The sequence below is a fragment of the Cydia pomonella genome, chromosome 4 (genome assembly GCF_033807575.1).
Source record: "Cydia pomonella isolate Wapato2018A chromosome 4, ilCydPomo1, whole genome shotgun sequence".
Classification (NCBI taxonomy): Eukaryota; Metazoa; Arthropoda; class Insecta; order Lepidoptera; family Tortricidae; genus Cydia; species Cydia pomonella.
Genome location: NC_084706.1, coordinates 2,603,693 through 2,747,871, shown reverse-complemented (window position 1 = coordinate 2,747,871; position 144,179 = coordinate 2,603,693). Strand labels below are relative to the sequence as shown.

Below are 144,179 nucleotides of genomic sequence, written 5' to 3'. Positions count from 1 at the left end.
AACAAAGCTTGTACTATGGGTACTAAGCGACGATATACATACGTATATCGATAAATACATACTTATATATATAGAAAACACCCATGACTCAGGAAAAATATGTGTTCATCACACAAATAAATGCTCTTACAGGGATTCGAACCCAGTACCATCGGCTTCATAGGCAGGGTCACTACCCAATTAACCCACTAAGCCAGACCGGTCGTTAGATGGATCCATAATTTTGTCGTGTAAATTGGTTTTATAAATAAAAATTAATTCACCTAGATTATAAATACATAATTACCTAAGATACATTTAAATTTGCTAACTACATATAGGTAATACACGGTGTAACATGAAGAAACCGAAAGATTTTACCAAGTATTCCTGATCACATTTAGATTTAAATGTTATAAGCATAAACTTTTCTGGATTTCGCCTAGTTTCTGAGTTACCAAATAAAAAAATAACATCTTCTATTGTTGTTTAGTGCAAAACGCTTTTTTGACGGCGGCCATATTGGTATGGGGCGTAGTCTAAATATCCTTATTGATAAATGTCAAAAAGTGATAAGTAACCTTTGCAAAAACTAGGTTTTCATTTGCTGTGCCTCTCAAGATTAGTCTGGTTTCTTCACGATGTATTTGCCTTACGAAAAACAATATTATGTGGTTATTTTGGTTCATAAATTAACCTGTACATATAGTCCTCTTTCACTCCAGGACAAAAGAAAAGTATTCGTAAAATAATCTTATTATAAGTTCCCAATTAGTTACTAGATGCAATAGGTACAACAATACGCAATAATACAATACGTTTCACACAGTCTACCATATCGCCGAATTTTCAGAAGTCAAACAAGTTTGTGAGCTGATAGTGGGAGTTTTGTTTCCAAGTACATACGAGTATTATTATAAGTCTAAAAGAATGTTGTGTTTAAGTTAGCGTCCGCAGCGTAACAGTTAGGTTACAAGTAGGTAGTACCTACTCTACTCAAAACCTTAAAAAAGAGCGTACGCCACGCGAAACTGGTAACGGACGATATGGCCGTCGCGCGGGTTATTACGCTTTAGCACAATCTGCACAATTACATTGAAAATATACTTGTGATAAAAATTTTGATTGTCAGTACCTTCGGCTAATAAAATTATACTACTATGGTATGCAGGGTAACGATATACAACCGAAAATAAATGAAAATTAGACACCCTCACATCACATCCTCACTTCTTAGATACATGGCACATCAAGAATAAGCGGGCATCTCGCTCATTTCTTCCTGGAACATGCAGAATGTGGAATGAGTTGCCTCCTAAGGTATGTATTTCCTTTGCGCTATGACATAAGATTCTTCAAGAAGAGGATATTTAGTGTTCTTAATAAGGGTCGGCACGGCTTAAGTGGCTCCTATGATGTTGCTCACATGGGTGACGATGATCGCTTCCATCAGGCGGCTTGTCTGCTCGTTTGCTGAATATACTATAACATAAAAAAGAAACGTTTTCGTAATTTTTTTATTCCATCGAGCCAGTGTTACCAACTAAAGTTTGAGCGCGCCGCCAGAATTCCATATGTTTAATACTTGAGGACCTACCGGGAACCACGTTTGACGTGTTGCCTCCCTGTCACATTTACGTACAAATTTACAAGTGCGACAGAGAGGTAACACGTCGAACGTGGTTCGCGGTAGGTCCTCTGGTTAGGTGATTAGGCGTGCAGGTTCGGTATTATGTTCAAATCACGTGACATTAGCGGAGCGCATTGTGGATGGAGCAGCCTGTATTTTGTCTCAGACAACACCGTTTGTCACGACCTCACGACTGTTCCCTGGTTAAGCTGATCAAGTTAAGGTGACAACACCTTCCCGCCCTAGCGCCAAGAATTACTTCTTGCTACCCCCAAAACGGGAGGGAAAAATACTGCTCCGAAGGCCTAGTCCACTCCCTAATGCTGTTTACGGGAAAACGTGCGTTTACCTGTAGATACTTACTCGAACTTAATGAAAATTTACTCCCACTTTTGTAATAGGCTTTCAGCCGTGATAAATGTAAATTCAGCGTTCACAAACTGTAAATTCGAATTTTCGTTCCCAGTATGTATAATAGTACAGTCACACACATACAGTCAACGGGAGATAAAGACCTGCACGAGTGCTTATTCCCTTAACAACAAGGTTTTTGTGAGATAATTTTGAATACCTTACCCGCATAGATTTAGACCAAAATAAGTCTGCAATAATTGAGATATCACACGCAGTGCATGTGTTATTATAAACGGCAACATGTTATTAAATTATAACGTATAAATAACACTTGCACTGCGTGTGCTACGAAATCGTTGCAGGCTTATCTTGGTCTAACTCGAGCGCTTTCAGCTGCGAACTGTACCCCACGTATAAATATTCATGTAAATAGGTATACCTAATTACGTCAATAAAGAATAACAAGCATAAAGGCAAGTTTATGCTTGTGTTTTTCTTTATTATATTCATTGTATTATTAAAGGTACTTCGTCTATTTGTTTTTACTAAAGCTAAGACTGCCATCTAATGTTTCAGCCCTGAGGGTGAAATAATACCTTAATATGATTTTTCCTATTTCTTTAAGAGGTTTTCCTTTACACGTACCGAAGAGAAAATGATAAACTGATAATAGTATTTTATACAATCGTGATATAATAGACAGCTTTTCAGTCGAGTACCGGGTTTAGGCAACGAAGCTTGCTGAGTTGCCTAAGTAAGGTACGATATTGAAAAGCTTGATTATATCACTATTGTATACAATACTTTTTCTATAAGTCAACAAAAATAATACTTCAAACTAATAGAATCATCTAGGTAAACAAACCAAAAGTATACAGCTATTTAAGATACGCGCGCAGCCTCGATACCTTCATACACGTACGCGCCCGGGCCGCCGGGGCCCGGTGGGTTGTGCAACGACACCTCGTAACTCATGAGGCCCTGGTACTTGCTCCTTGCTAAATTCAATTTTTAGACAGTTTTTTTCTTGATTTTGGCCACCGCAGCCTATGGACACTAACAAGCAATGCTAAGCAGTTTTCGTTCTTGACCGCGGCGAGCTGTGATAGGTCAATTTCATTATAGTTGACTAAACCGTTTCGAAATGAATATAATAGTTGAGTTGGGGACCATGCATGAAAAGTACCCAGTAACAGTTTGTTATATGAAATGTCAATTCAACCACTACAGTCGACGAGTACAAAAAAGAATTAAATGCCTGCTGGCTTGTAGGCTATTTTTATTGAGTAATCTGGCATAGGTATAAGGTAGAAGTACTAGTGCTCGACGCTGCACTAGGCACCGACATGGGCACTTTATTTCATGGAAATATAGGTTAAATTTGAATAACGAAGATTTTTCTGCATTCGAACTTAATCCTTGTCACTTTGACATAAAGTGGCCATGTCGAGTACTAGTGCAGCGTCGAGCACTAATACTTCTACCTTAGGTATCTGAAAATCAATTTACAATCACATTATTTTCAAAGACCTCGGAATGGTACGTACATTAAAATGTATACTTTCTTATAGTTATGTTTTGTTTTTAATATTACCCTTGCGGAGTAGTTGTATAAATTAGGAGTAAGCACCTGGTGGACCTGACCTGACCACGGGATGTGACACCGGTCAATCCCAGTGCTTAGAAGGACCTAACCGACAGGCGTTATCTAGCAAAATGTACCCCTTTCATAAGTAATACAAACTCAGCAATCCAAAACCTTGCTGAGTCAGCTACACACATTCCTCGTTGTTCTTGCTATATATCACAGGCATACGTAATTCCTTTTTAAACCTCAGCGTTTTTAGGGTTCCTACGGAACCCTTATAGTCACGCCATGTCCGTCTGTCTGTCTGTCTGTCCGAGCCTTTGCTACATGATCGTTAGTGCTAAAAATTTGAAAGGAGATCATCATATATGAAAGTTCATACTATTCCATTAAATAAAACGCATTTTAATACGCAAAATAGTCATGATATTGGGGGTAATTGAAACGGGAATTAGAAAGGCATAATAAATAGTTCTTTGTGCAACAAGAGAACAAAGTTAGTTTTCCTTGCGAGTGTTGATTTTGAGTCCCGAGTAAGCGAAAGATACGAGCGAAGCGAGCATTTCTAAGTTAGAATCTTGAGCGTAGCGAGGGACTCAATAACACGAGATGTAAAATAACTTTGCTCTCGTGTGACACATACAACTTTTCACCTCAGTAGTGAGAACATATAAAAGGTTAAAAAAATATAACATCAAGTAAAGTTTGTATTCCTGTATAAATGGCCTTCACTAAATTAAAAAAAAACTACGAAAGTAGGCTTGTTCGAGCTGCTGAGGTGAAAAAGATATTTTATTGTTCTTTTCCGTAATTCAATACATTTCATTGACTGCGTAAGTATTAGGTTTAGGAAGGTATATAGGTTGACATACATTTTTGATACAGGTACAGCAACAAAAGCGTTGCCGTTGTCAACGTCTCTATAGTATTGAGATAAGATTTAACTTCACCTGAACCGTGAGGTTTTTTCACTAAGGAGTTGTATTTACTTTGCACTAAACTATATGGTAAGAAACCATTAGCAAAGAGTAAAGTAAGTATAGACCATTAGTCTCATAGATGCACTTGAGTTTATACTCAAGCAGAAATGGAGATGGGCTGGCCACATAGCCAGGATGACAGATGGAAGATGGACCAGCAAAATCACAAAGTGGCCAGGACCACATGGGAAGAGAAAATCAGGAAAACCCAAAACAAGATGGTCGAAGGACATTATAGATATAGCCGGCGAAAATTGGCCAATCAAGGCCAAAGACCGAGACAAATGGAAAAACATGGAGGAGGCCTATACCCGACAGGGGTCCATAATGTAAAGAGAACTAAAAGCAAATCAAATTTGATTAGAATCAAAACCAACACAATGTAACAAAAAACGATATGGAAATAAAAAAGGCTTTAATAATAATAATAATAATAATAATAGACCATTAGTCATAGCTCTAGCGTCATAGTCTAACTTCTCTGGAGTTTTATTTCGTGATTCTGTCTCCACCATCGTAACCTAGCAATTATATCGATAATTTTCTATATATATTACATTACATACGTTCAACTTGACGAGGGGCCCAAACGCTTAAGATTGACGATCTATTTTGGTCTAGGTATATAGATGTATCAATCCGACAAAGTGGTAAAATAAAAACAAAAAATATATATATTTCAAGGTCCCCTACACGTAAAGTGGGGATGATTTTTTTTGTTATCGTCAACCCTATGGTGTGGGGTGTCGTTGGATAGGTTTTTCCAAATGAATACGGGTCTGCAATATTATTAATTTTTGATAAAATGAACTTTTTCGGAAATAATACCCACCTCTAACTTTTGAACCATGGTTTCAAAAAATATGAAAAAATCGTGTAAATAGAGCTTAATAAAATATTCAATGAAAACTATAGAGCATGAACATATTGAAATATTATGTTAATGTGATATTTATAGAATCTGGTTACGCCTATTTTAAGGGGCCACAGTACTGGCAGTAGACGGAACCCTGTCAAATTTGTATTTGTGTAGCAACGGTTCCATTAATTGTTTGTTTACTTTTATGTATGTCAGTCGGTCAATAACAGTTCTCATGTAAACACTGAATACATTTCTTGTATACACTTTCTTGGTTTAACTGTGCTATAGATCTCTGCTAAATAGTGATAGGTTTATTCCCCACAGTGGTTATGTAGCCTACGCACGATTCAAGAATAGTGTTAACGGTAAAAGAAAGAAATTTTCAGCGGAAATGAGTAGTGCTGTAAAAATTGATCAACTCAACGAGAGTAATTATGAAACATGGAAGATCCAAGTTGAAGCAGTGTTAATAAAAAACGACGCCTGGGGATACGTTAATGGGAGTATCAAGAAACCAGCCGAGGTAGCCGAAGCAGCAAAATGGGAAATTGGCGATTCTAAAGCTAAGTCTGACCTAATTTTATCCATAACCCCGAGCGAATTACGACATTTGAGAGGTTGTAAGACATCGCGTGACGTATGGTTAAAGTTACAGAACATTCATGCTTCCAAGGGACCTGCGAAAAAGGCTACGCTATTAAAAGAGTTTGTGGGGACATATATACATACTTAAACATATACATCGACCGACGTCGTGTCCGTTATAGAAACAGTGAAATTGTTCTGATAAGAACAGTTTATAGATCGATCGATTGACACTCTGCGGTTAAGCAGAGAAACGGTGACGTTTGCTCTAACAAGAGCAGTTTTATGTTGCCCTGACAAGGGCAGTTTATGCATATGCGGAGCCTGCAGCATCCTCTTCGTGTCTTCTACCAGCGAGTATCAAGCAGCGGAGCGGGACACGGCGCACCGACGACACGATGTGCACCCTACGGAGGCCGGCCGAGAAAAGGACGGGAACGTTGGCTCGCTTTATTTTATAGGCGCGCGCGAATGCCGCGGCCACGCGCCGCAACCTCGCGCCCGCGCACCTCACCCCGCGCGTCCCGCGCGGCTACTATTATTTATCACGCTCTTTCCTGTATATAGATCTCTTTCTTACATTTCTCTAATTTTGTATAAATTACGCGCATTTTTGTAAATAAATTCATTCAATCTTGTACATAGCTAAAAACGTCTTTCACTCCAAGAACCTTCTGATACCTGCCTACATGGTACCTACATCACCATAGTGGTGACCACCGACTGAGCAGAAGAAATCAAGCAAGAAGCGTTCCAGATCAAAACTACGCTCGAGGACCTCGCGCTGCTCGCCGACAAAATGATGGAGCACACGCCATCATCATCGAACCAAATCGCCGCAGTCGCTCCTCCCGCCGTCATACCACCTTCGTTACCACCGCCACTACCTCAACCAACTGCGTCAGCTCTCGACACGCAATACCTCATCGGCGAAATAAGAAGACTCTCACTCGAAGTCGCCGAGCTTCGCTCGAGACCGCGTGAAAACTACAATCAACGCTACAGCCGCTCAAGCAGACGATTTCCATCACGTACCCGTAACAACTCTCAATCGCAAGATCGAAGACCGCGTAGCCCAAGAAACTCACCACTGCCGTACTGCCATTACCATCGACGTTTCGGCATGGACGCACAGAAATGCGCACAACCGTGCAGCTTCAAGCCGATCCCGCCATCATCACCAGCGTCGGAAAACTAAATGTAACGCTGGCTGCGGCGGAAACCGGCGTTACCACCAAATCCCACCGCCTCTTCGTACGAGACCGAACCAGCAAACTCGTCTTCTTGGTAGACACCGGCGCGAACATCTCCGTTCTACCAAGGACACCCGGCACGAAGGCGCAACCACTTCCATTTCAACTCTACGCCGCTAATAACACCGTCATTCCTACCTATGGCGAGAAGACGCTAGAACTCGATCTCAACCTACGCCGACCATTCCGGTGGAAATTCATCATCGCTGCAGTTTCGAAACCCATCATCGGCGCAGATCTCCTGGACTACCACCACATCGTCGTGGACATCACCAAGAGAAGATTGATCGACGGCAAGACCCTACTGTACACTAACGCACAGCTCTGTACTGACGCTAACATACCTACCGTGCGCAGTATAGACGTGCAACAGTCGTACCACAACATTCTTGCCGACTACCCTGGTACCACTCGCCTAACATCCATGAAACTCAGCCCGAAACACAACGTCGAACACTTCATTGAAACAACTGGACCACCACTTCACTGCAGACCACGTCCAATCGCACCGCACCGCTACGAACTCGTGAAGAAGGAATTTGCCAACATGATGGAGCAGGGCCTATGCAGACCAAGCAAAAGCCCTTGGGCATCACCTCTTCACGTGGTACCTAAGAAGAACGGCGAATTACGTGTGTGTGGAGATTACCGACGGCTTAACGCAATCACTAAGCCCGACCGCTACCCAATCCCACGCATACGTGATTTTACCTACCAACTCGCCGGCAAACAAATATTCTCAACATTGGACCTCAACCGCGCATACCAGCAACTACCAATAGCAGAGCAAGATGTCGAGAAGAGCGCCATCATAACACCATTCGGCCTATTCGAATTTCCGAGAATGTGCCCCGGACTCAAAAACTGCGGACAGACGTTTCAACGCTTTATTCACGAAGTACTACGCGACCTTGACTTCGTGTTCCCATTCGTCGACGACCTACTTGTTGCATCGGCCGACGAAAAAACACACGAGCAACACCTACGCGCCGTACTACGCCGACTCGAAGACTACGGCATAACAATCAACCCGTCGAAATGCGTATTCGGTCAGCCATCGGTCAAATTCTTGGGCTACGAAGTCAGCAAAGATGGCATACGACCGCCTACCGAAAAAGTGCAAACAATCATCGACTACCCTAAGCCGAAAAACATCGACGAACTTCGAAGATTTCTCGGCATGTTGAATTTTTACCGCGAAAACATCAAAAACGCCGCACAGATTCAAGCACCGCTCTGCAAATACCTACACAATGCGAAGAAGCGCGACAAGACAGAAATCAGCTGGGACAACGAAGCCGACGAAGCATTCAACGCGTGCAAAGTGAGCATACAAAACGCCGCCTTGCTCGCGCACCCCTCCCACCACGCACCGCTAGCAATCTTCTGTGACGCAAGCGACAAAGCCGCGGGAGCTTCGTTAAACCAATTCGTCAACGACGCTTGGCAACCACTTGGCTATTTTTCCAAGAAATTCTCCGACGCCCAGACTAGATACAGCACTTTCGACCGTGAGCTACTCGCTATCTACCTAAGTACGAAGCACTTCAGAAAAATGTTCGAAGGAAGAGAATTGATCATATTCACCGACCACAAACCGCTTACATACGCATTTACGAAAACAAGTACAAACAACGAGTCACCGCGCCGCACTCGTCAGCTGTTGTATATTAGTGAATTTACAACCGATATACGACACATTCCTGGAACCCAAAATGCCGCTGCCGACGCCCTATCTCGCATCGAAGCCATCTCCTGTCCATCTCCGATCGACTACAAACTACTGGCAGAAGCGCAAGAGCGAGATAGCAACACAATCAAAACACTCGCACAGCAAGATAACTTAATAATAAAACAAGTTGAAATTCCCGGAACTACCTACAAACTATTCTGCGAAACATCAACGCCGCACTTACGACCTTACGTACCAGAAGAGTATCGCCGTGCCGCTTTCAACGCAGTACATAACATCAGTCATCCCGGAATCAAAACGTCACGAAAACTCGTCGCACAACGCTACTTTTGGCCCGGCCTAAATGCCGATGTAGGCAAATGGGCAAAAGTATGCGTACACTGCCAACGCGCCAAGATTCAACGACACACTTCAAGCCCTCTTTCAAGTTTCCCGCCAACTACAAGGTTCGAACATATACACATCGACCTTGTAGGACCTCTACCTACGGCCGCCAGTGGACATCGCTACTTACTCACAATGATCGATCGCGCAACTAGATGGCCCGAAGCGATACCTTTATGCGAGATCACCGCCGAAGACGTCGCCAAAGCACTATACGAAGGCTGGATTTCCCGCTTCGGCTGCCCCGCTACGATCACGACCGATCAAGGACGGCAATTCGAAAGTCGAGTATTTGCGTCACTCACACGCCTACTCGGCATCGAAAGAACCCGTTCAACGCCGTACCACCCTGAATCGAACGCTATGATAGAACGTTTCCATAGAAGTCTCAAGGCCGCACTCAAAGCTAGACTACAAAGCGAGAAGTCATGGATCGACACAATACCTAGTGTTCTACTTGGACTACGAGCCGCACTACGAACAGACACCGGTGTAAGCCCAGCCCTACTCACTTACGGCTGCAGTGTACGATTACCCGGCGAACTATTATTACCTACGCGCGATGACGTCACCATGGACTCCGAATTCGTCGAGAAACTTCGAGCGACACTACAAAGCCTAACACCGATATCAACGATCCCACATAGCACCAAGAGGCCTATATTCGTCCACCGTGACCTTCAAACCTGCGAACAAGTATTCGTACGAGTCGACGCTGTAAAGAAGCCGTTACAAGCACCTTACGACGGACCCTACCGAGTACTAAAACGCAACGATAAAGTATTCACCCTGCAGCTACCTAACCGCCAGATGAACATTTCGATCGACCGCCTAAAACCCGCATTTATCATCGCCGACACCGAGCAAGATATACCTACATCTACGAGCGCAACAGATATACCTACAACTACAAGTTCAACGACCGCAACGAACATACCTACGACAACATCGAGTACTACGCAACCTACGCTATCACCGAGTTTACCGACATCACAAGACACCAAAAACGACAACAACAACAACCAACAACAGAAAAAAGGCATCCTGAAAAGAAGAAACGGACCCGACACAACCACGACCACTCAAGTAAGCACAAGCACAACACGCCGAGGCCGCACTATTCGCCTGCCGGTACGCTTCGCTTGAGAGGGAGCCTGTGGGGACATATATACATACTTAAACATATACATCGACCGACGTCGTGTCCGTTATAGAAACAGTGAAATTGTTCTGATAAGAACAGTTTATAGATCGATCGATTGACACTCTGCGGTTAAGCAGAGAAACGGTGACGTTTGCTCTAACAAGAGCAGTTTTATGTTGCCCTGACAAGGGCAGTTTATGCATATGCGGAGCCTGCAGCATCCTCTTCGTGTCTTCTACCAGCGAGTATCAAGCAGCGGAGCGGGACACGGCGCACCGACGACACGATGTGCACCCTACGGAGGCCGGCCGAGAAAAGGACGGGAACGTTGGCTCGCTTTATTTTATAGGCGCGCGCGAATGCCGCGGCCACGCGCCGCAACCTCGCGCCCGCGCACCTCACCCCGCGCGTCCCGCGCGGCTACTATTGTTTATCACGCTCTTTCCTGTATATAGATCTCTTTCTTACATTTCTCTAATTTTGTATAAATTACGCGCATTTTTGTAAATAAATTCATTCAATCTTGTACATAGCTAAAAACGTCTTTCACTCCAAGAACCTTCTGATACCTGCCTACATGGTACCTACATCACCATAAGTTGTTACTGCGTAAATTGGATGAAGGTGGTGACTTAAGAGAACATGTCATACGATTTTTCGATGTAGTAAGCCAATTAGCGGACATGGATATTGAAATGCATGATGATTTGATCTCTATAATGCTTCTGTATAGTTTGCCGTCCAGTTTTGACAATTTTAGATGTGCCATAGAATCTCGAGATGCATTGCCAAAACCAGACGCATTGAAAATTAAGATATTAGAAGAGGGACATTCCAGAAATGATAAAGAAAGTGTAGATAAGGCACTTCTTGTAAAAGGAAAGAGATCTTCTAAGCCTAAGAAACAAATAGAGCATCGTCAACACGCATATGATGCCCCTGAGCAGGCTAATTCGAAATTTAAGTATAAATGTTTCAAATGTCACCAGCATGGACATAAAGCCTCTGAGTGTACACAGAAGATGTAAGTACAACGTAATGATAGTGCAAAGTATGTGTCGAACTTAAATGAATTACCAGATGTTGATTCCAATTTTGTAACATTCAATTGTGTTTCAGATGTTAATGCTGTTTGCAACGAGAATGGAAATTGGATCGTTGACAGTGGGTGTACGTCACATTTGTGCAACGATACAGATAAATTTGGTACTACATTACTACCGTTGCCCGGTAAGCTAAATTTAGCGACAAATTCGAGCACAAACGTACAAGGTAAGGGGACAGTAAGATTTTCTTCATGTAATAATGGTTCTAAAACTGAAGTGCAACTGCCAAATACTCTATTTGTTCCTGATTTGCGATGTAACCTAATTTCAGTAGCTAAAATTACTGATCAAGGGTATAGCGTTACGTTCAAGAAAAACATAGCTAGTGTTCAAGATAGCTATGGTAACACTAAACTTGTCGCGAATCGTAAAGGTAATCTATATTACGTCGAGGAACATTGTGATGGAGTGTCAGCGATTTCTGAGCGAAAGGTTGACGTATGGTCGTGGCATGAGTATTTAGGTCACTTAAATGCGAAAGATCTTGTCCGAGTCTTAAACAAATCTGGCATGAACTTAAAGATGACAGATGTAGCCGAGTTGTACGATTGTGATATTTGTGCGAAAGGAAAAATGAGTAGGTTGCCTTTTTCTAGATCGAGTGGGCCATGCGATGAAAAGTTGAGAATCATACATTCTGACCTCGTAGGACCCATGCGGCATACGTCAATAAATGGAGCGAAATATTTCGTAACCTTTATCGACGATCATACGAGATGGTGTGAAGTATATTTTCTTAGTAAGAAAAGTGAAGTCTTCACTACATTCAAGCCATTTAAGGTATATAAAAATCACGTAGAGAATCTATTCAGACGTAAAATAACTTATCTCCATACAGATAACGGAGGCGAATACTGTAATCGGGATTTCGACGAGTTCCTGAAGAAAGAAGGAATAGCAAGAAGATGGACAATTCCTGGAGTACCCCAGCAGAACTCGGTCGCGGAAAGAAAAAACAGGACCTTGTTAGAAATGGCGAGATGTATGCTGATTTCGTCAGGACTTTCTCCGGGTTTCTGGGCAGATGCTGTAGCAACAGCTTGCCATGTAAGAAATCGTTGTCCGACCAGAAGTCTTGAAGGTGAGATACCTTTTGAGAAATGGTTTGAACGACCTGTCAAGTTAGACTACTTACACAAGTTTGGATCTAAGGTACACGTCTTGGACAAGTCAACCGGGAAAGATAAGTTCGCACCAAGAAGCCTGGAAGGAATCTTTGTAGGCTATCCTAGAGATCGAAAGGGTTACAGAGTATGGATGCCAAAACAACGACAAGTTATCATGTCAAGAGATGTGAAATTTCACGAAGCAAAAAGTGAAGGTAAAGAAAACGTGAACCTGAAGATTGACCCCTTTGAAATCGACTTGGGAGAATCGATAAATGTTCAAAATCAACCTGTATCGGTAGATGTAGAGTTCCATCCGACTCAAACTAGTGAAAATCCGGTAATACATATCTCCAATCACGAGGATGAGTGCATCGAGTCATCGAGTAGTCGTGATCCAGAACCTGAAGGAGGAGATGATGTTCCCGTTGAAACCCGCCAAATGACAGACGATCCATATATTGTCATGGAACCATCTCAACACGATCATCATCAAGACGATGTTCATGTTGATGGGGGGAGGATAGTTAAGAGAGGTCCAGGGCGACCACGACTGGAGCGAGGTCATGTTGGGCGTCCACGAAAAATATACAACATGGTTGATGTAGAGCCACAGGTTTCTACGGAAGAAGGCGTTGAGTCGACTGGAGAGTATGAAGACTGTGTGGATTTCGTTGGAGTCGCCGAAATAACTCTAAAGGAGGCCTTATCCAGTAACGAACGAAAAGGATGGAAAGACGCAATAATTTCAGAAGTTCAAAGTTTAATCAAAAACGATACTTTCGATGTTGTCAAGAAACCTATGGGTTGAAATGTTGTTGGTTGCCGATATATATTAACAAAGAAGTTGAATATCGATAGAACTGAGAAGAAGAAAGCCAGACTAGTGGCAAAAGGTTTTAGCCAACGTTACGGCATCGATTATCAGAAAACTTTTGCGCCAGTCGCTAGGCTTGACTCAATAAGACTATTAGTTGCACTTGCAGTGGAGCTGGATCTTAAAATTCATCAGTTGGACATTAATACGGCATATTTAAATGGATTATTAGAAGAGGAGATATATATGAAGGTGCCAGATCTCCTAGATGAATGTTTGCAAGATCTAACACGATTGGAGCAGCCAGGTTCACTTATACATGAAAGAGCTAGCAAGATGTTATGTGACCTGAGGTCTGGAGGCAGTGTGTGCAGGCTCAAAAGATCGCTGTACGGGCTTAAACAAGCTGGTCGACAATGGAACATCAGACTGGACGAGCAGCTGAAGTCCATGGGATTACAAGCATCTTTAAATGAGCCTTGTCTTTATTTTAAAAATATAGATTCGCAAACTAAACTCTTTGTATTAGTTTACGTGGATGACATTCTCGTCGCTTCGCAAAGAGGTGAATGCATCGAAGATTTCAAAAAGGAACTGGCCACTAAGTTTGAATTGAAAGATTATGGCATTGTGAAATATATGTTAGGCATAGAGTTTGACAGATGTGACAAAAGCATGAAATTGTCACAAGAAAAATACATTGATGATTTATTAATCAAATTTAATATGGATAAAAGTAAACCAATATCTACGCCTATGGAAGTTAAGCAAAAGATTGAAAAATCTGTAAATAAGTGCAGTGACAGTGAACAGTACCCATATCGTGAGATTATAGGTTCACTGATGTATCTCTCTACGGGAACAAGACCTGATATTACGAATACCGTGGCTGTATTGAGTCAATTCTTGGATTGCCCTAATGAGGAATGTTGGAATGCTGCAAAGCGTGTGCTGCGATACCTAAAGCATACAAAACAATATGGACTTGTTTACAAAAAGACAGGTAAATCTTTGCATGGTTACTCGGATGCTGATTGGGGAGGATGTTTGATAGATAGGCGTTCTTATTCCGGTTATGTTTTCATGTTAGGAGGTGGATGTGTGTCGTGGAAGTCGCAGGAGCAGAAATGTGTCAGCACCTCAAGCTGTCAATCAGAGTATGTAAGTCTAGCCTCATCAATGAAGGAAGCTATCTACTTGAACAGCTTACTTACTGAAGTTGGGTTACGTAAGTTTGCACCATTATCTTTACATGTAGATAATCAGGGGGCGATTTGCCTTGCGAACGATCCAATGTTTCATTCTCGGAGTAAACACATTGACATAAGGTACCACTTTGTACGAAGTGTATTAAAGGACAATAAGTGTATTGAGTTAAAGTACTTACCGACCGGCTCAATGCTCGCCGACGTATTAACGAAGGCTCTGCCTAGAGAAAAGCACTATATGTGCATGCGCGGTTTGGGCATTGCTTGTTAATTGTTTTTATTTTTTTATAGTTGTTCTTTGATATCACTTTGATTTGTTTTTATATGTTTTATTTGTGTTACCGTTTATTTTGAATATGCACATTAAGGGGGCGTATTGAAATATTATGTTAATGTGATATTTATAGAATCTGGTTACGCCTATTTTAAGGGGCCACAGTACTGGCAGTAGACGGAACCCTGTCAAATTTGTATTTGTGTAGCAACGGTTCCATTAATTGTTTGTTTACTTTTATGTATGTCAGTCGGTCAATAACAGTTCTCATGTAAACACTGAATACATTTCTTGTATACACTTTCTTGGTTTAACTGTGCTATAGATCTCTGCTAAATAGTGATAGGTTTATTCCCCACAGAACATATAAGCCGTTTTTAAATTATCGCTAAAAAGTCTTCCCTTTATAGTAAAAAGACGTACAAAGCGCTGTGAAGGTATCTACTCCTTATGTATATACATGATATTTACTAATATTTAGCACCCGTTCAATGTCTATTTTGACGGACGGGTAACTAACCAACCCTACACTAAGCATAGCTTGACATGCTCTTGGTTGGTTTTTTATTCCTAGAGAATATCTCCACAATACCTTGCAAAATGCATTCAAAGAAAACCACGAATTGAAATAAGTTAACAAGAGTCAGCATGTCTGGGAGCCGTTAAGCTGCGACTACAGAAGCTAGATTAGCTAATTGTATTTTGGTTTTTGACTACCATGGCCGAAAATGTGCAAAATTAATAAAGATATTGTTTAAAAACATCTTTCGTTCTTTCAATTATTTTAAAACCATAAAAAAACTGTTTTTGTGGTTAAAAGTCCCTTTTTTTAGTTTTTCTAAAATAACTAGTGAACGGCCCATAGCAAAAAATGTTCTTTGACGCAAATAATCTATATAAAATTGCCTTCAAGAAAGATTCCGTACACTTTTCCGCTAGGATCAATATTTAAAACGATAATAATGAGGCAAAGTTAAAAAAAATCAATTTTATGGACCATTTTTCTATATTGTATTTCGTATTGTAGATGTTATTTCGTAAATAACTCATAAACGGCCAATAGCAAAAAACGCTGTTAAACGTAAATAATCTACACAATATTTTCTAAATAAAAGATACAGTACACTTTTTGCAAGGATCAATATTTAAAAATATATTCAAGAGGGAAAGTTAATTAAAATCAATTCTAAGGTCCCTTTTCTTTAGTTTTTCATAGTCATACAAGTCACTTAGAACACTTTTGATCTTAGAGAAAAAGTGTACGGACTCTTTCTTGTAGGCAATTTTATATAGATTATTTGCGTCAAAGAACATTTAAAACAAAGGGACCTTAACCGCCTTAACCTTTACCTACAACTATGCCAAAATACGCTAATGCACGAATTATTTCCCCGTTTTTTCCTACGTATAAATAAATAAATTAAAAATTTAATAAATAATAAATATTGGACATTCTTACACAAATTGACCAAGCCCCACAATAAGTTCAAGAAGGCTTGCGTTGTGGGTACTCAGACAACGATATGTATAATATACAAATGATTAAATATTTATTTAACTATTTATATATTTTTAATATTATTTGACTTCACGTTTAATTTTTTCCTTATTATTTGTTATTATTTTTTCCTGCACCAACATACACAAATGTCTCTGTTTGACCCAATGGTTGACTGGTAGAGAATGCCTTTTGGCATTAAGTTCGCCATGTGTACATTTTTCTTTATGTGTGCAATAAAGTTTAAATAAATAAATAAATAAAATAAATACATAGAAAATACCCATGACTCAGCTCAAGACCAAATATCTGTGCTCAACACACAAATAAATGCCCTTACCGGGATTCGAACCCAGGACTATCGGCTTCATTACTACTCACTAGGTCAACCCGGTCGGCATCGTATATTAAAATACTGCTGTATAACATGCCACTTACCATGGTACGCCGTGATTTTCCAGTATAAGATAACTAATTGTAACAATTTTTTTACGTGTTTAACGTGATGAAAATCTATTACACACAGCAAAGCTTCCGTAGTTAAGCACAATAACTTCTGAAGTTAATTCCGATAGCACTTGCAGCAGCGTTGCTGCAGCAAAAGGAAACGGACGGTATCCTAGTGTCTTTGATCAATTGAATTGCTGTCATGATCGAAACTTTAAACCTCAGCCACTAAATCAAGAAGATTGATAGTGCACACTGTGCTGCAATGTTCCCAGAATATAATAAGTATTCATAGGAAATAGACCTCCACAAACAACAGTAACTAATTCCATAATGTTCGTAATTCGTGTGGCCGTATCCTAAGAATTAAATGTACCGTCGGATCCGGAACCGCTGAGTTAGTGCCCGCAGCCGGAACCAGGTGCCGCTGCTCTTACAATCCACTAATTTTGTAATATTACTTACAACTCCAGCCCTACATAACTTCTATCGCTGACTGTACTTTTTTTTCCACAGGCAACTAATACTCATCGAGAAAATTCTAAAAACCCCAACCACAATTAGGGTGCGTTGTTTTATCACAGAGTTCCTATGGCTACTTCCTGTCCCCTTCATCAGATCAGCGTGATGGTACCATAATATTGTCTTGTCACCCGACTTAGATATATATGCAAATTTTCAGCCTCATCGAAAACCGGGAAGTGGGTCAAATTTAACTTGCAAGATTTATCCCATACATACTAACAGGGCAAGTTAAATAGCTTTTAATAAAAAGACACTTTCTAATTTTATATTTTTATACATTTTTCTAGATCCGTAATTCATAAACACATTACATGTGACATTTTGACTTATGTATTCATGAGAAAGGAATTTAACTAATTCAGGCTTGTAAAGATTTATGAATTAAGGGGAAGTACTTACAGGCCACAGTATTTGTTGCAGATGTGATAACGTATCACATACGAAGAGGACTATGTCGTCAGCAAGGTTAAAGTGTATGTTTTTCATCTAAAAGAAAATTCATTAGATACTATTTCGGATTTCTTCTCATGCCGCTAACGTTTCAAATATATTTATATGGTAAGAATTCACACGAATGAATTAATTTTATTCAAAGCCAAAACATTTTACGTATTTTCTTCTGATGCTTACTATTTAAATAGATTATCAGATCTTTAATTTCTTGTCTTATCTTGTCCCTTAAAATGTTTGAGGTAGGTAATTCCGCTCCTTGGTAATATCATTTATGTTACCGTTTAACAAATGCATTGAATCTAAAAGTATATACCGGGTGTTTCCTGTAACACGAGCAAATAATTAAACCATATATTGTATTCCTAAAACGATATAACTTTTGAATAACAACTTTTAAAAATATTTAACTTTTTCATGCAAATTTAATATTATTTTCAATGTACGCTGACATCAGTGTGTTTGAAGTTGCTTGTCATGCTTTATACATAACAAAATTCGCAATACATTGCATCTTAGAATTAACTTCAATATGTAATAAAATATAAACAAAAGTTATTTTTCAAAGTCGTTGAACAAATGTTGGTCAGTTTGAGGAGTACAGCCTACAGTTTAATTTATTGCTCCTGCTACAGGAAATACCCGGTATATACATATTTGTATGCAGAGATGCTAAGCTAATAACTTTGCTGACTGTACATAGTTCAATGAAACCAATTTGTTTCTCCATCCTCCAAGTACCGAATGCCTACGCACTCGGAGGCTGGACATAGAGGCATGGCACACACGTCTCTCCGAAGTTTGGGCGAGACAAGGCTATGCGCGTATTATGCGACGTCCCGCTCACAGGGCGGCTCGACGTGCTAATTGAATGGCGTTATCACGTAGCGAGAAACCCTTATATGTCTATCTCACGTACTACTAAGAAATAAAAAAAGGAGGGTAGTTTTTCTTGCACGCGGCTCGAGATTCGCCCGAGCGGTAGGTCTTATTTAATTTCTCAGGAGAGCTCAAGGTGCATCCAGCAATCGAGCGAACCAGCACAATATGGCCTCAAGGCCCGTACAACCTTCGTAACTAGAGAAGGCATTAAACAGGTCGTCCAAGCCTGTTAGCTTAACTGCTCAGTGAGCCTGTGAATGACACTCTAGTGAGAGAGACTCTACTCTGAGTGTTATTAAGATTACGATGGAGCGCAGGTACGTACGTACGTACTTTGCTTAGCCACTGTAACGTAAGCCTTTACATAATTAACCCTTTACCAGGCTAAGGGATATATATTTCCTACATGCGGCTCTTCAAACATGTGTTCTATATTCGATGAGTAAGACTGACATTAGATTGTCATTTTTGAACTGTCAGCCTGGTAAAGGGTTAAGGAGTGCCCTCGTATTGGTTTTCCTTGTCGTTAGATGCAGATGCGCTTAACAAGCAACTGGAATTATATTAAAATAAAGAGACAATCGCCAGCAGGCGTTTGCGATGCCCTGATTGAGTATAGAATTCTAGCAATCCTTCATTTTTCTTACTATGGTATTGCACGAATCGAAACATCATATTTTTAATGGATACAAATGTCAAGAAAAACTAAAAAAGTGCCACTTTTATTTTGTCGTTTTTTGTCGACAAAGTAACATCCCTAGTGCGCAAAATAATAATAACATCCCTAAAGTTAATCATATTTCCTACAATCTCATACATAATATATAAGATTCCAACGGATACTTCTTAGTACCGAAAATAAGTAATAGAGTAATTAAACCATAACACCATATCAAACCTCGCCATTACATAGAATCATGATATGACAATTGTTATAAATAGACGTCTAGAGCCAAATAAAAAAGTAAAAAAATATGTCAGCAAAATACATTTCTAAGATATTCCTCTTTGTGCTAATAACGCTCGCTTACTCGTATAATTTTCTTCAAAGAAAAACATTCATATCACTAACAACATACTGCTTTAAGCACTATCAAAATTGCTAAAAGAACTACGACACAGTAAACATTTTTTATTCCAATTACTTTAATTGTAACATGCCCAAATGACTTACGTCAAAAGTGAAAAGAGAACGAATATGGAACGAATAGAGTGGCTACGGGTTTAAAAAGTTTAATGATGATTTTATTTTTATATTATTTATTACAAACACAAATAGGTTTTAATGTAACTGAACTAAAAAACAGATACTTAGATTAAATATATAGACTTAAAAATACATGACATGATATGATTTATTTATCTCACAGTATACAATTTCACTTAAAACTACGCGTGGTAAATTCTTAAGAATTGATATTGTGTCAGTTTGTTTTACTTTATATAAATATAAAATAATATGTTACAATTAATAATTCATTCAAAATTACTAAAGTTTTTAAATTAGAATTGTATGCCATCAGTTAAAAAATAAATAAAAACAGATATTTAGGAAATAAATTCACCAAGAACGGGTCGTTATTCAGGTAGAAAATAAATAAATTAACAATATAGCACATGTTACAGAAATAATGTCACATTAAGTGTCTTTATTAAGCTAACAAAGAAGTAAATTATAGTAAACCTTAAAATTCAGATGTCTACAATATGCTTACTATTTAAAATATTTAATTGGTAATGTCATAAAATTCTTTTATGGAATAAAGTGGGTTATTCAATAAAAAGTTTCTCAGACGACTCTTAATTTTTTTATTAGAGGGCTCGGCTTTTAAGTCTTGGGGTAGTCGCTCGTAGTAAGCAGGACCGATGAGACGCGGGTTTTTCCCTGCAAGTGCCATGCGACGCGGGACGGTTCTAAGACATCCTTTTGAGCGAATCACCTTGCCAGAGACGTTTCCTTTCGAAAACGACGACAAGTTGTTCCTGACAAACATTAAAACTTCGTACAAATGTAGTGAGTAGTGCGTCATTATTCGGTAGTTTACGAAAAAAACCCTCTTGTTTTAACGCCAGCCATGGCGCGCAGGGCACGCTTTTGTAGGATTAAGACTCGATTCGCATCCGTCGAGATCCCCCACATTATTGAACCATAAGATATTTGGGAGTAAAACATGGCAAAGTAAACCGATTTTAAAGCAATTTGCGACATACATTACAATTAAAAAAGAAAACTAAATCTAAAATAAAGAAAACTATACATCTATACTTTTTTTATTCATTATTGCCTATCTGATAAAAGTAGTACCTACATATGTAGTAGGGTATGTCCGCGAAAAATAGTACATTTGTTTTTTTTTTTTTTTGCTGAGCCCAATTTTGTTTTAATTTAGTGGTATCCTTATTTGATAATATGAAAGCCGTTAGATATTGTATGGCATAGAATAAATTTTCTCTTTTGTGTCATTCTATAAAATTTGAGCCCCCCCTTACGTTTTTATATATTTTTATTTGTTTTATAATCGACACTTACTTTCACTTCCATACTAAAATTATTTGTCCAACTACGACTCTTGCAGCAAAAACTGTCATCATTTAAGAATTGGAATCGCTATTCTGTATTTTTAAGTAAACATGAAGCTCTATGATATTTAACCCACACGTTTCTGAAAAGCTTTCATAAAATACTGTTTTTATTCTTTTTATTATATCTCCAAATTTTGGTATTATGTGTTACATCATGAAAGTGACGCTTGAATTGTACTCCTACACTCACTGAATATCCTCCCACCTATAAACATTTTTCTCGAAAGGCAACTACCATTTAACATGATGCCTACATAGAAAAAGAAAGCAGCCATATTTATTAACAGTGAAATGATGTTTTGTGTCGACGACAGTTTTGTGGCTCGAGAAATTACTTTTTTAGTGTGTTAACTGCACGGTAATTAGAAATATTATATTGTCCTAATATATGTGACTATGCAGAATTAAAGTGATACGCAGTCCATTGCTATTCGCAATTGCGTGTTATCTTTATTTTTAGGTTATGTCCAACCATTTTTTTTGTCACGAATTTAACAATGTGTGTTACGTTACAGTCATGACAGATTGTCCAGATGAGTGTACACTAACGCTCTATGACGAACGCATATAAATTGCGCATTGGTTTAGACATACCTTCTGACAAACATTACTCAACTAAAAAGAACAAAAAAGTGTTTGTTAAAAGGCAACTGCTTTAGAGTCAGAACAAACAAACTCTGCGTGGAATTTGTAATGACAGTGTGGAAATTTCATCATTAATGTCATCTATGAAAATATGACGTTTATAATGACTAGAACACACTTTTTTCTATCGGTGCAGATTTAGCTTATTGTTAGTTGGACTCAGTTTATTTCATTAAGGGTACGAGCACCTATACTACACCCCATTACAAACACATGCATGACATAATATACTATTTCCTGCCTGACTGACTCATCAAGGCAGAGCCGAAACTACAAAAGCTAGAAAGTTGCACATCAAGTTATATTTATAATGTGTACGAGAAATAAGAAGCATTTAAAAAATGCACCCCTAAATGGGTGAAATAGGGAATGAAAATTATTACTATTAGTTCAATTTAAGCTTGGAAGTTGAAACTTCATAAAAAGATATTTTATTACACAAAAAGAAAAGTAATTTCAGCGTTTTTGATAAATCATCCCCTAAAATGGTGAAAAGGGGATTCAAAGTTTGTGTCTGTGGCTGTGTATGGAAATAGTTATTTACGATACAAGTGCAGAAAATAGGAAATTTGCAACGAGTGGTGATAAATTAAAACACGACCGAAGGGAATGTTTTAAATCGACACGAGTTACGAATTACCTATTCGCACGTGTATCGTACAGCGTTTTACAGTATATATGGCTCTTTTAAGTTTTGACATATGCACGGAAAGTGCTCCTTCCCGCACCCGTGCGGGAAAGTAGCACCATATGTACTGTAAATAATATTTAATTGATTAAAGTAATTGAGACTTCGTAGAAAATTCATCCCCTGAAGAGGTTAAAGGGGTGTTGAAAGTTTTTATCGGGATTTTAGGTTGTAAGGGACTCGAAACTCCGTCGGTGAAAATGTATTGAAACGTTTTTGAAAATTCGTCCCTTAAGGAGTTTAAAAAAGGATTGAAAGTTTGTATCGGGAACGACATTTTTTTTGTGTAAGGAACTTGAAATTTTGTTTCGAGTTCAGCATTTTGAAGATGCATCCCCTAAGAAATAATCGGACAGACAGACGGACATGACGAATCTATAAGGGTTCCGTTTTTTGGCATTTGGCTACGGAACCCTAAAAAGAGGCTGAAATTTTTTAAATTTCGTAAATAAGCACTATAATAATATTGAATTAAATACACCGGTGGTCGTAGAGCTGGCAGCTTCCTCGCACAGAGAATAAGTATTGCGATACAACGAGGAAATGCTGCCAGCATCTAGCGCACCATGCCGCAGGGGGATAGTTTTTAATTATTTATTTTAAGATTAGCTTTGTTTATTTTTAGATTTAGATTTAAATAATGTGTAATTACATCTATAGTTATAATTATAAATAAAATTAAATACAAGAAAAATAATTTCAGCTTACTGGAAAATTAGTATTGTAAACAAACATTTCTTTGAGCGTGGAATTTGAAACTTTGTAGAAATACGATATCGACGTTATTGTTACGCAATAATAACATTTAAACAGTTGTTGTAACAACAGTTTATCTTTAATATCTTAATGCTGGCCGTAATTTACGATTAATGAACGCATCTTAGAGGATCTATGATAGGTGTGTAAATAAAACATGTGAATATCCTGATAGCATAAATCCTGAAAGGTTTCGTTCTACCAGTCATCAAAAGTCTGCTTTTATGTAGGTGGCTATCGATTTTTTATTTGGCTGAAGCAGTAGATAATGGACGCTTTTATGCAAATGCAGATTCCGCAGTGCATCATACACCAACGAGATAAGCTGCATAAGCAAAAAGACTATACGAGTACTTTGGTTCTTAAAACTAGTCGTTCGCCCCGAACTGTGAACTCGCGATTCAGCAAAATGTTCAAAAAATTATGTGCAAAATGTAACGTTAAACAATTTATTGCTAAATAGAAGGTAAGTACTTTTCACGCACTGTTTGGAAATGTGGCAATAGATGGTCTAAAACCAAGCTGGAAAATAGGCAATAGCCGTAGCACCTGAACCACCACTACTACAATGTTTCATTGTTATCATCATCTGTCATTGGTGACGGTAAAAGGTCTTTTTTGGCGCAACCTTTCCCTTCAAAAATAAAGTCAGGTTATTTATAGGGCCAATGACTTGTTAAAAATTCATCATTGATAAAGTGGCTGTGCCCTTTCATACCGTCCATGGGGACATAAATGGACGTATGAATGGGACCCGAAGTAATGCCGATATACATTTGTTTTTATAGATGCATTTACCAAATACGTTCATCTAGTTTACTACGACGATCTTATAACAGCTTTCAGGAATTAAGAGCATCTGGTTCCCCAGCACGTTCTATAACAGACCAAGATAAAAGTATGACCTCCCTAGAATTTAAAGAATTTAGTCATATATTTACATCTGTCAACTTTACTTCAAGTTCCACCTCCAGGGGAGAGGCAGAGAAATTAGCGGTGAATGAGCCGGTTACTGACACAGACCGAATTCCACGCGGGCGGAGCCGCGGGCACAGCTAGTCAATAATATGGATGTACTTGTGACCGAAATAAATGCTTTTATTTCATTACCTATTCGTAGGTACAGCGTTTACAGTACATATTGCCCTTTGAACTTTCGATATAGGCACGGAATGTGCGAGAAAGTAGCACCATATGTACTGTAAATATTGTAAGCCACATAAAATTGAATTGAATAGAATGGTTTGTCTTCATTGTACCTACGAGTGTCACTGAAGACATGAAAATATGAAATAAACAATATGGCGAAATCATTATTGAGCCGATGATATATATTATTCCCACCTTTATAGGTAGTTGGGCATCGGGCATGAGTAATTATCCGAGTTGAAAGTCAGCGAAACCGTAGATCAACTGCCAAAGCCAAACCCACAGCCCACGGATATTACCGTGAGACATTTAATTTTCTACGTGAAGGGATAAGGCGAGGAGAATTTCCCGAGCATCCTGAGGCATGCTCAAATTGTGTTTCGGCTCGCCATAAATAGAAGCTGCCGCGAAGTGCCTAAGCAAGCATGACATCGAATTGTTGCTGGATAATTCATTTTCTAACTCAATCGTCTGGCTGATATTTGAACGAAACTTCACGTTTAGAACACGTTTATCATATTTTAGCGTTAGCATGAAACAGAAATAAGCGTTGTCAAATCAAATGCTAAAACGGTAAATAATGATGCGACCTCATATTCTGAGGGAAGTTAGTATAGGCCGAAATTAATTTTCATGATTTACAAAAAGCCACACGTAAATATAAAACATAATTTAGTTACAGTCATACTGATACAAGAAACTATCAGGTGTAATTTAATGCTTACAAAGTTTTTATTTTATTTTAGGAGCAACTCACACTCGTTCTAAATTGTTTTCACTAATAATAAACTAATCGTTCCTGACAGTTTTCCTTCATATTCAATATTTTCAAATATCCTCATATAGTAGAAGCTACATTTTCCCTACACTTTACTCTCGTTTCACATATATAGTCAAGTACATAAATATATATAGGTATTGTCATTTATTTCCCTTAATGCGTAAAAAGTATTGAAATATAATGTTAGTCAGTTAAAATATTGAGTGAAAACCATTAAAGCTACGTTTCTATTTACGATGCATAGGGGATAACTCAATGTAAGTACGAAAAACAAAACACAAAAAAGCACTCGGCCACCGTTTTTTGCCCGGAATGGAAGCTAATCCTATTTTGGCGCCAACCTGGAGTGCTACACGAAAGTAAATAAAGGGTTATATTTCACCCCTCATCTATGTGCAAGGTGAAACAAGTAACCGTCAAAAATATTTTTGACACACACTTTTATTGCCAACTGCACTTTCTCTTTTTTGTATGTCTATCAAGTACTGGAAACCTTTCAAATGAGCCTAAATTCAATGTGTTTACGTTATCCCATCGAAGAATTCCTTTGGCTACCTTCTGACTGCATCATCAGATCAGCTCCATGTTTGCATACTATTGCATTGTCATTAGAAATACGGAAGTATACCAAATTTCAGCTCAAACAGACACCAGGAAGTGGTTCAAATGTAAGTTACAAGATTTGAAGCACATATATATGTAGATTTAATTGTATACAAAGAAGATACGCGGTGAAGTTAAATAAAAGTGTGTAATAAAAAGTGTGTAATAGTAATAATAAAAGTGTGTAAAAATAGATCATATTGAACTTTAAAAAACCCCCAAAATGCGGAAAAAAACAGCGACCATATACCAACCATATACCATATACCTAGTTCTTCAGTTAGACAATGCTATTTAACACTGGGGTCTGATGATATCTACTGCGGTTGACTTTTCTATTCAAACCTTTGCCGGCCCTTGCCCTAACTAAAAGAGTCTTTCTTACAAAAATAAAATCCTATAATAGTTACTTTTCTACCGAATAATTAAACAAAACAAGATGGCTTACTTAAATAAAGAATAACAACAACCATTTTAAGGTCATCATAACATTTACCTTCGTTTTCAATCCTGCTGAATATTCATTGACTTAGACACGAAAACATGCCTTTTATTCTTCACGACAAGCACGCGACCAGTTCACAACTATAGAGGTTTGTTTGTATTAGTGAAGGCTGAAAAGCGTTACGGTCATCATATGGATGTATTTAAAAAGGTGGTCAGGTAGGTCGTAGTCAGTTAATCAGTTGCTGGATAGTCATGATGTGTGCCGTAGACCTGAAGGTGTTGCTCGTGGCATTGGCGCTGGTGGCGCTTGCGTCTTGCGCCGACAACACGACAACCACTCCCGCTGGCGCATCGACTACTCCTGCCACGTCAACCACGAAAAGGCCACCCGTATGTATAGTTCAGACTAACAGGCCAATTCAATAATATGATATCAGAATGACATGTAAACGATGTCATGCGGTTATCGCGCGTTTCGCTCGTACTTGTCCGTACATGTATTGGCGCGAGCGAGACGCGGACACACTGGCAATTTGTGAGCGAGTTGAAAGCGAGGCGAACGTGCAGCGAGTGCGCAGCGGGCGCGCAACCTGTACGCCGCGAGTGCGCAACGAGTTCGCCGCGAGTGCGCAACGAGTTCGCCGCGAGTGCGCAACGATTTCGCTGCCAGTATGTTAGCCCGTGTAGCCAACGTGCATATCGTGCACACTCCGTGGCGAACGAAACGCAACTGTCACAGTCGCACTAATATGGAAGAGTGATAGAAAGAGATGACTACTCTACGCTACGGAGCGTTAACGATTGTAACGTTGGCTACGCGGCCATTAGTGTCAGTTCGCTGCGCGCCCGCCTCGCTTTCAACTCGCTCGCAAATCGCCAGTATGCCCAAGGCCTAATCATTTAGATATACTTGGAAAAACTCGACCAATGCTGCCGTGACCCCGGTGGCCGAGTGGCTCAGGCACCCGCCACGATAGCAGAGGACGCTGGTTCGATTCCAGCCTGGGGCACTGGAGGCCTTGGTCACTTTTTCTTGGTATATGACATTTATTTCAGTTTATAAGTACCTTGTGACTTGAAGACACCTCTAGGAACTTCGTGTTTATACACCGTGGGCCCATATAACACGATAGATTTTAAAGGTGAATTCTTGACCGTATTTAGAGACTAAAATGTATATTAAGTATTAATGATACGTAGAGCAATTTATTAAAAGTAGACACTATGTTTGTTGATGTGTCCCAAAATGTTTATTTCCATTCGTTACAAAATTTTTTGACGGTAACAGAATGGATAGGACCAAAAAGGTATGGATATTTTTGGTCATTTTTTTTCTCCTACTAGGATTTTAGTTCATGATTCTGAGTATAAATAATAAGATAATATATTTATAATTATGTATCAATAATGTTATAATAATATATTTTTATAACATAAAAATCATATATTTGAAAAACGGAAAATTGCGAAGGAGAATGACCAAACATTTCTCTTGAGACCTACTATTACATAAATAAATAATAAATATTATCGGACATTATTACACAAATTGACTAATTCCCACAGTAAGCTCAATAATATATAAATATTTATAAATACTTAAATACATAGAAAACACCCATGACTCAGAAACAAATATCCATGCTCATCACACGAATAAATGCCCTTACCAGGATTTGAACCCGGGACCATCAGCTTCATAGGCAGGGCCTTTTCACTACGAGTGTACATAATGTGTATGTGATGTTTTCGTTATGCATATGCAGGTACTACAACAACTCGCCCAGAGCGTTATCGATATACCCTTAGGGGTGGCGAAAGCGTGCAGAGACGTAAGTCATTTACTTATATATACTCGAAACTAAAATTCCATGTGTATCGTTGATGATTTTCAATACGGGTACAAGTTCTTCTACCGGATTGATATTATTTTAATGCGGTATACCTGCAGAGCCATCTTAAGGATGTTTTCACGGATAATTCCTTTTGTTGTCGTCTTTAGTTAACGTTTTGACAATTCAGTTACTTATTTACAACAACACTTATAGCACCCGATCTTGATCAGCTGTCAGACTTAGAGGCACGATTTTTCTATGCTGGGAGCCTAGATGACATAGATAGAAAACGCCAGTCAAAACTAAAATAATGTATGGAAATAGTCACGTGACTTTTCATAGCATCTATCGTCCAATGTGCATTTGTCGAGGTAGGATTGTCATATTCGCTAGGCACTCCGGGGGAACCAGGGAGCCTGCTCTAACATTCGTTTAAAAAAATCTGAAATAATAACTTTCCTAAACAACAATAATACTCCAGAGTGACTTTGCATTTGGCGACACCAATCGTCACGCATAGCTGAATCTGTTACCAGCAATTACTCGTATTATAATAAATTATATTTATGTGTCAATTTTGATACATGGGTCATTTTATTTAAAGTTGTTCAATACACTTTTGGGTAAGACTAATATAATAACCGGGACAAGACAAACACTTGTATGGTATCCTCATGTTTGTCTTGCTCCAAGCAAGATAAACTATGTTTGTCTTACCCCACCTTAGAGTCAGACCAAGATAAGTTGGTAGCGATTTTGGCAGCAGTGCAAGTGTTATTTTAAACGTCAAACTTTTTAACGTTACTTAACACTTGCTCAGGCTTGGCAAAATCGCTGTCAACTTATCTTGGTCTAACTCTACCTTATTTTGATCTTACCTTACTCAGAATCACGCTCTCTTTCGATTCTAATAGTAGAAAAAAGTGACCTAAGATTTTAATGTCCATTCCGTGCCATTTTTCTTAGACTTTGTATGATGGTAACGGAATGGAAGATACGAAAAATGTACGTATGTATATTTTGGGACCTTTTTAGGCTTTCGTAGTCACCTAGAAACCCTAATAGTTTTGCCATGTCCGTCCGTCCGCGGCTTTGCTCCGTGATCGTTAGTTCAAAAAGCTGCAATTTGGCATGAATACATTAATCAAGCATGGCGACAGAATTGTACAATAAAAACTACAAAAAAATTAAATAGTGTGGAGTATCGTTGAATAAGTCTTACAACACGAATAGTCTCCAATAAATATTCCTTGATAATGTTAATGTTACGAATCGTTCAAAAATGGACTCATTTTTGATCCTGTATTCGTCCAAAAGGCCAAATAACTAACATATGTATTAAAAATCAACATCATAGTTTTGTATTTATATAATTGAATGTATCAATATATTCTTATAATGAATATTAATCAATTTGCATATTTTTTTAAATTGAAATATTCAATTAAATGTATAAATTCAATCATAATTCAAATCTCTATTCACTATGGCAATTTTGTATTGAAAACTTGGACAGTTTCTAGAGCCTTCAAAAACTTACCGGTTGTTGTCCGATTCCCCAACGACTATTCACTTTGCCACTTTTTGTATTTCTTGTAATTTGGAACCAGCGTTTATAATACAGTCCACTATTATTTAACACCTTTACAACACCTGAGACCAGCGAAGATTTTACAGTTAATATTTTAAGATATAATCGCTCCGAAAGAAAAAAATATGTGAAAAAATAGTGAAATAAAAGCTTAATAAATGTACATGATCATGATCGGTCAAGCCGTTTTTGAGTTATTGCAAAAAATATTTTCTTCTTAGTAAAAAAACATACAAAGCTTGGCTACCTTAGTTTCTTATGCGGTATACTAATGAATGGCCAAAAAACTTTTCCCAAAGTATCACATCCCAAACCCACAAAACCAAACCCATCCCAAATTATCATTTCCCAAAAAGATGTTTGGCAAAACAACCTATCCCAATTTAACAGTTAGCAAAACTCTTTTTTGGCAAGTTATTGTTTACCAAATAATTACTTGGTCGAGTTTCATTTTACCAAGTATTATTTAGTCAAATGTATGTATTGTTACGCATAACTTACCAAATTATTACATGACACACGATTTACATCTCAATAGAGAGCTATAGTATTTATATAATTTTTTATTTCATTGCGAGTATTTTTAATGAATAGTAGTTTTACAGGATTTGTCTATACCATCCCATTACTGGTGCCTGTTCCATTAAAGGGGTTTTTTCTATATTAAAAACAAAGAAGAGCAGTAGTGTAAGATCAATGCGGCTAAATGCGTCTGCAAGAAAATTTTAAATAAACGGGTTGATGCCGTACGCCCCGTAATACAGTCAGCATAAAACAACGTGTTAAAAGCAGGGATCGGAAACCGGTATTTTTTGTATGGGAACGAAAACGGTATTTTTTCGTTCTTTGTTAATTATTTCATTCCTAATCGGGCAATCTAATAATACGAAGTCGTTATCTAAAAACACAACCGAGTCCTACATTTTGAGTATAAAATAAACCGAAATATATGGTTATTTCGATGTTTTTGCAAAAAACCGGTTCCGATCCCTAGTTAAAAGTATTTGCCATGAAATACTTTTCCAAATACAGATATAGTTCGCGTTCAAACGTATCCGTCACAAATGTCACAATCGATTTGTTAAGCTATTACAGAATACTTTTGACGCGTATTATTCTGATCCGCTACCTTTGATGGTGACAATACATTGTATTGTACGGGCAGACAGCCCCATTTTTGTAAAACACACACTACGTAGCAAGGGGCGCCAACGTCTTGAGCCTTTCATGTTCTACAGTCGGCAGTGTGAGGATCAAACAATCGTACCTAAACTGGCCTCCTTATTCCTGTGGCAACAAAGGTGTTTTGCTATATATTTGGTCACTTTAGCTCTCACTATCTATTTGACGCTGACTGTACTCGTGGTCGATATATTTTATTTACCTACTTTATTTTTATTAATTCATTTTTTTCAACAGGGAGCCGAAGCTTTTGAATCATTCTTGGACATCTTTGGATAAATCAAGATCCTAGCACTAATGAAATAATAGTTTTAATGAAAATATAATTATTCCTAATAAGCGTAAACATAACTGTACTCTAATATTTAAATATGTCATTATTTGATAAAATCTTTGTACTTGTTTTAAGCAAATAAATTATAGATGTCTATGAAAAGTATTTTATAATTTTAATTCTATTTACTTCATTTTTATCGGTTGCTACTTACCTATATACACCCTTATTATCTGTTTAATTCCTCCAATACTACGATCGTGTCGTAATATAATGTCGTATATATACCACCAAATGTGACCGATAACGTTTATGCGGAATGGTTTGAGAGTGTTGAAAGTGTGAGCGAAAAAGTCAGTAGCACAAAAATACTGTTAATAGGTGATCTAAATTACCATAGTGCTAGTACAAATACTTTATTGTTGTATGATTGCTTTTTGAATAAGTGTGATTTGAGTCAATATAATAATGTTAATAATAAGAATGAAAGAATCCTAGATGCGGTGCTTACGAGTCCGGAGTTGAGTGAGAGAGTAGAGGTGCGGAGTACAGAACCAGGGGAAGAACTATCGGTAATTGATGGTCATCACCCACCATTATCCATTCGCGTCGAATACAAGCTTCGTAGGTCTCTGGTCACGTTACCACCTTCAAATATCCCTATTGATAAGGATTGGGTTTTCTCAAAGGGAGACTATGTAACACTATATGAATTAATCCAAAACACAAGTTGGGAACGCTTATTGGACACAAATGATCCAAATTTAGCAGTGGAAATGTTTGAAGAAGCATTATATGATATATTTAATACATGTATTCCAAAGAAAATACGAAAGCTCACGTCTACTAGAGCATATCCTGTTTTTTATACTAAACAAATAATTCACGATATTAAGCTAAAATATGAGTATCATCGTATGTGGAAATAGGGAATATCTAAACCAGTTTAAATCCATGCGAACAAATTTGAAAAAAGAAATTAAGATAGCCTATAAAACTTACGTCAAAAATATATCCAGGCAATTAAGTAGTAACCCAGCAAAATTCTGGCAGTATGTACATAGTTTACGTTGTCACGGAGGAATCGAATCCAAAATGTATCACGGCGAAAAGGAGTGTCAGGGAGCTGATATAGCAACCGCTTTCGCGAAACATTTTCGGTCTGTATTTCTCCCAGATCCACCAATTCTCGACGCAACCATTGCGGATGCATTGAGTGGAGCACAATCGAGGCGTGTGGCAGTCGAAGCATTCAGTCCAGATGAAATAAGACGAGCTGTTAAACGATTAAGACCCAATACGAGCGCGGGGCCAGATGCTATACCACCCTTCGTAATTAAGGCATGTATAGATTACATAATAAAGCCTATTACTCACATATTTAACATAATCCTTATGGCTGGCGCGTATCCAACATCGTGGAAAGAATCTCGGGTAACCCCAATTCCTAAATCAGGGCCAAAACTCCAAGTCGAAAACTACAGACCGGTGGCGATATTATGTTCATTGGCCAAGGTGTTCGAAATGGCATTACATGCTCGCATATTGCCTCAGTGTTTACCACATGTTACATCCGCGCAACACGCCTTTTTACCTAAACGTTCGGTATCTACAAATCTCGTTACACTGGTAAACCTATTGTCGAAAGAAATAGACAATAAAAAACAAGTTGACGTAATTTATTTGGACTTCCAAAAAGCGTTCGATAGAGTGGATAACGACGTTCTATTGACCAAACTGGGTAATATGGGGTTTGTACCTCAGCTGCTCAAAGTATTCGCTAGTTACCTGTCGGGGAGGAAACAGTTTGTAAAATACGGACCGTACCAGTCAGAGCCGTACAACACACTCTCCGGCATAAGCCAGGGTTCAAACCTAGGACCGTTGCTATTTAATATTTTAATTAATGACCTGCCAGACAGTGTGGGATGTTCTGAAATAATGATGTTTGCGGATGACGTCAAACTAGTAAAAACTATAAATTCCGAAAAGGATTGTAAAGATCTTCAAAATGACATCAACTCGGTATATAGGTGGAGTATATTGAACAAACTCAATTTTAATATTTCGAAATGCGAAATGATGAGCTTTACTCGGTCGTCTGTACCGCTTCACCATAGATACACCTTGGGTGGAGACGAAATAACGAGAGTCGCTACGGTCCGCGATCTAGGAGTTTTGTTCGAACCACAACTTAACTTTCGAGAACATGCCCTTAGCGTCGCCAAAAGAGCGGCACAAAAGTTAGGATTTGTGTTAAGAAATTCACAACATCTAACATCGACAGCTCTTAGAGCCCTGTACGCGGCCTTGGTCCGTAGTGTTCTGGAGTCAAATTGCACAGTCTGGAACCCACACGAGGCTAAATATAGCCTAGTATTGGAAAAAATACAGAAAAAGTACTTGCGAAGTTTGTATAAGAAGCAGTTCACAAATTACCCTTACCTATACCCTACGCTATTCCTCCTGGGCGTACTCGGGTATGAATCTTTGGAAGTGAGGCGATATCTAGCGGTAGTTAAGTTTGCGCTAGGCATAATACGCAACCAAATCGAGTGCTCGGGTCTAGTAGAAGAGGTGGTTAGGCTATACGCACCGAACGCGCGGTGCCGCCTGCGCTCAGCGCCCCTCCTGGCACGCCCGCCCGCGCGAACCGCACTGCAGCGGCAAGCGCCGCTCCCGACCGCGCTCTCTGTGCTCAACTCCGTACTTAACGCAGACCCGCAGTGTGATCTGTTTCACTCTACGTGGTATTTCTTAATTCAACAATGTAAGAAAGTAATCGAAACATCCTAATGTGTTAGTTCTTAAGTTACGAAGTTTTGTTAGTCTTAAATCATTGTAATGTTAATATATATTAATTAATATTTGTAACGCTTTGGCTTGTTAGCTGTAAGTTACAGATGTTTACCTGAAATAAAAATAAAAATAAAATAAAAATAAAATACCTAAGCTCAAAAAATGGTAGTGAAATGAAAGAAAGAAAATATTATTCACGTCATTTTTGCTACCTAATTATCTAATTCATAACTCCATAACGTAACTACGAGGACCCTAATTAAAACACAGAATATTGCTTTTCTAATCCGCGAAAAGATAACATGCTAGTCAATCAGTGCTAAGCCGTTATACTTACTTGCGTATTTTTACATGCAATTAACTTTCCCACCCTCCCACCGCAGAAATGAATACGCAAATAAATATAACAATCCACCACACAAAGTACAAAACTCGACACGCGTTTCGCCTCTACCGGGCATCCTCAGGAGATATTGACGGTCCGACATCCGACGACTGAATGAGCTGTCTAGAAGGGTGTGTAATGCTTAATATAATAATAAAAAAACTATCATACATTTGTTATAATGCCATTTGATATAATATTATATGTTATAATGTAATTTTAATTTAAAGTTTCTTTTGTTATATTTTGATTTCATCTAAACTGTCATTGATATAATGTCTATTATAATAAAAATTCTTAGTAGAACAAGTATATAGACATGTTTTATAATGACTTTTGTTATATTCTATTTTCGTATAACGTAATACTTTATCAAGTATAAATACATATATATTGTATAACATCTTTTGTCATATTTAATTTAATGATAATGTAAAATTTTACATAACTTTTATAACAAGTAGTACGCAGGCCGTATAATTAAGTACAGGTTATCATCCCACCTTTTTTTTTTTCTAGGGGGGAAAATGCATTCCGCATACCACCCGGGTGCGGGGGGTGACCCGAGTGGTTATGTGGGACTCCCGTCTAGGCTAATGAGGCCCACGGTATACCCACTAAAAACCCCCCATTGCCACCTCGCCGCCTTATTGGTGGGGTTACGGGAACACTTGCGTACTCATCCGCGACCCCACCGGCGGCAGCCGCCCGCGAGCGGCTCCTTCGCGAATGCCCGAAGGCCCTTCACGCGAGGCGCGCCAGATGGTTCGACGCGCCTTCCTCCTCGGCCTCCGTCCTGCAGTGTAGCGGACCCCCCCGAGCCCGCCACAAGGAGGCCACGGGCGCCAGAAAACTCCCCAGCGTCCGGCGGCAGATGAGGTCCTTGGTTCTGCCGCAAACCACAACTCGGCTGCAGAGGACAGGGAGAACGGCACACCGTAACACCGACACTCCTCTTCCTCTGCAGCCCCACCAACGCCGCTACAGCGGAACGGCCCCGCCAAGGTCGCAGGGGATAGGGAGAGTGGCGCATCGTGATACCATCACGCCTCTTCCCCTGCGATCCCACCTCGGCCGTCGAGGATAGGGAGAACGGCTCACCGCAATACCGACACTCCTCTTCCTCGACGGTCCACCTCCAAACGCGTCACAAGCGGGCTTATCAAACCCACTTGGAGCGTCCTCCTCGGGCCAGCCAGCACCTCAAACAGGCCGGCCCTGGTTGCCTCTTCGCTTCACCGTGGGAGACCAAGCCACGGCTACTAAGCCCCTCCACCACGACAAGGTGGGCAACCCTCGGGGGGAGGTTATCATCCCACCTCACCTAACCTAACCAAACCTATTTTTTCAAGGTTTTTAATTATGCGAGGGCCGCAGTTCAAACCTTACCTAAACCACTTTTTTGTTAGGTATTTTATTCTACGGGAGTCGAAGTTCTGACCTAACCTAACCGTCCTTTCGCTAGATAGTTGGGTCAACATTCTTATCGTTGTATTGTTTCTGACCACTGTGACATGCTTGTATCTATGTCCTCTATCAAATAAATAAAAAAGTCGAGTCGATTGAAATCAAGTTTAGAAAGGAACTGGAGCAAGACAACTCACAGAATTTTCTGTATTTGACAATCTCTAGAGTAAATAATAGGCAGCAATTCCAAATTTACCGTAAGCCAACACATACTGATACAGTTATCCCGGCTTCTTCTACGCATCCGTGGCAGCATAAGTTGGCTGCTTTTCATTGTTATATGCATATACTTAATGTTGACTGTGCCTCTTTATGATGAACACTATCGAACTGAACTAAACAAGATTTATCATTTAGCAGCATCAAATGGTTATGATAAGTCTATTGTGGATGGAATCATCAGAAAAAAGGGAAATAGTATGGTCAACAATATGTTGTATGCTGGACGACCTTCTGAACCGATTAAGAAATACAAAGCGAGCATAACTTATGTTGGCAGATTGTCAGATGCAATTTTAAAATCTAATGACATTCCTGTTGCCTTTAGGAGACCCAACGCTTTGCACTCTAAGCTTTGCAATGGGAAAGATAAGATCGAGAAAGGGAAAAAGTCTGGGGTTTATAAGCTAACTTGTGAGGAATGTAATAAAGTGTACGTGGGGCAAACGGACCGTAATTTCTCCACCAGGTATAAGGAGCATGTTGCGTCATACAGACACAACCATCATGAAAAATCTAATTTTGCAAAGCATCTAATAGATAGTGGCCACGTTTTATCTGAGAATCATTCTTTTGATATTTTACATGTTCTGGAACAGTTAGAAATAATTAGGTATAACAATAGGGGGATGATTCTTAACGAACAGTTGAATGTTGCGTCGTCGCCGTTATTACGATTTTTTTCATCTCACTCGCTCTTTTCAGCTCATTCAGTCGTCGGACTTCGGACCGTCAACATCTCCTGAGGATGCCTCGTAGAGAGGCGAAACACGTGTCGAGTTTTGTACTTTGGGTGGTGGATTGTTATATTTATTTTTGCGGTGGGAGGGTGGGAACATTAATTGCATGTAAAAATGCGCAAGTAAGTATAACGGGATAACACTGATTGACTAGCACGTTAGGTTTCGCAGATTAGCAAAGTAATATTTTGTGTTATAATTAATATGGATTTTCGCAAAGTAACGCCTGATTCTATTTGTTACGAAGGACCCTAGCGAAAGCCTAGAATTTCATGATATTCTAAAGTCGTAGTCAAAACTCTCCCTAGTACAGTCAGTACTAAAAGTAATGGATATTTCAACGTCTCAAAAGTATCTTTATTATATTCTTAAACAGCTAAACAAGAAGAGATATGTCTTTATATGTTGAACGATCACATAAACTGTATCAAATACTTATTAACGTCAACTGTAAATATATTTGTGTCTCTATTTGGAAAACTATTCCATGATGTGATGGCAGATACTTTTGCCGCGTGTTTTCGTCCGCTACTATTAATGCTGACTATACCTATAGGTACTGTTCATCGATATAACTATCGAGGCAATGCCCTTCCATGAATTATCTTACAGATTCCTAACAGATTTGCTAAGTCCTTCACGTTAAAAATCTCTGCCCAGCGGTGGCAGCATGATCGCATGTTTATTGCCTGTCACTTTCTCACTTACAAACTTGTTAGAACGTGACAGGCATGGTGACAGGCCATAAAAATCGACCGTGCTCAGCCTACTGGACTTGAGGTGTAAACGCTTGATCAGGGTAACTGATAAAAATAAGAATAGTGTAAGTATTTCAATATGTTGGTATACAGACCAAAACCACTTTAGTAAATATGTAATAGTAAAGTAGTACTTAGAAAGAATACTGATTAGGTAACAAAAACATCGTCCATATGACAAAAAAATATAACTTACTCTCATTATTTGTCACACTTATTTGACGCAATGTCACGGTATTTACGGAAATCTATAAAAGCGATGCTTGAGAAACACCCATTCAGTTGCAAAAAATATGATGTATTATTTAGACCTGAAGTTGTTGGTGGTTTTGCTGGCCCTGCTTTTGGTGGCGTCGTGTGCTGACAACGCCACCACGCCCTCCGCCACCAGTTCCACCACTGCCGCCACTCCAACATCCTCTACAAGAAAACCCTCCGTAAGTATAGGTACATTACAGTGGTTCTCTGTTGCATAGACTAGGCAGTAAGACCATGAGGCCGAGGTATTTCATTCGTAAAAAAAATAGTGTTCTCTGCATCTTATTCCCGAGCAATGGCGAGAAAAGTCTCTGAAATTCTTATAAAACGTAGGTATCTAAATTAATAATATATTTTTTTCGAGTATAAGGAACGAATGTCAAATTGAATAGCAAAGAAAATGGTCACTTGAAGGATTCAAGTTCTCGGATTTGGATAATTCAACATTGCCAGAAGTGGTTCGTACAGTTTTTGTTTCCGCAATAATGCATAATATTATTAAATTTATTCTAATGAGGCAACGTGAGAACGCAACGTAAACCTAATAATGCTAACATAATAATAAATAAGGCAACATGAAAACTTTATTTTCTTCAAATAAACATTTTATGTATCTATCTTTTCTCGTACTTTAGCATACCTCATTCCAAATGAAAATTTTGCTGGCCTGTCATTCTGACCACCAATGAGTACAGTATAGCAAACTGTCAGGTTACGTTACTCTCATTATCATGTATACATACATTTTCCGGGACTAGCTCTTAGTCTATTGGCGCTTAAACGTATTTTTAGGAAAAGAAGAAGAGGTTTTTACAAAAAAAAATTGTAGTCAAGTAAAATTGTTTTTTTTTTCTCAAACTTGCAATGAAACAGAATGTTATTCTTCAAATTAAGCCTGGAAATACTAAGTATCCGATGCGATGTGTGAAGATGATATGATCGATATGTAAAGGAATTTCATACAGCCTTACACACTCTTGGCATTCAACCATCAAATAGTAGTAGATTCGTATTTTGTTTTTAGCTGTGTGAACTTACGAATAAAATAAAATGATTACTTTTTTAGGGTTCCGTACCAAAAAGGTACAAAAGGAACCCTTATGGTGCGACTCTGTCCGTCCGCCCGTCTGTCTGTCTGTCACATCTCGAGAACCACTTAAGCTATAGATTTGAAATTTAGAACAATTAAGAACAACGCTAACCCGGGCACACTGAAAATATTTTTTATTTTATTTTATTAAAGAGCGGGCAAAATTTCAAAATCTAGTGACGAGGTCAAGTGGGATATTATTTGAAAGAGCTTAAATTGTACATTCTAAAACATTTATTTATTTATTTTCATATTGAAAAAAAAAATGATTTTTTGGAGGAATATGTAAAAAAAACCATTCCCCCTTTTATCTCCGAAGTTTACCGAAGAAAAATTATGAAATTTTTATACATTATTAAAATTACTATAAATTTTATAGTACGGTCGCCAAATCTCAAAAGCCCTCTAGAAACACGATTTAATTGACTCGGCTCGGCCTTACCCACAACCGGTATCAATGTGTTCGGACAGTTCTCCTGATCACCGTACATGCGGTAGTAAAGCGGAAAAATGGTGGAGGGGATAGTAATGACGTCACAAAGATGGCGGCCGGACCTATTCTTTTTGGCGGTGTATCTCGAAAAACACTTAACCGATTTTAATCATCGAGGTGTCAAATAATAGCTTATATTATGGAGATTATTTCCTTTTCTACAAACATTTACGTGAAACCTATAGGAAAAAAAATAATCACAAAAAACAGTTTTTTTATAAAATTATTATTTTTTATTTTTTAAAAATCTCCGTAAATATTAGCATTTCGCAAATTTTGTTTAATATAAAACATATTGCTACATTATCAAGGAATATAATGAGCCTTAAAACATACAGATCGAGTAATAAACAATGAAGCTACACTCATTTATTTGCGCATGGGTAACGATAACTGGCTTTTACCGGTCGAAACTGTGGTGACTGTTACGATACGTATTGAATGGAATTTATACAGTATCGGTTTTAATTACTGAAATTATAATTAAAATTATAAAAACCAGACACAATAATGTTACCTTACTTCGACGTTTAGTCTCTTTTTTCGTCTTAATCATAGGTAGGTACATATTTCTTTTTACTTAAAAATTTTATACAGGGTGAACTTTTAACCACCAGTCATACTCTGCGCAGCGACTTTATAGGTCATACTGAACAACTTTTACTATTAGTAGTCCCCAAGCCGCTCCGAGGCCAGATTTAATTGACTCAGCTCGGCCTTACCCAAAACCGGTATCAATGTGTTCGGGCGTTTCTCCTGATCACCGTACATGCGGTAGTAAAGCGGAAAAATGGTGGGAGGGGATAGTAATGACGTCACAAAGATGGCGTCCGGACCTATTCTTTTTGGCGGTGTATCTCGAAAACCACTTAACCGATTGTATTCATCGAGGTGTCAACTAATAGCTTATATTATGGAGATTATTTCCTTTTTACAAACATTTACGTGAAACCTATAGGAAAGTAATAATCACAAAAAACATTTTTTTTATACATTTGGTTGGTAGGTTTGTCTTATGTTTTAAAGCAGTAAAATCTTTCAAGTCGAAACACAGTATAAATATACATTATGTTGTCTAATCTAAAAGTATGATGTTCATTGTTTAAGACTGATTAGTGATTACTGAATTAAATAACATGCTATTTGTTATTTTTGTTTTATTTTTTAAATCAGGTATTAATTTATTCACTATGTATCACTATACAGGCAAAATGTGTATCATAGTTGGTCTGTAAGTACTTACTACTTGTGTCGAATATAGGTATAAGATGAAACTTTAACCACCAGCCATAATCTGCGCAGTGACTTTACAGGTCATACTGAACAACTTTTATTATGGGACCAATGCCGAATCACGCAAGAAAATTTGGATCTGGAATGACACCCACTGGCTGTGCCCTACCACACAAAGCGAGATGACATTCACAATGCCCATACCTCTCTTTTGGACGTAGTTTAAGGACGTACCCGGGTCCATGACGCATGCTCGCCACACCGCTGCTTAAAATAAGCTGACGCACCGTAAATTGAACTGCGTAAAAATCGCAAAAAATATTACACGGAGATCTTATGGCAGACACCGTACCGGTGACGTAAAAGACGCAACTGTTTTGCGAACAAAAAAGATTCGCGTGAAGCACGTCACTGCGATTCCGTACCGTCACCGTTTTTTAAACAGCGGTGTGGGGAGCATGCGTCAAAAACGGTACGCATACGACGCGTCACTGCGATTCCGTATCGTGACCGTTTTTTAAGCTGCGGTCTGGTCGCACCTTGTATTGTATTGTATTGTATTGTATTCGGGCGATTTTTCCGCAACTCGACGACTTGCGCCTATTTTGCGTGATATGTTGGGGGTGGGCTAGTCCTGCCAGCCCAGCTCCTCGAGGAATCCTATCAAACCTTTGATGTTGAGTAGGACCTCGGGGAGGTCTCTCGGAGATCCGAGATGTTTAGCCCTGTATGGAGTCACTCCGCTGCATTCCAGCACCACGTGAGAGGCTGTTTCTTCTGTCTCCATGCAACCTCGGCACAGGGGACTGTCTGTGACACCTGTTGTGAAAAGATGTTTGTTAAATAGTCCATGACCTGTTATGACACTGGTTACCATACTCAGTCGGACCTTCCCTAGTTTCAGGAGCGCCCTTGTGAGTTTTCCGTTGATGCCAGGCATGGCTTCTTTTGCCTGTCTGCATCCAGTCTGGTTCAGCCAGTGTTCTGTGTGTAGTTTCCCTGTACGTGCCAGCAGCATTGAGCGTACCTTGCTAAATGGTATCGGAAGAATCGGTTCCGGACCAATCGCCCCCGCATTCGATCCTTGCCTGGCAAGCTCGTCCGCAGCATCGTTACCTCGGGATCCACTGTGTCCCTTGATCCATTGTAGGGTGATCTTGTTATTATGACATACCTCCATTAGTCGTTCGTGGCATTCGTGTATAAGTTTGGATGTAACTATATGGCTATTTAGAGCCATTAAGACTGCTCTACTGTCGGAGAGTATGCGGATGGAGGATCCTACTACCTTCCTTGCAGTGATGGCAGCCGCCGCGTTTATGATGCCCATGCACTCAGCTTGGAATACCGAGTTATGGGCTCCTAGCGGAGTGGTGATCGACATGTTCAGGTCTTCTGAGAAGGTTCCAGAGCCCGATCCGCTGTCTGTTTTGGACCCATCAGTGAAGATTCTCAGCTCCCGGGGATTGAGTCCTTCATGATTGTCGTCCTCATATAACTGTATTTTGTACCTTTTATCGAAGATAGCTTGTTTGTGAATCTGGTCCGTGCCTGACCTAAGCACTGGAAATTCGTCATACACCTTTTCCAGGCATTTTGTGTGAAGAGCTCCTGTGATGTTAGACCATATCTTGAGGGTTCGCAACCTTACCGCTGAGAGACTGGCCTCTTGCTGTATGTGTAGGTGCAGCGGTGGAAGGTTTAGCATGACCTCCATGGCTGCAGTCGGGGTAGACCTCGTGCAGCCAGTGGTGGCCGCGCATGCGAGCCTTTGAAGTCTTTGTAGTTTGTCTCGTACGTTGCCTAGGTTTGTTCTTGGCCACCAAACCAGAGCACCGTAACAGAGTAAGGGGCGGATTATCGTCTTATAGAGCCAGAGGGTAATTTTCGGGTTGAGTCCCCACCTCTTACCAATCATCCTTCTGCACTGCCAGAAGACAACTCCCGCCTTGTCTATCCGTTTGTTGATGTGGTTGTTCCAATTGAGTTTATTGTCGAGAGTTAGTCCTAAGTACTTAACTTCATCGGACAGCTGTAGCTCAGTTTGGAAAAGTGTTGGTCTGGTAAAGTTGGTCGCACCTTTATATGGGACAGTCAAAATTTTTTTCGCGATTTCGGAATTGGTCCCATAGTAAAAGTTGTTAAGTATGACCTATAAAGTCGCTGCGCAGAGTATGACTGGTGGTTAAAAGTTCACCCTGTATAAAATTTTTAAGTAAAAAGAAATATGTACCTACCTATGATTAAGACGAAAAAAGAGACTAAACGTCGAAGTAAGGTAACATTATTGTGTCTGGTTTTTATAATTTTAATTATAATTTCAGTAATTAAAACCGATACTCTATAAATTCCATTCAATACGTATCGTAACAGTCACCACAGTTTCGACCGGTAAAAGCCAGTTATCGTTACCCATGCGCAAATAAATGAGTGTAGCTTCATTGTTTATTACTCGATCTGTATGTTTTAAGGCTCATTATATTCCTTGATAATGAAGCAATATGTTTTATATTAAACAAAATTTGCGAAATGATAATATTTGCGGAGATTTTTACAAAATAAAAAATAATAATTTTATAAAAAAACTGTTTTTTGTGATTATTTTTTTTCCTATAGGTTTCACGTAAATGTTTGTAGAAAAGGAAATAATCTCCATAATATAAGCTATTATTTGACACCTCGATGATTAAAATCGGTTAAGTGGTTTTCGAGATACACCGCCAAAAAGAATAGGTCCGGCCGCCATCTTTGTGACGTCATTACTATCCCCTCCACCATTTTTCCGCTTTACTACCGCATGTACTGTGATCAGGAGAACTGTCCGAACACATTGATACCGGTTGTGGGTAAGGCCGAGCTGAGTCAATTAAATCTGTCCTCGGAGCGGCTTGGCGACCGTACTATTACACGAAAAATATAATCCGACCTCTATCTTGGTATTTTTTTTTTAAGTAACAAATAACATTTCCGAATTCGGTATGTAATTTAACCAACCTTACGTGTGATTATTACGCTTGAAATTTCTATGAGATTACATTAAAGACACCTTTTTCCAAAATAAAAGAACAATCTTTGAAATTGGTTAACATGATAGAGAATTATCCTCGAAAAACCAACATACGGACACATCGCGCAAATTAGTTACACAATTTGCCGACAGATGCCGCTGTACAGAACTATACTTAGTATAGGTACTTTCGATAAAGAGTATTTATAGTTACACGATATAATTCAAAGTTTGTACGGAACCCTCGGTGCGCGAGTAAAACGAACTCGCGCTTGACCGGTTTTTCTATGGCAATTTTGAGAAAAGCCTATACTTGGCTTGCAACCCTTCGTTTCCCGGCCTCTATAGTAATGTACTACATATTAATATTTACTTGTATGTATGTATGTATGTATGTATGTATATACTTTATTGAATACTACTAACTAATACAATTGTTTGTTTCCTTTGTATATTTTTTACTTGTCGATAGATTTCCTTTACAAAGTTTAAATTAGATTTTAAACTAACTATATTTATGAAGAACTTTAGATATGATAGCACTCGTAATACCATGTTTTAAATATTGATTGAATTAAATAGATATTATTTATATTTTCAGGTTTTAGCCGATTTGGGCGAGAGTCTAATTGCCATACCTTTTGGTATATTAGAGGCAGTTAAATTTGTAAGTTATTATATTGTTAAAATTTTAATAAGAAAATATGTAACAAATCCTTAAAAATTTGTAGCAAAATTAGTATCTATTAAATATATCAGGTGATTTAAGGTACGATATACACCGTGGGTTCGAGTAACCCGACAAATTTTAACCACGCATTCCTGAGGTCATAAGAAGCAAAAAGTGTTATGTCCATGACTTTAAAAAAAAGTGCATGCGTGTGTTTTCTGCACGCGACACGTTATTTATTTTTACACCTTGGCGAAAATAAAATATTACAACGAATAAGTAAAGTTTTTTTTTTAATTTACAGAAAAAAATTGCGAGTTTCTTTTAAAACTTTAATGTCTATCAGTAGGTATGTCTAAAGCAAGTTACATAGTGGCAGCGTTGGAGCGTAAAAAGCGTTTTTCACTGAATAATTACAGAATCATATTTTCACAAGAATTGTTATTACTTATTTCTAAAATAAGACCAATTTCAGAAAAAGTTATATGACATTTTAGTCTCTAAATGCGGTCAAGAATACACCTTTCAAATCTGTCGGTTTATTTGTTATTACAGAAACATATTTTCACAAGAATTGTTATTACTTATATCTAAAATAAGACCAATTTCAGAAAAAGTTATATGACATTTTAGTCTCTAAATGCGGTCAAGAATACACCTTTCAAATCTGTCGGTTTATTTGAGTCCACGGTGTATACAATCGACAAATATTGATGCTTGGAGTTCTGATTAATATATATTAGAAATGCTATTTTTACGTAGAAAAAAATTATAGTATGGGATGGTACAGGGTGACCTTAGCCATTGGACAAACCCTGAAACACCACGTAGGATTACTTCTCAGGAATGCTCTGACGTTAATATTTTTTTAATTAGAACAAAAGATAAAAAAATATTTTTTCGAACAAAAGTTATTTGCAATAATCGACAACAATTTGTTCGAAACATTTGATAATGATGACATTATTCAAAATTCAGACGCTTATTAGTGTCATAAATAAAAAAGATAATCAAAAAGGTCGAAGAAGTTTCTATACTATTCTTTGAGGATATTACCTTAGGAGCTACTAACACATACAGACTGCTCCAAAGTAAAAAATGGTAATTTGTTTATTTCTTCGAAACCGCTACACCGGTTGTTGTGATACTTTGTACACTGGTTCTAAATACCCTAATGGATATGTACATTTCGGCTTTGTCCAATGGCTAGCGACGCACTGTATATGTGTATATTATTATAATCTGTCAAGTCATTTCCGTCAGTAAAAAAGAGCAGCAAATCAAAATACGAAACCCATTATTGCCCCATAGAAAATTTTAAACTACATTTGTATGGAAAGGCGGTTTCGGGGCGGTCGTTCCCTTTCGTCTAACTATCTGCTAATAATAATCAAGCACTAATGACTTATTTTTTAAATATCACTCGAAGTCCGACTCCTAATTATTTCCGATTACACAAAATATGTTCACAAAATAAAAATAATAAAATTATTTTCACAAAATAGTAATTAATATTGTTATTTACAGGGTGCCAAAGCATGTAAAGACTTCTGGGACTCTTTGTTAGATTGATAAAACATGAAGCTTTAAACTGCATTTTTATTTTTAATTCCTCCAAAGTACCTACATAACATAACATTTTGATGTCATTGAGCGACTTTGACTATGGAAGCAACCCAGCAGCCACAAAATGGTGTTTCAATACAGTTTGGCTATTCAGATAAATATGTTTTCTTAGGGAGAGTCACATTTTTTTAGCAATTTCGAGGCTGGTCTCATAGGAAAAGGTGCTTAGTAAAACCTATTTATTCACCTCGCAAATGTTTTAATAGGTATTGTCTGTATGTAAATGACCAAGGGACCGATTTCTGAATTTCGAGCGTTCGATTTCGTTGCTCGTAAATCTGCGGAAAACGGCAAATTTATATTATTGTCATTCGAGCAATAGAAATTTGGAATCTAGTGGCCTTGATCACTCGTTTTCAATTCTATCAGTAGAATTTGAATGCTTGATAGTGGAGATATACTGAAGGGCGAGGAGAGGACAAAAACGAGCGCTCAAAATTCGAAAATCTGCCTCCAAGTTAAGCACGCTAGTGACCAAATAAGAAATACCTGATATTTTCTGCTTACGTATTCATCTGTATGAATTAACTTATGTTAATCAAAAATAATATCAGCGTGATTCTATTAAGATTAAGTTATATCCTATCCTATCAACGAATCTATAAACTATTGGTCAGCTTTTCATGTGAATCCGTTCAGATATTCCACGAGGAATATGAAAACGTTAATTAGGATAAAATTAAAATCTTAATATGATAGGATCTCGAGATGACAGCTGCGGCATGAATAAGATCAAAGCACCAAAAAAAATTAAGCGTATTAAGGAAGCGAGACCCGGATATCAAACGCGTTCCTTGATATCCGTTCAAGTGTGCGATAACCATGTTGCTACAGAAGTTGTGTTCAACGTTGTCCTTACCTATACTTCCCGTACCTATCTCGAGTCATTATGGATCTTTGTATTTTCATTATCCTTTGATCTTTGTATTCATTACAATTAAAACGGTGTTTAAGCTCAGAATATGAGTATAAGCTGCTTACAAATTAGCTACCAATATGTTCATAGCTGGTAGTACTCGGCTCCTGGAGTATATAAGGATGTGGTCAAAAGACATTTTATGGAAAACAAATTTGCGTCGTAAAAACATCCTGTTAATGAGATAGTTACGCAGTGGTTTACGTGAGCGAATAACTCGCGATGCGACGCGGCGCGGCGGCCCAACGGTATTCGCGTTCACAACGAGATCGCCCACGTAGGACACTTCCGTAGGTATCAAAAGATTGAATTCACCCGCGCCGCGCCGCTAATATGTATGTAGCGTCGTGTAAAAAGCAAAATCGAAAATGATTCGGTCAAATTATGTTTTTTGAAAAACAAATTATATCCAATTTAAAACTAATCATAATCGTTTATTCGTTGCAAACCATGGTATTTACACATGTTCTGTAAATTAGATAAGTACAGTCAATTACAGTATGATACCTTTGAGTATGGTGCTTTGCGCACACTAGTACGTAAATCGTATAGGGAGAACCAGCTTGTTCAGCGGCTAAATTTTGCCGAAGTTCATTCATGTTCAAAGGGAGGGTTACGTCAGGGGGAGGAGAGAGGAGGCTAGTTTACGTAAAGTACCATACCCAAAGGTATCATACTATAGGTAAAAAACTTAAGTAAGTCACCTGTTGTATGTAGTTGTAAGGTGTTCGAATAGACAATAATACATGTTTAAAAGACACACACAAACAAAACAAATGTCTATTCGAATACGTCACAACTACATACAAAAGTGACTTACTTAAGTTTTTTACCCATACATTCGTTTCAAACTGTAGGGACTGTTTCGTATCTTAGGATAGTCGGGTTTTTATCATTTTTCACCATACCTGTCACGTTCTAACGAGTGAGTAAGTGCGAAAGTGACGCATGACATAACAGGTGATAAAAATGCGACCATGATACCGCTGCTGGATATAATTTGTTTGTATTTCCCATACATTAGAACACAACTACGAGTAGACCGAATCAAAAGCCCAGAACATGGCATCGCGTACCGATAGGTCGACCGAGGTAGGTTTTTTGCTAATTATTCAAAATTGAAACCTTTGAGTTTTACTTAGTTTATTACTAAGTTTATTTACTATACGAAAGCGTTCAATAGCCTTGAAATGCTACTAAAGATCTGTTTCGATTTCTCGTAAATTTTAAACTCATGATTCGCCAAAACTATACAGGGTGTTTTTGCTATCACACCAAACAAATAAACCAAACTTCATAGACCTCTCATGGGGTGAATATGCAGGTCATTTTAATCAACTTTCACTATGGAGCTAACCCGACCTCGCGAAAAAAAAAACTGCCGTCTCATACATTTCGGTGAGTCAATGTTTTCTATAGAACAGCTGATATTTGTTTTCACGATTTCGGGGTTGGCCCCATGGAGAAAAAAATTAAGTGAACGAAATAAATTCAAAATGACGGCCATTCGGAGTGACGGATTTTGACTACGGATATATATTAAGGGATCTTTGAAGTCCTCAGGTTCGGTCTACAAATCGATTTTTATAATAATCAGTCCACAATTTTTTAACCGATTTTTGGAATTTTGACTACGGATCCAGGATATTAAAAAGTCGTTCGGATTTTCAGATATTTATTTGCTTTATGATCAGAGCAAAAATGAAGAAATTCAAGATGGCGGCCGTTTTTTACAATATTTTAATTTCGGATTCTTAAGGAGCCTTTAGAATTTTCAGATTTCAATTTTTAATATCATCAGACCGAAAATGGGGAAATTATAAGAAATGGCAGCCATCTTGAATTTCTACATTTTATATTAAATCGCGTTTAAAATTAATTAGATGTCTATATATCCACTCTATGTAATTCTGTGGTCAAAAGACTTTTTCAATTGCACGTTTTTGGCGAATCGCGGGTGCTCAGTTCGGGTTAACTACTAGGATAGTTAAATGTAAGGCTGTGTTTACGTCGGATTGAGCGAAGAGGCGTAAGGATCCGCATCAGTGTAAATGCTTCAAAAGCTTTAAGAACAGGTTAACCTATTAAAGAGGAAATACCAGCTGAACCCTGTCTCAGATATTTTAGGTAAATATACCAGTCGCACTGATGGCCGCCAAGCTCCTAAAATTAGTGCGATAAGGACAACTAGAGCTTTGGTAAAAATACCTGGGTAAAAATCTCAGAAACGAGGTTTCGTTCTCGACATTTTCCTCCATTAAAACTTAACCAATCGTTACGAGATTTTTGGAACGGAATGAGAAAGAAATTATCTGTATCTGACAGTTTTGATTTTTGCGTTTATTGTTTCTGTACCCCTAGTGTAAATAAATTCGAGAAACGTGACGTACGCATTTGCGTTTAGTCTCATTTTGTATTGGATTTAGAAAGAGCGCGCCAAGCGGGACGTTTTGGAAACTCAAAATCCTATACAAAATGAGACTTAACGCAAACGCATTCGTCACGTTATGATGTCGATAAAATTTACACTAGGGGTACTGATTTTGTATGCTAGGTGATACTCCTATTATTATTTATTTAGCCATTTTTAGCGTTGTTTAAAGTAACATAGTTCTTATAAAAAATAGAATATCAAAAAAAGCAAAACGTATAGACAAAAACAAACTTATAAAGGTAACAGGTACTGGTAATATTAAACTCATATAAAAAATAGATCGTTTATCTATTTTATCTATCTATCATAAATATATTTTAGAATCGAGAACGTTTGTATGGAGAAATTACCACTAATGTTTCCCTTAATAACTTCAGCAGCACTGGTCAGATAAAGGTGACCAATATTGTTACTCAAAATGATCATATGACCGCAATAATGGTAAAATATAAAAAGTATTAATAGAAAAAACATATATGAGCTCACATAAAATTAATATTCGCATAATCAGTTTTCCAAAAAACTTTAATACTTATATATTCGTGATTTTTTATTAAATAAATATATTCATTCTTCTTAAAAAATGTTTATTTACTTATTCATATTTACTACTACTATTTTCCGCAGTAACGAACACATAACCTTTTGTTTTTAGGTAGGTAGTTTTATTTTAGTTATGTATTAATTTGTAGTTTAATTTATTTGTTAGGTTTATTTATTAATTTCATATTTTATAAAACAATGTTACATTCCTAAATAAATTATAAGAACTGATGCAAGTAAGAAGTAAATTGAGAATCAAGTTCAAATAAATAAGATTACTATGTGAGCTAATACGCATTCGTTTTAAAAGATGTGTAAAAATAATTATTAAACCATGAACACAGCTCTAAATTATAACCAAATTACCAACCTATGAGTTAAAACAAATACATACTCGCAATATTCTTAACAAAAACAAAATGTAAACATTCCGAGGCCCTCCGCTTTCAAAAGATCCTTTTGACTAGTCATTGAATATTCATTATCGACAACGCAAACGGCCTTTTGAACTACCAAGTCGAATTACAATTTGTACATGTCTGAGATCTCCTAGCTCGTCATGGTCGGTCATTTCAAATAAAGCGTCGTCGCGGGTGTCAGGTTGTCCATATAAGAATAACCGCCGAGTCGATTGCGGCAGTATTACGGCTATGTATGTAGACCTGAAGGTTCTGGTGATGGTGCTGGGACTTATGGTGGTGGCGGTCAAGTCTGCCGATAACGCCACCGCTGTCGCCGCGCCCGCCGCTACGAGGCCGCCACCGGCAACAATCAAACACGAATCAGGAGTCAGTATATAACACATGACTACTCTTGTACTATAAATATTATATTATCAATTATCAATCACTATAATCCAGCTATCTGTTGATAAGTCTATCTACACACATATCATAAATCATCTATGATGCGTTCGTACCGCAAATTATGGCCAGTAAAAAGATAAATTATTTTGTTATAACTCATTTCTTATCTGTGAAAAAGATATAATTTTTGAAAAATAACGTCAATATCGACTGATTGATTGACGACGCTAAAAAAAGAACATCTCTGTTTTCATGTTATCAAATCGGTTACTGAATAAATCATAGAGATCTTATTATATATTATGTGTGTATAAAGTGTATGTAACTGTAAGTACAATTAGGCATTACAACACTCATGAGATGTTTTTTTTAACTCACTTGCATCTCTTTTCATAAACCCATACTCGTAATTTAATGAATTTCATTATTTAGCAGTTACATAAACTATTATTGGGTGTTAGAATGAAAATGGAAAATGTTAGTTTACTACTTACCTGTCTACGATACCGCATGCGAAATAGCACAATGCCCATACTTTTTCACTAAAACAACATCATTATTGCATCATCATAATATTATGTAACGTACTTAATATCATTAAATTTATATTCACAGGCACTCGCAAGCTTTGGAAAAATGTTACTAGATATACCTTTAGGATTTGTGGAAGCATGCAAAGATGTAAGTAAAGTTTAACGAAACTTCTATGACACCAAAATAATTTAATATAATATAATATTATTTTATAATAATTTACTTTTTAGAAATATCAATAAAGTTCATGTAAATTATTCCAGGGAGTGGCAGCGATAGAAAAAACCTTTCTTGCCATAGTGAGAGGAATATTGTAAATCATATTAGAACAGTCTTAAATTAAACAAATAAAATAATTTAATTTTAGGCATTGCGTTTCACTTGCCAACCACACGTTTTAATAAAAAACGAACGAAAATACCAGAAGTTTTAAAAGCTTTTTTTATGCAAATGCCATTTAACAAAGTGAGACCGGAATTATCATATCAAAACAAGTCGCCACAACAGCTGTAGAACAAATTGTCGCCATTTTGATTCGTCGCTGCCTCGAAGTCATGCTGAATTAGTGGATTTGTGTAACAATAGTACATTATGATACAAGTGTGCTAAGTTGGTCATTACACACGAGGCGATATTGTGCGCGCAAGCTGTAAGCGAGCGCGCAATAAGAAAGCCGATGTGGGTAATGACCAATGCACACGCGTTTCATACGTCATTTTTCAACACACTTGTGATGAAAAAACAAAACATACATTCGTTTTTTTTTTTTCAAAACAGTAAAAGTACAATTTTCAAAATGGTGGCTTACAGTTTTAACATAGAATAATAGCACCAAAGCGTGCTGGGCTTGTAGGCACTTATTCGTCAGTTCATTGAATTAAGCTACCATCTCGTTTTCCAAAAAGACTGGGCGTTTTTGCTGATTTTCCATTGAATAAAAGTTTCATATGCCGCCAATTATTTTCCACCTGATTTTGAGAGTAAAAGGCTATCGTTCTCGGCTCTTGCCTCTTTTAGTATTACTGGCGGCGTCAATTTTATGTGTTCTTCATTTTCAATGCTTGAAAATGACATTTTCGTCAATATATAAACTAAAAACATGCAAAACTATTCAAAATTTATGACAAATACGGAAAATCGCTGGCGCGTTATTTTTTTTACGCACGATTCCAATACACGCGCAAGGCAAAGGCGCGAACGAAATCGACAAACAGCCAATTCAAAAAATTTAAAAAGCTAATATTTTCGTATTTCTATTCGACGGATGGAGATCAAATCGATAAAATGTTATGTTTATTCATTAATGTAATTTACGAGATAATTTAATCTATAAATTATGTTTGGTGTGATAAAACCTCTTTGAACTAACATTTGAAACCTCATAGTTGGTAAAAAAAATGTATTACTCGACCAAATTAAGAAGGTTCCGTTTCCATGCATATTATTAGCAATCAGTTACCTTCTTAACTCAGTCGGATAATATAATGAAAAAGCACGAGTGTTCTAATATACTGAAAAAGCACGTGTGTTTAATATCTAGGATTATGAGCCAAAAATCGGTGAAATATAAACGTCGTTTTGAGCAAGTGTGTTGAAAAATAATTTTCACATATTTAATTTTTTGTGTTAGAGCTTTATGTCATCTGCGATGATACGGTAAACGAAAATATGAAAAATCACAAGCTTTAAAGCCAACAATTGACGACAGCGAAGTGCAAATCGTAGTAATTATAAAATCATCAAACCATTGTAAATAAATAAATAAAATAAAATAAATAAATTGCTCATAACTATAACGGTGGATATTCAGGTTTTGATTTGCCTTTTCTGTACCCAGAAGTTAAGAAACCTAAAAGTAAAAAAGTTGCTTTAGTTTTTTTTTTACGAAAAGTTTTGTGAAATGTCAACAATTTTGAATAGTCAGGACATGTTTTAGGCGCTATATGGCATGTCCTGAAATTAGGCTCTATGGCTTTAGTATCCTTAACTTTCAGGCGACGGGCTTCTAGACGACAAGACACAAGGGTGTGGGGATGAATACCCTGCCGATTGGACGTCTACGTCTAGGGAGACGTAGACGTATCAAAAATACGAGTACACACTGTATATCTTTGTATGAATAAAAATCCAAGATTAAGGTCAATATGGGGAAGACCGCCTACAAGCTCTTTCGTCGCTTCTATCTCTTGCCTTTGTCCACATACTCCACTTACACAAGATAGAGCAGAAGGGGCGAAGCTCTTCCTTTCTGACTGTGTCTTAGCAACGTACGTATACAATACGAAAGTTCTTGCCCTATGACGGTGTTCCCAAACAAACATTTTATATGCCGGGTTTCTTCACTGACTTTAGCTATTTTACGAGTCAGAAGTAGGGCAGATGTCAGTGATTGGACATATGTCAAAAAAATACCGTGGATTGGGGTTACTTTGATTCCTGGGTTTACTTTGATAAAATGTTTACCTCAGGTTCAAACTCAAATATTACGCTTTCTGAACGCATCCTTTGGATATTTTTTTTACGGTTGGCAAGATTGAACGTCACTGCCAGTTTGTGATTTATGTTCGAGGGGTAAACCACGTCGATCGATGAGAAAAAAAATAAAATATGTAAGTATCAGTTTTGTGTACTTTTAATAACCTGTATAAATTCTAATGTACTATGTTCTGTATAGTAAATACATACATTTGATGTAAATCATTGAATCGGGCATGTATTGGCCTATAACATCGATGCTTGTTGCAAATCATAATTATGGCGGTCATTTGTATTTTTTCGGATTTTGTGGCATGGGGTGTCATTGATCGCTTAATAAGGGTTTACTTTGATCACTGATCAATGACACCCCGCGAAATATAGTTTTTTTTAAGATTATATAGTTAATTAACGTAAGTAAGTAAAAGTTAAAGATTATATAGTAACCCCATTCCACGGTACTTGTTATTCTGTAGCAATGTTTAAACAATACAGGTGTTAAATATAACAAAATATTTTTAAATGGTTTATAAATTTAATATAGCTCTGGCAAAAAAATACAATTATTCATTTATACACCAATTTAATTACGCAAAACACATAAAGTCATTGACAATATGACGCCTATTAGTACAGGTTGTATTTCAAATTAAATAGTATCAATATACCTTACAGGTGGTTAAGGAGTTTTTCACCCACAATTTAAGTGATTCCATTCAGTGACGAAAACATGGGTATACGCAATGTATGACTTATTTTCGTTACATAGAGAAATAAATTACATTGTAGCTGAATTAACGTTCAATTAAAGCTAACCCACATCGCACACGATACCGTCATCACAAGGAATCGGACGAACGAGTGCAAATGACATAACGAACAGGACTAATGGAGTGGAAATTAGTGTTACAGTTTTTTATACAGTCGATAAACATGTCGATGTCGTCATATAATATCTACGTAATTATTTTATCGTTATGAATGGATGTACCGACATAAAGTTTATTACTACTAAAGTAGATACATTTTATTGCATCCAATACTTCCATCCAATTATTTGTAAGTAATTCTGAGATCGCATTTTTATACAATTGATGTCCTTACTAACCCATTTCATAAGATATACTATACACTCCCTATCTTGAAAGACAGTTTTTATCATAATTATTTAATTTATTTATTAAAGCTTAACTTTAAACAGATCCCTGCAAAACTGTATTTACAATTTGCCTGTAGGTAAGAGTCTCTACATACACAATCATAATTATTATATTTTTAACTACGTATATTTATTATTTAATCTATATACTCAAGTGACACAATTGTACTGTGGAACTTAGTCCTATAATATTTATTTATTTATTTAATTGTCACTTAAGTGTTTGCAGTAGGTGCAGTTTCAAGGCGGTTTTAAACCTGTCCTTATTTGGCTCATGCTGAATGTTCTTTGCTTTGGCCAGATTTATAGACAGAAATATTACAAAGCATTTTGTCAAAATAGTGCAACTCGGAATAATCAAGGAATAAATTTAAAGTTAACAGCATTTTTTAATAATTTAAAAAATACCTAGTTCATTGTATTTTATATAACTCCTGGGTTATCCTGAAACAACGACTAGCGAAAATTAAAAAATAATTGTTGTGCGTGTACATTTCAATTAATATCGTTCGCTGTATGTTCGGTAAAAATAACTTTGTACCCACATTTGATAACTATAAAATAATAATGTAGAAATTTTATCTACGAAGACATCGACAAATTTATCGACTGCATAAAATATTTTACACTTATGTATACTCCATTAGTCCTGTTCCTTATGTCATATGCACTCTTTCGTCCGATCCCTAGTCGTCACAAAGTTGTCAGTTGAACAATACATTTATTAATATCCAATATGACGCATACTTCGAGCAACACAGGGAATTCGGCATTCATACTATTTCCCCTCTGCGAAAGCATTGGCACAACTGTGCCTAGATGTAGATGTAGGTAAGATATTAAGTAATTACTTAATTATTAAGATATTAGGCTCCTCCCTTCCGACGTGTCGGAAGCCGGTGTTGCTTGAAGGATGCTTAAGATGAAGGCCCCAATAAACCTTTAGTTTCAGTAAGCATGATGGATTTGGTTAATATGACTACCATTTATTGTACCTAACGACTAGACGAAGTCCTTAAAAATAACAAAAGTGCTTATAAACTAACAATATCAGTAACAACTTAATTATAATAAAGTATAAAAATCTGTAACGTAAATGTAACATATAATGTTGTACATTTAATAACTACTACGCTTAAAGTTTGAGCGGATTTTTGTTTGAATCAATGAATCATAATCAGTGAAATCATTTAGCTGTTAACTCACTTGTTACTAAATAAATACCGGAATCACACATGGATTAACAGAGGCTAGTTGGCGATGGCTATTCAGAAGAGATCAAATTTAATAATATAACCTTAGAGCGGGATATAGAAGCTCAGTCAACCTGGCCTTCTGACCATATCCACGCCTCTACTTATATGTAGGGAAACCAAAATTAAATAAAAGTGAGCCAGAGAATTGTACCCCTAGTGTAAATTTATTTGATGGCGTAACGTGACGTACGCATTTGCGTTAAGTCTCATTTTGTATGGGGTTTTGAGTTTCCAAAACGTTCCGCTTGGCGCGCTGTTACTAAATCCCATACTAAATGAGGCTTAACGCAAACGCGTACGTCACGTCACGAAATCGAATAAATTTACACTAGGGGTTCTGGATACCAAATGTGATGACCACGGCGACGTTTACGTTCTTGTAATATATTATTCAAATTAATTATTAATTTTCATGCTTAGAAACAACCTAAGCATGTCAATTTGTTCCATGAATTTCAAATCAAACTGATACTCTCGTACTAATAATACATTCAAATTATCCTAATAGTTCAAATTCATTTGTTATATTATACAAAAATATGTACTTTATTTTAAGGTGTGTATTATTTTAAGGTGTGTATATAATACAGTTCCTTCACAATTAAATTTAACTTTGGTTCATAAACAAAAATAAATAGGTAAGTAAGATAAGCCTAAAACATACGATTAGCAAAAGTTGAAAGACATACTTTAAAAAATAATAGGCAGACAAAGAGGTCAAGGCACTGAAAACAAGATTTAAAAAAAAGGAAAAATTAATTCAAGAATATAACTTTCAAGAAAAAAAAGAGAAGGAAAGTTACATGCAATATTATTATATTACCGATAGAACTTATTAAGGCAATCATAAATCTTATACACATGGTCGTATAATATATGACAACGGCCGATGAGACAAAAATTCTGATCACTAATCTGTACGAATAGAAAACAATAGCATGACGTTTTCAATTATAAGTAAGTGAAAAATAAATTAGTGGTAGACCCGTTTTATGAGTTTCTATCCTCATCTGTTGTACTATATGTTGGAATATATAGGTACTTAAAAAAATTGCACAAGGATTACAGCTAAACTAAGTGGGGGAAAGGAGGTTGAAAGTGTATGTATATTGAAATATTTGCAATGCTTTAAAAGCTTATTAGACATTTAATGCTTAGAAAGGCTTATGGCATCAAACTTAATAAAACAGGTTTAAATGATTTTTTTTTCAGTTCTTTTTCTTTTATTAAGAAAAATGTTTCATTGTTTTATTTTCTTCGATTCCACGACAAAGAATGTGTCAAAATTAAGATTAAAATGACTTTTTTCTAAGCTTGAGGCAGAGATTTTTTAGAAAAATGTTTCACTATTCGACTACTTGTTAGCTCATTTAGCTTGGCAACCATTTGTAATATCTTAATGTCATACAAACATAATATTTTTGGTTCAATGCAAATCAAATAACAAATTAGCAGAATTTACTTATCGCATCTTAGGTTATATCTACTTTAATTTTTATTCGGGCGCTAATAGCAAGTACAGTCAGCTCCAAATAGCGATACTCGCTGCTGACTGGACAAAGTGTTACTCCGAGCCGGTGGGATTTGGATTATTTACACAAGTCATCACTTGGGAATTGCATCAAGAGGAAACTGGACGACCGTGAAGCGGTTCTCCCTTATCCTCTTATAAGGTTACAATTTCGATAGCATTGCATCTTTCGATATATAAAATTCCCTGCAGCAATGCTGTCACTAGTAATGCTGCACTGAAATCCTCGTAATCGGAATGTACTCATTAAGAAAAAATCTACTATCTTCCTTACAAGAGTTCAACTTCACTTGACTAGGCCATTTCCATTAACATTGACGTAATTGCTAGAAGCTATTGGTTTCTTTTCTAGCGATGGGAAAGTGATGTACGTCGGATTAGTCACAGCGTTGTTCTGTGAGTTTTTGAGATTATTCTTTTTAGTTTCTGATTCAAATACCTCATCGGTTTCCTCCTCGATGCGGGGGATCATATTGAGGTAGGGGGACGTGGCGCCCTCGGGGTCGGAGTCGGAGCCGCTGCGCGCGCTGAGGCGGCCGAGGGACAGCATGGGGGTGAGCTCCGAGCCCTGGCTGGCGGCAGAGGAGCGCCCGTTGAGCTTCCGCGCGTCGAAGTCGAACGTAGAGACGATCCGCGGACTAAATATGTTCTGGTTAGACGCCGGTGTCATCGCTAGGTAACCCTCGTCGTCTGAAATAATTATGTTGACTATTAAGAATTTCATGGGATTGGGAACTTTAAAAAAATACTGCCGACAATAACTATATATAGTAGTTCGACTACTTGAAACACAAATCAAAATATTTAATATAAATATATACCTATTTGCTTTGTTTCTTAAAAGTTGAAGGGGACACGAATTTTTCTTATGCATTAAATCACCTTTACTATCAATACAATTTTGCATATGATAAAGTTGCATTGCATTGATCTTTGTTCATCATGCCTATGATACTTTGAGAAAAAGGTATTATTGTTTATTGTCTGCTCGTAGTTGAACAAATATGTTTTGTTTAACTATATTGTTATCTTAATTTGTTATTTAATTTGGGAAACCCAGCCAGAGGAGTAAATAAATCAAATATTTATTTATGTTAGCAGGCAAATATTATGATTTACAGAAATCACATCGGCAACACCAGTTATATTAATTACCAACTGTTATTGAGCAATTGTTAAAAGTAAGCTTGATATTGCTTTAATTGTATTATATTAATAGCTTTACAGTACCCATGTTGCTACTTACCCGCACACGTGCGGGAATGAGCACTTTCCGTGCATAATTCGAAACTTTTAAGAGCCATATGTACTTAATACATACGATACACGTGCGAATAGGTAATTCGCAACTCGTGTCGTGTTTTAATTTATCACCACTCGATACGAATTTCCTATTTTTCGCACTTGTATCGTAGTGTAATATAGAATACTTGCAGTATTTATTTCAAATCTAGTTAGCAAAGTCAACAACCATGCGTCACACATCATTTACCCATCCTAAATGGTGCAGCTTTTTCAGAACTCGGTATTTTCCGTATTTTCTAAAGAAAATTAAAAGGAAAAATAAGTCTAATGATATCACAATTTGTTTGGCTAATATTAGCTACGATAAAAACTAAGAATTTATACATACAGGACAAACCCTGAAATCCCACGTAGGGTTACTTCTCAGGAATGGTCTGACGTTAATATTTTTTTAATTAGAACAAAGGTAAAAAAAATTTTTTTCGAACAAAAGTTATTTGCATTAATTGACAACAATTTGTTCGAAATATTTGATAATGATGACATTTATCAAAATTCAGAAGTACGGAAGGTCCGTGTACCAAAAAGAGTAATCAAAAAACTTTAAATAGGTGGCGCTACAATACCTAGAGTACTTGAACAAAATAATCAAACCATAGACAGCGCCATTCACTCCGTCAATAACGCCTAGGTTCTTAGCTACTCTGGAGAGATTTGGAACTATTATTTATAGCTGACAGCTGGACACTTTTGCAACAGTTCTACCATAAGAGATGCCACTCCTCTTAATTCCACACTCCATATTCAGAAGCTTATTAGTGTCATAAATAAAAACGATAATCAAAAAGGTCGAAGAAGGTTCCATACTATTCTTTGAGGATATTACCTTAGGAGCTACTAACACATACAGGCTGCTCCAAAGTAAAAAATGGTAAATTGTTAATTTCTTCGAAACCGCTACACCGGTTGTTATGATACTTTGTACACTGGTTCTAAATACCCTAATGCATATGTACATTTCGGCTTTGTCCAATGGCTAAGGACACACTGTATAATTGAGCGCACTGTGGGACATAGTCAATCTATGTAAAAATGTCATATAATATTAATGTCATTTATTTAAATCGCTACGCTACTCAACATATTGATAACATTTTAGTTGTTATCCTATCATGCACTTATCTATTGTTTGCTAAGACTATTAATTAAGTTATTATTTTCACGATATTTGTTAGCCAAAGACTACCGAATGAAAGAATTACCTGTATTAACATTTTAGTTGTATTACGACAATATGATTCAATATTGTACTGAATAACATTTTAGTTGTTATCCTATCATTGCACTTATCTATTGTTTGCTAAGACTATTAATTAAGGTATTATTTTCACGTTATTTGTTAGCCAAAGACTACCGAATGAAAGAATTACCTGTATTAACATTTTAGCTGTATTACGACAATATGATTCAATATAGTACTGACAATCATAAAATTCAACACTGCATCGTATTAAGTTTTAAACGATTATTTAAATATTGTATACCCACGTCGACATAGTTTGGTATAGGGAGCGTGCATGAACTGTAGGAGGCAGCACAGGAGCCGTCAGATTCTTGGCGCGAGGCGTAAATGTGATGTTTATTGTTACGATGTAGCCCAAAAGATGGCAGAACCTACTATGCACAAGAAAATACGTGACGTGTAAATGTACATGTTTATGCTTCCGATTCAGGCCACAAGATGGCAGACCCTCCAACGCGCACGGTCCCTATCAAGCAAACTATGTTGACCTAACAATTTTAATAGGGATACCTTTTACTAGGTTATGTCATGGAAGTACATATAATGCGGGTGTGACTTAGAGAACTTATAACCGAATTCTTTATCAATTTTCGGGAAGTAAGCAATATCAAGACGTCAGGAAAATTTAAGGACAGAGTTGCACGACTAAATAAAACGTATAAATAAATATAGAAAAATCGGTGTGAGTACAAAAGTTCAATAAATTAAAAATACTAAATAAAGGTGCCAAAAACTCATGAGATTAGTAGCTACATAGCTCAATTTTTGACCGAAGAATGAATTAGTACCTATTCACTTAGTTGATAGACATATATACAGCTATAACATGTTTAACCCTTAAGATAAAAAAAAAACACGATCCGAGGAGGCTCCTTAAAGGCCTTAAAATTGTGCGTAAGAAAAAATAAAATAAGATGATGTAGTGTCTTTGCTAAATAATATCTACGTGTGCCCTATAAAGGGTTAGGGAAGATAACACCAATACGTACCATGTTGTAACTGCACCGGGGTCGGTGACGGAGTAACGCCAAAGAAGAATCCACTGGCGTCGTTGGCGTAGTGGTGGGGGCTGGGCGTCACCTGGTTGTTGTAGTCGGGCGCGCACACTTGCACCAAATAGTTTTCTCCGACGCGGTCCGCGTTCGTTTCGGCACACGCCTGGTTCAGCTCTACGTAGTGCTGGAATGAACAACCCGGAATTCAGAATTCATTGAGGTTTTAATGACTGTTCGAGACCAATGCGATCCCTGGCTTATTAATCGACTTTATCTCGATGAAATAAGGTCTCAAATGGTTCAGCTTTTATCATGATGAAAAATTCGAATTCGTTTTTCCACATCTTTCTGCATTGATGCATATTTTTTTGCTTTCTGCGAGTGCATGATCTAGTTAAGAATTCTAGGAATGAAATCAAGTGAGATATATTTATATTCCTCGTAAGCCCATTTATTGTAAATTATACCGAAATCTTTAGATCCACTTTCGGGCATTGATTCACATACTTACATTCAAATATTGCTTAATTAATAGTACACTTAGTATAATAGCTGTGCTAGTCAGCAGAATATTATGATCTCGTGACGAAATTAGCGTTAAAATCATGCATCGCTGTAGATTAAGAATATACTCGTAGTATTACGATAACACCATTGTATACTGGTGTGACTTGTCACATGAGATAATTAAAACAGATTGTACTCCTCGAACAGTGACGCTTTTTTTTTCAATTTAAAAATCATGAAGTTTTTAGACTTGCTATTTTTCATACAAATTAAATATTATTTTCAATGTACGCCATTATCATTTCAATTGAAGTTGCTTGTCATGCCTTAAACATAACAAAATTTGCTATACACTGCGTCTTAGAATAAACTTCAATGTGTACTAAAAAACAAAACATCAGTACACCTAGTGTAAATTTATTCGATGGTGTGACGTGACGAACGCGTTTGCGTCGAGTCTCATTTTGTATGGGATTTTGAGTTTCCAAAACGTTCTGCTTGGCGCTGTTTCTAAATCCCATACTAAATGAGACTTAACGCAAACGCGTACGTCACGTCACAAAATCGAATAAATTTACACTAGGGGCTCAGTTATTTTTAAAAGGTGGTAAACAAATGTTGATCAGTTTGAGGAGTACATACAGTGTAATTTTTTGCTCGTGTTACAGGGCAGGCCACACCCGGTATAAGCACTGCTTAATGCGGAGTTTACCCTCCAAACGTAACTTATTAATCGTCAGTCGCTAGCCCTAAAAGCATATGTTCGCAAGTTGATATGACACTTACATTACGCACGTTATCCTCTAAAAATGACCCTATGGTCTCCTGCAGTGCAGTGAAGGTAGGTCTTTTGGTGGGCCGTTGTTCCCAACACGACCTCATCACACGGTACAGACGATCATCTGCATACGGCGGCTTACTGAGGCGATGGCTGTAATATAATATGTAAAATAATAACCGGCCAAGAGCATGTCGGGCCACGCTCAGTGTAGGGTTCCGTAGTTACTCTTCCGTCACAATAAGCTAAACTGGAGCTTAAAGTATAGTAAATTGTTAACCAAGGGATGAAACGCTACCTTTCACCTGAGTTAAACAAATAGGCAAATTTGCATAATCAGTACCTAATTAAAATAAGGCTTTTTACTATGAAGGGAAAACTTTTTGCGTTAACTCAAAAACAGCTAAACTGATCATGTCCGCTATAGTTTTCATTTAATGTCTTTCTTAAGTTCTACTTCCACGATTTTTTTCATATTTTTTGGACCTGTGGTTCAAAAGTTAAAGGGGGAGGGGGACACATTTTTTTTTTCTTTCGGAGCGATTATCTCCGAATATATTCACTTTATCAAAAAATATTTCTTGAAAACCCGTATTAGTTTTGAAAGACCTTTCCAACGATACCCCACACTCTAGGGTTGTAGCGAAAAAAAAATTTCACCCCCACTTTACGTGTAGGGGAGGAACCCTAAAAAAAATTAAATTTTTAGATTTTATTGTACGACTTTGTCGGCTTTATTGATTTATATATCCATGCCAAATTTCAGCTTTCTAGCACTAACGATCACGGAGCAAAGCCTCGGACAGACAGACAGACAGACAGACGGACATGGCGAAACTATAAGGGTTCCATTTTATGCCATTTGGCTACGGAACCCTAAAAATGGAGTAGAAGTCGGTAAACAGGCCCTTTTCCCTCTCTTTGATATTTCTATATTATCTCTTTATCCCACTTTGAAACCCACTTGAAATCCGAGTCAAAAATAACCTGTCTTATTTAGTTAAATGATTATAATTTTTATAGGTATGTAGACTCAGAAAGTCTTCGAAAGTCTTAGAAATTTGGATGGCAATTTCTTGATAAAATGAGTGGCGGATTAAACATGAACATTCTAATTGCGGCTACGAGTGTAATACCGTAACAGTAATGCACTTGCCACCCGAATGTCACCTTTATAGTTATGCAAATAGGATACACCATCGGCGTAAGTCTCTTTGTGACATTTTTGGTGAAGTTTTCCTGTTTACTGAAATGGGAATCATTTATTTGTGGTTTGGAATTATAAATCGCAAGAAGGGAAAACGCAGACCTAAATATTTGTACGCTATCTACCCAGTGTATTATTGAAAGTGAAATTCCTAATTTTCCTCTTACTTCCTCAAAGTTTAATTTGAATGTTTATTCAGTTAACAAGAGTCTACTCATTAACTTTAAGTCAATCAGTTTAAGAAGAACAGACTAGACAAATACTTAACCAGCGCAAAGAATACATATTAAGTGAAGATCACTCAGATACAGGCAACTATCAGTTGTTTCAACTGCCTGCCTGATTAATAAATAAATAATAATGATAATAATTCTAGCTGAGTTACTTCTGAGGTATTTTGTGTTTCGTTAATGAATAACAGGTACCATTTTAGATCAGGAAGTGTCTTGTTCCAACACAGATAAAGAGTTTTTGACAGTGGTCAAAAACGGAAACTAAAATTAATACTTACTGAAAAGTAACGCTAACCGTCAGACCTCAGCAACCAACCGTAAGACGAAAGTGGATATTAACATTATTGAAGATATTTTGACACAATTTGTTGTACCTATATAAACCACAGCTATGCCTGTATGGCTAATTATTATAGGAGTTAGAATCATTTAAAATCTTGTATGAACTCTGTTTATCGCTCCTAATTTTGATAATAATACATAAATCGAAAAAAGTCAAACGCATAGCTATGGTTAATATACATCAAATTATCTAAAAAATATTTTCCAAAATGTCAATATCCAGGGAGGAAAATGGGGACTATGTATGGAGAATCGGCCATCTTCTTTCCACTTAACAGTATGGCAATAACTGTACTCATATTTATGGTAAATTGGTCGTGTCGATATTTTAGATCATGATTGTACTTATGTACGTACGCACGCATCTGACTCTAACTCTAATTTAGTACACAACTCTATAGCCGTCCCGCGGCGCTCCACCACAAGCTGGTGCCGACGTTTGTTGATGGCTTAAAACGGTAGTTCTACCACTAGTTAGTACGTCATCTCTTCTGGTCCTGCGGGACCAGGTGGAATGTATAAACGCATCACGCGCTCACCCTTCCTGTAGCCGCTGCAGCAGATCCTGTGGGCTGATCTCAGGGTACGGAGTCTTGGCGAGAGAAAACAGCTCCCACAGCACGATGCCGAACGACCACACGTCCGACTGCGTCGAAAATATGCGGTCCGTCATGCACTCGATGGCTAGCCACTTCACTGGCAAGGGGCTCTGAAAAATATTGATTACAGATTTGTAACTTTTACCTTATTTTCCTTTTCACGTACTACAGTACTTTTCAAACAGCTTAGACAAGGTGACAGACCTCATATCCATAAAATTTATAGCCTTAAAACGCAAAATCTCGCAAAATTGTATTGAGATAACATTTGTCGCCGTACTTGAAAAATATCAAGGTATTTGAAAAATACTATAACTGCGATACTATACGAGTATCATCTTAACACTTAAAGGATGACTCACGCTAGACGGGGCCGGGCCCGGGCCCGGGCCGAGGCGTCCAACTCGTCATTTTCTATGCCAGCTGATCGGTGATCACGAGGTGCTTTCCATATAAAACGAAGCGCCGGAAGCTCCGGCCCGGGCCCGGTCCGATCTAGCGAGAGTCATCCTTTACGCTAGAGCGGCCCCGGCTGGGCCGAGGCGTCCGACTCGTCATTTTCTATGGCAGCTGATCGGTGATCACGAGGTGCTTTCCATATAAAACGAAGCGCCGGAAGCTCCGGCCCGGGCCCGGTCCGATCTAGCGTGAGTCATCCTTTACGCTAGAGCGGCCCCGGCTGGGCCGAGGCGTCCGACACGTCGTTTTCTATGGCGGCTGATCGGTGATCACGAGGTGCTTTCCATATAAAACGAAGCGCCGGAAGCTCCGGCCCGGGCCCGGCCCGATCTAGTGTGAGTCATCCTTTACACTAGAGCGGCCCCGGCTGGGCCAAGGCGTCCGACACGTCATTTTATATGGCGGCTGATCGATGATCACGAGGTGCTTTCCATATAAAACGAAGCGCCGGAAGCTCCGGCCCGGTCTAGTGTGAGTCATCCTTAATTTGCAACGAGGCACATGTGGAACATTACTTTTGAGCGTCTTTTTTGTTTTGCAGTTTATTCTGAACCAGAACCGCACATTATTATTTACTTTAACGGGACTTAATGGCCTATTCTAAGAGGATATACAACGTGTCTCTACCTTCTGGACATAGATGAATAGGACGTGTCGATTAGGCTATTTCTAACCTATGTACTCGTACAAAGTCTCTTTCCAAACGACACAGTATTAACGGAGAAATTAATGATTTACGATTTAATACTTCGGAACAGCCTGGATGTGATACACGGTAATTAAATAGTATGTCATGTCACCAGTGTCACTTTAATCTTTTCGTAATTGTGAACGACTAAATACAGTATGCTTCTATTTTTTGATGATTTATATGAATTAATTTTACTTTAAAAATATTTTTTTAAATGTTTATTTAATCAAATAACTTAGCATATTAGAACATTCCTGAGAAGGAACTCTACTCGGGATCTCGGTCAATGTCCAGAGAGTAGAGACACGTTGTATAAATAAGTACATACCTACGTAATTAAAACTCAAAGGAGAAACTCGCGCTGCTAGAAGATATTGATGTCAACCTTAGCCAGTCTTTCTCAGAGACTACGAAAAGTCGAAGGTTACAAATTAACCCCCTTATTCATAAACGTCTACTAAAGTTAACAAGCCGCTAATAATCGTTTGTCCCTTTCCATCATACCAATACGTCGGAAAGGGACAAACGATTATTAGCGGCTTGTTAACTTTAGTAGACGTTTATGAATAAGGGGGTAAGTATACGCGATTAAATAGCGTTACATATAATAATGTGTGAAACTCATTAAACCTCCTGAAACCCCCAGTATAAATCTTTGTGCATAGGTACATATTATTCCACAATCTATTTTGAACTTTTATTGAATACGGGATACAGAATTTGGTAAAATAAAAGCACATTTTATTAACATAAGGTAGAAGTACTAGTGCTCGACGCTGCACTAGTCACCGACATGGGCACTTTATTTCATGGAAATATAGGTTAAATTTGAACAACGAAGATTTTTAGGTATTCGAACTTAATCGTTGTCACTTTGACATAAAGTGCCCATGTCGAGTACTAGTGTAGCGTCGAACACTAGTACTTCTACCTTACAGTTCCAAATTAAAAAACAAAACAACTGCTTCTAGGTCTCAGGAGGATATGTGTTTCAGAATCGCACATACTTATACAGCATAGCACTATTGAGCTCCGACGAGATTTGAACTCACGACCTTCCACGTTTTTTGCCGAAGTTGGAGTCCCACTCCCACCACCGTGACTTTTTTGCGATATTCAGTGACCTTCATTGTAGAAAAGTTTTTGCCGAAGGTTGTCTAGTTTCAGCAATTCCACGGTCAAATATAATGACACCGTGGGGTCCGGGATTACGTAACTTATGGCTTAATAATATGGCCCTAGTGAAAAAGGGTACAAGTCTCTGGCAGTTTAGGTGTATAAGGGCATAAGTGTTACGTGGAACTTACACCCCTTTACACCTGCGCTACCAGAGACTTGTACCCTTTTTCACTAGGGCCACAGATATAAGTCAGCCAATATTATGTAAGTATGTTACATTGCTGAGCACAGACCTCCTCTCTTTATATGTCATTATATTTATGTATTTAACTTAATTTTTCCATGTAGTTTATTAAAATAAGGAATACTTGTTTCTACATTTAATATCGGCTTAGGCTTGTCAAGAAGGAGATAGATATAAAAAAAAAAGTTTTAATAGTATTGTTAAACAGGAAGAGATCGCTGACAGATGCTATCTCAATACAATTTTGGGAGATTTTTGCGTTTTTAGGTTATAAATTATATGGAGATGACACCTGTCACCGTACTCACGGAGTTTAAAAATGACTATAGTTATCAAACGCGTTTCCTGCCTGACTCATCTAGCCTGACAAATGCGAAATGAGATATTTGCAGCGATAACATTACACAGTGCCTAACGTATTCTATTTTTAAGGTTCCGTACCCAAAGGGTAAAACGGGGCCCTTTTACAAAGACTCCGCTGTCCGTCCGTCTGTCTGTCTGTCCGTCTGTCACCAGGCTGTATCTCATGAACCGTGATAGGCAGTTTTAGTCTCTAATGATATTTCCGTAGGTACAATCTTATTCATTGTCCTGTTGGAACTCAGAGCCTACTAAGATTAATGTAAAGTCTGAATAACCACAATTACGCTCAACAACAATAAACATAACTCTTCCTCTTCTCTTCTCTTGTTCTTTATATCCTGCTACCCTAAGGTTGTCTGGAAGAGATCGCTTACAGCGATAAGACCGCCTGTAGCTACCTTTCTTTACATTGTAAATCTGTTTTTAAATTTGTTTTCTTTGTGGTGCAATAAAGAATATTTACTTACTTACTTACATCACCCAGAAGAGAAATATACCTAAAAATTCCAATATAAAAGTTAAGCAAAAGTTTTTACGAGTAATGATAAATTTCGTCAGGAAATATGCCATGGTTGACTAGTAGAGCTTTAAGGCATTAAGTCCCGTTTTGCACTGTTATATATAGGTAATAAAGTTTTAAATAAATAATCCATGTTAGAATTTTTAAAAATAGCACGGGGTAAATAAATTTTACATGAGCTTAACCTTTTGACCGCCAAAGACGTCATATGACGCGCGCGGCTTCAGCCCAATATCAACCTTCATGCGTACCGACAAGGTTCACGATTACGCGCCGCGTGCGATAGGCCTGGCGTTCAAAAGGTTAAAGAAATTGAAAATATATAGCGTATCCACGGTCTTCTGAAGCTTTTCAGGCTATGATCGCGTGCATTACTGCATATGTTATCATGATAAATTAATATATAAGAAGTATGTATTTTATTTTGTTTACACATGAAAGTTAAACCATGGTTACTGTACGACGCAACGTTTAGTTACATTCCGCGATACATATTGGTCTGATCATAATACTAAAGAACCAGTTCTATACGATTAATCCCAAGAACGCAGTAAAAATTAAATGTATCATTACATTTCGACAGCACAGTATGAAAGCTTTAATAAACTCGTACATATGTTAACTCAAGGATTGATTTGGAGTCCATCACATTCTGCGTAATCTAGGTACTCATTTTGAGAGTTCCGTAGTCAACTAGGATCACTTATAATTTCGTAATGTGCGTCTGTCTGTCAGTCCGAGGTTTTGCTCCAAGATCGTTAGTGCTAGGTTTACTATACGAGTCCCAAGCTTTGTTTCCTGGAATCCAAAGTCCCGTCAGACAAAAATGTATTCAACCCCATTAAACAAGCGATCATTAAATATTACTCGCGTTATGGCTGCTCGTAACTCCCTTGATAAACAAGCTGTGCAATAAAATTGAATCACGCTTAGAGCACAGGCACGACATTACCAGCGGTCAAGCAATAAATAACTCTATCGCCTGCTGGACACGATCAAATTAACCGATACACAAAGATACTAAAACATTATGGCTTGTATTTATGACGAACGCAAAACAAACATCATTTGCTGTCATGACGACAGGGACAAAAGCGCGATTCTGATTTAACATTGTGTTACGGTTTTGATCTTGTTTTGACACGACACATTATACATCCCGCTCGCACTAAGGCCGCAATTAGACTGTCATAGAAATGATCATATATATGAGATCCTATTTAAAAGCAATCCTACAATTATGATAATATGATGATGATGATGATGATGATAAAATATAATCCTGTTATCCCTCATCAGGGGCATAGGGCTCGCAGAAGCATTGTCCATTTGTTGCGATCCTGAGCGGTTACTTCTAGCTCTTTCCAGCCGAGTCCAGATGGGCCAGCCTCCTTCTCAACTGATCGCCTCTATGAGGTACAAGGACGCCCCGACCGTCTAGTTACTGCCAGTCGATTGCCAGCGGAGACCCTGCTTGGACAGGTGGTTATCCGGTGTACGGAGCGTGTGTCCGATCCACTGCCATGCTTCTGCTTTCCTTATGATCATATACGCCAAATTAATTAAAATTGTTGTTATTTAGTTAACCTATGATGGTGTAATTACAACAATTAAAAAATGATATAAATATGATCATCATTGTAGGATTGCTATCAAATATGATCCCATAAATATGATCATTTCTATGATATTCCAATTGCGGTCTAATTGTTGCGCGTGAGATGCACTGTCAAGGTTGTATCACAACTTCATAACAAGACCAAAACTACAACAAATTGGTAAATCAGACTCGGCTTCAAATGGGGTGAAGAGAAGGGAAGGGAAGGCAATTACTTACGTTTTCTTTCTTCTGGTATTCGTCATTCTTGTAAATGCTTCTAGCTAACCCGAAATCGCAAATCTTGACGACATTATCTTCAGCTAGTAATATGTTTCTGGCAGCTAAGTCTCCATGGAGAATCTGTAAAAACGTCGGAGTAGATTTATACACCGTGTGCTATAAGTGTTGTGTAGTTTAATGGTAGGGTATTTTTTTCCATTATAATTTGGTTATTTTCGGGATTAAACTAACTAGTAGTTAGAACTAAGAACTCGCGGTTCACCAAAAAGAGATCAATTGAATGCCTCCTTAGTCGGCAAAAGATCGAAAAATGCGTGCGACTTGTTGCAAGGCCTGTGGAGCACTTAAAAGTCACCATAGAGATTAAAATAAACTGTATAAGCCGAAATCTTTCTTGTCAAATGTCAAATACCTATATTGTGTTTATTTGATTTCGTTTTTATCTTGCTAATTATTTTAAAATCGTAAATTAAAAAACAATATTATAATATTTTCACTTGATACCAAACTCGATCATACTTTCTTGCAAATAAATTACTAGAATAGCAAGACCCCTAACAAATAGCTTTTTGGCCTTCTAGCTCCATAACCCCTTGATCGACCCTCCTCATAATTTAATGACTAAAATATATTACCCTCAACTGTATATTTACCCAATTTCATTTCAATTAGAATAAATTTACTTAAGTTATAGTCCATCAAACTATCCTCTGATAGGTCAGCTTAAAAACATCGAAATGCCAGGACGTGCCCTTAGCAAGCCGCGTGTTCCAAGTTGAATGTTAGAATTTCACTTCGCTCTCTCATTCGATTATATCAGCGCCCTTGGTCACGCTACGGTATAACATAAAACTGACAAAGAAAGGTGTTGTTAAATAATTCTATTTATAAGTATGAATTTGCCTAGAGACAAATATCTAGTAAAGTAAGCATTTTTCGGCTATACGTTATCTAACTTTTTTTGCTGCATATGTTTTAGTTGGTCAGATTACTCGTAGCAAAACTAAACAGATCTGCAAGCAATAATATAAACATATATACTCCATCAGCTATATAGTATATGAAATAAGAAGGTGCCATTTTTCATTTTTCATCGGTACCTACCTTAAGTTTGAAATCCCGTGAACCAAAAGGTCACAAAATCCCGATTTAGGCTTTTTGTTTTATTGGGTTTGACCACTCGAGTTGATTAAATCCAGGCTTTGTTAACACTCGTCAAACATGAGAATTTACTAGATAAACCTAGTAGTATTGGAAATTCGGGGTTTGAATACAACACGTATGTTTATACCTATCAATGTGAGTAAACATTTATCTGAATCAGACATTTGAAAGTGGGCTTTAGAAGTGCTTATAAATTCACTTATGAATATTCACTTATTCTCTTAAGGTTCTATGAGTCTTTCAGTCGTCCATAAAGCATTGAAATTGTTCTACTGGGTTTCACGGTACTGAGTAAGGCAGACAAACTTACAATAAAACATTGTTTACTTTCTTGAACCCTCGGAGACCTTTTTTTATGATTGAAATATTTTCCTGAGACATTTGAAAGTGGACTTTGGATGTGCTTATAATTTTTTTTTATACTACATCGGTGGCAAACAAGCATACGGCCCGCCTGGTGGTAAGCAGTATCCGTAGCCTATGTACGCCTGCAACTCCAGAGGAGTTACATGCGCGTTGCCGACCCTAATAACCCTCCCTCCCCTCGTTGAGCTCTGGCAACCTTACTCACCGGCAGGAACACAACACTATGAGTAGGGTCTAGTGTTATTTGGCTGCGGTTTTCTGTAAGGTGGAGGTACTTCCCCAGTTGGGCTTTGCTCTGATCTGGAATGACATCCCCTGCGCTGTGCCCTACCACACAAAGCGAGATGACATTCACAATGCCCATACCTCTCTTGTGGACGTAGTTTAAGGACAGGTTGAGGTTCAGGTTGGTTCAGTGTTGAATAAAATATAGAAATTGTTCTACTAATTTCTATATTTTATTCAACACTGAAAGACTGTTGGAACCTCTTAAGAATGGACCCGGGTACGTCTAGAAATTAGTAGAACAATTTCTATATTTTATTCAACGTTTTACGAGAAACATTACTGACTAAGGCAGAAAACTGCCTGAAACTTCGGGTGTTTTTTATGATTGAAAAAGCTTAAAAAAATTCTTGAATTATTTGCTCATTTTGCCCAGGTACACTTTATAATTTGTATATTTGGAAATACACAAAATGTATTTCAACAACAAGCAACATGATATGTACATATTTTAATAAGCAAGTAAATATTAGGTAACTATAAGCAATAAGTACGATAGTGTGAAGTAAACAAGGTTTGAAACTCACTTTCATGTTAGCAAGGTACTCCATGCCCCTCGCGATCTGGAAGGCCCAGGCCAGGAGGTCGCGCGAAGTAAGCGGCCGCGGCTTGCGACCCTCGTACACGTAATCGCTCTCGTAGTTTGACCGCCACTCCGGCTGCACGTAGCCCGATTCCGATACTGAATATTGATGACAATTTTATGATTGAGTAGCTCCTTTTCACAGGAATTTAACGGAAAGGAATTTAAGAAAACAGACATGCGGACAGCAGTTGTAAGTTTCGTATTTATCTTTGTGGCAGCAATTCAACACGAAGCTAAGCCACTTTAGACCATTTTGGCGTTAGGTATTTTTTTGCCTGTTTGATATGATAATACCAGCTATAATACCCATTTATATTGCTGCTGTTTCGCCATGATTTCGCCAATATGTCCTAATGGTTAAAAGTTCTACAACCTACATACTGAATGATGCAAATACTTATATTATATAATAAAGAACAAAACAAAATAATTGGGGGTTAATCGGTAGCTGATAACTATTTAATGCATGTCACGCAACCGTATTTTTTGCTTTATTCTGAGTCAAACTAAAGTCGGCCTAGCTGCCATATCCTTCGATATCAGGAGGCCTACCGCGAACCACGTTCGACGTGTTGCCTCTCTGTCGCACTTGTAAATTCGTACGAAAGTGTGATAGGGAGGTAACACGTCGAGCGTGGTTCGCGGTAGGCCCTCTGCAAAATTCTTTGCAATGAATACTTAATTTCGAATAAAACCTAATTTCGACTGATATTAGAATAGAGGTCAAATCAAATTGCTGAAATGATTTTATTATAGAAATGATTTTATAGTAACAAGTAATAATAAAGCAATAAAAAATGTTCACACAGAGTAGATATATATAGTCACAAACAGTAACTCTTAATGCAAGTCCTAATTTGCGGTTTTTGAACCCATCATACAGGGCTTAAGTACCTTAATTCTCAGCGAACGGAGACGAGCCGCGTCGAACTGCATTTTCAATGTGCCTATACATTATGCGTAATATGTTAATGTATGGCAGATGCGATAGAGACTATCCGCATCCGTCCGCATCCGCGAGGAGCCGACCGGCTTGCGGCCACTAATTTGAAATGCGCTCTGGCGCGGCCCGACTCGGCCTCCCGTTCGGTGGGGATCGTACTTTATGCTATATGTGTGTAGATAAACGAATACCGGGTGTCTAGTAAATAATGGACAACCATCTAACCATCGCCAGGGCAACTTAGGCTGGTACAGAAAATGGACTCGAGGTTTAATAAGTTTTATGGTTATCGAAATAATTGAATATATTCTAGGCCATAGTTTTATTTGTTCAGATGTAATTAATGATATGATATAAGTCAATTTTCTGGACTACTCTAAGGAGATGATATGGCGGTAGTCAGAACGTTGTTCATTATATAAGGAAAGTTGGTGCTTCACCGTACAAAACTACAAACAAGTTCACAATTTACCTTTTTGAAATTCCGACTGTGGTTTGGGCTTGTCTGATAAGAAATAATTACACTAGTTAATATTTGGAAGTATTTTAACATTGGCTTACTAATGCGTTTCGAAATAATATAATATAATTATATTATAATATGTGTATTATTACTTATACGTTTATTTAATAATATTATATAGGTAATATTACCTAGTCTTCCTGAGCGATTACTGGCAGCAGTGTTGAGGAATGTGTGGTCCGTTTGTTGGGTTTGATTCGTATTCAAACAGTCCGAAGTCATACTAAAAAAGGAAAAATAATAATCTCAATTGATTAGTACTGTTTTAACATATCAAACATCGAATACAGTAGTATTTGGCTTCGATTTTTCCTAAACATATTTACTAGATACCTTAATTGTGGGTTCTAAGGGGTTTTACCGCATTAATATTTTCAGTTTTATCGCAGAAAAGACGAAAGTACTCGAAGATGCCGTATTAAGATCAATAATGATGATGGGAATATCTTAGAAAAAAACTTAAATCATAATTAGTTGAGGGAAACCTAAGTAACTTACCTTATATAATATTGAACTATTTTTTGTACTCAGCAGCAGGACCATCTAACGAACTTATAATATTTGAAATAAAGGAAGAATCCCTGGTGCAAGCCCACTGGTCTACCAGCGGAACTACCAAAGCTTACCCCAATAATGAAGAGAACCGTAATTAAAACGTTTTTTTCTACTCGTCGACTGTAATGGTTGAATTAAAATTTGGTATACCAAACCATAATTGCGGTATTTTCATTTTTGGCCTCCCAACTCAATTATAATATTCATTTCGATACGTTGTGGTCAACTATAAAAAATCAATCACGTGCCGCCGCGCTACCATAGAAAAAACTAAACTGTTGCCTTCTCGTTTATGTATTTTGTACTACATTTTTGTCTACTAAGATACTTGCCAGTTTTATAGTAAAAAATATTTAAATGTCTCGTAGAAGAAGTATTTTATAGAATAGTGATATAAACAATCTTGTACTTTACGTCAAGGGCGGATCCACCGTTGTGGGCACGATGGGCATGCCCACAACCCTAATGGGGTGCCCTATTGATTCGCCTAGTAAAATTACGCTGATTTTCGTTTCGCAGACGCTTTGGCAGAATTTCATTACGCAGAGTAGTCAGATGGAAACTTGGCATAACATTGATAAGCAGATTTACTTTTGGTAGAATAATCGTTTAGTAACCGTCACAATTACCCGAGAAACCCTTGGTCGAAAGTGTCGAAACACGATAGTTAGAGTGATTATTAGTATTGATTAGAAATTCGAGCATGATAATATCAGCTGATACTTATTTACAAGAATAATAATTATTTACTAACATTACAGGGGCCATTGTTTTTAGCTTAAGGAGTCTTAGAAACCTGAAACATTTACAAATATTAGTACAAATTTCTAAAAATAATACCAGCTTTTAATTTTCAGGCGTAGGAGTTTATTAGAGTAGTTATCTGTTTAAACGGCTCCATGGACTGCAATAAATTGCTTGCCATTTCCGATAGATTACTTTATACGCCGATAATATGTATGTAGTACCGCAATTGCTAAACTAACTAAACTGTTATAATTTAACTGTCACTTTATTCGAAATTAAATGTAAAAAAAACGTTACTCGAGTAAAATTTGTTTAATCAGACAGATTACTCTGCCAAATGAAATTCTTAGGTTACTAATGGATTACTAAGTTTTTTGCTAAATAAGAAAGTAAGGAATAAAGAAAAAAAGACACCAATTCAAAGACCCAAAAGATTACCAAAAGATTTTTGCTTGATTCTCATTTTCCAAAGAATCTATCGTAAAAACATAAACGCCAAATAATCATTTTTCCACTTAATACATAGCATACTCGTAAAAATGTATTGCATGAGACTTTTCGAAAAACAATGTTTATACATTTCCGTATTTCAACAATTTTTGTCCCCATTTTTAGGGTCCCGTAGTCAACTATAGTTTTTATAGTTTCGCCATGTCCGTCTGTCTGTCTGTCTGTCAGAGGCATTGCTCAGTGGTCGTTAGTGCTAGAAAGCTGAAATTTGGCATGGATATATACATCAATAAAGCCGACAAAGTCGTACAATAAAATCTAAAAAAAATTTTTTTTTAGGGTACCTACCTCCCCTTTACGTAAAGTGGGGGTGAATTTTTTTTTGCTTCAGCATTACAGTGTGGGGTATCGTTGGAAAGGTCTTTCAAAACTAATAGGGGTCTTCAACAAACATTTTTTTATAATATGAATATGTTCGAAATAATCGCTCTGAAAAAAAAATGTGTCCCCCCCACTAACTTTTGAACCATAGGTCCCAAAAATATGAAAAAAATCGTGGAAGTAGAGCTTAAGAAAGACATTATACGAAAACTATAGCGGACATGATCTGTTTAGCTGTTTTTGAGTTATTACAAAAAGTTTACCCTTCATAGTAAAAAAACGTACATCCACAGTTCGTCCCTTGGTTAACAATCTACTATACTTTAAGCTCCATTTTAGCTTATTGTGTTCACATGCTCACATGCATGTTCACATGCATGTCCGACATGCTCTTGGCCGGTTTTTATTCCTCGAATTATTTAATTGCCGTGGTTTCATAGAAAACCGGCCTTTTCATGAAATGTTTACAGTATTTTTTTTATTAAGAACCCTCATGTTTCAGCTTGCTATCTCTGTTATTTTCTCAGAAATAAATTTATAAAACTTTTTATAAATAATAAAAAAAACCCGCACTGGCTAATGCGATATACTTAAACTTTTGGTACGGTAATCTCTATGTAGATACCCTAATATCCTTTAAATAATGTTTTATTTTTATTTGAAAAAATAAATAAAAATAGACTAAACATGTTTGCTAAACTAAAAATTGTTAAACATTTTTAAACCTAGTGAAACATTTTGGTGTAATGAATGTTGTTTAATTATTGTTAGGGAAATGGTAATTTGTTAAATTGAAATCTGTCAAATATGTATAGTTGGAAAAAAAAATGTTGAGAAATGAAATTAGGTTATTTTTTTTTTACCCGACTGCCAAAGGGAGAATGTATTTCGAGTGTATTTTATGTATGTCTGTTTCTTTGTGGGCTCCTGTAGCCTATACGCCTTGATGGATTTTGATGTATGAGGTATCGTTAGATTCGTCTTGATCACGGGAGTGTCATAGGATGTTTTTATGGGGGTAACTGAAAAATTATAAATAAAAAAAAATATTATAAAAAACAAAAAACCCGACTGCACACTAAAAAAGAGGAAAACGAGCCCCACAAGAATATTGTTGTTGATGGTAAGTATCGCAGGCGGGGACCAACAACCAAAATGACTATAAGTAACCCTCTGTTGGTCCCCGCCTGCGATACTTACCATCTACAACAATATTCTTGTGGGGCTTGTTTTCCTCTGTTTTAGTGTGCAGTCGGGTTTTTTATTTTTTTATAATAATTATTTTTTTTATTGTAAAATAGCAATATCCCGCAATCCTTCCAATAATTGTAATTGAACGGAATGTGAACCTACACTCTACCAAACGTTAGTCGACTAAAAGTTACATCTAGGTACGAATAAATCCCTTTGCAAAACGATGTTCGGCGAAACATTGTCTGCGAATCGGTAATCTACAAAAAATAGGTCGGGGAATCATTAGGGAACCCCCTTATTGTCTTGTGACATAACACTTTCACGGTCTATTGAGATCGATATCTCTGCTGATGATCGTTCTTGAACGATGACGATCATGACTCATGAGTCATGATTGTTCATGAGTTCGTACTCCGACTCGCACTTGGCCGATTTTCGGGTGGCTGTGACCACAACCTTTTTTGAGGGCTGGATCCGCGCCTGCTTTACGTAAGTGAATAAATGAAAGAATGAATGAATGAATATAGCTTTATTAATTCCATACAGATTGAATTAAATTAAATTACACATAAATATTTCCATTAATAAATTGAATCTTGCATGCTAAGTATAATAATTAATAATACATTGAAACAAAATTGAAAAGATAAATATCAACAACATGCAATAATTTAATTATTTGTGAATTAAATTAATATTTTAATAATTATATTATTATTATTATTTATTACATTACTATCTTTGTTTAATTATGTAATTTTTTATTTATTTTTTAAACCTGTGTGGACCCCCTTATATAAAAAAAAAACTTGAACATTGTGTTTATAAATTTCAGGTCATATTCGTGGGCGTATTGAATAAGCCTCTCGCCTCGTGTACTTCTTTTACCGTAGCCATATCTACCAGTAGCTCGTTTATATTTGTTAGCAGCTCCGATCTGAGCGTTAAAATCACCCATGGTTATTATGTTTTTTGACAGACTGGATCTTGCTTTCGCAAGGTCTTGATAAAAGTTTTCTATTTCCTCTTCCGATGAGCTTTCTGTCGTGTCGGGGCGTATGCTTGTATAATTACAAAAGGCAGGTTTTCTAAATCAATATGTAAAGCACATACTCTATCCGGTATTCCTATGAATGTTTTGAAATTTCCTTTGAATTTATTTTTGACTAGAAAGCCCACTCCGTAGAGACCTTTTGTTTTGCCTATGTAATATAGAATGTGGTCTTCGTCTTCTATAATGTATTCGCCTAAACGACGGACTTCGCTTAGCCCTACTATGTCATGATTGAAGTTTTGAAGCGCCGCCTTAAGCTCTATTAGTTTCGTGTCTGATGAAAGTGATCTAACGTTGAAAGTACAGATGTTTATTGTGCATTTATTTTCTTTCATTTTCTTAGGAGGGTTTTGGTCGAACTCTCCCGCGGTGACCAGCCGTGTTGGAAGATATGTTGTGGATATATTACGTAAGTACTCGACTAAAAAGGTCTCTTTTATATCACTATTGAATAAAATATTATTATTTCACTGTATGTTTATGGTATACCCTCAATGTTTTTAGTTCTATCACTAATTTAATTTTAAGGGAATTTTATCAATTATCAAATTCTCAGATTAATTTAAGTAATTTAAATGTCTAATCATGAGTTTTTATGATATACACGTACTTTTATTTATTTTTTAATTTTTATTGTGTATGTGTACCTATGGATCGATGTTGTTTGGAATAAATTATTTATTTATTTATTGTCAAATTCTTAGCGATAATAAAGAATCTTAAACCTAAACCTAAAACGGTTTAATACTGCTTAGAAAACCCATAAAGATTTTTCTAGTTAAAATCAATGGATACAAGGCTAGTTATAGAAAAAGTTCGCTGTATAGAAAGTCAAATCGAAAAGAAGCAAATTATCCTGCATACCTTGTGATACCAGATTTTAGAAACGTCTAATTTCGAATATCGTATAGGAAGTAGGTGCCAATCATAAGCTTTCACGTCAATTTAAATTGCTACATGCGGTTTTCTTTCCTGTTGTTTTGTTTTTAAGTTTCTACACCATATATAGTTTATATTAAACTTTATCTGGCAAAGCTTCCTTCCTTCCTACGTCCTAGTTTATAACTCTTATCTAATAATTAGTCACTACCTATTATGTCATTTGTAATTTTGTATATTGTGCAGGATATTGTTGGAATTTACACCGTTTCCTCAGAAAAGGAAATAGGTCATTAAAATAACGCATTATCCGGAATATCAGGAAGCAGAGATAGAGATACTTAATCTTTATTTCTCGTTTGTTACCCTGTCTTAATATGCTTGAACGAAATGGAGTTTGTAACTGTAGCCCCACTTAAAGGATGACTTACGTTAGACCGGCCCGGGGCCGGGCCGGGGCGTCCGACACTTCGTTTTGTATGACCTGTGATCGGTGATCACGTGACGTTTTCTATACAAAACGAAATAGCCCGGCCCCGGGCCGGTCTAACGTGAGTCATCCTTAATAGAAGAATGCCGTATATTTTTTACATTATTGAACCTTTCTATGCATGCACAAACTCGTTTATAAACTGAAATAGATGTCATACACTAAAGAAAAAGTGGCTAAGCCCACCGGTGGCCGAGGCCGGAATCAAACCGGCGTCTTTAGCTGACGCGGCTTACGTCCTGACCACACCACCCGGCTGTATCCGTCCCAAATTATTATCAAAAGCAAATTCACGTAGGTACGTGCCAATCAAATATTTTACACTTATTTTATCACGTGGACAAAGCTAACCATAATACGTCTAAGGATGTCATACCCGCTGTCGCCCCCGCTGCAGGAGAAGCCGCGATTGACGTTGCCCTGGGCCTTCTCCTTGTTGTCGGTGAGCTGGTCGATGAACACGTCGCGGTGCCGCTGCATGTAGTTGTGAATGTTGCCGAACTTGCAGAACTCCACGATCACGATCAGCTCGCCTTACATGGTGGCAAAGAACGTAAATTGAACTTAGGGCGGTCATGTGTGTGAATATTCCTTAGCAAAATGATATAACTACGTGTACTCTCTACTCTTTTTAAAAACAAAAAACAAAGTAGACATGGTTCAAATAAATGAGATAGAAAACTAAGATTATGATTCCATTCTCAATTACTTAGATCTTACACATTTATTGCTGCTACACTCACGCTCACGAGGAATCCGAAAGATTTTAACGACGCATTTCTGAGACCAAAAGAAGTAAAAAATGTTACACGAGTTTAGTAGTTAAATTCATCTTCATTTGTTTTTCATTAACTTTACAATACTACACCGGAATACTTTAACCCCTTCTGATCTGGACTTTCGTGGATTAAAAAAAATAGTAAGTAAGTACCTATTATGTAATGCAACTTACGTTTTCCAACATTTTTGGTGCACGCGCCCAACAAATTGACAATGTTGATATGCTTCCCCAAGTGCACCATAATTTTGAGCTCAGAAGCGAGCGCTTTGATGTAAATGTTGTCGGCAGTTTTCTTGACCATTTTCACCGCGACGGTGGTACTATCTTCCGCGTTGATAATACCGCGCGCTTCCGCCTTGTATACCACCCCGAACGCACCAGCGCCTAATTGGGGCCCTATTTACAAAAGAAAATCAAAAATAATTTACTGTCAGGCAACAGGCCCATATATAGATACATAACTTACAGACTATTTATACCTAGAATTTAACAAATTGGGTGCCCAGAAACCGTTCAGCGCGTTCTCTGTTTGTAGTCGCTTTCCTCTACGAAGTGGGAAAACGGTGACATCAGCTACAAGCGTCACCTGTTTTGGTGTATAATTCAACAAGTTGGGATGCCTACAGGATTTAAGTTGGATTAGTCAAAACGTTGCCTTAACTGTACGTAAATAAATCCATGGTCATGTTGGGTAATAAAAACTTAGTTTATTTTGAGCGAGCGAGAGGAACAGTATAAGAATGCCCTGTTTCTTTTACCCTAGCTACTTTTGGTATGTAAGAGCAATGATAGATTATGTTGATAATGATCTAATTTGTTGATCGTCGTCATAGCTGCCGCTTTATTCATTATCAAATATATTAGATAGACGAGTATCCGATCATCATCATCTGCCTGTGTCAGTCTACTGTTGGGGCCCATTTCTCGAACCGTATTAGTCTAATATTATTAGTGTGCGGCCATGGTAACCCATACTTTCACCACTTGATAGTTGGTGAACTAATATTATTTACTCTAAGACCGTTCGAGAAATGGGCCCCTGGACATAGACCTCTGCCATGGCACGCCACTGAGCTCGATCCTCAGCTCTTCTCCTCCAATCACTGAATATTAGTATCTGATATTTAATATTAAAGCTCTTTACATGATATGTAATCCTTACCCAAAATCAATTTTTCCACTGGGAACTCAAATTTGTCGTCGTAAGGCAGTAACTCAGCCTGTTCATCGATGCCTAGCTCCGGGTTCAGCGACTTGGGCGCCCCTTCCTTGAAGTACAGCAGGCCAGCGGCTGCCAACTCTTTTCTGAATCTCTTCTCTTTCTTTATCTTCCAGCATAAGTACAGCACCAGTAGGACCAGCGCCAACATTATGGCTGCTAGGATGCTGAGGTATTCCCATTTGAACCGTGACTTGAGCATTGCTGTATGAAAATTACAAGAAAACGTTTGAAAAAGTTCCGTCCGACTACGGCTTTTTTTTTAGTAAAAACCGTGTCCTTCTAAGTCGGTTAGAAATGGGGCCTTTATTACCCGCTTTATAAAATACATTCGATTGACACATCATTTTAAATGCTATTACGATGTACACTAAAAGTAAGCGCTCGTCTTATTAGCAAATTAACTCGGATTCACGTACGAGAATAACAATCGCGTATTTGAAAAAAACAATCACGACACACAATATGCTAACAAACTATAATACTAAAATTGCATTAAATGTAATAAAATTTTACAAAAGGAAAAAAAAAAACAAATCGCTTGGTCAAAAATTCCACCCCGTGTCGTCCTCTCTCCCTCCACCCACCTGCAAAGGTGCCCAACACGCTTGCCGCGTTACCGCGCTGAATTGCGATGCCAAATGTGACAAGAGCGTGACAAGAGGTTGGGGGGTGGGTTCCAAAACTCGAAATTTTGTGTGACGTAATTATGGATGACGCCTTATGGCGCTTCCCTTGAGATTCATATTGTCGAAGTTCGTCTGTAGATAATTATAGTGTGCATATTATGTAATTAAGTGTGACGTGTGTATACTTACTTACAGTAACCTGGTACATTCTTGAAACCCTAGATGTACCACTCGTAGCCACACATTCGTAGATGGAATCATCAGTACCATTTTGCTTGAATGTATAGGTTGAATTTACTGTGCTGTAGTTCAATGAACGTGTGATAACATTATTGCTTCTCATCTCAATGTCGTCCTGCAAAACATATATATATATATATATATATATATATATATAACTGCAATATCTAAACTGATACCACTTTGTATATGATAAGTATATGAATTATACAATTACATAAAAACTTTAGTTATGAGGAAATATCACACGTAACAGCGAAATTCATGCGAACGATTTTGAACCCATGTTGGCTATTAGATTTATAAGATAAATAAATGTTTTTCCTACTCCTCTACTGTTATCTGTCATTTATGCATTCATTAACACGAATATAAGAACATACATAAAAGATTTCAAGAAAAGTCTATATTGTCTATTCCTCATAAAAGCTCTTGTGCTTTTATAAGCTATAACGTTACTGCGATTAATGGCTACCAACCTAACAAAACCAAAACGAATACAGTTTTAAACTAAGTGCATTGCTGCCAACTTACAAAATATTCATTTGGTTGCATAGTAAAAATAATTACTTCATAAGTCAGAAACACGCATGTGACACCCGTAATAAAGCAACACCCATAGACTACAAAGACCGCTTAGCGTTGCTTGTTAGTCTCCGTAGGCTACGGTGGCCAAAATTGAGAAAAAACTGTCCAAAAATTTTATTTAGCAAGTAGCAAGTACCAGGGCCTCATGAGTTATGAGAAGGTGTCGCTGACCGGCCGGCCGCGGCCCGGGGCGGGCTGGGCGCGTAACAAGGTATGCTCGCGCGTCTTGGCTATATACTTTTGCTTTGTTTACCTAAATTAAGATTTATTTTTGTTGACTCGTAGGAAAAATATTGTATGCAACGTTGTATAAGGAGGTCAAAAAATGCTCGTGGCGTATTGTAACTCACGCCACTCGCCTTTTTTGACCCTTCTTATACAACTGTTGCATAAAATACTATTATATATGTTCCAGATAATCGAAAACTTTTATAACCATTGTAAATAAATGTGTAGGCACCCTAAAGTTTGGAATACTCGCTCAAATAACGTTCAATGTTTTGTTGACAAAATAAACATGAAGTTCGGGCTTATCGCTACAAAATACGATCCCATTTAAATTGAAAAAGAAACAGCAGGTGACATGGATATAGACGTGACAAATTACCCTAACTATAACTCATGCCTGCTACCACTTTCTCGAATCAAATCGGTCCCAAGGCGTACTGCTGGCCCTCAGAGGGGCCGTCAAGACGACAAGCGTACATCGACAAACGCAAAACGAAAAGTAAAAATGTATACACTATTTAAGTTTCGATTGCCCCAGATAGAGCCAAGTTAAGATATTACAACTTACCTTGTACCATGTTATAACAGGCGGAGGAATAGCCTCTGCTATACATGTGAGTGCTACATCACTAAATGGTATCACCTCTTTCACTGTATCCTCAGCAGGCACCTTTATTGATGCTGCGCGAAGACCTGTTCAAATACGAATAGGATATATACATAAGATTAGATAGTTATAGGGACATAGGGTACATATGAAGGGCATACAGTTTAGAATTCATTTATTCTAAAAACATTCAGTTTGCGCCTTGGACATCTCTCGAAGTCGAAATCTAAAAAATCTGCAGAATCTAAAAAAAATTAAAAAAAAAATGTTGATAAACCAAAAAAGAGTTGTCAAACCTAATGTTTAGTTAGGTAGGTACCTACATATATATTGACCGTTTTTTCATCACTCTCTTGGTACTTCAGAAACTGATAAGAAAGTTGCATTTTATCCACATGTGTGGCAAAGTAATTCATTGCATGCATTGTTTACTCATGTTGGCTGATGGAATTGACTTTTAAATGATGATTTTGGATGATAAATAATGTATAATGTTCATTTCGATTTGATCCTAATTGATGTTTTACAGTTATTATTTTCCTCGCGTTGGTGTGATGAAAATTATTGTTACGGTGACAACATTTGTTTAACCCTCGTCCCTTGAAAACCCTCGCAACGCTCAAGATTACACATTTCGAACCACTCGCTACGCTCGTCGTTCACTTTGGAATCTTTCGCTTGCTCGGGTATCAATATTAGCATGAGCGGTTAAATAACAACTTTGCCCCTTGTGAAACAAATAACTATTATGTATGTAATTAGTATTAGAATAAATTCAATAAAAAACACATCAAATATATATAAATAAATATTATACGACATTCCTACACAAATCGACTAAATCCCACAATAAGCTCAAGAAGGCTTGTGTCGTGGGTACTTAGACAACAATATATATATATATATATATATATAATATACAAATACATACATAGAAAACACTCAATACTCAGGAGAAAATATTTGTGCTCATCACACAAATAAATGCCCTTACCGGGATTCGAACCCAGGACTATTGGCTTCATAGGACATGTACATAAGAACAAATTAAATTACCTTATGAGCTAGTGAAATATACCTACCTTAGTGAGCGACTAGGTACTTTTATTTTTTTTTACTATAATTTTTAAACCGACTCGAAAATCTAAATTTACTTCAGCAATGGTTTAAAAAGTCAGGTTAATGTATCGACCGACCGGCGTGTGTAAAATTACTTACAATTACCCTACTCTAGTAACTCACTGAACAAAGTAGGAGCACGTCGCTTACGTAACGTTTTTGCCCGTTGTATGCGCAGCTACCTCAATCAAATCCGTAAAGCTGGACAATTTTAGCTGAGAGCCGACGTAAGCTACGTCATGATTTATTACCAGACCCAATAACGCATTTTCAGAATCATTAGAAAATAGAAGAATGGCGATGGCGTTCTCGTGGAATGCACTAGTACTCGTACCTGAAAGTGCTCGCTAAGCGCGGAATCGGCACGCGTAAACATGAAACTAAAATAAAAATACGTTTATTTTACTTTACCTGCAACTACAACGGCTATGGTTTCTGTTCGTTCTACGCTAGTTACATTGTTGTATCCGACGCATGAGTAATTGCCAGTGTGACTTATTAATGCGTCATTTATTTCCATTTTTGCAATAATAGACATTGCGTTTGTTGAATGTTCGAAGACGGCTCCTATGTTACATGGAAAAATAAAGAAATTTATAAATTACTCGCTAGCCTAATGCCCCTTCACATATTAGATTAGTTATAGTCATTCGAAAAGCTTTCAATGGGATTAGCAATATTAAAAGGTTTGCATAGATGGCGCCAGCATGTTTTTGATTTGTCTAGTTTGGTCTTTGAGATTTGGGTCATAAAATTCCAACCTACGCTGGCGCTATCTGTAATATACCTACTTCGACCGACCGGTCAACTCATTGTTTATCGTATTCGCGCACAATAAATTCCAAATTCAAACTTTTACCAATGGCGGTTACGGCGTGACCTAGCGTGGTGTCCTGGTGTGCCAGCCTCACATACTTAAAGCTGTAGTCGAAATAGATATCATACGAGTATATTCCAGCCTTATACAATGGATGAAATTGTAAAATAAATTATAATTATAACCGTATAAAAGGATATAGGATATTTTAGATCCGGGAATTCATTCCCTATGAGGCCTGCAGTCAGTGCGACGTCTTCGCGGACAAAATTGCACGCAGAGAATAGTACTAAATATATTATAAAATAAGTATAAAATAGCAGTAGTACATTATATCGTGTAAAATTGAATAAAAAAAACAATTCCAACCTGGTATCTCTTCGTCGTTCGGACCCTGCCATTGGACAGACGTGAAGTCATACCTAGAGGCAAGACACCTTAAAATTATACTATCCCCTTCAGAGACTTCCTTCACTTCCTTTCCCTCATTTTCAATACCAAAACCACTTTCTATCTCATCAACAAGGAGTGTTTTAGTTTTCTGGTCATCCCCTTGGGTATTCGAGGCTCTGCAAATTATCGTGCCCGGAGACTGAACTGGTAAATCAAGTGTTGAAACTATTTTATATTCAGATTCTTCTTTTATGGTACCCTGAAAATATAAATATACTTTTAAAGATAGGATGAGTAAAAGATGCCTTTGGCTGGACTTAGACTAATATATTTTGTATTTAAAAAAAAATCTTTCGCTTCGCACACCAATTGAGTCTTCCCACTCTAAAAACTATCTATTTCAATTTCTAAAAGAATCGAATAACATTTCAAGGTTGTACAAATTTAAAAGGTAGAGGCAGAATCCCATAGATTGCGTGAAAATTAAATATGTTCTAAAATAACAAAATATAATGAACTGATACTAAATTCGAATGAAAAAACGGAATTTTGCATCTAAAACAACATGAAAAAAGCACTTTTTCTTTGGAAATAGATGGAATAACTGAAAAATATTGATAAGAACATTTTTAAATCCCAGTTTATTATTAATTATAAGATTTATTTATACGTAGAAGGTTCCGTATCACACTACTTAAAGCGAACTTAAACCATTTTCTACCCTCCGATGTAGAGTCGTTGGTTTTTCTAGAAAATCTTTGTTGATGTTGTGCAACCTCTAAAAATTGACCGATTTTTTTTGGCATAAAATATTTTATTATCAGTGAGAACAAGAATTCGAGCGAAGTAAGATATAAATTCAGAAAAATGAAACACCCTAAGAGGTATCTGAAAAGAAAAATATAAAAATGTCAAACTTACTTTTAAAGGGGTGTCAAGTTCTTTGTTTGATAGACTGTCTATAAAAGACCACTCGACGTTTGGTAATGGATAGCCGGTCACTTCGCACACCAACTTTATTTGCTGTCCTTTTAATTTTCTCCCTTCACTTAGATGGAAAGTGACTCGTGGTACATCTACAATATACATATTTTTTCAGTGTGTACTTAACTGCTTTGCTTACCTACTGCAGCCAGCCCAGTCCCCCCATAATTGAGGTACTCAATTTTTTTTATATCTAATGATCATACGGGATCATTCTTTTTCAGTAGGTACAGTCAAAAGATTTAATTTGTGTCAAAAAGTTCTAAACTCCGCACAAAAGGAAAAACATAACCGTTCTCTATATAGGATCACACGTGTTTCTACTTGTCCGTCTGTCACATCCAGTTGTTTCCAAAAGTGCTGGACCAATTTACTTGAGTTGATATTTGGTACAGATATGTAAGACGGATGGGTAACGAAAATATTTTAAATGACTTCAAACATGGCCGCCACTTATGGGGGTTAATTAGAAAAAAAAATATTTCGCAAACTAATCAAATCAAATCAAATAAAAGAGATCTTTGTGACAACCTCAAAAAATTGTGTGATGTACGGGACCCTCGGGGCATGAATTGACGCAGTACAATCTTTGCTTTCCTTTTAGACTAACCCCGAAAATCAGTATTAGTTTATAGTTAAATATTTTGTGTGATTACTTCGCTATAAGTTCTAACCTTATTACTAGAGATAGCAACTATAGATGCATCGGTGAAGTGGAGGCCAGTGTGGCGGATCAAGCGATATAGATAGTAGGTAAAAAAAGCTAACAGAGTTCTACTATCTCTCCGTCCTGGAAGTTATTATTTTTGATTTTTTATCAACTACTCGTACTTACCCATCACATTTAAATGCTTGGTCAATCTTTGTGTACCGTTAGCATTACTTGCTTCAACCGTGTAGTCTCCAGTGTCGGTAATGTCCAAATCGTTGACAATTAACACGTATATCGTTTTTACTGTTTTATTTTGTTCTATTTTGTACTTTGTGCCATTATTAATTCTCGTGTTGTTATTTTTAATACTGAAATTAAAATAACATGTAAAATAGCAACTAATGAATAGAATACTATTAGAAGTATTAAAACACATTATAATTATTTTTTATTTCATGTAGAAACATACATCCATATAATATAGTTACGCCTATTTCCCGGAGGGGTAGGCAGATACCACGGATTTCCACTTGCTACGATCCTGAAACACCTCTTTCGCTTCCTTCACTTTCATAACATTCCTCATACATTAATTTTGTAACATCGATTGTATGGCAGCGGCTAAGTTTTTGCCCTCATGATCAGGTCATCTAAAAAGCAAAACGCTTAAGTAGCAAAATGCCTGAAACGGATGTCTAAGAAGCTTTATACCTAAGAAGTAAAATACATTACAATCATAATGCCTAAGACTTAAATCATCCAAAACGTCAAATGTCTGAGTAGCAGAGTCACAAAATATGCTGTTGCCTAATTTATGTAATGTCTAAAACGCAAAACAGCTGAATGGCAATATACTTTAAATTAGATTTACCTAAATTGTAGTATATCTGATATGCGATTGCAATAAATGTATTTTCAACATGTGCTCCTCGACGAATCTTTGCCCAGTTCCGTACCTGCAGAAGGCAATGGTTTTATCGCGGTATAATTTTTACATGCCACCTCAGACACGTGTGTGCATTGACCATATAGATGCCGAAAATTGGATGGATGTAATTAATTCCAGCACATCGGTTTCGGACTTTTCTGCAGAGCATGTAGCTGATATTGTGCAGATTTATAAAAGTGTTTTACTGTTGGTGCAGTTAACTACAGCATCTGCATTAGAATAATTTTTTGAAAATAAAAATTGCAAAAATAACCATTTATTTACTCGTATTATTTATTGTTTACATATACGCAGTTAATCCCATGATAATTATCTCATCATCATCACATAGCGTGATGTGCGTCGCAAAATGTGCAGGCTACGCAGGATTCATGTTCTATTAAAACTTTGTTGTACAGTTGCAATCAGACATATCGAAGTGGCCAAGGTCTTCACAAATATCTTAACAAAGCCTTTATTTGGTTATAAAAATCATGGTCTGATATTTTTGAGTACACTGACCGCTTCGATATATTTGATGGCGACCGTACCACGCGTTTGGCAGGTAGTGAAATTTAAAATGTAATTTAAAGTCAATAAAATAGGCTTATCACAATTAATATCTTATAAATTACTTTTATTAATTTGCATATTGCTGCTGCTGGTATGTACATTTTTGCTGATTGTACAACACTGACCGCTCCGATACATTTGATGGCGACTGTACAGTCAGCGTCATATAGTTCGTAGCAGTCAAAGTGTCAAAATAGTCACACCATACAAGTTGTAGGGATGAACTATATCGCTGACTAAAAGGTAGGTAGGTTACCTGTTAGACGACATGGTGCGTTTCTGGCATTTTGTTACTAGGTCCTAATGCGATTTAGGTAATCAAAAAAGCAAACATGGTGCGTTTCAGGTATTTTGCTATTAGGTCCTAATGCGATTTAGGTAATAAAAAAAGCAGGCATGGTGCGTTTCAGGCATTTTGCTAGCTAGCTGTTGTGCGTTCTAGGAATTTTACTACTTAGGCTTTTGCCTTTTTAGATGACCTGATCATGAGGGAGTTTTTGGGACTCTTAAGGATGACTCACACTAGAATGGTCCGGGCCCGGGACGAGGCTTCCGGCACTTCTTTTTCTATAACCTTTATCGGTGATCAAGTGATGTTTTCTATAGAAAAGTGGTGTTGGAGCCCCGGCGCGAGCCCGGACCGTTGTAGCGCGAGTTATATTTTAAGCTATACTCACAATTTGTAATCTGGTACAGGGTACCCATCGATTTCAAAAGCAGTCTTGAACTGTGGATTCGATGTGGTCACCTTTTCTTGCCCATGTCGTTTGAGTTTCAAATATGGCGTCTCTGGAATTACAGTAGGTACATAAAATATTATCTACTAACAAGATGGACACAGGGGACAACTAATTTAATAAAAACTTATTTATTATAGTCTAGTTTTGCTTCTAATAATTCGTTTTATATATTTATTTAATCTTGAATGTATGTTGTCATCGTTATTGTATGCTGTTAACAAAATTTGATAATTAAAATATGTATTTGTAATAAGCAAAGTGGCCAATTGATACAAATTATATCAAAAATAATACACCAGTTGTATTTATTTGTTTTTTTATACTACGTCAGTGGCAAAGAAGCTTACGGCCCGCCTGATGGTAAGCAGTCTCCGTAGCCTATGTACGCCTGCGACTCTAAAGGAGTTACATGCTATATGTATGTTAGAGGAGTTACATTTATTTGTCTGTTTATTACGAATTTTATTCCCGAATTTTATATCTAAGTACGCATTTATCTGTAATTCTGTATAAGTATGTATATCATCGTTACAGTCTAGTACAGTCAAATTCCTACATATGTATACATTTTTTCATCTTATTGCAATGGATTAAGCTGAAGAAATGTATATTTATGAACTCAACTGTACCCATGGTAAAAATTTTGCTTATGTTGGGACTAGGTAGATCTGTGTAAGATTGCCCCCAAATATTTATTTATTTATGCATCTATTTATTTTTTATTTATATGTAGTTGGACCGAGCTAATTATGCACAGATTTTGAAGCGACAAAATGAGGTTGGCCACGCGATTAAGTCCCGATTCAGTTTTATGAATTATGAGTGAAAATCATAGTAGTTTAAATCTATATATAAATTATTTTATTTTTTGTTTAAATTCGATGCCAAGTTACAATATAATAAAAAATAAATATCAAATTTTAAGACTAGTTACGAATATCAGTAAACACTGGGCCCTATTTTTAAACGGCCGAGATTATCGGGTTATACCCACTAGTTACCAACAGTTGTAGCTACTGGGATTTTTTTTCCCACTTTTCACCAGGAGCAAATTCTCAAAAGTTACCACCAAACCAAACCGAGTTGGTGGTAACTACTGGTAACTACCTCCTAAATGTTCCTAAAGTTCAAAGTAATAAAGTATAAATATTGAGTACTTAAATAAATAATGGTATGTGCCAGTAAACTGCCTTAAAGTGAACAATGGTCGGTTTTTGACCGATTTGTTTATTCGTTTGTATAATTAATTCAAATTACAATTAATAAGATAAAAAAAAGAAAAAATTAGCACTTGTACCGGTAAAACTGTTTAATGCAGTTTTATTTTTAATCACTTTTTAAGGCAGTTTACTCTGAAACAATAATCAACTTATAATTATTATAAAAGTAATTAATTTTTAACAGAAACGTCTGCGAACGATGCTATTAAGCTTAGAATAAATTTAAAAGAAGAAAAATTACTGTCTTGGGTGAGACTTGAACTCACGGCCTCTGGATCGATACTCCAGCGCTCTGCCATCTGAGCCACCAAGACCTCATCCATCATCATCATCCATAGGCAGCAGATTTTCCACCATATGAGTCTAGGGGACCCTAGCGACATCTGCCGTAAGAACGTTACACTTCTTAGACGGCTACCGGAGTTCCAAGTCATATTGGAAATTCACCAGTAACGATGTGCTACCCATACCAAATTAACAAGACAAAAACAAGACACTATTTTTTCCAGTTTTAAATTTATTCTAAGTTTATCATATTCTAGTTAAGACTCAGTTAAGAGTAGGTATCTAGTTTGGGTCGAACTAAAAGCGCAATTAATTGTAGGTACTTACTAAGGTATGTCATCTTCTGCGTATTTGTCGATATGTCACTGATTCCTTTTCTCGCTTCGCAGACATATTCTCCAGCATCCATTTCAGTTGCATTTTTAATCCAAATAGCTCTGTATAGGATGTCTGTATGAATTTCATATTCGTTGGACTTCACATCATCCTGCACGTAAATAATATTCACTATAATATAAGTACATTTGTGATAATAAACACAGAGCCGAAACTGCAAAAGCTAGACTACAATTGAAATTTGCACACTAAGTTGCATTTATATAGTGTACAAGAGACAAGAAGTGAAAAATTCAACCCCCAAGGGGTTAAAAAAGGGGTTGAACATTTGTATGGCGTTCAAGTTTTATTTTATGACAGGAACTTGAAACTACGAGTAAAGGTATTAAATTAAAATAGAGGAAAAGTAATTTTAGCGTTTGTGGAAATTCGTCCTCTAAGGGGGTTAAAAGGGGAATGACAATTTATATGGGCATGAAGTTTTATATTAAGTTAGGAACTTGAAACTTCGTAATAAATGTCGCAGTGGAGTGCTAAGAGCAAACTGGAGCTAAACGCTAAGAAATATAAGGCCATTATATTTACAAGGTCGAAGAACCCGATCACAGCGAGCTACCATCTTTCTGGCTTCCGGAGTATGTTTCCGCAATTCAGGATCTAGGTATTGCGTTGGGTACTGGGCTTGACATGCACGATCACATCACAAGCATTTGCAAGAATGCTAACAAGACACTAGGATACATTATTCGAACAGCCGCACAATTTAGCGACGTGAAAATTGCCCTTCTATTGTATAATGCATACGTCAGAAGCAAATTGGAGTATAATAAAATTAATAAAAATAAAAATCATTTATTTCGGACGACACCATCCATATTTTGTTAGTTACAATATACTTAAATTACTATGTTACGAGTAGGGGGTAGGTATGGTGTTGTGAGTTGTATAATGCAATTGTGTGGGATCCGTCCGAAAAGAAATACGTGTTGACGATAGAAAGGGTACCAGGGATCGGAAACCGGTATTTTTTGTATGGGAACGAAAACGGTATTTTTTCGTTCTTTGTTAATTACTTCATTTCTAATTAGGCAATCTAATAATACGAAGTCGTTATCTGAAAACACAACTGAGTCCTACATTTAGAGTATAAAATAAACCGAAATATATGGTTATTTCGATCTTTTTGCAAAAAACCGGTTCCGATCCCTGAAGGGTACAACGCAAATTCACACGGTTCCTATACAAGAGAAAGAGAATACCGAAAAATTGCAATACTATGCCACTACTGCTTGCTTTTGCGCCATGAGGTGGACAATCCGCTTGTTTGGAGTAGATTTAATTTGTTTGTACCGGATAACTTCACGAATGCGGTGGGACGCAAAGGGCGACGCGCGCGAAAACTTTTTGCCGTTACAGCCGGTAAAACTTGATCCCGTCAAAAACCCGCAAGTATGCAATGCACCTATTACCAGAGCCGTTACACTCGTCAATCAGTTTCTTTCACAGATCCAGGACGCTGATGTATTTGCCGATAACATGGCACTATTAAAAGCAAAAATAGTTCAATTTGCAAATCTTTTAGTCCGTTCAATGTAAACAAATAATTAAATTGACATTTATTTTAACTTATTTGTAATTTTGTGTTTATATTACATACGCCTAATTTAAAATATTTGTTTACCTGTAATTTGACATAATTAAATTTAATTATAACTTAAAATCTATTTAATTGTAATTTGACGTAATTTAATTTTACTTTGTATAATTGTGTTATTTAATTTATTTACATTGAGATTGTTTGTATTGTATTATCTTGTGAGCGTTTTGGGGTCACCTGTAAGCCCGCAAGAGTTTCTCATTAATAAAATAAAAAATAAGACATATTCATAACATACAAAAATTCATCCTTTAATAGGTTTAAAAAGGGTTTGAAAGCTTGTAATGGGAACGATCGGAGGAGGGACTTGAAATTAGTAGGAATAGAAAATATTAGGAAGTACGAAAAATATTTTTTGTGTTTTCGAAAATTCAGCCCATAATAGGGATAAAAAGGGTTGAAAGTGTGTTTCAGGCAATAAAGTCGTGGACAACAGCTAGTAATGTATAAATATTATGTATTCATTAGTTCTTCACAGCATGATATTCAAATGCGGCAGTGAAAAAAAGTGGCGGTGACATAATCGGACAGACAGACGGACATGACGAATCTATAAGGGTTCCGTTTTTTGCCATTTGGCTACGGAACCCTAAAAATCAGACAAGTACTATAAGATATAATTTAATTGATTTCGCAACCTAGTGGCCGATTTTAGTGATAAAATAGTATAGTAGTAACTAAGTACGTAAGTAATAGATTTGGGAAAAATAGAAAACGAACTTAATCTATTAAATGTTCTGTAGGTACCTATACTGTACAAAAATGAATTAATAATAATGAGGACGTATTTAATATTGACATTAATCAAAATCTATTTTCATAACATAACACTTAAAAACTAGTACCGTACCTCAGACAAGGGCCGTGGAGTAATCCATCTCAGTGAGATCGCGTTGTTGACAGTGTAGTTGATGGTGCAATTCATAAATATTGTCTCGCCGGCAAGGAATCTATTGTCACGCGTTACTATTTGAGGTTTCACCGCATCATTTGAAACAGCTGCAAAGTAATGCGTTTTAAAAACATAAGTCACATCACAAACAAATTATGCTTAAAATATTAAAATGTTACATTTAAAACTGTAGGTAGATACAAATTATTTTCTTTAATAAAATAGTTTTTTTCTCACATATTCCAAAGAAGGGTCATCAAATGAAGTTAAATATCTCATTAACCTTCTGTACCGTTATTTGAAGCCTATTTAATATTTGAGAGTGCGATGCTATTTGACAGATGACGTAGCGGTTCACTATAGGCTGACACCTACCCCTATAGGCACTCGTATTTCAAGTTTTAACCCGCTCCGCCAGGCGCCCGTGGCGTGCGGCCACGGAGTGCTTCATTGGCGTTCTGTTTGTCGGAACGTTCGGTTCACTGCAAAAAATTCTTAGAAATCCTTAGATTCTTAGATTTTTTTGTAAGTACTAATTAATACAAAAGGTGTCAGCCTATAGTGAACCGCTACGTCATCTGTCAAACCGCATCGCACTCTCAAATATTAAATAGGCTTCAAATAAGGTATTTCGCTTAATAAGCGTTTTATTGTAAGGTAAAACGCTGCTATTAAATAAATACTCTCTTCCTCTTCTGTTACATAATCATATAAACATAACGTTAATACTCGTAATTTCCTGATTTTATACCTAAACCTTTAAGGTGACTTTGGATGGCAACTGCAGGAGCGTTATTGTTGCATCGTTAATGCTGCAGCGTTGACGCGGGCGGTGTCACCGTCAATTTTCTTGATAAAATGAATAACGGATTGAACGTTGTAATATAATCCTATAATAGAACGTTGTAATAACATTTTATCTATCTTCGGATGAGTGTAGCGTGTCGCACTATTGACAATAATTAATATAACATATTATGTGTGCTGGGTGGTTTTTAATTTGGTTGGTGTACCCCCAACTTTTTCATAGACTTTTGTCGGGTAGTTACACAAATCTCTGTTTTAAGAACTCTGAAACGTCAGAAACGAAGAAAGTAATAAAATAAATTCGCGATAAACCCGATATAAAAATGTTAATAGTGTTAAATGTTATAGCAACATTTTCATCCAAATATCAAAGTAATATTAAATGTCCTTTCATACATTCTATCGACAACTAAATGGGTGGATTTTGAATGTTTTGAGACAGTCATTTTTTGCGCGATACGTGCTTAGGCCCATAGGGAAAGTTGTTCAGTATGACGTACATAAACTTCACGTTCACATCGAAAAGTATAGCTAATGGTTGATAAGGTTGATGTATTTTAATAGGTATTTTGCTCGATTCTCGGCCCGATTCGAACTTTAAGATACCTACGTCAAACATTTGATAAAGATACGATATGGATAAGATATGTCAAAAGTGGAGTTTATTCAAACAATAACGTCAATTTTGACACTGACATATCCATTTCCTAAATATATCGTATCTTTAGGAATTAAAGTTCGAATCGAATCGGGACATATATGTCAGGTTGTTGACCCTTCTTTAGATTAAGGCCATACATATACAGAATAATAAAAGTTGTCTCTTCTGCTCCCGAACGTTAAGGATAATGGCATCTAAATGAATGCCTGTTTCTTAATTTTATCGGTTATAATTATAACCAATCTTGGCATAATTTGTATTTGTCCAAAGTGTACAGAAAAGACAAATTATAACTTACATTTCTGCATAACCCCAGTGTATAAGTACGAGTATCCCTATATAGCATGATATTCCTGTATTTTATGTAACTACAAATGAATACAATCGAAAGTAATAACACACAAATTTTAATTTAATGGCATTTTTGTATAAATACGCTTTTATCTAGAGATTACTACGACTGTGTTCTATTGATAAAAAATACTTATATATATATACAATATTAAAACTTGTTTTAAGGTTGGCCATTATCTCTTTATCCTCGTTCAACCCATTTATATAATAAACAACCGAAATGTTTACCTACTTCATAGTTTTCCTCTTAGCGTTACTGTAGGCTTGCCACGACTTTCTTACCAGTGTCCAACTGACATACTCGCTAAATATTTATTTCCAATATTTATTTAGTATTATTATTTATTATTTACATCTCACTCGCACTAATATGCCAGTACGAGCGAGACGCATACAAAGTATGTTACTCTCACGCTAACGAATATGTCCGTGTCAAAGTCGTGGTAGCCGTACTGGTAATGATCCCAACATATACTTACATTCATGACATACACCTATTTGAGTTACAAGATAAGTTAAAATATTAGTAAGGCTTATTATTTGTGCACAGACAAGTAAAATAGATAACACAGAAAGTACAGAAACACACCAAAGAAAGTAAAAAAAATGAAATAGAAGGAAGCAAGAAGCAGGCGACATGAAACAGATTTGTCAAACAAATAATTAGATTAGTACGACAACATACACAGAACAAAAATAAAAACAGAATAATACCACCACACCATGCTACCTCAAGTAATTAAGTCATCTCTACCTTACAATCAATTTGGGTATGACTTACTAGGTAGACGTAAATGAATGTAGGCACTTTTCCGCGAGGTGTGGATGCCGCGACGCCCCTCGCACGTGTAACTGTAAGTCTCAGTCTTACGTACTTTGACTAAAAACCCAATCTTGTTTATTCGTACTATCTTGCTTTGATTCGATTTCACCTGCCGTGTCTCATTCTTCTATCGTCAATAAATCATGTATAGGTTAGTATCGTTGCACATTTTTACAAGATAAATTAGGTATGTTTTTCAATTTTTAACAAACTAAACAACTAGATAAAAGAAAGGTTTTCCTTTCATTTATTTTATGTATTGGAATAAAACGTTAAAATTGAAAAACATATCTTACACTCTTCCACGAAAATGTTAGCGAACAAACTTTGTTATATGCCATATTTAATTTACCAGGTTGTAAAAAAATAACAAAGCTACCTATATAGATTATGACTAAGAAACTCACTATTTTTTTTTCTATAATATCAAAACATAGAAACCCTAATGCAATCAATTATTGTTTCCTCAAATAAACGCAATCGCCTGGCAATATTCTCTGAAAGGAGGTTTAACGTTATTCCAAAAAAATTGCCGTAGGTACATATTTACTCTCACATCAATACATAACCATTTTCGTGCAAGAGTATTATGTAAGTTAAATAAAATTTGCACGTTTTAGACACCTACTTATATCCAAATACACTTTTGTTTGGTTTCGTAACCCGTTCCTGCTAAATTCACATATCAATTCTGTCATCGGCTCTAAGTCCACAGTGTCGGTTGTATCTAAGATGTATCCCATTTTAGCATTATATTGACTCTGAATGAATTCCTGTGTATTAATGATGAAATGACCTTTAATGAAAACGGTTACCATGCCATTTAGATTAATTTATATAGCTAAAAGCTATTATTCGCCCTTCATGGTGTCAAAGTATTTTTCATGCAAATAAGTTGTTATAACTACAAAGTATTCAAATCAGAAATACAGTTTTATACAAAATCAGCGATCATTTTATTTGTATTGTACAGCAAAGGCGTGATCATTCTCTGTTAATATTTAGTAGGTACCTAGCATGCAAATGTTGTAAGAAACACTAATACTTTGTTAAATTATAATTATTTCCACTCATAGTTAGAAAACATAATTTATTTTTTTAATAGATACTCTAGTGAACTTGATTATGTACGCAACTATTTTACTAAATCTAATGTATATACATACCATAGTCAAATTAACTTGTACGTCAGGAAACGTGGGTCTACATTCAATAACCGTTTTGGCACCAGGTTTCACCACATAAACGATTTCTCTCATTGGCGCTATTACATTTTGTGAATCTAAAATCACGACATTAATTATTTATTTATCTTATTTGCGAAATCAGTGTATCTTTTAAAGTTGGTTAGAATACGAATGAGACCGATATATAAAAATGATCTCACCATTCACGTAGACGTACGTATATGAGATGTGTTGAGTGTTGGTCGGTTCCTCGACCAGATCGTTAAATATGAGCGACGGGTCGACTTGGTCGTCGTGGCAGGCGTAGTAACCGACCGCGAAGGGATCCACGCTGTACAGATCTAACGCTATTTCGTATTCGTACTCGTTATCGGACGGAGCCACCTTTCGCAGTATTTTTTTAAAATCCGTGTCTTCGTCCTCTGCCGCTTCTTGTATTGTAAAATTTATTGGCCTTTTCCCTTTGCAGTGAATGGTATAGTTTTGTTTATTTTGTAGTAATATTTCGTTAGGTGACATAATAATAGGACCACTTATTTGTTGAGCATCTGAAAATGACAATTAATCTCATATCGGTACTGAAAATATTACAGGCCAAAACTTTCAAATTATTTGCAAGTTCCTTTTTTTTTAATTGTTCATTTTAATGAATTTGACAATGTGATGATGTAATTCTATATTTTGTAAAATACCATATTATTGAGTGATACGAATGTCCATATAGACACATGTTGACATATTAAAATCACATCGGAGAGATAAAAGTAGGGTTTCTGGTTTCTCGAGGCTCGGGACCTTTTTTATTTCTCGAGGCTCGGGAATTCTCGAGTTTCTCGAGTATTTTGAAAGACTCAAAATATATGATGTTATTTTCATTTTTTTGCTTTATTACAAATCAGATGCATATGAGGCGTAGGTGATATCAATAATCATATTTTTAATTACCATAAATTGCACTTAATATTCAAAAATTCAACAAAATATAAAAAACTATAGATGCAGGCGTTTGCGCCGGCCATGTAATATGCTATAGTGTATTTCTTTAGGTTTTTAACAAAATGTAAACAAATAAAAATATGATGTTTTATTAGGCAAGAATATTCAAGTGAATTAATTTAACTCGATGTGACAAACTTACAGAAGATTTACTACGTAATATACTCACTCAGCGTAACAATAAAGCGGCTAAAATTATGCTATTTTACCAATAGGAATATATCGGGATGATTAATAGTAAATTAGTTTTGTGATAATTGTTATTACATGGCCCTGTAATTCGCCTTTTAGCATTAAAAATAAGATCTAATCTTGACGTGTCTTTTTATTAAAAAACACGTTTGAAAAATAAGTCGACGCAAATATGGAAAAATTGTAAATCATATACGATTACTTACATTATTTGGCTTTCATAAGTAATAATTACTATTTTTTTAATACGTTTTTAATAAAAACACGACAAGATTGTTTACCTTTTTCTAATGTTAAAGGAAGCATAGTAATGATCCTTGCACGATACGTTTGAGAACGAAAAGTTACATAATATGAAAATATGATCAAGGCAGTTTATTATTTAACTACCTAAAGAAATACACTATAAACACATCAAGTGTTATACGAGTGTTTTCCTTTAACTATAACAAGAGATTTATTTCTCGAGTTCTCGAGGCATTTACTTTTTTATTCCCGCCTCGGCGAAGGCCGAATTTCTCGAGATTTCCCGCCTCAAGAATTCTCGAGCAGAAACCCTATAAAGTGAGTATGAGTGATAAAGTTTGACTATTAAAATATTTGTGGAAATATGCACCATTTTTTTATCCCATAGCCATATCCTCTCAGGTGAGTATGTAGGTCAAGTTAAGTTTTAAAATGGGACCAACCCCGAAATAGCAAATAAAAACGCTGCCCCTTAAATCTGTCAACGTTTGATCAGTATTTAGTAAAAGTTTTTCGGTGTGATCTACATATTCACCTTGCAGAGAAGGAGTATACGGGTAAATCAGACTAGGTACTTCAGATTTTTTGGTAGGTATTTCCAAAAATGGGCTTTTCAAATTATGGTTTTTTTTCAATCATGCAGGCATATATAACAACTAATGTTGCCTGTATATACCCCAGACCTTAAACTTTTTCCAGGCATAGAACGATTTATCGACCACATACACGCCAATATAATTTCAACTTTAGCTTTCTGATTTAAGGTTCAAATTAGATAGCACTTTCGGGAAATGTAACTTGGCCTCATATTAACCATCAAAGCTGGATTCATTGGAACTTGGAAAATGTTTAAATACCATAATTTCAGTATAACATTATCTTCACGGTCAACATTATAAAATAAAGTTATTGAAACATTATTTAAATGTTATTAAACCGGTATTCCATACCGTTATTTCGTAACCTTACTTTCATTACGTGACACTCAATACCTCGAACGCGACCACTAAGCCAAGATGCTACTTAGGTAAGTAGACGATTAGTTTCTATGATGGACCTTGCTCACTATGGCCAGTGTAACAGAATGTTACGTTGTGGTGTAAACATAATTACATCGGAAATGACTATGTACCATCACGTCTGTAAATATCGATACGAACAAACCAGAAATGTACACGACCTTATTGCTTATAATATTAAGGTGTATACATATTTTTGGCATTTAGTCGTCCGTATCTCTATATTTTCAGACATTACTGTACCTATCAAATTCTTTTTTTTCTTCATTTCAACTTTAGTTTTTAATTCTAATCTTAGATATGTTTATTTAATAACTTTCCATGGGTGTCACTTGTCTGTAAATAAACGAATTTAATTAAATTATAATTGATAACGTTATTATATCGAAATAAATAATAACGTTAGAAATAGCGCTCCGATTGAACGCAATTTCAAATACAAACGAAATAAAATGTTATAATATCGATTTTTTGTTTCATGGCGTTATAAAGATCTGATCGAGTGATTTTTGGGTGATTTTTGGAATTACCTGACATTTTAGAAGTATTAGAAAGTACACTAATACCTACACTTTGCGATGACAACTGTACCCCTAGTGTAACTTTGATCGACATCATAACGTGACGAACGCGTTTGCGTTAAGTCTCATTTTGTATAGGATTTTGAGGTTCCAAAACGTCCCGCTTGGCGCGCTCTTTCGAAATCCAATACAAAATGAGACTAAACGCAAACGTGTACGTCACGTTTGGGAATCGATTTTATTTACACTAGGGGTACAGTTATCTAAACCGGCTGTATTGATTTCAAAACCCTTTCAATTGTTTAAAAGCGACAAAAAACATTAAGTTTCGTTGAATTTTTCAGGTAATTATTTCGTGGTTTTCGTACAAAAAGTAGTCGAAAGAAAAGTAGCAACGCTTAAATTTTGAGACGATATTGTGAACAGATTGCAATACTCGCGTAAAATAGATACTCGTAGCTGCGGAAAAAAAACTCCTATACAAAATGTCAAGGTCAGACAGCCAAAATGTATGAAACAAACTATATTTTTTTGCGATTTCTGGGTTGATCCCATAGTAAAAGTTGCTCAGTATATGACCTATATGTATATTCACCCCGTAAATTATTGCAGGTGACTAAATAAACAATCTGTATATATGTATTCATAATTCGAAGATATTATAAACACGTTTTAACATTCCTGGCAACATAACAAAAAACAATCTTCGTAAATTAGTCGGGTTCATTGTTTCCCACCAAGCTTTGGTCTGTCTGGTCTAGTCTGGTGGTCTACCGTTTTGAAGTGACACTTGGGACTTTTTAGAAGTAGACAGAAATGAAAAGTATTGAAAGTTCTATGAGAACATCTCATTCGGTCAGGTCCCCCCTCACCCTTGTCTCCTCTATAGTATTGTTCCTCTGAGACAGGGATCGGAAACCGGTATTTTTTTGTATGGGAACGAAAACGGTATTTTTTCGTTTTTTGTTAATTATTTCATTTCTAATTGGGCAATCTAAAAATACGAAGTCGTTATCAAAAAACACAACCGAGTCCTATATTTGGAGTATAAAATAGATAAACCGAAATATATATTTATTTCAAAGTTTTTCAAAAAAACCGGTTCCGATCCCTGCTCTTAGATACTAAACGTTGGTAGATCTCAAGTTGTTGCAATGGTCAACTAACTGTGTCGATGAGGGTATGCTTTAATTTTAGGTACCTACCAAAAGAAAGCCGAACTCGAACATGTTATAGGTAGTCTGGGTCCTCCCCTCTCTAAATAATTTCAAACGAATAGTCTCTTTTGTAACTTGGTATGCACTTCTGACCTGGGCAATATCGTAAAAAAATTGCGCAACGCATAATTCAAACCTTCAAGAAAAGAGCGTACTCCCATCTTAAAGGCCGGCAACGCACTAACAACCCCTCTGGTGTTACAGGTGTCTATGGGCGGCGGTAATCGCTTACCATCAGGTGATCCGTCTGCTCGTTTGCCTCCTCTATCATAAAAAAAAATTGATTATTTTGGGACATTATTAGTTTGTATTATTTTTTTTTTTAATTTTTAATTATTAATAATTTCATTGTTATTACTTTTTGTATACGAGTAGGTACTACTAAGGTATATAGACTCAAGAGTTGTAACTAACAAATGTTCATGGGCTCCAAGCCTGAAATAAACAAATATTTAATTTAAATTGTAAGGTATAGGGTTAGAGCCGGTGTAGCTTTATTTGACGTTCACAAGCGCATTGTATTATGCCTACTTGAATAATAAAATATATTTATCTTTAATTTAAATTAATAATATAACAATAACTATAGGTCCTAATCAACATATTTCACAGTCAAAATTGTAAAGAATTTAATGAATCAACCGTTTCTCCAAAAATAATGTAAAACTGCAAATTGGGACATATAAGAAGCGGAAAAAACCACTTGACACATAAGCTACCAGCACGCCAAGTTTCATGCTTTCGTCCGGATGCGACTGTACTTAGAGTTAAGAACCCGTACTATGTAACAGCGATGGTAGTTGTGACGCGACCTGGTAGCCACTCGTGTCCTATCCGATCCATTAATTAGCCTTGCGCACGTAGGGCGCGGCGCGGGCGCGGTCAACATTCACCAAATTAATCCTACAGGTTCAACAAATGAACTACAGCAATTGGTCATATCAACCTCCAAAACAATTACCAATTAAGTGATTAAATTCCCGCGGTGCTAATCGATGAGAGGTCATCACAATAAGTGACAGCAGTGACGTGTTTGCGAGCTGAATAACATGTGTTTGTCTAGACATGTTGTTAGGTTTTAATTGGTAATGTTATCTACCTTCTACCTACTTAATAGAAGAGTACAGGTGTTTAGGTAACTATACCTAACTTAACATCTGCGAGACAGGTCTGACGGATACGTTTGTCCCATGTCCCTAACTAGTAGCGTTGTGTAACCTCGCAAGTTTCAAATCATTTCCAAAAACTGGATCAAAAAAACAACATATAAATACCGATTCTTTCTTATTTTCTTTCTTTAAAAAAAAATTATAGGGACATTCTTACACAAATTGACTAATTCCCACGGTAAGCTAAAAAGGCTTGTGTTGTGGGTACTCAGACAACGATATACATAATATACAAATACTTAAATACATAGAAAACATCCATGACTCAGGAACAAATATCTGTGCTGGTCACGCAGATAAAATGCCCTTACCGGGATTCGAACCCAGGACCATCGGCTTCACAGCCAGGACACTACCCGCTAGGCCAGACCGGTCAGCAGGTATTTGCACCTGCTCATAAAAATTCAAAAGAGCTAGCCTAAAAATGCAACCTGAGGAGGAAAACAACTGGGTAAGTTCGCCTTTGTACATAACATTTGTTTTCTTGTTTAATTTTGTCTGTTTTATGTTAACCTGTTTATGTGCAATAAAGTGACATACATACATACATACATACTGGATATAGAAACGTATTTTTGACATAAGAAAGCCGAAACGGAGACGTTTCGCACGCTTTTTAAAGATAAGATAGTTCGTTATTTTACAAGAACGATGTACTTAGTCGTATTTAATTTAATGGTATAATATTTATCCCCCTTATTCATAAAACGTAGCAAAATTCCCATTTTAACAAACACATAGTTAAGTTAAAATAACAGATAAGAACAAAATTATTATCAAGGGCTTGTTGCTAGACTTTACCAGCATTTGTGAAAAACGGCATATTATGTCGCGTACTGTACTGTCTAATGTAAAACTAATTTCACTTGCATTAACGTCCAATACATATGTTTAAAAGTAATACAATACAATATAATAATAAATAAATAAATAAATATTATAGGACATTATTACACAAATTGACTAAGTCCCACAGTAAGCTCATTAAGGCTTGTGTTGGGGGTACTTAGACAACGATATATATAATATATAAATATTTATAAATACTTAAATACATAGAAAACACCCATGACTCAGGAACAAATATCCATGCTCGTCACACGAATAAATGCCCTTACCAGGATTTGAACCCGGGACCATCAGCTTCGTAGGCAGGGTCACTACCCACTAGGCCAAACCGGTCGTCAAAACAATACAATACAAATCCTCTTTATTGCACAACCTCTGAATAAATGTACATGGAAACAAATATAAATACAAGTACAACTAAGTACCTATTCTAATTCAAACTGTAACATTTAACTTTAACATATTCTACATATAATGTTTCAATAAAAAAATAAAACGATACAGTTGATATTTCTTAAAACAGTCAGTATTCAAGTTGCCTTATAAACCGTATTTGTTGCTAACAACCGGATGGTCCGATATGAGACCGAGCGAGCATCCTGTAGATGCTAAAATTATTGCAGAATGAGATATTTCCTTTCATAACCAGCAGTGTAGTAAATTGACTATAAAGTTTCTATAAAGAAATGAGTGCAAAGAGGTAAGTGTTTTTTAATTTAATACATAAGTCTTTATGGAATTTTGTACCATGTCAATGGAAATATATACCTAAAAAAATACACATACTACATACTAAAATAAAAGGGTTGGGTGTCAAATTAGTCCAAGTATTTAAGTAACCTAATTAATATATTATTATTTGTTATAATTTATATTAATTTTACGGTACGACCCACGCGTTTTTGGTCACTCGCGCGACATGTTTTGGAGCGCCTATTGGCAATACTCATAGACGTCTGTCAAATCTAGCAAACCGTTATTCGTTTGCCACTACTTATCAGTCATACCTACCGATATTTGTATTTGATAGGAAAATACAAAATATAATCGAGCTTTCCTAAGTGTCATAAAATTTTTGTGTCTGAGTGAAACTTTGTTTTTTTTAATGTAAGTCTGGCTACTTTCAAAATGGTTTGTAATAGTTCCCTGAATATCATATATGAAAATCAAGAGTGAGAATAAATAAATAAATAAAAATTTATTTATTCGTTAGCATACATGCTTTTTACATATCAGGGTAGATGTCTCTTTTTAAGTATTCAGAGATACTTGTGGTAAGAGACATCGCTCTTCCGCAGTAAAGTATCTTAACTAACAAAGGTGATACAGATTAACTAAAATACAGAAAACGCTATATTACTACATGATGAGTTGAGTAGAAAATAGAAAAGAAAATTAATAAACTTACAGGGTAAAGATACCAGGTTTCCAGTTCACTTAAGAGGGGAGTAGGGGGAGGGGTGTGTGTATGGAATATAAAATAATGTAGAATATAAGTAAAGTTACAATATCTTTTTGACAGCTTTAAAGCGTGTGCTAAAAGTTACCGCCGGCGGAAATGGTCTGGCAATGTTGATTATCAATTTTTAACAATATTTTCTATAAGATACATAAAAATCTGCCATGCGAATATTAAAAAGTTTAGTATTATTTTTACCAACCTTTAGGACCTTGTACCGGACAAATGGCTATCGGGCCAATATAGCAAGTATGCAGACATTAAAAGTACATATGTACTAACAGCATATTATCCCATACATTTTATTCATGATAAAATTTGTAAGGTCTGGCGGGTCTGGGATCTTGGACTACACCTACATGTATGTATTAGTACCTATTTCTAGCAAAAACGAGTGATTCACAACTAAATTGATCATTATTATAATTATCATCGACAGGTTACTTGTGGTCTAGGTCTAGTTATTATCGTAATGTTCAATTTCTATTTCAATTTATTTAATACTGTAATACATGTACATAATAGGTGTTACATTATATGAAGTAAGATCATGACACCCTGTAAGGGCACACAATAATGCAATTAGGTGACATAATAATACCATTTTACTTAGTATCAATTAAATAACACGAAAATAAAGGACAGACAATCTTATCAGTAAATCTAAGAACATAAAACGTCAACGTCAACAATATGATTAATTGAATTGATTTGTTTAATTGATTAATAATTATTATTAGGTATTCACTATGCGTAGGGCCAGAGGGGCATAACAGTGCTGTGGGTATAGGCAGACCGACGATATTAATTATGTATGTTATTTTTCTTCGGTATCGTCAATAAATTCTTGAAGGCTATAGGAGCTCTTATTTACTAGAAATTGTTTAAGTTCATGTGTGAATTTATTTTCAGACGTTTCGTTCTTTAATTTATCTGAGAGCTTGTTGTATATCTTAATAGCCATCATGTTTGGGCTTGCTTGGTACAGTTTTAAATTAGTATTAATACCTAGTGAATTTTAATTTTAAAAAGAAAAGAAGATTTTTTGTAATTACTCAAATATGGCTGGCCCGATCATGTTCGCTATAGTTTTCATAGAAATCATTTAGTAAGCTTTTGTTTCACGATTTTTTCATGTTTTTGGACCAATAAAAGTAGGAGGAGGGGAGACACATATTTTTTTTTCTTTCGGAGATATTATTTCCGAAAATATTATCTTTATCAAAAATGGTTTATGGAGATGGAGATCCTTATTATTTTTATAAGGCCTATCCAACGATACCCCAAGGCCCAAAGTAAAAAAAAAAACATTTTGTATGGGAGGTACCCTAAAAAAACTTTTATTTGTAGTTTTTAACAGCATTCAATTAAAAGTATCAACCGCGCAATGGAAAAATACTTCAAGTAATCCTGTCGTCTTTGTTTATATCATTAAACCAAACATAAATCATACACTAAGTTATTCATAACATTGATCCAAGGTTACGCTAAATCACGTGAAAATTACAACGAATGATTTGTCTCAATTGAATGACAAGCTAAGAATAAGATGGGTACGTACAAATCATGAAGTGCTATCTAAATCTACACTTATCGTATCGTCGAATCAAGAACAAAAGAGGGGTAACATTATGCAAAGGAAATATTCCCCAATTATATGAGCATGGCTTTTTCACAATTTTATAACTAGCTAGATTAGTTCGTAATCCGGGCTCGAACAAATCATGCGGATGATGTTTGTATTTAAACCACCGTGTGACATGTCACACTAACTAACAAAATAATCGTAAATAATTCCATGGAATTTAGGTGACAGGGTGAGGTCTTGAATAAAATAATCTCACGAAACTTGTTACTGTAAGCATAGAGATATAACCAAACTTAGAGTGCTCACTCCATGAGCGTTTCTCACAGCGTTTCAACCGCGGACAGTCCCCTGCCCACATTTATGATGAAGTTCTAGAAGACCCGTGGGTCATTTTTGTTTATTTTAAATAAGAAAGGTACTAGTTTACCATAAGCAAAAAATGGTATACCAATCTTGGGGAACTTCGACATAAACAGGAGTCTATCAGCGGTTGAAACGCTGTGAGAAACACCAATGAAAGAAATAAAAATACTATTTGAAATCACCTATGAGTGTCTTGACGTCATCGGCATGACTTGTTCTAGCCCTGTTCATAGTACTTTAAAAAAATCGAATGTCTCTGTTAAAAATATGACAAAAATCACATTTAAACTGACCGTTATTGATGTGGGTCGATATGTAAAAGGGCAGCTGTCAACTGTTCTGACATGATACACGCGATAACAACAAATTCAGAATAGTGGTTTAGAACAAATCATGATATATAGATAACTGTCAACTGATAATGATAATACATAAATTTTCTGTTTTTGTCCTTGCCCTTATCTGGCTTGTCAGGTGTATTTATTTATTTACAAATAGAGCTCTCTCATACATCAGTATAATAAATGATATTTCTTTTCGTCTATTGTCAAGCAGAAATAAATTGTTTCTTTTAACTTCACTTAGGAGCGGCATCCGAACTATGAGAATTCCAACGTCATTTCACATTACATAGGTCGTAGTTCATCCCTAGCGTACCAATGTGCTAGTATTAAGGAGGTACGAGTGGGTAGTTGACGATTTGCACCGATTAATCATAAAACTTTGTCTTTTCGAATTCAAAATGGCCGGCAAAGCACCTAGCATCCATATATGTAGTACAAATAACTATTTATAACACTTTGTGTTTCTAAGATAATATGCATACGTTATTATGTAAATGAAACCTTTTTTCGACACAGATAGTATTTATTTTGAAATGTGAATCTATCTCAGTTTTGCAATAGAATTCCATCTTGATACTAATAGAACAAAATTAAGTAGATATAATACGTATTTCGAGCTAATACATATTTAGCCACGTTGGTTTCGGAGTCATTTTGACGCATGGTTGTAGGGTTGTCATTTAATCATTTTTCGATATTATATGCTTCTGTATTATGTTATGCCATACGATTAAATAAAAACCGGCCAAGAGCATGTCGGGCCACGCTCAGTGTAGGGTTCCGTAGTTACTCTTCCGTCACAATAAGCTAAACTGGAGCTTAAAGTGTAGTAAATGGTACCGTTCACCCGAGTTTAACAAATAGGCAAATTTGCATAATCAGTACCTAATTAAAGTAAGTCTTTTTACTATGAAGGGTAAAATTTTTGCGATAACTCAAAAACAGCTAAACTGATCATGTCCGCTATAGTTTTCATTTAATGTATTTCTTAAGCTCTACTTCCACGATTTTTTTCATATTTTTTGGACCTATGGTTCAAAAGTTAGAGGGGGGGGGACACATTTTTTTTTTCTTTCGGAGCGATTATCTCCGAATATATTCAGTTTATCAGAAAATGTTTCTTGAAAACCCCTATTAGTTTTGAAAGACCTTTCCAACGATACCCCACACTTTAAGGTTGAAGCGAAAAAAAAAATTCACCCCCACTGTACGTGTAGGGGAGGTACCCTAAAAAAAATTAAATTTTTAGATTTTATTGTACGACTTTGTCGGCTGTATTGATTTATATATCCATGCCAAATTTCAGCTTTCTATCACTAACCACCACGGAGCAAAGCCTCGGACAGACAGACAGACAGACAGACAGACAGACAGACAGACAGACAGACAGACAGACGGACATGGCGAAACTATAAGGGTTCCGTTTTATGCCATTTGGCTACGGAACCCTAAAAAAGGGATAAAATAATTTGTTTTAACAGACTATTAACTGAAAAGTTGGAAAGCTATGAAAACTTAGAAAATAAAAAGTAGAAAAGAAAGTGGAATCAAGATTTTATAAATCAAGTTTATTTTTAGCAGACTTGCTCGAAAAAGATCTTATTTCATGCAGGTGTACTGAAGGATAAAGGTTTATTTTGTTCCCGCGGGAGTTCTGGATTGTGAAAAAACCTATAACTCCCTAGGATAAATTAATAAATTACACATATTTATTTAAGTGTTTATTAAAGGACCTCTCAACGAGTAAAGGTCTCCTCCATTTCCTTCCAATGATCTCTATCCATTGCCTTTTTATTTCATTCCAGCAGCTCTAACTATCTCGTTGTTTTTCGTGTTATCTAGCCATTGGACAAAGCCAACAACAAAATGTACATATGCATTAGGGTATTTAAAACCAGTGTACAAAGTATCATAACAACCGGTGTAGCGGTTTCGAAGAAATTAACAGATTACCATTTTTTAATTTAGAGCAGCCTGTATGTGTTAGTAGCTCCTGAGCTAGATAATATCCTAAAAGAATAGTATGGAACCTTCTTCGACCTTTTTGATTATCTTTTTTATTTATGACACTAATTAAGCTTCTGACTTTTGAAAAATGTCATCATTGTCAAATATTTCAAACAAATTGTCAAAAACACTGCCAAAGATTAACACAGTGTGTTTCTATTTGTTGTCGATTATTGCAAGTAACTTTTGTTCGAAAAATTTATTTTTTTATCTTTTGTTCTAATTAAAAAAATATTAACGTCCGAGCATTCCTGAGAAGTCACCCTACGTGGGATTTCAGGGTTGGTCCAATGGCTAAGGTCACCCTGTATATTTATTATTTATTTCGTTGTTAATTTGTACCGTTTTCTTTTATTGAGGTGTGCAATTGTATTGTATATTGCCTGAATGCCATGTTTCTATTAAATCTACCAATGATTTGCCATTAGAATGGATATATTTAAATTTAAATTGTAAGTGACTCGCGACACACCGTAAGGAAGTAATATTCTTACAGATTTAAAATGTAAATATAGGTATAGCATAACCTGTCCACTTTTCTGAGATCTTTAGAAATCGGAAAGGCTATACATATAGGTCTTTAAGTATACTAGTTATAAGCTATCTCTTGCAGACTTTAGGGACACTTATTAATATTGATTCGTATATATAATCAACATAACAATTTTAGACGGAAATAGTAATAACTGGGCATTCATTTATATTTTTTCAGTGAAAATGTTCACCACATTTTTGACGTTAGTCAATGACAGTAAGTAAGTATAAAGTTTACTACTATTATACTTACACGCACACAAACACAAACACACACATACGCACGCACGCACGCACGCACGCACGCACGCACGAACACGAACACGCACACGCACACGCACATACACATACATACATGCTACAAGCACATACAAATGGGTTTACATAAAATTTATTCTGTTATTCTTTATATCTCTTTTTGTCACTTTTATTCATTGATCGATCCTTACGATTTTGTTACTTCATATTGGACTAATGCTGTGATTATTTAGTATATTTTTATTTTCTTGGATATTAATGACACGTATTTCTAGTCTTAGTTCGTGGCATCAAGCTGAGTGAAGGTCTTTTACCACAATGTTCTGTTCGTTTATATATTAATATAATATAATACATTCTTCTTATCTTATCTTATTATACTACTACTATTTTTTCTTTTTAAATTTTACAATGAATACAAAGTTGAATTAAATAATTATTCTATAATGTTTACCATAGCAGAGCTAAATTCCTAAAATAGATATTGGAATAATTAGAGCATCAATGAAGCGATACACCACTGAATTATTTGTTTCACTGGTGTTTCGCTTATGAAATTAAGAAAAATAACACCCGTATGATTATGAACCAATGAATATGTAAAATTTTAATGATTCATGCAACACACTTCCCAGTGGATGCAATAACATTTAAAAATGATGCAGCACAATCCATATTTAGAATATAGTATCTATCGTAATGAGTCACACGGAACTGAGATTCCCTTAGTAAGTGATATATTCGAGAAACCATTCATGCATGAGTCATCTCAAAGACGCCATCGCCGTACTACCAGCGTCTACTCTACCCACTACGCATAACTCGTTACAGCCATTCGAAAACTCATTCGATTTTCAATCCTATTCTCGAGCAACAAATTCCGAATTCCAACTGTTTTTTTATTGGTAGTTACGGTTATACATGGTAGGGCAGTGTAAACAAACATCTTACTCATACGACATGTACATTGTGCAGCTCAAATGTGCGCAAGAGCGATAGAGAGGCAGATAACGAAATATCGATTTTCGTTTTTCTGGGCTCCAGCTTGCTGCATACACAGAATTGTGCACACGCAACGCTGGTTATAACATATGGAGCTATAATCATGTGAGATGGCCATAATGCGTTGCTAGTTTCGAAGTAAAACGTCACGATGACCGATAAGCAAAAAATATTACAAACTATGACATTTCCCTTTTTATCTCTTACGCACACGCGACAGTAATACAACAGCGCGCGAATTAACTGTAAGAGGTCAGAATACGAAATGGTTTATGCTAGGATCCAACCCTTTGGGTTCCCCTTGGGTAGGATCCAACAAACGCCAAACAAAAATAAAATTATACTGGATGGTGTGAAAAGTCACGTGACTATTTCCATACATTTGCCGTCAATATCAGCATCAGTTTCGATTTCCGTTTATGTATATTTATAAGATATTTTTTAAGTTTATTGCCGAACTAGATGGAAGGACGGCACCATATACACATATAATATGTAAAAGTGCACGCATCATATACCAACATAAAAGTATAAAAGTTTTCTCAATAAATTATTCTTATTACTCGTATTATTCTTATAAGTATAATATATGTTTTGTGGTAACTAGATTTTTAACATCAATTTTTGACAACCAGAGTTACCACGTGTAATGGGGAATTAACTATCAAATTTGCACGTATTAAGATAAATACTTTGTTCGTTTTATAAAAAAAAAATATCTTTGGTTCAGTATTATAAATATAAATATATTCCCTCTTATCTTACTTTATAGGTACATATTGTCAGACAATCTATAAGTGAATCTCAATAGATATCTAAGATACCTAATGCCTGAAATATTTACCTAACGCTAACGCAGTCATGGTTTATCATTTTACCAAAATATGTTATTTTGAGCCATCGAGCCACAACTTGTTCCTCTAAATCCGTTCTTGTTTCACATTTGTGGCTTTCCACAGAAGGATCCTTATTGCTTCAAGTGTAATAAGGGCCTTTCTATCAGAATTTATGTTGGAATTTCAGAAAACGACCTTATTGCACTTGAAGCATAATCGATCACAGAAGGGTCCTTCTGTAATGGAACGCCGCATTTTATTTATGACGCTAAAAGTATTGCTGCTAGAGTCGGACCAAGCTAACAAAGCACGGCATTTGCGATGACAAGGTGTGGCGATGTCATCATTAATGCCAATTGTATGTAAAAACATGACGTCTATAATGACACTCCCTCACTTTAGCATATTCCAATCGGTCCAAAGTTAGTTTAGACGGACTCTAACTATTACTGCAGTACCACTACTACTAGACCGACCAAAAAGTATTATTAATAAATAATAAATAAATAAATATTATATGACATCCTTACACAACTTGACTAAGCCCCACAGTAAGCTCAAGAAGGCTTGTGTTGTGGGAACTGAGTCAACAATAAATATAACATATCAAAACTTAAATACATAGATAACACCCATGACTCAGAAACAAATAACAAATGCCCTTACCGGGATTCGAAACCAGGACCATCGGCTTCATAGGCAGGGTCACTACTCACTACCGACTACCGTCTAGGCTAGACCGGTCGGGGCGGTCGGTGTTCTTCTATTTAGTTTTGTTAATCCCTTTTTACGTACAACTCACAACAAGTTAGATAGCACTTTCCAAGCGTCCTGCCAAGCTGACCATAATTACCCAATTGCAAAGTTGAAGCGATGTATCCCCAGATCGATTTGTGCTTGTGATATTTACTATTCGATTTTGTATAGGGCGAACTTTGTTATCATGTACCTAAATCCCACGTAAATAAAACTTGAATTTCATACAAAGTATAATGTTATCCGTGCGCAACTGTCAATGGAATCTTTCTGAATCTGGATTTGAATGTACTTCTTATGTAAATGGGCTACATAATGTTAACTTGATAGAGGGGCATTTTCATATCATTTACTTTTTTTTACTCAGAATTAAGAGGAAGGTATATTAAAAAAAAGAAAAGTAACTGAAAAAATTGTCTGTTTTGTAACGCATTTTTACATGCATTTTGTATACAAAATGCTTGTATTTTGAATCGATAATACCAAAAATCGACCTGGATATACTTTGCATTAAAGCGCTGTCTAACATAGACGCCGTCTATTCCCCTGCGTCGCTATCAAAATTATGTAAGTCAGTAGCGAGCTCAGTTATTAGTACGAAGGCTCAAATTCTATTTCACGATAAGGGGGACAAAATATTTTTTTAGAATAACAGTGTTATAAACCATAACCTTTCCTGGTGTAGTGACTATTGGCCAGTACTTAATGATGCAATGATACCGGGTCGTTCGCCGCATGGTAATGTCATCGAAGAAATATTATTGGCACCGATGAATGTTAGATAGAGTTAGGAACAGTGTGATAAGGGAAAAGTGTGGAATGAACGAAGATGTAGTGACAAAAATTGAGAAAGGTATGTTGAGATGGTTTGGACACGTGGAAAGAATGAGTGAAAGAAGGTTAACAAAGAGAGTGTATAAGGGAGAAGTAGAAGAGGGAGCTGGAAGGGGTAGACCTCGGCGGACTTTCTCTGATCAAATCGGGAAAATCCTGAAGAAAGGCCAGGTCAAGAGCACCCAACCGACGAGCGTGTATGAGGAATGTCATGAAAGTGAAGGAAGCGAAGGAGGTATGTCAGGATCGTAGCAAGTGGAAATCCGTGGTCTCTGCCTACCCCTTCGGGAAATAGGCGTGATTATATGTATGTATGTATGATGAATGTTATCGCTCGAATTGGCTTAACTATTATTTTACGAAAGAATAATAAAACCATTTACACCCGGTTTTGCATAAAGCGTACTTGAGCTAAACAATCTTGATCCCACTTAATTTTCTTCATTCTTATTTCGAAGTTTTCGTTTTGCCAACTTTTCTATTCATAGCCAGAATTTTCTATTCATAGTGACTATAAATATTATATTTGTGAATAATTATTATTTCGTTATATTATTAATAAACAAGATGCAATTCTATGCCATAACTGAGATATTCATTTCAAAGTAAATACTTAGGATCGTTGTCGAAAAAAGGTACATGATAACTTAACTATATTATCTCAGAAACACAAAGTATTATAACTAGTTATTTGCACATGCTTTACCGACACTTGTTTATTTTCCATTTTGTACTCGTCAAGATAAAGTTTTATGATTATCTAATCGATGCAAATTATATTTCATCAACTATAGGTACCTGGCAACGTCATTGGATTCAAAACACGACCCGGTGAACAAGCCATAATTCTAATTTGTAGTGTTAATATACTATACACTTAAAAACCAATCATAATGAATCACTTTGTTTATTCTAACATACAATTTGTTATTTTTACTAAACTATAAAACAATTAACCAATTTAACTTTCCAAATGTTTCATCTTTTTCATAACCTGTCTGTTCTCGCTTTTCAACGTTAAAAATGAATGATTATTTTGTCTATAGAAAGCTGAAGACTCAATGTAAATTTCATTTCATTGTTAAGCCCCGTCTAAAGGAACTACCTATTATGGTAATGGTGTAACCTTTCGCCATGACGTAGTACGGAATATTACACTTATTTGAAAAGGATAAAATGGTTGAATAAGGAATTACCAAGCGTGAAAAGCGTCTGTAGATATCATCAGACGAATTATTTGGTCGCCGATTGAAGAAACTTTTATTCACCAAAACGCTGCATTCTGTCAAAGAATATTAAGAATAAAATGCCAATTATTTGATTTGATTTTTAATATTATTTATAAATTATTAATTAGTAAATTTTGACATTGCTGCATTCTTTTTTTGTCCCTATTATTGTATTATTTAAAATTTTGACTTTCTGACATTACCTAGGTTGTCCTAGCTGTATTTTTTATTTTTATATTCTTAATTATTTTGACAAATATTTCTATTTATAGAAAGTGTTTTTATATTATTTTTTTTTTATTTGTTTACCGTTTTATTTTATTCCGATTCGTAGTTATTATTATTATTGTTGTTATTATGGTATGACGATCTTTTTGTGAATGCATTTTATTTTGACATGTAAAATATAATGTACATTTCCAATAAGAAATAAATGAATCTATCTATCTATCTATTTTTGTTGTGATACCCGTATAAATTACCCTTCCCATCAACTATTAATTTGATGGTTCTGTAGCAGCAAGGTAAGTTTAATTTGCCTTGCGCGTTCAGTACAATAACATAATTTTATTAGGATGCTGTTGAACACCCAACAGGTTTTACTCGTATATTAATGTTGTCTGCACTAAATGATTTTTATTTATTCATTTATAGTATGATATTCTCAAACTCTCCATTAAGCGACAATAATTGAGTTTTAGGCAAAAAAAAAAAATATTTTTGGTACAAGCTTTTATCGCCGACTACTTTTCTTTCCATATACAACTACTACATCGAGACAATTCTAACAACCCCAAACACAATTAGTTTGCGTTATTTTGTCACAGAGTTCCCATGACCACCTCCTGTCTCCATTATCAGATCAGATCCATGTCATCATAATGCATTGTCATCCGATTTACATATGTATGAAAAATTTCAGCTCAATCGAAAATCGGAAAGTGGGTCAAGTTTTGCTTCTAAGATTTGACCCACACTACCAAAATAACATACATATTAACAGGTCAAGTTAATATGTATGTTAGTTGTTCTGTGTCCCCGTGTCATGGCGCCAGTGTCTCTCATCAAGAGACTGAAACAGTTCTCAAACTATAAAAAAATATGTAATATGATAAATAGAGTAAATGGACATATATCACGACACACTCTGTTCCTGTGGACCACTACTGTCTCAAAGAAGTACCTACTTAGGGCGGCATGTATTGCAACCCTATGAGGTACAGAACATTACGGCCCAAAGAATCTGGAACTTCCTGGATGCCACGGATTAGATCACTGCTTGGTCGACGTGGCACTCAAAAGCTCGCAACACCCCAATAATAAATAAATAATATATCACGACGATATTATACAAGTTTTTGTGTAGGTATTTCCACAATCTGATGTTTGTCAACAGGAGGAGTATTCTGATTTTATAACAGGTTATGAATTGGATCTGGATTTGCAATATCATCTGTCAGTGTCAAAAGTGACGAAGTCATTACTGACAGATCATATCCATAACAAATCCAAATCAAATTCATTACCTGTAGTTACAATCAGAATACGCCACCAGAAGTCGCACTAATTTGTGCGTTAATTTCTAGCCTAGCCGTCATTACTCATTAGTATACGCTTGAACATTACGTGATCTCGACTCGACCTCTTTATTTATAAGGTCACCCTTTCTTACGAAAACAACGCACATGTAAAAGTATTCGGTTTGAATTATTTTATACATTCTGTTTAAGATTTAACCCTCTTTAATCCCCTTCTGTGTTGAATTTTTCAAAATCACTTATCTCTTGTACACCAACTTTATAAATGCAACCTAGTGTGCAAATTTCAATTTTCTAACTTTTATAGTTTCGACTCTGCGTTGATGATTCACTCAGTCAGTCAGGACACATGCATTAAAAAACCTACGTGCTTGATACCTATACTAGTATACTCTGTATCTTTAGGTATTTAAATAAAAGTGAACAAACAATTTCTACATTTTCGGGTAGTCATAATATTTATTGGTTAACCAACCAAATAAAAAACCGCCTGGATCTGTCACTGAACGACCTGACTTATAATCTACATTATTTGATCATGTAATAGTTTCATCTACCTTCAACTGGCTTAAGGAGCCGTTTGAGGGTATATTTTGTTTACTTTTATTTAAATACCTAAAGATACAGAGTATAATAATTACAGGGAAACCTAGTTAATTGGGACCTGCATAAATGGAAAACCGCAATAAATGCAACCAAAGGTCGGGTCACAGTCCCTTGGGACCAAAACGCATCTATAGTTAAAATTATGGAACCTCTTTAAATGGAATTTTGGTTTTAACGCTTTTCTTAATTTTTGTCTCTGTAATTAAACACATCGAAACTAAGAATATTCATATTCATATTCATATTCATATTCATATTCCTTTATTCAGAAAATTATTATTTTTAAATACCTATCAAAAGGGTAATTAATATTCATATAGTTAGGTCTACCTATCAAAAGGGTAATTAATATTCATATAGTTAGGTCTATGTCAATTGAATTACAATATAAAAATAATGGACACAACTCACATTTTCAAAATATAAAAATAAATGCTAATAGAAACAGTACTAAAAAGTTCCATTATTTAGCCCTTCTTATTACCTCTATTATTGAAACGAGTCTTACTTACGAGTATTACCTCTGTAATTCTAATAATGTAGCTGTAATTCTAATTAGGAACAAAAATATTTTTTAAAGACCACTATATTATAAAAACCGTTTAAATCCTTAATTACTACTAGACTTTATTTTATTTATTATGTATGTCACAGCCTGTAGGTGACACAATTGTTTTTAAATCAAATACATTACATATTCAGTTATATAGTAGATATGCTTTTTACATTTTAATAAAACGTTCTTCTACAATGCACGGAAAAAATTATACAACCCAAAATATTATAGGAAACTAAACTAGTAATCAATGTACTCAGTAATAACTTTTAAGTGTAAGATATGTTTATAGACATAATAAAACAGAATATAAGCTTGTGAAACTACTTTAAATGGTAATTTGCACCTCCACAAAAGAAATTTGTTAGAAATCAACCTCTGATAAGTTATTATCATAGTAATTTATTAAAAATATTTTAAATATTACTTGTCAGGTTATTAATCAAGACATTATTCAGTCACAATATAACATTCAAATTAATTAAAATATTCCGATAGGTACAATGTCAATTATTCACTTAAATTAATAATAATTAAATTAATAATTATTAATTTATTACATTGCAAAACAATTATTAAATTGCATGTATTAATTATTAGGTAGATAAAAAAAATCTTTAATATCGTAAAAAGAATAGCCCATGAGCAATTTTTTTAATTAAAAAAAATGTGTGACATAATTTTAGACGACTTCGTCAGTTTGATGGGATGGGTGCGGAGTTGATTTTTCGAGCCCTGCCTAGTACGAGTGATCTTTTTACATGGGAATGTATTTAAGTTTGCATTAACGTGTTTGGCTACGTCATAAATATACTGTGAAGGCAGCGTTAGAACTAGGATCACTTTGAATAGGTCTTGCGCTGGTGTACGAGGTGGGACAATCAAGATAATGCGTCCATCAAGTTTTTATAGAATAAAGGCGCGTTGCCATTCAGCAGCCATTGCCCATATGTAATTCTAAAACATAACACAACGAGTGTAAAAGTGCGTAGCAACTCGACCGAAACTCTTTCGGTTTTAAAGAAAGCCTCTATAATTGAAACATTTTTTTAACCAGGATATTTGGTACGACCTGCTTGGAAAACCTGCTTAATCGATACATAACTGCGGTTCACGTGAGATTTCAACTATCTAGGTTTCACTGTATCATAATCCGCATATAATCACTACTGTGCAGCTATGTCAGCACGTGTTGACTTATACGATGCTAAACAGCCACTTAAAATAGGTATCATTATCGTATTTATTTAAATGAAACAATAAGCTGGAAACTTCCTCTAAGAGTAGGGTTCCCAACCGTACTATATTATATAGTATTGTACTATATTTTGGCTCTCTGTACTATATACTGTTGAAAAAATATATAGTACGCTAAAATACTATATTTCCGACATCCTTCTTATTTGTTCAAGATGGATTATCAATTTAATTCTAATCAAATAAAATTATTTCAAGTATGAAGACAAAATGGCGTGAGGAATGCAACAGGGCTGACATAAATTTAATAAAAAGTGAGCTATTAAATTGTCATAAATATTCAGTATGAATGTATTGAATCGTTGTCTCATTTTATTAAAAATTAGACATTACTAAAAAGTGCACAAAGCTCAATAAAAAGTATAAATTTAAACTTTAAATAAATATTGTTATTAAAAAGATTTTTTTGCTCTTTATTATTACTGGGCGTATGAGATGACGAGTGAGCAGTTTTACATATATGACTAACTGATGGCATGATAGCTGGAGTCTAGGAATAGGATGATTTTGACAACAGAGAGTGGTCTACACAAAAGGAATAGTTAAGAGGCCGTTATCGATTTTAGTCGCAACAATGTCAAATTTCAAAATTTATCAATTTTACATTTTTGCTCTAAAATCGTTACCATAACTAATCTTAACAGAGGGCTAGTAAGTATGATTAAACGTATATTACACTTATGTTAAGCATTTTATCTAAAAATACTATATTTTTTGAAATGAACCTACTACATTTTTAATGCCTTATACTGGAAAATACTATATTCAACCAAAAAATAGTTGGCAACCCTATCTAAGAGTGATACTTATATTCATTACCTACTCCGCGTAATTCCTTTTGACGCATATGAATTCCTACGAATAAGTATTATGTATGTGGCAATGCCACCCATCTGTATACTTATAAATACATATTACTTATATACATAAATATTACATATATACCTACTTACATAGTTAACATAACTAAATATATAAATCATATAAAACTCTTACATATATAAATATAAATGCACAAATAAATATATAAATATTCACTATAATAACGCACATGCAATATATACATAAATAAACACGTACATAGATACAAATCCAATCTCCGCCGCGGTGGACACGCAGCCGTGACGTCACACCAAGAAACCGGCTCGACGAGGTGCGCGGCCGCACTGGCCGCGCCGCCCGCCACGCCAGTCAGACACTCGACCTGACGGCGAATGCATGCCGCTCCGCGCTGCGCCCGCGCTCGCTTATCGCTTACGTTTACGTAGTGTTTACATTTTCTTTCTTCCGCTTGTGCTTGAGACTATGTACCGCTTGTTTTAATACAGCTGTGAAAGTGATTAGTTGTTTCCTTTGGAGTCAATTCCCGTTACCCACAACTACACTGGTGACCCCTCTATTTGGACATTTATCGCAGCCTTTCTGAAAAATAAATATGGGTGATGGCAAAGGCGGCCCAAGCGGGGAGAATGCAAATACAACTCAAGCTGATATCGCGCAACCTCCGGCAGCGCAACCGCTAACGGAATTTTCCACTATGCCGTTGTCCACGGGTACCGATACATTTCGCGTTGGAGTACGACTACCACCATTTTGGCGTCAGGAACCGGCCGTTTGGTTTGCGCAAGTAGAAGGTCACTTTGTTTTGTCCAAGATTACATCTGATGTTACGAAATTTTATTATGTACTGTCACAGCTAGATCACGAGTACGCGGCTGAGGTAAAAGACGTAATTGTTAACCCACCAGCAGAGAACAAGTACGAGAAGCTGAAAACAGAACTGATCTCAAGGCTGTCAGCATCCCGAGAAAAGGAACTCAAGAGATTGTTGGTACACGAGGAGTTAGGGGATCGCAAGCCGTCCCAGTTCTTGCGGCATCTTCAGCATCTGGCAGGCCCACAGGTACATGAGGAACTTTTAAGGACTATTTGGATAAATCGTTTACCAATGAACATCCAGGCAGCAATAGCATCGCAACCCACTCCGCAGACGCTTGACGCCTTGGCAAACACCGCCGATCGGGTCTGGGACCTCACCCCTCCAACCCCCCAGGTAGCAAGTACATCACAAGCCAGTGCTATGCCGGTGCCTCAGAATGCTGCAATCGACTACATGGCTAACCAGATAGCCGAATTGACAAGACAGATGCAAGACCTGCGCGCAGAAATGACCTCCAGATCGCGACCCAGAGGTAGGAACAATGGATCACAGAGGTATGGCCGCAGTCGTAGTCGTGGGACTAGTCAAGGTCGATCACAGTCCAGCTACCGCAGATGGCCCGTGTGCTGGTACCATTCCAAATTCCAGTCGCAAGCAACGAAGTGCGTAAAACCCTGCGATTTTGTTTCGGGAAACGGTCAGGGCAATCTGTAATGGCGGCCAACGATTGCTCTAGACCCGGTCGCCTGTTTGTTACAGACCGACGTACCAAAATGCAGTTTCTCGTAGATACAGGAAGCGATCTCTGTGTTTTTCCACGCTCGGCTCTACGTGAACATCGACCTAAAACTCAATACGAACTGTTCGCCGCAAATGGAACTGTGATCAACACTTATGGTTATGCACAGCTACACTTGGATTTAGGTCTTCGTCGTGAGTACAGTTGGCAATTTACTGTGGCCGACGTCACCAAACCAATTATAGGCGTCGACTTCCTATCTTTCTACTATTTACTCGTCGACAGCCGTAACAAACGCTTAATTGACAATTTGACATCCCTCTCTGTAGCAGCCATGTCAGCCCACAAAGCACGCAACATATCATCAATCAAGACGTCATTTGGAGAGTCGAGGTATGATAGCATAGTACAGGAGTTCCCGGACATCACACGGCCACCTGGAGTTCATCGTGATATAAAACATAGCACGGTCCACTACATCAAGACGACTGATGGTCCTCCGGTCCACTGCACACCCAGAAGGTTAGCACCAGACAAACTCAAGATAGCCAAACAGGAGTTTGAGTCCATGCTCAAGTGTGGAACCGCCAGACCGTCACTAAGTCCTTGGTCTTCGCCACTGCATCTGGCACCTAAGAAAGATAATGGCTGGAGACCTTGCGGTGACTATAGGCAATTGAATGCCAGGACTGTTCCAGATCGCTATCCTATTCGTCACATCCATGACTTCTCACACCAGCTCGCCGGATGTAGGGTCTTCTCGACAATCGACTTGATCAAGGCCTACAACCAAATACCTGTCAACGCGGAAGATATACCAAAGACAGCGATTTCGACACCATTTGGGCTGTATGAATTTCCCTTTATGACCTTCGGTCTCAGAAATGCAGGACAAACGTTCCAGCGCTTTGTCGACGAGGTCACAAGAGGAATGGACTTTGTTTATGCCTATCTGGACGATTTTCTCATCTTTTCGCCTGATGAAGCAACGCACGAAGATCACTTACGACAGCTCTTTACCAAGTTGAGAGAGTACGGCATGGTTATCAATCCATCAAAGTGTGTCTTCGGAGTTCCAGAGATCAAGTTCTTAGGGTATCACATCACAGCCGATGGCACGAAGCCCCTGGAAAACAAGGTAGAAGCCGTTCAGTCATTCCCTACGCCCAAAACCGTTAAAGAACTTAGGAGGTTCCTAGGGATGATTAACTTTTATCGTCGGTTTATACCCCAAGCCGCCCAGCTCCAAGCTCCGCTACACGAGTTGCTCACCGGCTCAGTTAGAGGATCACAACCAGTCGACCTGAAAGATGACCAGATGAAAGCTTTCCTCGACTGCAAGTCTAGCCTCTGCCAAGCCGCAATGTTAGCGCACCCTGATCCTGATGCTCATCTTGCGCTCGTTACAGACGCTTCCGACACAGCTGCAGGCGGAGTACTTCAACAATGGAAAGGCGACGCATGGCAGCCACTAGCATTCTACTCCAAGAAGCTCAGTTCGGCACAACGGAAATACTCGCCCTATGACCGCGAACTGCTAGCGATCTACAACTCGATCAGGTATTTTAAGCATATGCTGGAGGCGCGAGTATTCACCGTCTTCACAGACCACAAGCCGTTGTGTTTTGCCTTCACAAACAGCAAGTCAAATTGCTCGCCGAGGCAGTTCCGACACCTCGACTACATTTCCCAATTTACGACTGACATCAGACATATCTCCGGGAAAAACAACGTCGTTGCAGACACCTTGTCCAGAATCGAGGAGCTCGAGAAACCAGTCGATCTGTCCATCCTCGCCAAGGCACAAGAGACTGACCAGGAACTCAGGCAGATCTTGGAAGGAGACACTGGGTACAGTATTAGCCTAAGGAAGCTGACTATACCAGGGTCATCTACGGCACTCTACTGTGACGACAGCACCTCGGCACTCAGACCATATGTGACTCCAGAGTATAGACAGCAAGTATTTAACAGCCTACACTCACTCAGCCATCCTGGGATCAAGGCATCTACGAAACTTGTAGCCGAGCGATTCATATGGCCGAGCTTAAACAAAGATTGTCGCGAATGGGCTCGGGCCTGCTTGGCCTGTCAGAGGTCAAAGATAACAAGGCATGTTCAAGCACCTTTGGGTACGTACCAGTTACCTAAAGCTAGGTTTACCCATGTGCATATTGACATAGTAGGACCGCTGCCTCCTTCTCAAGGGTTTCGTTACTGCCTCACTGCTATCGACCGCTTTACTCGATGGCCGGAGGCGATACCAATGATGGATATAACTGCAGAAACAGTGGCGAAATCACTGCTCACTACGTGGATCTCCAGATTCGGTTGCCCTATAGATATAGTGACGGATCGAGGAGCACAATTCGAATCAGCTCTATTTAATTATTTGGCGAAGATCATCGGTTACAAGCATCGACGCACAACTGCATACCACCCTGCCTGCAATGGAATTTTGGAGAGATTCCATAGGCAGTTGAAAGCAGCAATCATATGTCATGCTCAAGAAAGCTGGACAGAAGCCTTACCATTGGTCCTGATGGGAGTAAGGAGCGCTTTTAAGGAAGAGCTGCAAGCTTCTTCTGCAGAGCTGGTATACGGCGAACCGCTCCGACTGCCTGGGGAATTTTTCCAGCCCAGTACCGACACCACAACCGACCTCACCGACTTCACTGCACGCCTGAAGAATATAACCCATAAACTTCAACCTGTGCCTACTTCTAGGCATGGTCAGAAGAAGACGTTTATATTCAAAGACTTGGCAACATCCACCCACGTTTTCTTAAGGGAAGACGCTGTGCGTGGCGCGCTAAAACCAGCTTACACAGGACCACACGCAGTTCTGGAAAGAGGAGAGAAGGTTTTTAAAATACGGGTGAACGGAAAGACCAACACCGTAACCATCGATCGCTTAAAACCAGCTTACCTGTTAGCTGTGCCGACGTCTGGTACTGGAACTCAACCTGAAAGAGAAAGAAATCCTGAAAAAGAGAATACGCCGAAGCCTGTGAAAGAAACGAGAAATGTGAGTAAAAAAGAAAAGAGAACTGTAAATGAAAAAGAACCACAGAAAGGAAAAATAATAAAGCATACCAGATCAGGCCGACGGGTAACCTTCCCAGATTATTATCGCCCGTGAGACGGTCTCTGGGGGGGACTGATGTGGCAATGCCACCCATCTGTATACTTATAAATACATATTACTTATATACATAAATATTACATATATACCTACTTACATAGTTAACATAACTAAATATATAAATCATATAAAACTCTTACATATATAAATATAAATGCACAAATAAATATATAAATATTCACTATAATAACGCACATGCAATATATACATAAATAAACACGTACATAGATACAAATCCAATCTCCGCCGCGGTGGACACGCAGCCGTGACGTCACACCAAGAAACCGGCTCGACGAGGTGCGCGGCCGCACTGGCCGCGCCGCCCGCCACGCCAGTCAGACACTCGACCTGACGGCGAATGCATGCCGCTCCGCGCTGCGCCCGCGCTCGCTTATCGCTTACGTTTACGTAGTGTTTACATTTTCTTTCTTCCGCTTGTGCTTGAGACTATGTACCGCTTGTTTTAATACAGCTGTGAAAGTGATTAGTTGTTTCCTTTGGAGTCAATTCCCGTTACCCACAACTACAATGTATACCTACAGCTGACTGACTTAACGCTGTGTTGTGTTAGCTACAAAGTTAGTAAAGTGCAGGTAATTCATGTTAAGACATTGTTATCTGAAAGCCACATTAGGAAAGGCTTTGGAATAAAAACTAATATTAAGTAGAACAAGGTGCATCAAGATTTCATGAAAGTGTGTTAATATTTAACAAGTTTTATAACGAATTATACGTGAAGATTCGGAAAGATCGAGGGATAGAAGTTGCGTGTATTAAACATTCAAATTTGCAAATTCTGCATTATGAAAGTAGTTATAGAGTCAAACCTGATATAACTAGAAGGGAGGCGACCAAACACCAACCCAAGAAGTCGGTCATGTTGGAATAACACTGAAGGCTCTCCTAGAAAGAAGTTGTCGCCAAACTTATCAATCCTCTCCTTTGTTTACATCGTAACTTATTCAGTTTGCATACATGGATTCAAATGCCACAATCGTAATAACGCACAGCTGTACGGTAACGTAGACATCTATTTATAGAATCACAAATTCCACAGACTTAAACGACTATAACACTGTAACTATTGTAAACACTTTTATATTTCACTCGGCCGCCTCGATTTAGCCGATACGGGTTAAATAAGTTTTAAAGTGTCAATGTAAGTCGTTCACATGTTTAATTGTAGCGTAAACCGCTTTCTATAAGATAGAAAAGGCAAAGTATGTTGTTGTTACGAGCCACGAGATGAGGTTACTGTGAATGACGCGACCGGATCTCGGCGCGGCGGGACCGTAATGCTGCGTGGCTCCGTCCTCGCCATAGGAACGCACACGCCGGCCGGCGCCGCAGCGCGCTGCTCGTGTTTGCACTATCAAACATACCAGATAACATAAACCAACGACAAATTTACTTTATCATACATGAGAATGAATTGAGATAACGTTATTAGGTACCGTAAAATTGCTTAAATCGGGTATCGTGTTCGATAAGTTAACGCTGATCATGATCAAATTACTTTTGAACAGAACCGGATTTAATTAATCATGTGTTCAACAAAAATAGAAAAACATTTATATCTACAAACGACATATGTACACTCAGCTGCAGAGTAAAGTGACCCGCCCTGCATAGAAGTTTGTATGCAAAGATGCTAAGCGAATAATATTGCTGGCTGTACATATATTGTACAGTAAGTAGGTATTTTTTAACAATTTTTAAACCTGTGACTGTGATTAAATATTAAAGACCTACATACAAATTCCTGCTATTAAAATTCTACTATTTAAAAAGTATCGTTTTATATACTTCAATGTTACGCCTCAACCTAAATTATCAATAAAATAAAATCTTCCGAATATTCCGAGACCTGTTTCCGCTGATAAAATTTGTGAAAGGTCTGTGTTTTGTACTTTTGGTTGTATAAAAAGTAGAGCTCCTTGATCTAGAATAAAACAGAAAAAAATTTTTTTTGACGCACCACACTGTGTTTAAAATATTTGTTACAGTCCATATTATACTGCTTGTATTGGCACTTCACTCTATGGTCGTTTTCGCAATAACAAATTAAAGGTAAGTAAGTAGGTAAACCTTCAAAAGCAAGTTTTTATAATAGAGAAATAAGAGACATTATCAATGTAAGTATATATTGAGATCTTCGATTTTAATGTTACTCTTATATACTTAACACGATTAAACTATAATGGAGTTGTATTACAATAACAACTCTATTATACTTTCAAATTAAAATCAGAGAATAACCATTACGTCATCGTGTAGCGCCATATGTAAAACACATTACATTCGTCCGCTCATATTATAAATAAGATAGGTATAATATTGTTTGATTATTCTACCTTTTAGATATTGCAATAAGGAATGAAATATTTTCGGAATATCTAGATCTCTAAAACTGTTATCCATTTCTGTTTACATTTCGATAGTGGATACGAGTATGATAATGATAATGGAAAGGATTAGCTTTAATGCAGTAATGTCATAAACACCAGACCTTTACTTCTTAAAGGTCTGGACTAGCTCAGACTGTTTTATTGTATGACATCCGAAAACAAAGCGGGTATCATATACGTACTGCAAAATAAAACAGAGCGGGTATCATATACGTACTTCAAAATAAAACAAAGCGGGTATCATATACGTACTGCAAAATAAAACAAAGCGGGTATCATATACGTACTTCAAAATAAAACAAAGCGGGTATCATATACGTACTTCAAAATAAAACAAAGCGGGTATCATATACGTACTTCAAAATAAAACAAAGCGGGTATCATATACGTACTTCAAAATAAAACAAAGCGGGTATCATATACGTACTTCAAAATAAAACTTACTTAGAGCTAGAGCTACTTTGATTTTCAGGAAAACCAACTAAAAATCAGTATTAAATGGTTACCCACAATTCACATTTATTTCATTTACGAATATTCGTTTTTGATTAACATTCAGGAATAAACAAGATTTATGTTAAGGAACGGATTTATGTACCTATAGGATAAAGGTCTCATTAATTGGTGCCTGTTTTATTTTTGGGGTTTTATAAATTCGAAAATTTGTTTAAATACGTAGGTGCTCAATCCAGTTGCAAATAGTGTATTATTTATCACTTATTAAAGTACTGAATATTTGATACCTTACCTTAACCTTCTCATGTTTATGTCATCTATATGAAGTTTTATGCTTTTAATAAAGTAGTCCAGCAAACTACCGCGTTAAGTGAAATTAATGGAATTCATTACGTTATTAGCAACATTACACGCAATGTCCATGAGTAGGTGCATATATGCTTACAAAGTGTTGCTATGTGAACATGGATATAATACTTGATGTCAGGCTTCAAATAAAGGTACTTTTTAGATCAAATTCAAATATGTATTCTGCAACTACTTCTATTCTACTTGCTCTTTTACAAGTAATATCATATATTGACATGAAAAATACATAGCAACATTTATAAAAACAACGACCAATACCTTAGCTGTAATAATCTTAATAAATTAATAATCAATAATTATTACAATATAACAGAGATGTATAGTCTCTATATTTAATAATAAATTAAATTTGGAAATGTAAAAGATCTCCGATGTCAGAGTAGATAGATAGACTGAATCGAACCAATTACTTGTCATTTTAAAATCGGCCAAGTGCGAGTCGGACTCGCACAGAAAGGGTACCGTAAGTGCCATTATCTATAAAAACGGTCCCCATCCAAGTACGGACTCCGCCCGACGTTGCTTAACTTCGGTGATTGGATGAGAACCTCGAGATTGGAAAGAAATATTTATTTTATTCTGTTTTTAGTATTTGTTGTTATAGCGACAACAGAAATACATAATCTGTAGAAATTTCAACTGGCTAACTATCACAGTTCATGAGATACAGCCTGGTGACAGACGGACGGACGGACAGCGGAGTCTCAGTAATAGGGTCCCGTTTGACCCTTTGGGTACGGAACCCTAAAAATCGATGATCAATGCTTCGCCACGATTCAAAGTATCTTTCCAGTTTACGGGTATTCTAAATAATATATAGAACCGATAAGTGAACTCTCAAAAAAAGCGATCTCTTTGAAGTGGGTTTTAGAAATAACGTTAATTTGTTTATTGACGAAAAGAGCTCTTCATCGATATCTTTAATTATTAAATCACTTGGCAGGAAGACCAAGGGGGTACTCATAGCTATGTGGATGACACGTCACACATTTTACCTCATTTTACTCGGTAAGTACCTGTAAAAAGTTGATTTTATTAATTATCAACTGTACCCCTAGTGTAAATTTATTCGATAGCGAAACGTGACGTACGCGTTTGCGTTAAGTCTCATTTTGTATGGGATTTTGAGTTTCTAAATCCCATACAAAATGAGACTTAACGCAAACGCGTACGTCACGTCACGCTGATACAATTAAAAATTTATGAAATTAAATACAATTGTTTTCACGTATTACTTATAAGTTGAAATGTATTTTAGTTTCTTACATAGTGCAAGTACCTCGGCACATTCACCTGAAAATATCGATACGAAAAAAGTGCCAAAAATATGTATACACGACTTATACTATTGCCCATATATTAAGGTAGTGTATACATATTTTTGGCATATTTTTCGTGTCGATATTATCAGACGTGACTGTACCTGTTTATGTCTACATAGGTTACGTCGCCATGTACAGGGCTTGTATTACAAGCAAGTACTTAAGGTAATCTGGTCTCCTAAAATGGGCCCGTCATTCGCTTTGATTGGCGTCGCAGTTTTTTACTGTATGTGAGGTATCCTGTTGATCGGTTTTGTTGTTATTTTTTCTACTGAGTAAATACCGTAGTTATTACGTTGTTTCTTCTTTGAATAGTTAACGATTTGTGGATTATTAAAGTAAAATGCTATTTTATAGCCTTTTCGTACCACAACCAGCGAAAAGAAAGTAGAAAAAATAAGCTTATATGTATATCGGTTTACGACATTTACTTTAGTCTGACTGTAAACAACAGTTGCTAGGAAATCTATAGGCCAGTAGTTGCCTGATTTTTTTTTTATTTCATATCGTATAATAATAAAAAACCGTAGATGACATTTAAACATTTTGCTTGTTATTTATAAATCACATTGTTTTAAATATTATCTTGTAAACAAAAACTTTAAAAGTTTAATAATAATTTCCAGGATAATTGCTAAAATGTATCTCAATCTTCTATAACCTAAATGTTCTCTAACCTACATCGTACAATATCTAGAAATATTTTCCCATAATATCATATTTTTAGTTAAGTACATGTGAAGTTAGCAACGTAATGAAATCAACAAATTGGTCATAATGACAATTGCCGTACGCAAGGCCACCGTAGGCTGTGCCTTTGAAATGGAAAAGGCTGAAACGGTGTGTTACCTTTATAAGCTGTTAGTACATTTCACCCCATGTCGGCAAGTCACGTACCATCGTCCACGATGTTAACTGATAATTCTTAGCTCTTATTTCAAACGCATAGGGTCCATAAATGTTTAATTAAAACTTTTGCTGTTTATATTACAGAAACAGCCTTGAACTGTCGCGTGACGTTGTTTTAAATGTCGCTGTTCCTTCGCTAACCCTCCTCACTCGCCTACCGATAAACATCGATCATTTTATTCGTTTCTTTCAACAAATTATGACTATAATCTCAAGAAAAACAGTTAGAGAACAGCATAACAATGAGGAAAATGTATAAACCACATTTTTAAACAAATTCTCGCAAATTTTATTTTTATTCTTTTTATATTTCATATGAACTTGCTGTTCTGTCTATGAGTCTAGGGACCAAGATTCAGATTCAGATTTATTTATAACACAACATACGATTGCATTACAAATTACATTCATGTCAATTTATATGAATCTATATTGTGATCGTCAAAAATAAATTCTAATAATGACTAAAAATAACATCATAACCCAGATAACAACAATTATAAAATGGAAATTTTTCACCTGAAAAGGATCGTCAAGCCAGAATTTATAGAAAATCAATAATAAAATCTTCTTATTTGTTTATTAGTATATCTTTTAATTTTAATATTATTTATTCGTTAAATTTTTAAGTAGTTTATTTTTAATTTTTTAATACATTTTAGTATTCAATGAAATAATTAAAATAAAATAAAATCAATAAGAAACCAAAACAATGTCAAATATGCAGAAATAAATTATATAGTTATGTCAACAAAAACACTTATTAAATGTAATGGGTGCCATGTGACGTGGAACTGTGCGTAATCGACCAGTAGATCTAATATTTATGCCAGATACTTCAACGCGTTTAAACTAAAATAAGTTATTTCTGACATACATAATAATTTCGAATAAATACAATGAGTAGTGCGTCATTATTTTGTACTATGTCACGAAAGGTCCCTGCATGAACGCCTTGGCTTCACACCCGCTAGCGTTCGTATTGCATGTATTGAGTGTTGTATGGACGCAGAATTTGAATTACTCTTTTTTGAATAACTTCGAAGCTTATTGTTTAAAAATTATAAAAAAAATATATTTGAGATTCACACAATGAGCCCTTTCATTTGATATACAACACAATATATTTATCAAAACTTTTATTTTAAATTTTCTCTTTTACCCCCAAAAGTGGCCCCTAGGTTAAATATTCATTTGTTTAAGTTACATCTCCGGCTTTGGGTCACAGATTTACATGTGTGTACCAAATTTGAACTTTATTGGTTCAGTCGTTTCGGAGCAAATAGGCTGTGACAGACGGACAGACAGACAGACGCAGGAGTGATCTTATAAGGGTTCCGTTTTTTTAGAATGTTAGTACCTTATAAGGAACGATTTTTTTTTGACATTTAGAGACAGTATATATCTCTAATAAAGTATTTATTATTTCATCGATTCCATATTTGTAATTGTTTTTTGTAATTTTTATTGTTTGTAAAAATGGACATGTAAAAATGCCCCTGTGGCCTATTTGCTGAATAAATATTTGATATTTGATTGATTATGGAATCAGTTCTAATTCTATAAACTTATTATATGTATATGTCTACGTGTGTGATATTACGTATGTCTGTTTGCAATTTAACCAGTTTTGCCAGTACGAATGAAGCTGAAAATGATAATCCTTTTCTTCAAAATATATATTATACATAAATATCCCTAATGTAGACAAAGTCCATACCTGCTAATTTACTTAAAATTTACTAATTACACGCTTTTGGAACTAAATAAGACAAAAAATCAATATAAATAAAAGTAAGCCAACTTACGAAACTTGTATCTCAAAAACTGCTTAACCGATTTTGATGTGGTTTTCGACATATATTACGAATATATTTTAATTTAACATAAAATACTTTATTTCATACATTCTCCAAAGTCTAGGACTTATTTGCAATGACAAAGGACAAAAGAGAAAAAAATAGGTTTTAAATGATTCCACGCTAATAATTGTTTGGAAAGATTTTGTTTTTATTTTTTTACGTTAAAAAATGTTATTTTCTTTTAAATGATATAACATTTTTCAATACTTATTTGTTAATCCCTGAAACTTGTGGAACTTTTGTCTTTTTCCTAACAGACCTCGTTAAACCTCGGCTTATGGGTGAAATTTTGGGTACTTCGGAAGAAATCGTCTACTTTGGTGTCTACTATCACACACACAGCGCACACACACATGCACAGCGGCTTGCTTCCATCTTAAAGTGCAGCTTTTTTTTCATAATGTGCATGACTACGAGTATACGCACATTATATTGTAGTTTAGAGCCTGTGGGTTTTAATACACATAAAGCAAAATTGCAAGCAAAGATGCATCAAAAAAATCGGCCAACAGCATGTCGGATCATGCTCAGTGTAGGGTTCCGTAGTTACCATTCTGTCAAATAGGCTAAATGGGGGCTGTTTGCTAGTTACGTTTTAAAAAACGCTTAATTTTAGGTGAATATACTTCCCTTGCAGCACAGAACCTAAACATATATACATATACTAGTGATAGGATACAAAAGAATGGATAACCGCTTTTTTTAATCGACAAAATATTTATTATCTTTATCGTGCATATACCTACGTAATTACAAGAATAGTTATTTGTTTTACAAGGGGGCAAAGTTGTTGTTTAACCGCTCATGCAAATATTGATACCTGACCAAGCGAAAGATTCCAAAATTGAACCATGAGCGTAGCGAGTGGTTCGAGAAGTGGAATCTTGAGCGTTGCGAGGGTTAAACAAATTTTGCCTCCGAGTGAAACACAACATTCACCACACCAACGCGAGGGAAATACTAACTATGAAATACTATAATAATAAGGATAAAGCAAGAAGAAAATACTTATCTTCTATACATATAATAAAGCTGTAGGGGGTCGAAAGTCTGTACATGGAAGATATTCGAAAAAAAGTAGGCTGGGGATACTAAGAATCGTTAACAGAACACGTTCCAACAGTTTTTAGAATTTTTGTCTGTTTGTCTGTTTCTCTGTTTGTCTGTTTATTTGACCTCGCATCACGTGAAAACGGCTGAAAGGATTTTGATGAAAACTTTACTAATCTGTCGAGAAAATGCCCGGCCAAGTTATAGGCTATAAAAATTCAACGCCTAGAAGGGGGGGTAGCCACTACACTCGATTAAGTTAAGTTTGCACCTGAATCTTATGGCGCTACTTAGGAAGGAGGTGCAAACTTTTACAACAAATATGTGCTACGAGTATCGAGTACCCTGCCAAACTAACAGACATGGTGCTGAAATTAAGCAACCGAGGAAAAATTTTGCCAAATTAACTCTAAAGTTAGAAGAGGGGGGTACGGATATCAATTCAATTTCAATTGTGTTGATGTAATAATACAACGAAATTAAACGACAGATTATTTCACACCATGCATGAAATAAAGCACCAGATAATTATTAAAAAAACTAAATAGGATAGAAGTATAAAAAATGTGTCTTGAAAACCTAACTGCTTGACAAACATGCACAGAGAACAAATTGCCATACGTGAACTATGCATCGTTGAAAAGTTCCATTCTGTTCATCATGAACAGTTCCACTTCATCAAATGTCACTTCTACAAATGTTAATACTTGATTTGTTGATGAAAATACAAAAATCACTATATGTATGCCTTTCACATTTGAAGAGTTCCCTCGATTCCTCATGGACCCCATCGACAAATTTACTTAACAAACACAGCGAAGAGGACAAATCGCCAAACGTGTACTGTGTATCGTTGAAGAGTTCCATTCTGATCATCATCAGCAGTTCCACTTCATCAAATGTCACTTTTTTAAATGTAAATGCTAGATTTGTTAAAGAAAATACAAAAACATTATATGTATGACTTTCATATTTGAAGAGTTCCCTCGATTCTCCTCCTTTTGAAATCTTGAAGTCGGTTAAAAATGAGTTTACTTACATAGTTAAGTAGTGGCAAAATCAACACACATATCAACACGCGTATAACTGCATAATTATTTTAAAAATATTTTCTCCGTCATGAATTATACCTAATCGTAATTTTATCGTATCCATATTCATACATATCGCCTCTTTTAAGCACTTAATAATGGCTACGAAGGTGGGTACTATGAAAAAAAAATCTCTGAAGTTTGCGGTGTAAATGTCAAACGAATTGGGACTTGCATTTTATACGCGTTAAAATGCCATAAGAACTAAAAACTGAAAATGCCTTCCCGAAAAAAAGCGAACCTTTCACGAAAGTCTCGCAACGCATTGAGGTTACGAAACTATAGCGACGATCGTGATTTTAGGCGTAGCCACAACTACCAGAGACGTTATGCAGGATCGTTCCATCCATTGAAAACCTCATTCGTAGCGTGTACGGAGACCTGAGCCATTCTTGGGTTTGTGAGAGATCCATACTCACGCCCATAGAGGAACGGTCCATGCTCACGCAGAAAAATGAGCAGGCGGAAATCGAAGGTGAACATGCAGTATATAATTCCATTAACACTGTCTTGGATGAAGGCAATGTCACAACATACCCGGTAGAGTTCCTTAGTTCCTTAGCTCATTGAGTGCTTCAGGACTCCCAGCACACACATTAACCCTGAAAGTTGGAGTTCCAATCATGCTTCTTCGGAATTTGTCGCCTCCGAAGTTATGCAACGGAACCCAGCTAAAAGTAGTGCAGCTCCAGCGAAACCTCATTGAGGTGCAGATCCTGACGGGGTGCGGCGCCGCAGAAGTCGTGTTCATCCCGCGCATCCCCCTCATCCTGAGCAGTTTCCCGTTCCACTTCAAGCGCCTACAGTTCTCCGTGAGCGTCTGCTTCGCCATGAACATTAACAAGTCGCAGAGGCAGACGCTGCGCGCCGCTGGCGTGGACCTGCGCACGGGCTGCTTCTCGCACGGGCAGCTCTACGTGGCGTGCTCGCGCGTTACCAGCTGCACGGAGCTATTCGTGCTGATGCCCGCCGGGGAGACTCGCAATGTGGTGTACAAATAAATATTGTAAAATGTCAATGTTATGTAAATATACTATTACATACCTACTTATTAGTATGTAACTGTAGATATAATTATATGTATATATTTAGTTGTGCATACATAAACATAACTGTAAACAAAATGTAAATACTCGGCCTCAAGTTTTTGATATCTACGAGTATTCTCCTTTCCTCTAATCCTACTTCTAACTAATAGGTATTACACCTAAATTCGATAGTGTTCGGAAGTATGGATTTCTATGGGTATATTTCTTACTTTTCATGCTTAGACTGATTGGTCTGGAGCACCGATTTGGATGATATTTTCCATGGACATGATTTGGATAGGAGCAGTCAAGGACGTAAAAAAAAATACAAAAGTGGAACTGTATTGTCCGATATACATCTACTACTTTATGTCGTTTAAATCACGCCAAGAATTTGAATAAGGACGAATATGAAAAAAATTATAATTGATTTTGGAGTGTAGTTTTATTAAGTGGTACCTAATTGTAAAATATTTTATCTAGACTACAGTCCTCTAGCGTATCCATCTGTCAACTTTACTTCAAGTTCCACCTCCAGGGGAGAGGCAGAGAAATTAGCGGTGAATGAGCCGGTTACTGACAGACCGAATATCACGCGGGCGGAGCCGCGGGCACAGCTAGTAATTAATAAAGAAACAAATATTGACAGTGGTAAGTGTGGACAAAGATATTGGTATAACAATATTTACTATCAGATGATTGATGATACTGCGAAGCAATCTATCGCCTGATACTCAACGGATAAATACATACATTATTACATATATGTCAGATACACGTGGCATTGTAATTGAATAGGTAAGTATTTATTAATCTAAGGTGCATCACCAATAAGGTGAGTACGAGGACCGCGCCTTTTAATAAATAGGTACTTTTAATTTATATAACGGCTGGTATTTAACTGATCACCAGATATAGTAAAATTTAATATCAAAAAAGCATTTTTACCACCAAAAATAGTAAATGATCACCAAAACTAAAACTCCATTAAATGTAAAATGAACAAATTTTTTACATTTTGCTATAATTTTAAAGCAAATGACACCAAATTAATCTTTGTTAACCCAAAAATAGTAAATGATTACCAAAATGAAAACTCCATTTTAATATGAAGTGATAAACAAATGTTTTACATCTTGCTATCCTATAAAAGCAAATAGTTCCAAACGTATCATTGTTAAACCAAAAATAGTCAATAACCACCAAAATTTTAACCAAATTTTAATTTAACATCTCGTCGCTTTTTTCCAATAGTATTTCGTGTGTGTAAGGGTTGCAGTTCTAACTTAACCTAACCCAATTTTCAGTCGGCCAGTATAATAATTTTGTCCAGATTAAAATATAACTAGATAAATTATTGTTATGAAATGACAGACTAATAAGTAAATAAATATTCATTGTTGTGTAAACATATTCCACTATAATATTTTTATTTTAGCTAGATAAAGTTTATTATCAATCTGTACCCCTAGTGTAAATTTTATCGACATCATAACGTGACGAACGCGTTTGCGTTAAGTCTCATTTTGTATAGGATTTTGAGTTTCCAAAACGTCCCGCTTGGCGCGCTCTTTCTAAATCCAATACAAAATGAGACTAAACGCAAACGCGTACGTCACGTTTCAAAATCGAATTTATTTACACTAGGGGTACTGTATGGCAGTGCGTACTTGCGTAGTCACGGTCAGGTACAGCCAGCGAAATTTACATGGGGTACACGAATCACGTCAAAAATATTTGAACAGGCGGAGTGACAAATTGTCACTCTGACAATAAAGGCTCATCCCTACTTTCAGTTTCAAAGAAAATATTCTTGCGCCGTGTACATGCAAGACGGCGGAAAGATTTCTGGGTAACTGTAGGTACGAGTAGATAAAATACCATAATTATTTATAGTGCTAATAATATGCTGATGATTCTGAGTGAAGGTTTTAATTTAATTAAACTGCTGTACGGCTAAGTAATTATTCCATTGCACGTAGTAGCATAGCCCGTCTGTCACCTTGTGAATTGCATTCAATTACAGGTCTGATTAACAACGTCACAGTTCATCGGGGACAAATACTCATTCTGTTTATTGAGGTCGAGGGGGAGGGCTGTGTCAATCAGTCGGCGTCGACATACTTCATTAGGTACCACCGCCACCGGGTCTTTCACCCAAAACTTCTGATTTAAACCTAATGGTAACATCAATATAATGCCAAATAGCACGGTGTAAGGTTTAGCTGTTAGTGCTGATTGATTGAAATAAATAAATGAAAGAACGCGGTGGCGTAATCTGCGTATTTATTTCAAATTCAGTACCCCTAGTGTAAATTTGATCGACATCATAACGTGACGAACGCGTTTGCGTTAAGTCTCATTTTGTATAGGATTTTGAGTTTCCAAAACGTCCCGCTTGGCGCGCTCTTTCTAAATACAATACAAAATGAGACTAAACGCAAACGCGTACATCACGTTTCGAAATCGAATTTATTTACACTAGGGGTACTGTATTCTTATATCCTATGACTTTGTATTTTATATAGTGGTGACGGTTTTATTCAATTTAAACTTCAGATTCGTGTTAAGAGTGAAAGAGGACGGCCGATTCTCTATACAAACGTAGTCCCCATTTTCCTCTCTGGATATTGACGCGCGCTCTTACATATACACACTAAATGGTCGGCGAAGCCCGACATTCAAAAGCGCGCGAACGCACTCCCATACTCACACTAAATGGTCGGGCAAAGCCCCACATTCATTCTTTAGTGTGAGTATGGGAGTGCGTTCGCGCGCTTTTGAATGTCGGGCTTCGCCCGACCATTTAGACTGAAGGGTGCCTACGGCTCCCTGTATGTAAAAGCGCGCACCGCGCTCTGAATGTCGGGCTTTGCCCGACCATTTAGAGTGACGGGCGCCTTGCGGCGACCTGTATGTAATAGCGCGCTCTGAATGTCGGGCTTCGCCCGATCATTAAGAGTGACGGGCGCCTTGCAGCGACCTGTATGTAATAGCGCGCTCTGAATGTCGGGCTTCGCCCGATCATTAAGAGTGACGGGCGCCTTGCAGCGACCTGTATGTAATAGCGCGCTCTGAATGTCGGGCTTCGCCCGATCATTAAGAGTGACGGGCGCCTTGCGGCGACCTGTATGTAAGCCCGACCTTTTAGTGTGAGTAGGACAGAGCGCGCCTATTTAGTGTGAGTATGGGAGAGCGCGTGACTGCGACAACGGGCCGCCATTCGCGAACTAAATAGCTCCGCGGCACAAAGTTGACGCCCCGCCTGCTTCGGCACAATGTGTGTGGGGTCATTTTGCAGAGCTAGTTCCTCATCTGTGATTATTATCAATCGCTGTTTAGGATAGATGCATTAGGGCAGCGTGCTGTCCAGTGTATATTCAGCATCCTCCTCCAACACCTCTGCGCGTAAACTTACGTTTATTATATGGCCTAACGTTTTGAACGTGACGTTACGCTCGTGGTCACAGGCAGACTGGCGAGGAATTGTATCAACATCTTGCTGGGCGGGTTTTGCGAACTACCCGCACTTGATCTTGATTATTCACTTGTACGCTAGGGTTGTCACTTTGCCTACACACTACAACACTCACGATATCCGACGGTATGTGTTGGAAAGTTTTTTCACCCTTACATGTGCTAATCACTGGATTCCACGAAGACGAAATTCCCTGTCCCCTCATTTTGATTGAAATTTCTGTGTTTTCTTATTTCAATTGCTTCACGTACTTTCCTGCTGTAGTAAAGACGTTCCGTTGAGAGGACATTGGGATTGTGGAGCTCATTCCAGTGGTTTGGTCCCGACTGTAGCAAATGTTCGGCTACCGCAGACTTATTTATTTGACGTTTTTTAAAACTATGAACGAAAATCGTGTTGGTTTAAATCAATATAACGTCACATTTGTTTTTAATTAACCGAATTTGAAAGAAACGAAAATTATTTGCGCGGAAAACCGCAATCTGATTGAAGTTTGCCAAACGTTTTGCTTGTTACGAAAAACAGTTTTAGACTATGTATGCTTGTTATTTATGTTTCCGAACTATTATATTTACAAATAGGCAAAATACATACATGTCCCAACTCGTATCCGTTTGAATCATTTTAGAAATCTCTGAATTGACGTAGTTGTATAAATGAATCGTTAATATTCGGGCCGGTTCGGGGAATAGAACGCCGCCAGCTAATCTAATGGTTATGGAAGGTGGAGGTACTAATGGTGTTCATTGCGTCAGAGGGTCATGCTTCTTTCCATTTACGTTTAAGGGTGGGGTTGTGACGAAAATTGAAAATAAAACGTGTTTGTTAAAGTACAAAGGCCGACAGTTCGACACAAAGTATGATTTAACCCTTTTCCAAGCATAAGGTAGAAGTACTAGTGCTCGACGCTGCACTAGTATTCGACATGGGCACTTTATGTCAAAGTGACAAGGATTAAGTTCGAATACAGAAAAATCTTCGTTGTTCAAATTTAACCTGTATTTCCATGAAATAAAGTGCCCATGTCGGTGACTAGTGCAGCGTCGAGCACTAGTACTTCTACCTTAGTACGATTTATCGACCACATACGCGCCATTAGAATTTCAACTTTAGCATTTCAAATTTATTTTAATAATTAGTATGAATTTTATTGTTATTCTAGAATTATTTAATGACGTTTGTAATTCGATGAATTTTGATTATTTTGAGGACATTGTTATAATTGTGATTTTGTGCAGCCATTCAAATATTATATAAATAATATTCAGATTTAACTAAACCTTTTGCTGAATGCTGAACGTATAGAAAATGTTACTATCTAATTTGTTGTACCACATTTCACGCAATTGTAGGAGAGACCGGAAAACCGCTGGAAGAGGCCCTCAAATAATACGTCAAAAATACATCGCTTTCTTTCAACAATTGTCCTCACGCCAATATAAATATTAATTTCTATTAAAGTACTGTAAAAGCACCATGTATTAATGCCTCGGCTGGAAACGCTAAAGATGGACTCGTATTATGTGAGGGCCTCCACTAACGTGTTAGCCCTCAAACTCACTCGTCCATCTTTGAGTGATTTTCCAGCCTCTCCTACAATGTACTATTCTTTCAATTTCTATTAAAGAGCAAGCAAACAACAGCATTGCGTCATTCAGTACGTGTTGCTGCAGTTTAAACTGTGTCGCATAATAATATCCGGGACAACCCGCTAAACATACGCATGACTCGAAAGCTTCCATCATTATTTTACGGCCTCCTAAAGCATGAGGTCCTGGGTTCGAATCCTGGTAAGGGCATTTTATTGGGTGATTAAACAAATATTTGTTCCTAAGCTATGGATGTTTTGTATATATTATATAAGTTTTTATATTATCCTCTTAAGGCCCAGCCATAGAAATGAAAAATCCAAAATTTGCCACTGGAATTTGAACCTATAGTGCACGGAATAGAGTAGATTTTATTTTGTTTGAAAATTGCACGAAACAAAACAAATGCAACTCTGTCCTAATTGAATATGATTTAAATTTCATCGAACTGAATAAGTCCTATAGGTAGGACCTTGGGCCTTACGAGGTTAAAACTATGTATTATTTTATTATATTTATCGACGTCTAGTATCCGCAACGCAAGCCTTATTGAGCTTATTGTGAGACTGGATCGCCCTGTGTAAAATGTCCTATTATTTTTACATGAAAATTTAAGCGTGGTATATTTAATCCCGCCAGAACATCTTTTTGTCGTTATAGCTTCTGACCGCGACTTCGTCTGTGTAGAACTAGTATATTCGTAGTATATCACTTCCATAATAAGAAGGGAGGTGCCTTTTCATGGTTTCCGGGATGAAAAGTAAACTATGTCGGTCCCCGAGACTCAAAATATCTCCATAAGAAATTACATTGAATAAATCGGTTCAGAAGAGGCAACAAACAGACAGAGTTACTTTCGCCTTAATAATATTAGTAGGCAGATATATATCAATTCCACTCAGATCTAACTCGTCCCAAACTAAAGCGGCGCAATAATTATTTGTGCAACAAGAGAGGAAAGTTGGTTTTTCTTGCGAGTGTTGATTTTGAGTCCTGAGTAAGCGAAAGATTCTATAATTGAATCACGAGGGAAGCGAGTGATAATAAGTTAGAATGTTGAGCGTAGTGAGGGACTCAAAAACACACTTGACACATACAACTTTTTACCTCAGTAGTGAGAACATATTAAAGGTTAAAAAAAAACATCAAGTAAAGTTAACCACATTTATTTACATTCATGATTGAAAGGCATCATCATTATGACGAACTCTGTCTCACTCCCTGGAGTGAGGAAAGTCGTACTTTCGTCACACCCTGGCGCGGCGTGAGGAAAGTAGGCTTGTTCGAGCTGTCGAGGTGAAAAAGTATTTGGTCACAACTGTACCTATTGTTATTCGTAGCGTTTGTCTTGCCCCGGTGATAGTCTTACCCCATCTTACATTATCGACAAAATTTGTAGTTTTTTTTTGTAAGTTTATCTCATTTTTTATTTAGAATTGTAACCTATTTCTTCATTTATTTATTAAATTAAACCGGCCCAAAAAACACTTGAGTAAACTATCATTCTGAATACATCACTCACTTAACTATTTCGCTGTTAGCTGTTATAATATATATAAAATCAGGAACGTACTCATGACACAAACATATCCTCAGGGAATCAAATCTCGGAACTTTGCAGGCACGGTGGCTGCTGAGCTAAACAGGTATTCCCTCTTCTATGCAATTTTTTATAACTATAAATTGTAGACTTTGTTACTAGTCGTTTATGTAAAATAATAGAAAATATTTAGATATTTGTAATAAATAAACATAATACAAATATTTTTTGTAATACCTTCTAACTAAAGGAACAGAGGATAAAGAAATAACATTCCAAAGCTGCGCTTAAAACTACTTGTGTCATTAATTGTTATCATTTTGCCTCAACAAAATTCAAAAAACGTTGCCCTGTTTGTTTCTTATCCTGTCTCTTATTAAAACACAAAGGTCTTTTGTGTAAGCGAGATAGAAATATTACCAATGTCCAATTGTCCAGTTATCCACACACATTCCATGCCGGCTTCCGTTCATAATTATCACTTAAAAACATCCGCTCGATGATAAAAAAATGTTATTTGTAACAAAATATTTATATATCTATTTTGGACCTGGAGACTAAATGTTACCGTGTATTTAATTTTTACCGACTGGGTTTTCCGCACGATCTCAATTAATGTAATGCATAATTGCATATTCATAGCTTAATATATAAACCTACGACGCCCCGACGTCAATTTATTAGAAGGATATTCCTCGTCTATAAAAGATTCATAGTAGGTATTGAATATGCGATAATAATATTGATGACGACTTATTTTTAGCGTTTTTAAGAGGCATGGAGACGACCACTTCTCCATACAAACGTAATGTCCATTTTCCTCCCTGAATGTTAAATTATAATTAATTTTAATTACAGTTCTACAAACGCGGATCCACGTTCCGTTCCGGCATCCTAAATGTTAAGGCGGCTGGACTTAAGAAATGTTGCGTTACTCCTGCATAGAAACTTGTTTGCAGGGGGTCAGTTATCTTTGCAGCTTACTGTACTATCATTTTGCTTTTGATTATTCGTTTTCTCCAGGCTCTCTAATAAGTCAGTATAGTAATACCTACCCTACAATCTACTTACCTGCTTAATTTAATTTTTTCTATAGTAAAAGTCCAATCCAAAATCAAATACAATAATTAGTAAAAGTCCAATCCAAAATCAAAACCTCTTATTCTAGTTTTGTTATACTCGTACGTATCTATTTGTCCATATCGGCATCCTTTGCTACTTAGGTCACAATTTTGTTTGGCTGAAGCAGGGCAAGTTTCCAATTTCTTTTTCATATTGCTAGTACGGAACAATTTGCGTCAATTTGACCGAGAGTTAGTGAAAGTCTTCGTTTCCGCTTGAACAAAAATGCTTTCGTATATTCGGATGTTCTCCTCTGTAGGTCGCATTTCTTAAGCGATTCTCATTTTATAAGCAGGTTTGGTAATTACTGTAATTAGATATAATTTCTCCGTCGTGTAGTTTTTTTATTTTTTTTTTTCAACATGACGAAAATTGGCCTAAAGGTCTTAACCGGCAGGGTCTATGGCACTTGACTATTGTGAGTTTGCTGTGATAATGATTCCACGAAGTAAATATTTATTGTTTAAAAATACCACTAGTGTGGGTACCTAGCTTATCTTTGGGGTAACCTACACAGACTGAACCAGTCTCATCTAAACAAAGTTTATATTATAG

The 144,179-nt window shown here is 36.6% G+C and overlaps 1 protein-coding gene and 1 non-coding gene across 7 annotated transcripts; both read right to left on the bottom strand.

Annotated features, from left to right (window-relative positions):
- Positions 1 to 50,202: 50,202 nt before the first annotated feature.
- LOC133516852 (vascular endothelial growth factor receptor 1) lies at positions 50,203 to 126,777 on the bottom strand. 6 transcript variants are annotated; one of them, XM_061849852.1, is made up of 25 exons: positions 126,228 to 126,775; positions 98,681 to 99,028; positions 98,460 to 98,575; positions 97,252 to 97,420; positions 94,607 to 94,755; positions 92,091 to 92,250; positions 90,196 to 90,307; positions 88,201 to 88,385; positions 87,303 to 87,457; positions 86,358 to 86,640; positions 85,583 to 85,738; positions 84,014 to 84,138; positions 82,579 to 82,744; positions 81,704 to 81,964; positions 80,713 to 80,937; positions 80,137 to 80,293; positions 74,142 to 74,233; positions 73,960 to 73,992; positions 72,486 to 72,640; positions 70,141 to 70,263; positions 64,848 to 65,017; positions 62,535 to 62,679; positions 61,236 to 61,425; positions 58,138 to 58,388; positions 50,203 to 50,684 (listed from the first exon to the last, which is right to left on the bottom strand). In XM_061849852.1, exons 1-25 carry the CDS (start codon positions 126,277 to 126,279, stop codon positions 50,643 to 50,645), a joined length of 4,020 nt encoding a protein of 1,339 aa, XP_061705836.1. In that variant the 5' UTR covers positions 126,280 to 126,775; the 3' UTR covers positions 50,203 to 50,642. The 6 variants fall into 6 exon arrangements, with proteins under 6 accessions (XP_061705836.1, XP_061705833.1, XP_061705834.1 ...); XM_061849849.1 differs by lacking the exon at positions 50,203 to 50,684 and having other exon boundaries at positions 54,316 to 58,388; positions 126,228 to 126,777; XM_061849850.1 differs by lacking the exons at positions 50,203 to 50,684; positions 97,252 to 97,420 and adding an exon at positions 97,922 to 98,066 and having other exon boundaries at positions 54,316 to 58,388; positions 126,228 to 126,776.
- Positions 91,720 to 91,792, bottom strand: Trnad-auc (transfer RNA aspartic acid (anticodon AUC)). The gene has a single exon. It is a non-coding gene; the product is annotated as a tRNA-Asp (tRNA).
- Positions 126,778 to 144,179: the final 17,402 nt, after the last annotated feature.

Excerpts from the sequence above, each read along its gene's own strand:
- LOC133516852 (XM_061849849.1), bottom strand. The coding sequence starts at position 126,279 with ATGACCGACTTCTTGGGTTGGTGTTTGGTCGCCTCCCTTCTAGTTATA. Across the intron at positions 74,234-80,136 it reads TGCAGCGGGGGCGACAGCGG|TATGACTTCGGACTGTTTGA; the intron begins GTATGACATCCT and ends TTCCTTTTTTAG. Across the intron at positions 61,426-62,534 it reads TAGAGGATAACGTGCGTAAT|CACTACGTAGAGCTGAACCA; the intron begins GTAAGTGTCATA and ends TGTTCATTCCAG.